At 42.3% G+C, this 144179-nt stretch overlaps 6 protein-coding genes, 2 long non-coding RNA genes and 1 pseudogene across 16 annotated transcripts; 5 read left to right on the top strand and 4 right to left on the bottom strand.

The window, feature by feature from the left end:
* Window positions 1-3279: 3279 nt before the first annotated feature.
* Window positions 3280-7089, top strand: LOC110505691 (transmembrane protein 151B-like). The gene is made up of 2 exons (XM_021585083.3): window positions 3280-3658; window positions 4155-7089. Exons 1-2 carry the CDS (start codon window positions 3581-3583, stop codon window positions 5577-5579), a joined length of 1503 nt encoding a protein of 500 aa, XP_021440758.1. The 5' UTR covers window positions 3280-3580; the 3' UTR covers window positions 5580-7089.
* Window positions 7090-7384: 295 nt separating this feature from the next.
* LOC149972113 (uncharacterized) lies at window positions 7385-11568 on the top strand. The gene is made up of 3 exons (XR_016492016.1): window positions 7385-7678; window positions 8436-8842; window positions 9165-11568. It is a non-coding gene; the product is annotated as an uncharacterized LOC149972113 (long non-coding RNA).
* On the bottom strand, window positions 11027-15800 carry LOC110505690 (BEN domain-containing protein 3). The gene is made up of 4 exons (XM_021585082.3): window positions 15611-15800; window positions 14329-14383; window positions 13992-14188; window positions 11027-13813 (listed from the first exon to the last, which is right to left on the bottom strand). The coding sequence occupies exons 2-4, from the start codon at window positions 14378-14380 to the stop codon at window positions 11576-11578; spliced, it is 2487 nt and encodes an 828-aa protein (XP_021440757.3). The 5' UTR covers window positions 14381-14383; window positions 15611-15800; the 3' UTR covers window positions 11027-11575.
* An 11098-nt stretch (window positions 15801-26898) lies between these two features.
* LOC110505689 (all trans-polyprenyl-diphosphate synthase PDSS2) lies at window positions 26899-48379 on the bottom strand. Its single transcript, XM_021585081.3, has 8 exons — window positions 47681-48379; window positions 40851-40988; window positions 32809-33007; window positions 29969-30043; window positions 28749-28922; window positions 28404-28538; window positions 28252-28287; window positions 26899-27251 (listed from the first exon to the last, which is right to left on the bottom strand). The coding sequence occupies exons 1-8, from the start codon at window positions 47923-47925 to the stop codon at window positions 27096-27098; spliced, it is 1158 nt and encodes a 385-aa protein (XP_021440756.3). The 5' UTR covers window positions 47926-48379; the 3' UTR covers window positions 26899-27095.
* A 7166-nt stretch (window positions 48380-55545) lies between these two features.
* On the top strand, window positions 55546-82580 carry LOC110505686 (sine oculis-binding protein homolog A). 7 transcript variants are annotated; one of them, XM_021585078.3, is made up of 9 exons: window positions 55569-55915; window positions 61414-61485; window positions 62472-62604; window positions 63818-64030; window positions 65998-66149; window positions 66676-66699; window positions 71759-71854; window positions 75942-77703; window positions 78560-82580. In XM_021585078.3, the coding sequence occupies exons 1-9, from the start codon at window positions 55820-55822 to the stop codon at window positions 78592-78594; spliced, it is 2583 nt and encodes an 860-aa protein (XP_021440753.3). In that variant the 5' UTR covers window positions 55569-55819; the 3' UTR covers window positions 78595-82580. The 7 variants fall into 7 exon arrangements, with proteins under 7 accessions (XP_090077114.1, XP_021440749.3, XP_021440753.3 ...); XM_021585073.3 differs by having other exon boundaries at window positions 75942-77988; XM_036962642.2 differs by lacking the exon at window positions 55569-55915 and adding an exon at window positions 60789-60951 and having other exon boundaries at window positions 75942-77988.
* On the bottom strand, window positions 82431-84422 carry LOC149972112 (uncharacterized). The gene is made up of 2 exons (XR_016492015.1): window positions 84308-84422; window positions 82431-83297 (listed from the first exon to the last, which is right to left on the bottom strand). It is a non-coding gene; the product is annotated as an uncharacterized LOC149972112 (long non-coding RNA).
* LOC110505685 (rho-associated protein kinase 2) lies at window positions 83169-136297 on the top strand. Of its 2 annotated transcripts, XM_021585071.3 has the most exons (32): window positions 83169-84665; window positions 109662-109743; window positions 109816-109916; window positions 110042-110179; window positions 121674-121934; window positions 122133-122277; window positions 122496-122634; window positions 122809-122900; window positions 123063-123222; window positions 123401-123464; window positions 123731-123742; window positions 123906-123994; window positions 124082-124130; window positions 124259-124394; window positions 124489-124580; window positions 124756-125002; window positions 125101-125207; window positions 125304-125460; window positions 125588-125933; window positions 126063-126132; window positions 126265-126368; window positions 126637-126823; window positions 128937-129030; window positions 129124-129218; window positions 129354-129545; window positions 129746-129914; window positions 131367-131437; window positions 131525-131613; window positions 131729-131807; window positions 131932-132196; window positions 133840-134053; window positions 134619-136290. In XM_021585071.3, the coding sequence occupies exons 1-32, from the start codon at window positions 84567-84569 to the stop codon at window positions 134674-134676; spliced, it is 4203 nt and encodes a 1400-aa protein (XP_021440746.2). In that variant the 5' UTR covers window positions 83169-84566; the 3' UTR covers window positions 134677-136290. The 2 variants fall into 2 exon arrangements, with proteins under 2 accessions (XP_021440746.2, XP_021440747.3); XM_021585072.3 differs by lacking the exons at window positions 83169-84665; window positions 109662-109743; window positions 109816-109916; ... (5 more) ...; window positions 123063-123222; window positions 123401-123464 and having other exon boundaries at window positions 123698-123742; window positions 134920-136297.
* Window positions 116099-116771, top strand: LOC149972111 (uncharacterized; annotated as a pseudogene).
* Window positions 136298-136444: 147 nt separating the features above from the next.
* slc66a3 (solute carrier family 66 member 3) lies at window positions 136445-140006 on the bottom strand. Of its 2 annotated transcripts, none has more exons than XM_021585080.3 (7): window positions 139696-140006; window positions 138258-138340; window positions 137854-137923; window positions 137689-137746; window positions 137318-137438; window positions 137084-137125; window positions 136445-136961 (listed from the first exon to the last, which is right to left on the bottom strand). In XM_021585080.3, exons 1-7 carry the CDS (start codon window positions 139839-139841, stop codon window positions 136858-136860), a joined length of 624 nt encoding a protein of 207 aa, XP_021440755.2. In that variant the 5' UTR covers window positions 139842-140006; the 3' UTR covers window positions 136445-136857. The 2 variants fall into 2 exon arrangements, with proteins under 2 accessions (XP_021440755.2, XP_090077116.1); XM_090220990.1 differs by having other exon boundaries at window positions 139827-139974.
* Between the last annotated feature and the right edge of the window lie 4173 nt (window positions 140007-144179).

Raw genomic sequence — 144179 nt, 5'->3', positions numbered from 1 at the left:
ACTTTTACTTAGTATTTTACTTGGTGACTTTCACTTTTACTTGAGTCGTTTTCTATTAAGGTATCTTTACTTTTACTCAAGTATGACAATTGTGTACTTTTTCCTCCACTGCCAAATAGTGAGCTTATGAATGCACTGTAGCCTATTGATTAATAACCTGTTATTATTTCCAGTGCACACAGCTAATGAACATGTATTAGTTTATTTATAGATGTATAAATATATAGACTTAACTAATAATTCACCATTAGGTCTATGGGCCTATCCTGAAACTATTTTACATAAGCCTAATTTAAATGTAAATAGTTACCAATTTTCAGTTATTTATAAATGCTGCCATATGTATTGGAGTGGAAAATTACCCATAAATATTCTGATATATTTTGCGCGAAATTCAGTAGGCCTGTTAATAGAAATAGCTGCAGTTGACATACACAACAAATTACAACTTTGTAGGCCTTGTTACTGCCTTAGTTTTTCCACATACAGTGCATTCTGGAAAGTATTCAGACCCCTTCCCCTTTTCCATATTTTGTTATATTACAGCCTTATTAAAACATTTATTATATTAATTTTGTTCTTCATTAATCTACACACAATACCCTGGAAACAGGTTTTAGAAATGTTTGCAAATGTATTAAAAATAAAAACAGAAATACCTTATTTACATAAATATTCAGACCCTTTGCTATGAGATTCGAAATTGAACTCAGGTGCCTCCTGTTACCATTGATCATCCTTGAGATGTTTCTACAACTTGATTGGAGTCCACCTGTGGTAAATTCAATTGATTGGACATGATTTGGAAAGGAATACACCCGTCTATATAAGGCCCCACAGTCGACAGTGCATGTCAGAGCAAAAACCAAGCCAGGAGATCGAAGGAATTGTCCATAGAGCTCTGAGACAGGATTGTGTCAAGGTACAGATCTGGAGAAGGGTACCAAAACATTTCTGCAGCTTTGAAGGTCCCCAAGAACACAGTGACCTCCATCATTCTTAAATGAAAGAAGTGTGGAACCACCAAGACTCTTCCTAGAGCTGAGGAGTGGCTTCCATCTGGCCACTCTACCATAAAGGCCTGATTGGTAGAGTGCTGCAGAGACGGTTGTCTTTCTGGAAGGTTCTCCCATCTCCACAGAGTGACCATCAGGTTCTTGGTCACCTCCCTGACCAAGGCCCTTCTCCCCCGATTGCTCAGAAACATGCGCGAATTGCACCATTTTTGAAACTGAGCAATTGGGGGAGAAGGGCCTTGGTCGGGGAGGTGACCAAGAACCCAATGGTCACTCTGACAGAGCTCTAGAGTTCCTCTGTGGAGATGGGAGAACCTTCCAGAAGGACAACCATCTCTGCAGCACTCCACCAATCAGGCCTTTATGGTAGAGTGGCCAGACGAAAGCCACTCCTCAGTAAGAGGCACATGACATGACTTGAAGTTTGACAAAATACCCCTAAAGGACTCTCAGACCATGAGAAACAAGATTCTCTGGTCTGATGAAACCAAGATTGAACTCTTTGGCCTGAATGCCAAGCGTCAAGTCTGGAGGAAACCTGACACCATCCCTACAGTGAAGTATGGTGGTGGCAGCATCATGCTGTGGGGATGTTTTTCAGCGGCAGAGATTGGGAGACTAGTCAGGATTCCATCTATAAGTCTTTGCTAGGTATAGCTCCGCCTTATCTCAGCTCACTGGTCACCGACCCGTAGCACACGCTCCAGCAGGTATATTTCACTGGTCATCCCCAAAGCCAACACCTACTTTGGCTACCTTTCCTTCCAGTTCTCTGCTGCTAATGACTGGAACGAATTGCAAAAATCCCTGAAGTTGGGACTTCAGTGAGACTTATATCTCCCTCACTAACTTTAAGCGTCAGCTGTCAGAGCAGCTTACCAATCACTGCAGCTGTACACAGCCCATCTGTAAATAGCCCATCCAACCAACCAACTACCTACCCCATCCCCATATTTGTTTTTGTTTTTCTGCTCTTTTGCACACCAGTATTTCTACTTGTACATCCTCATCTGCACATCTATCACTCCAGTGTAAATTGCTAAATTGTAATTACTTTGCCACTATTGGCCTATTTATTGCCTTACCTCCTTACTTCATTTGCACCCGCTGTATACAGATTTTTCTATTCTGTAAATTGACTGTAGGATTGTTTGTCCCATGTGTAACTTTGTGTTGTTGTTTTAGTCGCACTGCTTTGCTTTATCTTGGCCAGGTCGCAGTTGTAAATGAGAACTTGTTCTCAACTGGCCTACCTGGTTAAATAAAGGTGAAATAAAAAAATAATAATAATAACAAGGATTGAGGGAAAGATGAACGGAGCAAAGTACAGAGAGATCCTTGATGTGAACCTGCTCCGGAGCGCTCAGGACCTCAGACTGGGGCGAATGTTCCCCTTCCAACAGGACAACGACCATAAGCACATAGCCAAGGCAACGCAGGAGTGGCTTTGGGACAAGTCTCTGAATGTCCTTGAGTGGTCCAGCCAGAGCCCGGACTTGACGGTGCTGCAACAAAGTACTGAGTAAAGGGTCTGAATACTTATGTAAATGTGATATTTCCGTTTTTTATTTTTAATACACTTGCAAAAAAATCAATAAACCTGTTTTTGCCCTGTCATTATGGGGTATTGCGTGTAGATTGATGAGGGGGGAAAACAATTTAATCAGTTTTAGAATAAGGCTGCAACATATCAAAATGTGGAAAAAGTGAAGTGGTCTGAATACTTTCTGAATGCACTGTACATGTGCATACGATGCCATCTGCTGTTTCATTTAGGGTTTGCATTTCAGAACAATATTTTAACTTGCACTCTTTAAAAAGATCTCTTTTTAAACATAGCCAACATAACAATTTCACCATGTCTTGCCCATATAAGTAGCTATATGCTTTTGCCTTTTTGTTTTCTTACCATTTTTTTCTGTGTTTTGTTGTGTTTATGTATGTTATGTATTGAGTATACATTAAATTAGGCTATAGTAGGCCTACATAGTATTATTAGTAGGCTAGTATTAATAGGCGTAATTAGAATTAGTAGTATTGTTATAGGCTTGTATTAGTCATGCTAATATTATTATTACTATTGGGTATTATTGTTAGGTTGTTATTCATATTATACAAAGGCATTATAACAGGTGTATGAGCCGAACTTATATGTTCAGGTTGACTACAAAATGCTCTGTGGACAGTGTGACTTCAGCATACCGACAAGGTCATGTTCCTCAATCTGAGTGAGGGAGAATTCAAACACTATTCTAAATAGACTGATTATCTTGCAAGTTGCCGCTGGCATAAATGTTTTCTTGTTTGCGACATTTTTATCACAGCTCAGAATGGGTCATTTATTGGTCTGTTACCTGCATGTTTTATTCGATGAAATGTTTGCCAGCAGATCTCTCGGCTGCTGCCTTGATGGGGTATAAAGGCTATGATTAGCAAATAAATCAAGATATTTGTGTGCAAATTAACAAAGGACACTGGATAGATACAAGCGACTATCTCAACGTCGGAGCAAGCAATTTAAGCGCAATTCGCAACTCCACGCCCTACTGCTAATCCGTACCACAATGTCCCCTCCAGCCTCCGCTGCGGCAGCGAGTGAGAGCAGTACAACCACCGTTTTCGAGGAAGACACCAGAGAAGAGGTACCACTCTCATATCATATTATGCTGCCATAAAATTGCCAGAAGCCTTGCTATAATAAAACATGTTCATAACCTCAGGCATAAAGCACCTAACCCCTTCCATGTTTTTGGCTGAATGTCACAGATGTTGCATAGCCTACATTATTTGATATTCATGACAATCGATCAGGGGGTATGGCAATTATTTTGATCATTTGATGTTGGTTAATAGTATTTGCAAGATAAATAGCTATTTACCAAGTATTTTCCTATTAAGAGTTGGTAGGCTATATGTTTCAATTGACTATAGGTTTAGACTGATTAATGTAAGAGCTGAGCTACCTTGCTGTGCATCAAATAGTAGCTTCATAGAGGAAGGGGGGAAAACATATTGATAACAAAACGTCAGAAGCCCCCAAAGGAATCAAATGTTGAATGGTTAGAATTGTGTAATGGTGTGTCCGTTTACATTTACCAACACTGTATCCACTCTTTTTTGCATGCTTTGAATTAACAGCAGAGGCCCTTGAAGCAATCCCTGAGCAAGTCCCTGTGTAGAGAGAGCTTCTGGAAATGCCTGCTGCTCTCCATGCTCATGTACGGCTGCATGGGAGCCATGGTGTGGTGTCATGTAACCAAGGTGACTCGCCTCACCTTTGACAGTGCCTTCAAAGGGAAGTCCATGATGTACCATGACAGCCCCTGTTCTGACGGATACATCTACATCCCTCTGGCTTTCCTGCTCATGCTCTACCTGGTCTACTTGGTGGAGTGCTGGCACTGCAATGCCAAGAGTGAGCTGCAGCATAAAATGGATGTAGAGGGCATTTATGAACGTATCCAAACGATGCAGCAAGCAAAACCCTGTATCTGGTGGAAGGCCATTAGCTACCATTATGTTAGACGGACTCGGCAGGTCACACGCTATCGTAATGGGGACGCCTACACCAGCACACAGGTCTACCACGAACGGGTCAACACCCATGTGGCTGAGGCTGATTATGACTATGGTCACTGCGGGATGAAGGACATCTCAAAACAACTGCTTGGTCTGGAGAAGGCCCCACTCACCAAACTGAGGTTCACCAAGTGCTTTAGTTTTGCTAATGTGGAGTCTGAGAACTCCTACCTCACCCAAAGAGCAAGGTTCTTCACTGACAATGAGGGGCTTGATGACTATATGGAGGCACGGGAGGGGATGCACCTGAAGGACATTAACTTAAAGGAGTGTGTGATTGTGTTTTCTGAACCTGACCACCACCCATGGTATGTGTCTCATCATGTGTTCTGGGCAGCATCCTTCCTCACCTTATCGTGGCCCCTGAGGGTTTTCACAGAGTACCGCACTGCCTACGTCCATTACCGTGTGGAGAAACTCTTCGGGGCGGAATACGTCCCTGTGACGCCTCTCGATGAACGCCCTTACAGCCACCGGATCCCTCGGGTCAACACCATCGACAGCACAGAGCTGGAGTGGCACATCCGTTCTAACCAGCAGTTAGTGCCTAGCTACTCTGAGGCCGGACTCATGGAACTGGCCCAGTGCTCCTCTGGTGGCTTTGGCGGTTTAAGACAGAACTGCGAGCGCTGTCACCGGGCAATGAGCAGCTCCTCTGTTTTCTCCAGGAGTGCCCTCAGCATATGTACCGGCAGTAGCCCGCGGGTCGGCCGGGTGCCCTACAGTGGCAGCCGCTTCTCCTTGGGCCGGCGCTACGGATCGCGACGCAGCTGTTTCTGGAGGAGTAGAAGCAGTTTGGATGAGCAATTGAGTCCCAGTGAGAACACCCGCTGCCTTTCCGGGCGCCTAACCACTGACGACGAGGACCCCCCAGATTACCAAGATGCCCTCTGCTTCCCCGTGCTAATTTTTCACTGTAGTGAGAACTGCCACAATCACAGGTCCTTTCATAGGAATGGCTCCTGTGTGGAGACCTCTCTTTGACAATGCAATGTATTCACAGATAGCATGACTTTGTGTGTGAACAAAGATGTCCCGTGTGACACTAACAACTACAGAAAACCTCATGGCATAAGATTGTTAATGGGATTGGATAGATGTAAATCTTAGGTGCATATTCCCTCAATACCTTTTAACTAGTGATCACTAGGGGTTACATTTAGGCAGTGACAACACTAAAATATGGAGATGTTACCAAAAAAGAAATGTACACATTCAATGCAGTCAAGTCATTTTTTTTTATAAACTTTAGGCATAAGCCAAGGCCGGTGGGGATGGATGCTGGAGTCTATGTTCTATATACGTTAATAAGTGTATTGAGTATAATTGTATTTGCATTCATTTCATAAATACTTTCATAAAGTCTTCCTCTTAATTATGAAATAACAATACACATTTATTCAACACATCAGTTGAGAGAAGTTTTTCAAATTAAAGTAATCTGGAAAAAAAATCAACAGCAATAACTATGACTTCACCATTCTCTCATAATTGGAACCAACATGTTGAGATAACTGCCAAATGAAAACAAACATCAATGGCACAGTTTCTATGACTTCCTTTTGTTTGTATCAGTTCTATTTGAACACTATATGATAGTCACATAGGCTATTGAAATGTAACATTGCTTACTTAATCTACTAGTGGTGCCCCAACACCTTTTTAACAAGACAGAACTGCGAGCGCTGTCACCGGGCAATGAGCAGCTCCTCTGCAAGTTATACAACTACACTTTTCAGAGGGGTTTTGGTTTTCCCATTGGTTTAATAATATGAAGCACATGAGACATATTTTCATATAAGAACATGGCTCAAATTCTTTCCAACAACTCACAAATATCTGTTAATAATCACTTAAGGTCACACTAGACATGATGAATTGTAGCTGTAAATGTTGAATTGTATATGAATGTTAATGTATATTTCTTCTCAAACTTTGTAGCAAGTATGTGTTTAAATTGACAAATATGTATATTAACATGTCTGGACAATACATAAAATATGACAGTGATGGGAAAAGTAATTCCATAGTCTTGTGCAATGCAAATAAGATATTGCAACAAAATAATCACAAATAATAAATACACTGTCACCAGTTTGTGAGGCACATTGTATCCTTTGAATGATTGAAAAAATAAACCTCCCACTGGGCACAGACATCAATTCAATGTCTATTCCACGTTGGTTACACGTCATTTCATTGAGATGACTTGGAAACAACGTTGATTCAACCAGTGTGTGCCCAGTGGGGTACTGATCACAAACCAACATTTAGGTTAAAATATATATATATATATATATATATATTAAAAAGAGCATGAACAAATACTGATTAAAGTTTTTGATTGAAATATTGGAAAATATTAATTTAAATGCTATGGAAAAAACAAGAATTTCGCCCATACGCCTCTGATTTATTTGTGTAGTTTTCATGAGGTGTAAATACACCTGTACTAGGCTACACTCTCTTTCCAATAAAAAGCAACATACTGATACTCTTGCTTGTGCAGATTGTATTTTCCTCTACGATGTCTCTTATGCGCTTGATTATTGGTAGGATATGATGATAATGGTGCACATTTTCCATATTTTTGCCTTCACGTTAATTTTCACCGTTTACAGGTCAGACTTTTAATTTGAAAGATCATCAAACTTGACGCGGAAGTGATTTGACTGTTGCAAGCTTCACAAGGGTCAAGTCAGAGATACTTTTGGGGAAATTGGAAAACTCCACTGAAAACGCCCATAGTCAATGTTGCCCATGCGTGGTCAATGGGCACGGTGCATTCTGGGCTGGGCTATTCTGGACAAGGAAAACTCTCTTTTAAGGAGTGAATGGGACACAATTGAGTGCTAGCTCAAAACCCGACATTAGCATGATTTCGTGAACAAGAATATCTTCAGATATGTGGGATAATTAACTTGGTCACTGTAATATCGTATAGCTTAGAAATAGACACATTACGTACTTTCGAGGAAAATAGGCAGGTTTCTCGACCAATACCCTGACTTTGAGAAGGGATTGCGTGATGGCTGATGAAGAGCGAGGCCCAACTCTGCGGGAAATCTGTCTCCCTCCAGCAGGTGGCGTTTTTTCGTTGTTTTGCCCACCAAGTTTTTGTATGGAGGTCAATGTGTATCGAATTTGGTCAACAACAAAACATTTAGGGCTTATTTGCTACGTGAGGTTTATATAATCGAATATATGTTTCGTAATGCTTAAGTTGTCTGGAGTGTTCTGATATAAGTAGGATATGTGAAATGTCGGCAACTTTTAGAAAAAAACAATATTGGAGTTGTCTCGATAATGCCTGTGGATATTCATGATAGTAGGATAGCCTCTCCCTCTCCATTGAATACAGGTGGTTGCCTTCAACAACCCTCATAGAATATTCAAAAAGGATTACAATAATTAGATGTATCCACCAATCAAAAAAAAAAAAGGATAGGCGGGAGCTAGACAGCCAGTCATGACGCTTTGTGGACAATGACTCCTATTTCTAGGGCTGAGAGATGTATCTTGTCAGTACATCCATAATCTTTGGTGACGATTAGTTCGGCAACAGTGTGACGCAGCATGACAACACGATTGGTCCACAGACTGCTGGGTGTGGCCATTCATTAGCCAGTTAACGTGCTCTCATGGCCACACCCCCACTGTAATGTGAGCATCCATTAGCATTACCATAGAGTGGACCACCAACATAACTGTTAACAATGTTTCCCATCTATGACATTACATGTATATAGTTCTTGATTTCCCAAAGGCTTGTTCTACCAGAAAATCACAATCGACTGCCCTTTGTAACTTTATTGTGTTGTAAATGTCTACTTTTTCAAGGAGCTACAGCATGCAGGGATTGTTTGTACAGGCACTTGCCCTGAGACAGTTGCTAAGGTGGAGTACCCACAAGCTGCTGAACCCTGGACACGGACCTTACTGGACACTACACACTTGCCAGCTGTGTTCCTCCATGACCATTGGGACACACAAGCTCCCTACACGCTGGAGTTCAGCTAAGACCTGGTCAGGTCTTCATAAAGTGAGGTTCAAAAGCAGCAAAAAAGGAGGCGCCAAGGCTGTACAGGATGAGGAGGAAGATGATGAAAAGGATCCTGAGCACAGTGACTATGAGGATGAACCTGAGGATGACTCCCCAGTGTACCCAAAGACTACAAAGACATGGAGAAATATGTGCAGTCCTTTCATTATGTTATCATGAAAGTTGGCCTTGATATAGCACGCAAGTAAGTGGTTACAGAGTTATGCCTTTAGATTTTCAATGGGATGCACTCAAGGAGAAAAAAAATGGGTAATGGTATCATTAGTATTTGGCATCAATATCTGCAACAATTTGAGGGGATCCATATGGGTCGAATTTGAGCACCTCTCCTTAAAGCTTGGTCATTCAGGTCTTGAAATCACATTTATACAATTTCGCTCACGGGTGAATGAAGAGATGAGGTCAAATTAATTGATTGATATGGAATGGAATTGCCCTACTATTTAAAAGGCTCTAGGCCTACCTGCAGTGGCTAACTGATTTTTTTTGTCTTTATTTCTGCAAAGTGGAGGATGAATTCTATGGCAACAAGCTTCGGCTAAATGGACAGAAACTCATCAACAAAAGTACATTGGGGAGTTACTTTTGTGCCTAGTAATGACTTATATAATAGACATATTTCTGCCAACCTTCAACATCTTACAAGACTGTAAGGACCCAAATCCATCCCCCGTGCACTGAAGTGGTAGAGCAGTCCAATCAACACCCCACCCTGCTCAAGTCTTAAGTTTCCTTCACTGTACTGATCTTTGGTTCTCTCTTCAGGTTAAAGTTGTAGACACCTTGGACCTGGTATTATCAGAGAAAGAAACAGACACTGTCACACTTTTGAGAGTCATCATTAATTAATAAGGAACTGGGCAAATCCAAGGGTGGAGACCAGTACAATGTTGTTCTGAGGCGCTGGAAAAACTTGACATTTCCAGGATGCCTTCAAACAATGAGTTTTCAGCGGACAATACTGACTATACTTCTCGCCATTGACAAGGGAATTTTATTATCCACATTTTGCATGATGTTACATCAAAGTGAATGGTTCAGTTTTTACAGTAGTCCTCTTGGTACAGTTGAAGTTGGAAGTTTACATACACCATAGCCAAATACATTTAAACTCAGTTTTTCACAATTCCTGACATTTAATACAGCTTTTATTTATTTGATCACATTCCCAGTGGATCAGAAGTTTACATACACTCAATTAGTATTTAGTAGCATTGCCTTTAAAATGGTTTAACTTGGGTCAAACCTAGCCTTCCACAAGTTCCCACAATAAGTTGGGTGAATTTTGGCCCATTCCTCCTGACCAGAGCTGGTGTAACTGAGTCAGGTTTGTTGGCCTTAATCACACATGCTTTTTCAGTTCTGCCCACAAATTTTCTATAGGATTGAGATCAGGGCTTTGTGATGGCCACTCCAATACCCTGACTTTGTTGTTCTTAAAGCTTGGTTACAAATGGGTCTTCCAAATGGACAATGACCACAAGGATACTTCCAAAGTTGTGGCAAAATGGCTTAACTTCCTGACTGCTGTCTTGAGATGTTGCTTCAATATATCCACATAATTTCCTTCTTCATGATACCATCTATTTTGTGAAGTGCACTAGTCCCTCCTGCAGCAAAGCACCCTCACAACATGATGCTGCCACCCCCGTGCTTCACGTTTGGGATGGCGTTCTTCGGCTTGCAAGCCTCCCTTTTTCCGCCAAACATAACGATGGCCAAACAGTTGTATTTTTGTTTCATCAGACCAGAGGACATTTCTCCAGAAAGTACGATCTTTGTCCCCATGCACAGTTGCAAACCGTAGTCTGACTTTTTTATGGTGGTTTTGGAGCAGTGGCTTCTTCCTTGCTGAGCGGCCTTTCAGGTTATGTCGATATAGGACTCGTTTTACTGTGGATATAGATACTTTTGTACCTGTTTCCTCCAGCATCTTCACAAGGTTCTTTGCTGTTGTTCTGGAATTTATTTGTAGTTTTCACACCAAAGTACGTTCATCTCTAGGAGACAGAATGTGTCTCCTTCCTGAACGGTATGATGGCTGCGTGGTCCCAGTGTTTATACTTGTGTACTATTGTTTGTACAGATGAATGTGGTACCTTCATGCATTTGGAAATTGTTCCCATGGATGAACCAGACTTTTTAGATTTTTTTTCCTGAGGTCTTGGCTGATTTCTTTTGATTTTCCCATGATGAGTTTTAATGGCTCGAACCTAAGTGTATGTAAACTTCCGACTTCAACTGTACGTGTCATCAATGGCTTATCTGGTTTCAAATGGCCTTGACACTATTTTGAATGAACAGTCTCCAAGTCATTCTACATAATTAAGCAATGGATAGTCATGGCTTGAATCAGATGCAAAGAAAATGTGTGGGATAAGTATTTAATTAGCTAAATGCTAATAAAGTGAAATGCTAAATTCAACAGATTTTATTACAAATGGGTTAACATGACCTGCTGCTATAGTTTAATACAGATTTATAGTACAAACTTCTATAAGAAGGTATAACATAACATTTTATAAAAGACCAGTGGAGCCATACTGCTACAACATGTGCGATGGAACAAAATAATATCACCATTTCTATCCATATTTGACTGATCTACTGTCTTTGTACTATATACATGTTTATTGTTTTTAAGGCTACAACAGCTTATCTACAGGGTAAGTTAGATGAGCTATTACAGTATTGTTTTTGTACATGGAAACAGTCTATCAACATGATATCGTCTATGAAAAACGACTAATGCTGTAGTTCAATATTACAAATACATCCATTAAGTACTAATGAAAAGCCTTTAAGAGTTGGCCTTATCCTACACAGGACTGTGTGCAAAGGCTTCACTATGCTATTCAGCTTATGTACTTGTGTAAATATTTAGAATAAAAAAATTAAGTGTTGCTTTCAGCTTTGACTAGGACACAGTATTTGATCTCTTGGCCTTCTTCAGTATGTCACACTTCTTGCGGTTGGGCCGCCGGCATCGCTCATCTATGCTTGGCACGCATTCATAATGCCAAACCTCCTCCATCTTCTCAACTGGGTACACAGCCTCTACATAGTGGCGGATGAGCCTGAGACGCACAGGATCCAGCTGCTTCTTATTGCAGGCGCCTGAGTGGTTATACTGAAGTCGCAGGTTCTCTTGAGTGAAGAGCTCAGGGAAGAGGCGCACCAGTAGACGGGCAGAAAAGTTTCCAACAGAAAGGCTCTGCTGGACAATCTCTCGTACTTCAGCGTCGGAGAGCCAGTAGACCGAAGGCACCTGGAAGTCCGGGATTGACACCGTCAATTTCTCCAGGGGGATCTTGCAGAAGTCTTTGCTACTTTTTTCAGGCGGTAGTGGAGGAATCTCGAAGTCCTTCAAGCGCTCTGTGTTGAGCTGGTTCACTTGGCAAGCAGCCACAAAGTCCACAGGCTCTTGCTCCAACTCAGGAGCATAGACTTTGCGTTGCTGCTGGTACGACCGCCGTTGTTCCGTGTCTCGTCGCCTGCACCGCTCGTCCAGTTTACCCACAAATTCTAGGGTCCACACTCTGTCATTCTTGGCCCGTGGATATAGGAGCTGTACGTAGTGGCGAATAAGGTCAACCCGCACAGGATCAAGCTGTTTCTTCCCGAGTGAGCCACTACAGTTGTAATGCTTCCGTGCGTTGTCGTAGGTGAAGAGCTCAGGGAACATAAGTACCAACAGGCGAGAGGCGAAGTTCCCAATTGACAAGCTACAGTCATAGTTGTTCCTCAGCTGCTCCCTAGAGAGCAGATACTCTTGAGGCACACTGAAATCTGGTGGGGGCATCTCAAGTTGTTCAAAATCGACTGGCACAAGCAAGGACTTTTTTGACCTACGACCTGGTCTCTCGTAGTCACACAAGTCACTGATCTTGATGATAGAGACATCGTCAGGGAGGCTTGTGGAGTCATAGCTTTCATCGTTCATGTTCTCAGGATCGCTTCCATTGCCGTTACTGTGAGAACCCTCTATCGCGTCTTCTATGCGCTGCACACACACCTGCAGCCAACTATCCTCTGGGACATCAGGAAAATTTGCCTCCATGTATTTACGGATAATTTCTATCCTGTCAGAGTCCAGGATCATCTTTCCCACACTACCTTCTGGAAATCTCCCCTCCTCAAAAACCTCAGGGAAAAGTCGGTTTACAAGAAACATAAAGTCTTCAGGGGAAGAAAGCTCATCAAGATCCTCTCGGACCTCCTGAGTGTCAAACACAAGGTCTGGCACTACTTTGTTGTTGTTGGTGTGGTCACCATTGGAATCTAAGTCAAGGTACACTTCTTGCCCCTCCTCATTTATAAAATGGCAGGGCTGGTTCTGCTCAGCTTTGAAACCAAAGCTTGTAATAATCTGTTTCCCACATGACTGTTGCCCACTCTCCATATCCTTCTGGGCCCAGAAGCGGTTAAAGAAGTCATTCATCTGTAATAGGCATTCATCCTGCCAAATGTTGTTGTTCTTAACCAGAGGATAACACACCTCCACATAGTTGCGTATTAGCTGCAGATGTAAGGAATCCAACGTTCTCTTGTTGGCGATGCAACCACGAGTGCACTCCTTGGCTTTAAGAAGTTCTGGGAAGAGGTGTACCAGCAATCGACAACCCAACTCGCCAGCATTTGATGTCTGTTCCATCAGCTGACTCAGTTCCTCACTTGTCAACAGGTATTCTGGCGGAGGATGGAACTCAGTCGCCAGCTCAGATGGTTTGATCTGTTTCTTGATGCGAGTGACCTCCAGGGAAAGTAGATCAACCTTGCTGTGCAGTTGGGTCATGCTTGAGTTGAGCGTATTGAGGATGAAAAACATCTTCTCAATGAGGGAGTATAGATTAGAGTCTGTTGAAGCCATGGACCCTGCTGCCCCCAGGGCAGAGAGGGGTTCACTTTGGCTGTGCTCCCCTGTATTGACCAGTTGAGGAGATAAGAGGCTGCTGTAGCTTAGCCGCACTCCTCCCTCATGCTGAGCATGCTGGTCAAGGCTTGATGTGAGCTTCTTCTCTGTGATTCTGTGAGAGATGCTGTAGAGAGGCTTCCTGTAAGAGGCTATAGTCTTCTCCTGGTCAGCAGATGTCAGGCAAAGGGGTTGAGGCCTCGTGGACTCTTCAGACAATCTCCTCAGTAAGCGTTGCCCGGCCTACACAGAGACAACAATATTATTATCCATTTCTTATCTCAGGTGTATTTTCTAAGTCATATAAGAACTAGAATAAGCATGCTAAATAAATAGATGGACAAATGTCATCACATAGACAGGCCTATTTAGCAAGTTCAGTTAGGCATGAGGTATAGATTATGCCATTTCATTAATTTACCTCACTAGAGACCCTGACTCTCTTGCTGCTGGTAGACTGGTCCAATTCAGAATTGTGAGCGTCACAGCCCATGTCCATAACAGTACGTTTGCTGTTGGCCTCACTAGTTCCAAGAGACCATCTTCGTGGTCCCTCAGTTGTCTCACTAATAGCACAGTCATCCGTCTCTAACTTGATGTCTTGAATGGGTTCTCTCTCTGCAGAAAAACATTTAAAATCAATGTTATGTTATTTACAAGTTAATTTGATTTTCCCACTTTAGGTGTTGATCAATCCAAACCGTTTCAAAGTGCATAGTTGCATTATCACAGTGTAATTACATTTTTTATAGACTTACCTCTCTCAAGCTTTTCTCCATCCGACTTTTCCCCATGGTCAGAGGAATTCATATCCTATAGTGAAAAAATATGATAAAAATAAATCAAACCTGTAACATCTGTTTATTCGTTTAAGAATTAAAATGTCACTGCACTGTTAAGTAATCTTGACTAAATAGACCCATTACATTAATTCCATTGTCCAAATTGTGCTATATTGTTAGACTTAATCTTTCATAAGATATTTCAAAATTATTAAAAGTCCCATTCTATATTCAACAACATAACTGTGAGTGTTGTTCCATAGAAAGTAAAGCCTATGATGTTATTATTGTCGTAATCAAATAGGCCCTTGTTCACTTGCAAGTTCACTTTGTCTACTTCACCTGCTTGAACATGTTCATAGGCAATTAGGCCTATATGATGTCATACCTGATACCCTGATCAGCTGCTTGGGAGCATGTTTACTAATCGAACATGTTGGATTACATTCAAGCTACATTCATTTGACAAATAAATATAATACACTTGTGCTCTGCTGTTTAACTGCTAACAGTGGGTGAGTTGTGTTCTCGTAGTGATGCAAGAGAGGACTCAACGTCTGTAACTAGAGGCTTTATGACTTCTCACTCGCCCCTTTTTACTTCTGTTTCTGTCCCATCCACTTCCTCATTCTTCCACTAGAAGCCCATGAACCAAAACATGAGTACACAGAGAGAGGAAGAGGCGAAACGAGAGGATGTACTCCGCCCAAGATCTGTCCACGTGAGATAAGCCCCTTTTTGTACGTCGGTCTTTGAGTGTTTAATAACGTGATGCTTATTTAATCGAATATAATGTTTAGGCTGTTACAAATACAATGATATAAGTGGATGCACGTGGCATTCGACAACTTTGAGAAAACGCATTTAGTTGTGCCTGACGTTCACACGCATATCTGCCCTCACACTGGCTAGAATGGACCCACCTGATCTCCCTTGCCTTCAATCATTAAGGACATGTTATTCCATTGTTAGAGCGGTCACTCGGCTATCTTGCCAATATAATAGATACTCTTTGGACTACACACACACAGCTGTGTCATACTTTTCACGCTGTCAACTTGAGTCTTTCGTGGCAATTAAAAATACAATGAGATTTATTTGAAAACACAGCAAATGTATATTTCTACTTCGCATTAAAGCTAGCTAATCATTGTTTTTAGGGATTCTTCTTTAGTGACGAGGCAGTGTATATCCTCGGACGAGTTTTTCCCACTCGTCTTCGTGGAATTGTCTCAAAAACGCAGATGCTCGAGCTCACCTTTACGATTTCATGGAGTCCTTTGCAGTAATTGAAGGTTGGGTTAACATATTTGCCGAGAATGTCGTGGGAATTTCACACACGGATAACTGTTGTTCGTGTTTCTCCTCTTTTTTTTTTCTTCTCTGTGCCGTCTCGCGTGACGTGATTGGGCGCGCGCCTGCTGTGTCATTTCCGCACAGCTGTGGATGTGTTTTGTGTGGCCGTGGGCCTTGTTGCATGATGACAACAGAGATAAACGATGACCCAAATTGCGCGAAAATGCAATGAATCGAAAGGTAAATTAGCTATATTATTTGTGGCTAATTTGCGAATCCCCATATGAGACTTGATAGCCTTGCAGGCTATTTCACGTGAGCTGGCCTACAGGCAGAATACGGCCCAACAGCAGATTTTCTCTGCATTTCAACAGGTAGCTGCAATTAATAGCGCTATCTGAAGATGTGCAGTACCTTCGCAGAGTGGGCCACGAACGAATAGTAAACCATGGAGAAAATGCATCCAGTGTCATTTTCACCTGCACAAAGTGAATTCTAGTGTTCACTTACATTCCATGAGATTACATAGCCTACCTAAACATTTGTGATGGAAGACTTTATAAACAATGTATTCAATGACAATGAAAACATCGATCAAAGTGATTTATTAACCCCGTCCTTTAATTAATACACATTTCAATCAATTAACAACCCTTTTTAGCTCCACTTGCAACTTGAACATAAAAAGTAACATTACTATGGTATATGTCTCCCTCCTGTGTTTTCAAATGGAATTGCATTTACAACAGGGTGGCGGTGAATAAATGGCACTTTGGCCCACTACTGTAGGTCCCCGTCAGATTCCCAGATAAAAATAAGAAAATCGTATTTCTCACAATTAAAACGCCTTAAATCCAACATCATCCCATTTTATCAGTGGTGTAAAAAGTACTCAATTGTCATACTTGAGTAAAAGTAATACGTTAATAGAAAATGACAAGTAAGTGTCACCCAGTACAATACTACTTGAGTAAAAGTCTAAAAGTATTTGGTTTAAATATACGTACGTATCAAAAGCACACTAGACACGCACACATAATTTACAAACAAAGCATTTGTGTTTAATGAGTCTGCCAGATCAGAAGCAGTAGGGATGACCAGGGATGTTCTCTTGATAAGTGTGTGAATTGGACCATTTTCCTGTCAAAATGTAACGAGTACTTTTGGGTGTCAGGGAAAATGTATGGAGTAAAAAGTACATTCTTTTTTTCAGGAATGTAGTAAAAGTTGGCAAAAATGTAAATAGTAAAGTACAGATACCCCAAAAACGACTTAAGTAGTACTTGAAAGTAGTTTTACTTAAGTACTGCATTTGATCCAAAGAATGTCAGCATCCAAAAACACAAATCCAGTTTTGTAAGGGGATAAATGCATATGTGAGGATTAGAGGCTTTCTAAGATTTTATGTAGACAAATGTAGCTGCCTTTACGATTTCTCCTACCCTTTTAAATGATTATATGCAGAATTCAATTAATCATATTTTTTTTATATGAATAAAGACTTGCTAAAGTGCCAAAATTCATCAATTTGCCAAGTCCCTCTGTGCCCCTCTACAACTTCTAGGAATATTTTAACCAAGTCCCTCTGTGCCCCTCTACAACTTCTAGGAAGATTTTAACCCACTTAACCCCTACATTTCTCCAAGTTTTAGGTATTTTGTGCTAGGTATTTTGTTGTTTTGACAGTCATTTCTGAAGAATAGTAATTATTTAATGTGATTAGTGAGTCATTGTCCCTAAATGTCCCTAAATTTAAGGTCAACCCTGTTACGTGGACTGAATATGGTGAAACTATTACTTTTTAAATATGTTTTTCAAAAGAAACTGTCAAATCAGTCAAATAGTCAAATCATAATGTAAAGCAGGAGAGCTGGTCCTACTCTTTTCTGGTGTTGTGGTGGAAAACAGAGGGTCTAGCATTATACATCAACCCTGTCAACCCATAGATAGGCAGGCTAGAAATGTTTTAACAGTTGCATTTGTTTTGTGAGGCTTGCATCCAATTGCCCCCTCCCTGTTGCATACAACCAGCTTCCATTCCCCCTGTCACAAGAGGATTTATGGCTGATTTAAGATGAAATCGTCAACCCTGTTTTGGTCAACCCTGCTACTTTATTTGTATTTATTAGTGATCCCCATTAGCCACTGTCAAGACAGAAGCTACTCTTCCTGGAGTCCAAACACATTAAGGCACTTACATCACACATAAAACATCACTACATATCTACAATACAAAATGTATAATACCACCAAACAACAATATTACAATGTACATGTGGGTAGGTCCATCAGCTGTTATCTCAATATCAAATCATTTCTATGTAACAATTAAGTACCTTTTAAAATGTTAAATTAAAATGATAAAAATTATACTTAGCGAAGGACAATTTCTCAAGCAAGAATTTTGCTAGAACTGTCTGGAGTTGTCTGAGTCGGGAGGAACATTTTTAGAATTTGCTGTTATTGGCAGAGAGGTTTGGAACTCTCTTGCTTATTGGTCTTTTAACTAAACTGAACAAAAATATAAACGAAACATGCAACAATTTCAAGATTTTACTGAGTTACAGTTCATGTAAGGAAATCAGTCAATTGAAATAATTTCATTCGTCTCTAATCTATGGATTTCATATGACTGGACAGGGTCGCAGCCATGGGTGGGCATCGGCCCACCCACTTGGGAGCCAGACCCACCCATTGCAGAGCCAGGACAATCAGAGTGTAAAAAAGCTGTCCCGCTCCTCTCCTCGTTACCTAACCTCCCCTCACAGTCCATTCATTTTCCCTTCAGTCCCGTTAGTTTGGCTGCTCAGGCTAACTACAGTTGAAGTCAGAAATTTACATACACCTTAGCCAAATACATTTAAACTCAGTTTTTCACAATTCCTGACATTTAATCCTAGTAAAAATTCCCTGTTTTAGGTCAGTTAGGATCACCACTTTATTTTAGGAATGTGAAATGTCAGAGTAATAGTAGAGAGAATGATTTATTTCAGCTTTTGGTAGCATTGCCTTTAAAAAGTTTCACTTGGGTCAAACATTTCAGGTAGCCTTCCACAAGCTTCCCACAATAAGTTGGGTGAATTTTGGCCCATTCCTCCTGACAGAGCTGGTGTAACTGAGTCACGTTTGTAGGCTTCCTTGCTCGCACACACTTTTCCAGTTCTGCACACACATTTTCTATAGATTTGAGGTCAGGGCTTTGTGATAGCCACTCCAATACCTTGAATTTGTTGTCCTTAAGCCATTTTTCCAACTTTGGAAGTATGCTTGGAGTCATTGTCTATTTGGAAGACCCATTTGCGACCAAGCTTTAACTTCCACCTTCAATATATCCACATCATTTTCCTTCCTCATGCTGCCATCTATTTTGGGAAGTGTGCAGTTGCAAACCGTAGTCTGGCTTTTTTCTGGTGGTTTTGGAGCGGTGGCTTTTTTCTTGCTGAGCGGCCTTTCAGGTTATGTCGATATAGAACTCGTTTTTACTGTGGATATAGATACTTTTGTACCTGTTTCCTCCAGCATCTTCACAAGGTCCTTTGCTCTTGTTCTGGGATTGATTTGCCCTTTTCGCACCAAAGTACGTTCATCTCTAGGAGACAGAACGCGTCTCCTTCCTGAGCAGTATGACGGCTGCGTGGTCCCATGGTGTTTATACTTGCGTACTATTGTTTATACAGATGAATGTGGTACCTTCATGCGTTTGGGAATTGCTCCCAAGGATGAACCAGACTTGTGGAGGTCTACCATTTTTTTCTGAGGTCTTGGCTGATTTCTTTTGATTTTCCCATGATGTCAAGCAAAGAGGCACTGAGTTTGAAGGTAGGCCTTGAAATACATACACAGGTACACATCCAATTGACTCAAATGATGTCAATTAGCCTATCAGAAGATTCTAAAGCCATGACATCATTTTCTGGAATTTTCCAAGCTGTTTAAAGGCACAGTCAACTTAGTGTATGTAAACTTCTGACCCATTGGAATTGTGATACAGTGAATTATAAGTGAAATAATCTGTCTGTAAACAATTGTTGGAAAAATTACTTTTGTCATGCACAAAGTAGATGTCCTAATCGACTTGCCAAAACTATAGTTTGTTAACAAGAAAGTTGTGGAGTGGTTGAAAAACAAGTTTTAATGACTCCAACCTTAGTGTACGTAAACTTCCGACTTAAACTGTAAGTTATCCCTCACCCATCATAGCTCTGCCATTCCCAATCAGAGAGCTTGGAAATGCACATCTGGACACTGTACCCGCCCATTCAGGTCAGAGTGTTATCGACATCCGAAGGGAGAAGACCCATGTTCCTAAGGAAGATGAGTTGCGAGGCCCTACACACCTCTCTCATCTAAGAGACTACCAGCCCTGCTACAGGCCTCCTCAGTGGTCAGGGATTGACCACACCCTCACCATTTGGTAGCTGATGAGAGAATATGAGTACCTGCATCACGAGCAGCAAGAGGGCAGGAGGGCATACTCTAGGCTCTCCCGGCCTGAGTCACCACCGCAGAGCACAGGCGCTACTCTTCTGACCACCACCGCTCTTGACCTCCCCGGCTAGAGCCATCATCACCGCCACGGGAGCGCTATCACTGCCGGTCCTCCCAGAGTCGGCCCGGCTACTCCCCTGAGAGACACTACTCTAGGCCCTCCCGGCCACCTCCATGGGACCATTGGTCGTATTTGCCAGATCGTCGGGAGTGCCTCCAGCTGCTGTCCCGACCGATGTCTCTCTTGGCCCCCCCAACCAGAGGCACGGAATAGTCGGAACCGGCCTAGCTCCCAAGCAGATGAAGACAACTCCAGAGTGCACAGTCCATGACATCGAGGTCTGCACCCTCCTCAGCCAGCTCCTTGACCAGCCACAGTTAAGGAGACTCTTGCTCCAGACGTGGAGCCACAGCCAGTCGCTGCCATGGGGCCTGTTCTGGTTGTGGAGTCGTCCTCTCCTCCCAATGGGGATCCATGCTTCTACATCTGCATTGCTTACTGTTTGGGGTTTTAGCCTGGATTTCTGTATAGCACTTTGTGACATTGGCTGATGTAAAAAGGGCTTCATAAATACATTTGATTGATTGATCCCCTGATAGTTGAAGCAGACGCTCCGGTGACCACAACACACACACAGCTGTTTCCATTTGAAGATTCCAAGTCATTCAGATTACCAAAATCATATAAACATCTTCAAATGGAAACAGCTGTGTCTGCGTGTGTGTGTGCATGTAGTGGTGACCAAGTGTTCAGTATGGGCCTCAACATCATGTTCTAACCGCACAGCACTATAGACGACAGATCCAAACCAATCAGTTATAAGTATGTAACGGGTGAGGGCATTCATAGCCGACCGCTCAGACGGGTGAGGCATACCAGTCAACCGTTTTTACGTGGTCATTCTAGACAGATTTAGTGACCAATAGTTTACACAGAGTGAGTTTTTACCCATAAAAGGGCTTTATTACAGACATAAATACTCCTCAGTTTCATCAGCTGTCTGCGTGGCTGGTCTCAGACGATCCCCGCAGGTGAAGAAGCCGGATGTGGAGGTCCTGGGCTGGCGTGGTTACACGTGGTCTGCGGTTTTTAGTCCGGTTGGACGTAATGCCAAATTCTCTAAAACATTCACTTTTCTGGCAACTGCTCTGGTGGACATTTCTGCAGTCAGCGTTACAATTGCACGCTCCCTCAAAACTTGAAACATCTGTGGCATTGTGTTGTGTCACAAAACTGCACTTTTTAGAGTAGCCTTTCATTGACCCTAGCACAAGGTGCACCTATGTAATTAACGATCATGCTGTTTAATCAGCTTCTTGATATGCAACACCTGTCAGGTGGATGGATTATCTTGGCAAAGGAGAAATGCTCAACAGGGATGTGCACAAAAATTGAGAGAAATATTTTTGTGCGTATGGAACATTTCTGGGATCTTTTATTTCAGCTCATGAAACGTGTTGCGTTTATATTCTTGTTCAGTATAATTGTCACATGGAAGGCCAAAACTCCATCCCATTAAAACAGGTTGAAATATCAGACTGACTTTTCAAACAGCTCTTACACTAATAGGGCATTATCATCATTTTCACAATATCACAGTATTATTTCAACCTCATATTGTGGAAATAAATATAACACAGGAAATTATGTTTTTGACTGCACTGGGCCTTTAATAGACACTTACTATAGTAAAACTAAAATTACCTCATGAGATGGGAAAACATTATGACAGAATTGTTTAATTATGTGAAATCATAAAGGCACCGAACTGGTGGGAGACCCATGAATTGCCCTTAAAAAGGCTATATAAAAAGAGGATATAATAACCTTTGGCTCCTGGGTTGTTCTTTTGCCAAAAAGGGTCCCCTAAATAAACAGGAATAATTGTCCATAAATTACCATATTACCAAATTCCATGGCATTACAAACGGATTCTGCAAATTAACAAAGATATTTCAGTGCCATCACAATGTAGGGAGCACAACTTGACCTTGTTCTGTCGAAGACATACTGTATCATATCTAACATCCACGCACACCAGTTAGTACCCAATGTTCTAGCACTGACTGGTCACAAATGTGTCCATGTAGGGCTGATATAACAAGACAATGTGCTGCAGCTGAGACGGTGCGACACTCATTATTTGTGTAATGAGCTGTCTCAGTGGCAGTGTGTGGCGTGGCAGTCTGATCTGTCAGCCAATGAAGTGCGAGACCTGTGCTGGAAAGTCGGAGGTCACTGAAGCAAAGGCTTGCACCAAAGGGGCTGGGATTCAGCACTTAACACTTTGAAGTGCTCGTTAAAATGTCATTTTTGGACAATATGCTCGTTTCTGTTGAAGAGAGAACAGCATATTGTTCCTAATGCACTGAGTGGTTTCATCCATCACGGTCAGCCATGTGATGGTATTAACAGGTGTTCGCGGAAAGGTAATTTGTGAAAAGACTAATTGAAAGTCTATCATGGCACTATTATTGATTAGAGATCTTTCAAATTCACACAAAATACATTAAACAAAAATATGAACGCAACATGTAAAGTGTTAGTCCCATGTTTCATGAGATGAAATAAAATATCCCAGAAATGTTCCATAGACCACAGAGTACTCACGTCTTCTTTCGAGTGTCATGTAGAGATTATGCCCTCTTAAAAAAATATTTAACTAGGCAAGTCAGTTAAGAACAAATTCTTATTTACAATGACGGCCTGCCCCTGGACGACAGATTTTTACCTCGTCAGCTCGAGGATTCGATCTAGCAACCTTTGGGTTACAGGCCCAATGCTCTAACCACAAGGCTCCCTGCCGCCCCTTGAATACACTCGTTGAAGTCTTAAGTCTCTGTTTTGTGAATTTTGAAGTGGCATTGTCCTCTGTCTGTAAGAGCATGATGTGGGGATGCTGTAATGGAATCTGTTTTGCTGTGCTGGCTGGCTCTCCACTGCGCCCCATCTGTAATTACACCACACAGACACCCACTCACAGGGGGTAGCTGCTGCCTGCTGCCCCCTCCACAATGTTATTTGTGTAAACTCAGCCATCTTGTCAACCTAGCAGTCTGGGTGCGACGGATAGCGAACCACAAAAATCATCTCTATGAGCAATAACAGTGTTGGGTTGCAGATGTATGATACTGTACATGGAGCGGTCACTCTGTATGGAGACTTCTAAACTGCAACCTTCCTTTCTCCCTCCCTGCCTTGAAGTGCAAGGACTAGAGATCCACACCTGTAATTCTGGGCCTGTAGCAAGGATCTCAAGAAAGACAGGTAAATGTTCTCAGGAAAAAAAATCCCAGTTAAGAAAAACTTTTGTTTTAGTTACAGTGCCTTGCGAAAGTATTTGGCCCCCTTGAACTTTGCGACCTTTTGCCACATTTCAGGCTTCAAACATAAAGATATAAAACTGTATTTTTTTGTGAAGAATCAACAACAAGTGGGACACAATCATGAAGTGGAACGACATTTATTGGATATTTCAAACTTTTTTAACAAATCAAAAACTGAAAAATTGGGCGTGCAAAATTATTCAGCCCCCTTAAGTTAATACTTTGTAGCGCCACCTTTTGCTGCGATTACAGCTGTAAGTCGCTTGGGGTATGTCTCTATCAGTTTTGCACATCGAGAGACTGACATTTTTTCCCATTCCTCCTTGCAAAACAGCTCGAGCTCAGTGAGGTTGGATGGAGAGCATTTGTGAACAGCAGTTTTCAGTTCTTTCCACAGATTCTCGATTGGATTCAGGTCTGGACTTTGACTTGGCCATTCTAACACCTGGATATGTTTATTTTTGAACCATTCCATTGTAGATTTTGCTTTATGTTTTGGATCATTGTCTTGTTGGAAGACAAATCTCCGTCCCAGTCTCAGGTCTTTTGCAGACTCCATCAGGTTTTCTTCCAGAATGGTCCTGTATTTGGCTCCATCCATCTTCCCATCAATTTTAACCATCTTCCCTGTCCCTGCTGAAGAAAAGCAGGCCCAAACCATGATGCTGCCACCACCATGTTTGACAGTGGGGATGGTGTGTTCAGGGTGATGAGCTGTGTTGCTTTTACGCCAAACATAACGTTTTGCATTGTTGCCAAAAAGTTCAATTTTGGTTTCATCTGACCAGAGCACCTTCTTCCACATGTTTGGTGTGTCTCCCAGGTGGCTTGTGGCAAACTTTAAACAACACTTTTTATGGATATCTTTAAGAAATGGCTTTCTTCTTGCCACTCTTCCATAAAGGCCAGATTTGTGCAATATACGACTGATTGTTGTCCTATGGACAGAGTCTCCCACCTCAGCTGTAGATCTCTGCAGTTCATCCAGAGTGATCATGGGCCTCTTGGCTGCATCTCTGATCAGTCTTCTCCTTGTATGAGCTGAAAGTTTAGAGGGACGGTCAGGTCTTGGTAGATTTGCAGTGGTCTGATACTCTTTCCATTTCAATATTATCGCTTGCACAGTGCTCCTTGGGATGTTTAAAGCTTGGGAAATATTTTTGTATCCAAATCCGGCTTTAAACTTCTTCACAACAGTGTCTCGGACCTGCCTGGTGTGTTCCTTGTTCTTCATGTTGCTCTCTGCGCTTTTAACGGACCTCTGAGACTATCACAGTGCAGGTGCATTTATACGGAGATTTGATTACACACAGGTGGATTGTATTTATCATCGTTAGTCATTTAGGTCAACATTGGATCATTCAGAGATCCTCACTGAACTTCTGGAGAGAGTTTGCTGCACTGAAAGTAAAGGGGCTGAATAATTTTGCACGCCCAATCTTTCAGTTTTTGATTTGTTAAAAAAGTTTGAAATATCCAATAAATGTCGTTCCACTTCATGATTGCGTCCCACTTGTTGTTGATTCTTCACAAAAAAATACAGTTTTATATCTTTATGTTTGAAGCCTGAAATGTGGCAAAGGTCGCAAAGTTCAAGGGGGGCGAATACTTTCGCAAGGCACTGTATTTGAAGGCCCAAATCGGTTTCCCCCTAGTCTCCTCTTTATGTTTGGTCCCTTTAACTTCCCGTTTCTTTCCTCCTGTCTGCTCACGGCATGGATTAATATTACATCAATGGCCAGAGGCTTGCTCTTGTACACAATGTTCCTACTAAATGGAGGCAACACTGCAGCTAACCTAACAGAGCCAAAACCATAGGAGTGGACTCAAACTACTACCCACATCCCATCGACTGAGATGCACATTTTTATTTAAATGCCCTCTGCATTACTGGATCAGCCTCGCAGTCCTAGTCTTTTCCCCTTCCTCTGTACCACATGCCCTTCAGGCCAGGCCGCATGTAACAGAGACACTGATGGTAGTGGTGACTCTTCTCCACCAATGTTCCCTCTATTTTTTGGCACTGAGCAAATTTCAGATCTGTTGAGTGCAAACTTGAATCTTGTGAAATTTCTGTGCAACTTCCGGTGCGCGTTTATTGTACCCGCTTTAATTTACTGTTTTAGGCTACTGTGGCTATTTGATACTGTGGCTATTTAATGTACGCCTACCAGTGGGCTATTATGAAAAAAACTATGGAGAAAATGCATCACAACATTTTAACATGGAAATAGCTGTTCTATCATTCAGCCTACAGTAGCAGCCAATGTGTGGTGTTCAATGAAGGCCTACACTCCATGAGACTTTTGACAAAAACATGCAGGGCTTGACATTAACCTGTTCATCCACTTGTCCTTCAGACAAGGTGACTGAAAATTAGGTGTTTGATGCAAAAAACACTTTGTAAAAATAATGCAGTTTATTTTGTAGTCTCTTTACCATTATTACAGAGAATCAGACAAATGATGCTACCCTCTCCCTATTGGTTACTTAGCTTATTCAAGTCTGTCTCAAAATACAATACTGCCCCTTTAGGACAAAAAAAGCTCTTTACCTGACTTGCTTTTTAAAGATGTCTAGAAATGTACAGGTTTTGTGCTCTTGTACGATGCAATCACTACCACATTGCTGACTACAAATTAAGTAAAACTGGGCCAATGACTCACTAACTAGCAAAGAATATGAACAAATGTGCACACGTGGCTACATGCAGCTCTTGCTTTGATCTCAAAACAAGCGCATAATAATCCTGACCGCTCATGCTGTAAAACTCCAGTTCAAAGTGAATGGCACAAATCCATATGATAAATGGTCTGCTTTGCAATACTGCAGCTGACTGGTTAAGGCTCACCGGTCTGTGTAGAGTACAGGCCTGAGTCATGCCTGTCAATGCAATAGAATCATACTCCAATCCGTTCTGCCTACAACAAAATCTCTTTCAAAGTTTGTTTTGCATACGAAGTCTTGCATAGTTTGTTTTGTTTCGGTATGTTGCATTGAAAGTGGCTAATATTGTGTTGATTCGATCACAATTCCCACAGTAAAGGGAAATGTTGATAGTGTTAACTAACGGGGAAAACTCTAGAAAGTTGAGTGAAGTTCAATCTCATGCTTAGAGGGAACATTGTTCTCTACCCAGTTTCACACCTTGGCTATCCCCTGCCGAGAGTGCCAGGGAAACCACAGGCCACCACCCTGGCGCCAACCCACAGTGCACATCGCCCCAATCAATACCCTTGCATTTCCTGTCCATTTGCTGCAGGTCACAGGAATGGGACTCATTAATAATTACTGCTGGCAGAGCTTCAAGTGTGCTCCTCGTGGCACGGCCAACGAAAGTTGACATTTTCCCATCCTAGATTTTTGTTTTCTGTTGCACAGTGACTGAGCAAAGTCATAATAGCAGTAAAGTAGTAAACACAAAATAACTCAAGATGACTGGATGTGAATTGTTTTAATAGCAAACAGTTAAATGGAGTTTTAAAGGTGTGATCTGTAGTTTAATTTCCGGCAGTCGGACTTAGGGGGTCGTGAGTATTCTGCTCACTGATTGGCTTAAATGGAACCAAGATTGTTTTTCTAGCATCGATTGATTGTGCACGTTGTCCTGAGGCCATAGGAGAGTAGGGGGGTCAGAACTTTGTGACAGCGCGAGCGATGTTCTCCAAGGCTGAACGTGCCTCAGAGGAAGGGAAACACTGGATGGACTCCAGAGCTTTGTTGCCATGGTAACGGCACAGATCTATTGTCGAGGTGACACCTTTCTCCAATTTGATCGTGGACCGCAGCTGTTACAGGAAGAGACCATAGGACATGACTTCAGCATTTTTTTATGTAAGCAAATGTTGAAATGAGCATCCTATTGTGAACACTGAGGATGGGAATGTGCAGTGGTCTATATAAAACTACATTGGTCATGAGACTCCCCCTCCCCCAGACACACTGAGTAGTCTTGGGTGTCTTTCCCCCCCTTCTGCTCTGGCTCAGTCAGGAGATCTTTTTGCTTAGGGCGTTCTACCTAATGAATTCTGGGACTGAAAAGACCCTGTGGGCTTTCGCTTAAAAAACAGCAGGCAGGGAACATTGCTCCACTGCACTTAATGTGGGTGCACGCTCCTCAGTTTGGAAACGGGGACACAGCAAACTCCAAGTCTCCTCCACACTCCATTAGTCCCCAGAAAGTCCTGTCCATCACTTTCTCTTCTTATGTTGAACAACAGGTGGCCAAGACATCCAAAATATGGTCTGACAGACCATTTCCATGGTTGTTCAGACTGCATTACATTTAAGACTAACAGGAGCAGCGCACAGGGCACACCTAGTGTTTGACACAATATGTATTTCAGCGTAAAAGTCCAGGCAAGCAGGACACATGTATTATATTGTAAATACTAATCTATATGAAAATGATTGTAGCTACAATGACTGTGGTGCAGTTAGGAGGATACATTCTCCCCATATCCCCCTCGTGTCCTCATGAAGGAGATTCTCTGACAATGCAACTGTCTCGGTCTCTCTGTCTCCTCCACAAATAGTCTTGGGTACCTAATCCCCCACGATCTGGTTTCAGACGTGACCAGAGATCCCCCACCCCCCCCGTAGTCTCTTCCTGCACCCCCATCTGTCCCCTCCTTTCCTCTCTAACTGACTTTGGGAAGGAAATGTCAAACTTGAGATTGGTTACAGTGGATATCAACACTATCTAAGCATCTTTGGCAGTCTTGCAACCCACCTTGCTACCATACCACAATAAAAAACATCCACTGTATGTACATTCACCCTGCTGACCTTTGTATAGTCCATTTGTCTTCCAATAGTTTTTGCCTGTTTACAGAGAAAGATGGGAAAGAAAATTGAAGAATTATTCATATTTACCTTGTAGCTATATAAACAATTAAAATGTTAGAAAAAGTAATAGCACAGGATAAGTGGTTCAGTACCTGTTGCAGCTGATGACACCATCTCTCCTGCCCCACAATCTGACGGTGGAAAACCACAGGGGCCGAGTTAAAACTGAAGGTTACTGGGTCTGCTGAGCTGCTGCTCTTTACAAATAGCTGCAGGTCAGAATTCAACTAAAAAGGGGGGAATGACAGCATTAGTCTATAATCATGACAGCCTAATCATGATCCTTACATGTTACATTTCACCATCTCTCAGTCTATTGCAAATACACGCTGTGTCCTTTTCCCTCGCATTTTCACATTTTTAGGAAAGACAAGGGAAGCAGCATGAATCTATACTTTTCAGCAGAGCCAATCTTTCAGGTTTCCTGCAATACTTGCCTTGTGGCCCAATGATAGATGCTTGCCATATTTGTAAGCCAGTCCTTGTGCATCTTTGTCATGTTTGGCGAGCTCCATCGCTGCCTGACAGCTTTTTGCCAGCAAGGCACCATGGGACAAGAATGTCTGCTCCTCCCACATGTCCATGTTGATTTCATCAGTCAGGCTATTGTCCTGAGAAGAGCAGTTTACATAAAATGGTATGTATTCAGTCATGACTGTTTCCATTATGAAGAAGTACATTTTATCCAAATATCTATATTTCCAATAACAGCTCCAACCATAGAATATATAGTACATAAGAGCATTTCACTGGAAAAATATAAACTGTAGACTAAAACTATTTATTTTGTTAAAAATTGTGATTTATAAACACAGTACAAAGCTCCAAGGAGAGAAGAGCCCAGGTTGAAACTGTAACCTCCTCTGAGGTAGAACACAACACTGAGTTCTGCTGGGAAAGCTCTTCTTCAAAGGGTGAGGTGTAAACTGTATCTCTCTACCTGCACAAATAATCAGGTACGTCCAGTAGCATCCAGTACATAATAATAGCAGATACCTGATAGAACAGCGTTATTCATTTAAGCCCACTAAATAGTTTGTCAAAATTAGTTTTTTGTAAAAAAAAAAAAAAAAAAACGTAAATTTTTTAGTTATTATGACCATAACTGTATTAGGGGATGCCTTGACAGATTTTTTTTAGGAATGTTCTCAGTTTGACTGATGTCATGTAACTACAGGTAACTGCCAAAACAAAGGAAACACGAGTAAATAAGGGATACAAAAAATATTGAAAGCAGGTGCTTCCACACAGGTATGGTTTTCTGAGTTATTTAAGCAATTAACATCCCATCATGCTTAGGGTCATGTATTCAACAATGCCTAGTTGCCCATTATTTTGGCTACCATGGCTTGAAGAGATCTCAGTGGCTTTGAAAGGGGGGTCTCAGTCACCAGATCTCAACCCAATTGAACGCTTATGGGAGATTCTGGAGCGGTGCCTGAGACAGTGTTTTCTAGCACCATCAACAAAACACTAAATCAACTGAATATTTTATGGAAAGAAGGGTGTCACATCCCTCCTGTGGAGTTCAAGACACCTGTAGAATCTGTGCCAAGGTGCATTGAGGTTGTTCCCTATTAAGACACTTTATGTTGGTAGTTACCTGTAACTTTAGCTGGCTAGGGTGACCCTGGTAGTGGTATTGTAATTGTCTTACCTCCAAACTGTTGTGGATCTCATGGTAGATTCCCTGCACCAAGTCACCAATGGCACTCGATATCAACTCCACAACCTGTCAAACGCAAAATAAAAAAAGCTTTGCTTAACCACCATTACTTTACGTAGTATTGAAATTGCTCTAAAGAGAGATGGGGATGGGGTTTAGACTAAGAGGGTGTCTGGGTTGTAAATTGGCCAGCTCTAACTCCTCACATTGCCAGCTCATTATCAGACCAGTGTGGACTGACTGAGGACTGCCTGCTGTTTTTATTAAGCACACCCAGACTGAGCTTTATCAATTTGAATCTTATTTATAGCGACCCCCAGTTTAAACTGTATTATGAGGCTTTATCAGGTATCCAGTCTGAGAAGCTGAAAGGCAGATGCCAAGGCAGAAATCAGGAAATGTCATGAGGGCTGAGGGGTTGATGAGGCTCTGGAGCAGTGGTCTGACATCTGGTGCTGGGGCTCTTATCAACAACCCAACTCAGAATTGATTATCAATTTGATACCTTCTTGTTTTAGATATAACTTCACTCTGCTCAACAGGGTGTGGCTGGGCGGTATTGTATATTCATCATTTTATTGTTATGTTTTACACTAGCTCCCTCCCGCAAATTCTCACAAGTCTACTGGGTCCAAGTGTGTGGGCATGTAGTGGAATGAATGTAAAAAAAAGTCATCATATTGAGTCATCTGTCTGCAGTTGCCCAGACCCTCTTGCAGTGGGAATCCAGGACTACATTTTAAATTGCACCCTCACTCACATGATACTAATCCTACACCTTATTTTATATGCTTGTCCAAATCAGTGACCGAGTTTAAATAATCTCAAACACCATGTTTATCAGGTTTATCTTCTTTCACAATCAATTGCTCCTAAAAAACAGCGTATGGGCACATAGATTTACAGTTCTAGGTAGATGAAAAGACAATCCATATGTTGTACTCTCTTACAGTCAAGAAGTTTTTTCATGATTTGAGAGCGTGTCTCTATCAGAGTCTTCATAGTGCGCTCGGGGTAACCAGATCCTTTAGGAAATATTAAAGAAACTCAAGCCTCACAAAAGGCCCAAAAGGACAATACCCCTACAGTGTTCCCAGATGTGCTGTCTTTGCTAGGCTGTGAATGAGGAATATGAAGGGAGGGGGGAGTCTTTTTTTGGAAAGTATCAGATAAGCCACGGCCTCCCCCTTACTCTACTCCCAAATCCAGGCAGATCGTGTTTTGCCGACAGGTCTGTGAGGGAGAGAAACCGGAGCTGGGCTCCGCGATCACTTTACCATTAATACCGGCCTAGGATTCCTCTCAAGGCCGGAACACATAATCCAGATCAATTGCTCCCCTAAAAAAATTCCCTGGTTTATGTGAAATACTTATACACCTCTAAGCGCTTATGCTACGACTGCTACTACAGTCATGTCTGTCTTGGTAACCCACAACAATCCTTGAAAAATGTAAAATATCAAGCAATTGGTGAGTGTGAACATGTTATTCTCTATCAAGTATTGAATAGGGGTCTCTATTTGTGACTGTCCGTTTATTTAAGAGACAGTGTCATGACCATAGTTTAGACACATGTGAGTACTAATTTCAAGTAGGCCGTGTTTTACAACTCTTGTGAACATTTTACTGTTAGGGGGAGAGTTGGGGGCACATGTATGTATGTCCAACAGGGGGAGCTCTAGAATGTCATTACATTATTGAAAAGACGACAATATGAATTATACTGCAAAACAAATGAGTGTCATGATGTTCATGTAAGGTGTTAAAAATGCCTATGTATATCAATTTGACAATGCTCAAATTTAAAGAAACAGGGGTACTTCTTTTATCAGAATTGTCGTGATCACAGTGTCTTTAGGTGGCATTTTAAATGCCTGTTTGTCTGTCTGAGCATGAACAATCTGAGCTGAGGGGAGAATTTGGAAGATTGCAAAGCAGAGAGAAAATAGGTTATTATGATCCTCTTGCGCAGCCACATTCTGACCGTAGAGGTTGGTGACACATTCTGACCGTTGAGGACACATTCTGACCGTTGAGGACACATTCTGACCGTTGAGGACACATTCTGACAGTTGAGGACACATTCTGACAGTTGAGGACACATTCTGACAGTTGAGGACACATTCTGACGGTTGAGGACACATTCTGACGGTTGAGGACACATTCTGACGGTTGAGGACACATTCTGACAGTTGAGGACAGTTGAGGACACATTCTGACAGTTGAGGACACATTCTGACAGTTGAGGACACATTCTGACAGTTGAGGACACATTCTGACAGTTGAGGACACATTCTGACAGTTGAGGTTGGTGACACATTCTGTCAGCAAAGGATTGCCAGTGTATGCACTGGAAGTGAACTGTGACCCCCATGCCCTCACACGCACACTGCAGAAGTGCTTAGTAAGAATGAGTAGAAGAGCGTAAGAGAATGTAACCTGTGTAAATGGGGGTGCATTATTCCCACCCAAGCATATTTTGTCTGTGTGAGTATCAGTCTGCCTGCCAGTGGCCTAAGTGAGAGAATAGATTTGTTGATTCGATCAATCCACAACGGCCAGGAGAACTTGACACAGCAAGCTGATGTAAGTGGTGTTTAAACTCCTCTGCTTATACAGTTTGTATTCGCATCAATTTCATTATCTGTATTGCAGTCATCTCAACATTGTCAAGTATCATCTTCATCTCACTGACAATCTATTGAAACCTCACAGGTAAAAGGCTGAAATCAGATAGCATTTTGGAAGACATTTAAAGGCAGAACGAAAAAGCTACAGGGCAAGAAATGTGTCCATCTCCAACAGAATGTTATATGATGACTATTTCATACCTTAGTATTGTTTAGCTGGGCCAGTCCAGTGCAAGCATTGGCAAGCAAGAAGTCCCCACTGAGAACGGACATCTTGTTTCCAAACTGCATGTCCTTCAGAGGACCGTCAGAGTTGGTCCACTCCTTTAGGTTGATGATCCCACGATGCACCAGGAAGGCCGTGTGGATGAGCTCTGTGACTTCAGCCAGGTTCCTCTGACTACAGAGGAAATATATACATTGTCGAATTGTCATCAGTAAAGCATACACTGAACAAAAATATAAAATGCAACAATTCCAAAGATTTTATTGAGTTACAGTTCATTAGGAAATCAGTCAATTTAAATAAATAAATTAGGGCCAAATCTATGGATTACGCTGAAACATGAGGTGATTGCGGCGGATAAATATCACTTGTTATTGATATCTACATAGCGCATTGATGTGAATCGTTGTTGTGGATGGCTGTTCACAAATCTAAATGTGTATTTGAACCCAATAATGGTTGAATTCAAGAAGTTTAAGCTGCCTATCAATCATTGTTTTTGAAACCAGTGGACAGCCAGTGAAAAATGCGCTCTTGCAAATGCTGCGAAGTGCATCCATTGGCCTAATGGACACATGCTCAAACTCGCATACTTTTGATAAGACTTACAGGGGCAATCTGTAGTTGCTACAACCATTTTTATCAAAGGTTTGGACACACCTTTTTACTATTTTCTACATTGTAGAATAATAGTGAAGACATCAAAACTATGAAATAACACATATGCAATCATGTAGTAACCAACAACAAAAAAGTGTTAAATCAAAATATATTTTAAATTCTTCAAAGTAGCCATGCTTTGCCTTGATGACAGCTCTTGGCATTCTCTCATCCAGCTTCACCTGGAATGCTTTTCCAACAGTCTTGAAGGAGTTCCCACATATGCTGAGCACTTGTTGGCTGCTTTTCCTTCACTCTGTGGTCCAACTCATCCCAAGCCATCTCAATTAGGTTGAGGTCGGGTGATTGTGGAGGCCAGGTCATCTGATGCAGCCCTCCATCACTCTCCTTGGTCAAATAGCCCTTATACAGCCTGGAGGTGTGTTGGGTCATTGTCCTGTTGAAACCAGATGTGATGGCGTATCGCTGCAGAATGCTGTGGTAGCCATGCTGGTAAAGTGTGCCTTGAATTCTAAATAAATCACTGAGAGTGTCACCAGCAAAGCACCTCCCAACACCATCACACCTCCCCCTCCATGCTTCACGGTGGGAACCACACATGCAGAGATGATCTGTTCCCCTACTCTGCGTCTCACAAAGAAAAGTGATTGGAACCCAAAATCTCACATTTGGACTCATCAGATTAAAGGACATATTTCCACCAGTCTAATGTCCATTGCTCGTGTTTCTTGGCCCAAGCGAGTCTGTTCTTCTTATTTCTTTGCAGCAATTCAACCATGAAGGCCTGATTCTCGCAGTCTCCTCTGAACAGTTGATTTTGAGATGTGTCGGTTACTTGAACTCTGTGAAGCATTTATTTGGGCTGCAATTTCCGAGGATGGTAACTCTAATGAACTTATCCTCTGCAGCAGAGGTAACTCTGGGTCTTCCTTTCCTGTGGATGTCCTCATGAGAGCTAGTTTCATCATAGCGCTTGATGGTTTTTGTGACTGCACTTGAAGACACTTTAAAAGTCCTTGAAATTTTCCAGATTGACTGACCTTCAGGTCTTAAAGTAATGATGGACTGTCATTTCGCTTTGCTTATTTGAGCTGTTCTTGCCATAAGATGGACTTGGTCTTTTACCAAATAGGGCTATCTTCTGTTTACCACCCCTATCTTGTCACAATACAACTGATTGGCTCAAACACATTGAGAAGGAAAGAAATTCCACAAATTAACTTTTAACAAGGCTGTTGATTGAATAATTGAAATGCATTCCATGTGACTACCTCATGAAGCTGGTTGAGAGAATGCCGAGAGAATGCCAAGAGTGTGCAAAGCTGTCATCAAGGCAAAGGGTGGCTACTTTGAAGAATGTCAAATATATTTTAATTTGTTCAACTGGCAGCGTCATTAAACAGTACCCACAAAACACTAGTCTCAACGGTAACAGTGAAAAGGCGTCTCCGGGATGCTAGCCTTCTAGGCAGAGTTGCAAAGAAAAAGCCATATATCTCAGACTGGACAAAAAATATATATTAAGATGGGCAAAAGAACACAGACACTGGACAGAGGAACTCTGCCTAGAAGGCCAGCATCCCAGAGTCGCCTCTTCACTGTTGACGTTGAGACTGGTGTTTTGCGGTATTATTTAATGAATCTGCCAGTTGAGGACTTGTGAGGCGTCTGTTTCTCAAACTAGACACTAATGTACTTGTCCTCTTGCTCAGTTGTGCACCGGGGCCTCCCACTCCTCTTTCTATTCTGGTTATTGCCAGTTTGCTCTGTTCTCTGAAGGCAGTGTACACAGCGTTGTACGAGATCTTCAGTTTATTGGCAAATTCTCGCATGGAATAGCCTTCATTTCTCAGAGCAAGAATAGACTGATGAGTTTCAGAAGAAAGTTATTTGTTTCTGGCCATTTTGAGCCTGTAATCGAACCCACAAATGCTGATGCTCCAGATACTCAACTAGTCTAAAGATGGACAGTTGTATTGCTTCTTTAATCAGAACAACAGTTTACAGCTGTGCACCATAATTGCAAAAGGGTTTTCTAGCGATCAATTAGCTAATCCAAGTTGATCATTTTAAAAGGCTAACACAACGTGCCAAAATATAAGATTATTTACAATGTTTACAAACATTGGAGAAAAACAAACACTTCATAGATTCATAACATGGTTAAAACAATAATTTTGATATTGTGGATAGTCAGTCCTTGCATCCATAGCTCTGTCTATTAATCTGAGAGTGGTTACATTTCTCCAGGCACATCTCTCAGCTGTGGATTTGCCCTTTAAACAGCTGCATATTATCAAGATGTCAAAGTGTCACTAACAAAAAGGTAAACAATAGGCCTATAGCAAATGCAGCATATGGCATTCATTTTTCACATGTAAATAGGACTTCTCAGTCGTGCTCAAAGCATGCCATTCCATGAGCGCAGCATTTATTTTTCAACTCGAATCAATGAGCCCAATCAGTCCTCCATGACAACAAAATCATAAACAGAGTAGGGCTGGCTAATAAGTCCTTAGTTTTTGGGGTTATGCTCAGGTAAAACAATTTGGCTAATCTATACTTCCATATTTCCAAGTCCTATTCTTGAAGATCAAGGGGTATAACATTTATTGGAATAACTGGAATTCTGATAGACTTTGGTTTTTAATGTAAAGATATAATTTAATCACATTATTATATGTAGTAGAAAGCGATGGGTTAGAAGAGACCTACATAACCAACCCATAAAGTAAAATGTAAAATCCATATATGCCAGCTATGTAAAGTTTTACATTGATTTATCCTGCAATAGATGTTTTTCAATTGGTAAAATACATTTTTGTCTTATTCTAATGCCCCTTAAGGGAAATGTAATCTAAAAGTAAATTAATGTAATCAGATTACATTGCTGAGTTTGGGCAATCCAAAAGTTACATTACTGATTAGAATTTGACAGGTAACTAATAACGGATTACATTTAGAAAGTAACCTACCCAAACCCGCCCTTAAGCATGGTTGTGGCTAATTCCCATTGCTGTACAGACTAGTATGGTAAGCAATCTATTGTGATAATGTAATTTATACAATGGAAAAGTTATAACCTACTTACAATATGTTTGCTTCGAATGACTTACTACTTAAAAGTAATGTTGTGATAATATATAGCCCTAGTGTCTACCTGATTAATGATGATCGCTGGCAATCAACTGCAATGATTCGATTTATCTCTAGAGAAACCGTGCGTTGGGCTCACTAAAACGAACTAAATGGAATTCAAAGTCGGTCAATTAGTTGTTTAATAACCGAAAAAACACATACAATTCGGTTAATCGCTCAACACTATTCCAGGGAAATTGAGTCTTTTGAAAGAGAGAAATGAAACTACAACCGAGGTCTAACAGATCTAACTTCAAATTTTCAAACTTAGGTTGCAAGATTTGATCGATATATTCTATGTATTTTCGTTGTTATCTAAATAACTAATGGTAAAGTCACGTATCCAGGTAATCTCGCTTCAGAGCGCGCGCTCACTACAGGACATGAACGAGCGCGTATCTCGTGCACTAAATGATGCCAGGTAATAAGAATGTACTGGGATAGGACTGCAGATGGTTCATTATGCATGTATGAGCCATGCACTGACACGTCGAGTCCAAAACGGCAGGTTTAAAAAGCAGCGAGGTAATGTTCAATCTTCCTGAACGCATCTTTGAAATACATTTTAAAAATAAAAAGTTCTCCATTATTGAGGAAAAATAAATAAGCCTTTACTAAATTCCATTATAGTCATTAGAAATAACAGCTATTCTTGATTACCAGAGAAAAGACATGGAGCCTTTGCACATAGTCTGAGGGAGGCTATAATCAAACGTTGATTCAGTCTTTGCTGGGGGATAATTAGATCCCCCCTCCATATGGTCTGAGCCTGCCAGGGCAAGACAGACATACCGACCGACCGGGGGGATCAGTCTGTGGAGGGAGCCAGGGATGGGTGCGCTGATGGACACTTTAGGGCCATCTTTCAGATGGTGTGAAACAGTCCTGATAAGACATTTCAAATCCAGTCATCTGTCAATTCTAGTTGTTCCTGCCCATAATACACCGTACACATGCATGCCTTGTCTGGCAGCAGGTAATTGCATGTTCTACAGTTGCTCAGAGAGAGTTGTTAGTAAAATGCTATAATGTCATTTATTTCGCTGCTCAATCATACCCATTGTCCCCCTTCTGTGAAGAGTAGTATATTTGGCCTCTCTTTGACAATGTCTTTCATTTCAATCCCTGCCACTGCATTGATGTTATTAACACACAGGATTAAAATGTGTCGGTGTAGACATTTTAACAGACTACAAGTTAGGGATGAAAATTACATAGATAAATTGTTCTCAACATTTAGGCTAATTTAACATTTGATTCATGGATTCAACGCAGTTGATTAATTTATCTGGTCCCACTACTTACATCAAATCTTAACCTGGGTACAGATCTTAGACAAATACTGAGCGTATTGCTACTGCAGCAAAAGTATAAAGCAGGCTATTGAGTACATCCTGTACAAATGCAGCTAAACAATAATAATAATGTTGGCACTGGTAGCTATTCCAACAGACACCCTTCCCACCACCACCACCACTCCTCCAACAGACACACTTCCCACCACCACTCCTCCAACAGACACACTTCCCACCACCACCACTCCTCCAACAGACACACTTCCCACCACCACCACTCCTCCAACAGACACACTTCCCACCACCACCACTCCTCCAACAGACACACTTCCCACCACCACCACTCCTCCAACAGACACACTTCCCACCACCACCACTCCTCCAACAGACACCCTTCCCACCACCACCACTCCTCCAACAGACACCCTTCCCACCACCACCACCACTCCTCCAACAGACACCCTTCCCACCACCACCACCACCCCTCCAACAGACACCCTTCCCACCACCACCCCTCCAACAGACACCCTTCTCACCACCACCCCTCCAACAGACACCCTTCTCACCACCACCCCTCCAACAGACACACTTCCCACCACCACCACTCCTCCAACAGACACCCTTCCCACCACCACCCCTCCAACAGACACCCTTCTCACCACCACCCCTCCAACAGACACACTTCCCACCACCACCCCTCCAACAGACACACTTCCCACCACCACTCCTCCAACATACACACTTCCCACCACCACCACTCCTCCAACAGACACCCTTCCCACCACCACCACTCCTCCAACAGACACCCTTCCCACCACCACCACTCCTCCAACAGACACCCTTCCCACCACCACCACCACTCCTCCAACAGACACCCTTCCCACCACCACCACTCCTCCAACAGACACCCTTCCCACCACCACCACTCCTCCAACAGACACCCTTCCCACCACCACCACTCCTCCAACAGACACCCTTCCCACCACCATCACTCCTCCAACAGACATACTTCCCACCACCACCCCTCCAACAGACACACTTCCCACCACCACTCCTCCAACAGACACACTTCCCACCACCACTCCTCCAACAGACACACTTCCCACCACCACTCCTCCAACAGACACACTTCCCACCACCACTCCTCCAACAGACACACTTCCCACCACCACTCCTCCAACAGACACACTTCCCACCACCACTCCTCCAACAGACACACTTCCCACCACCACCACCACTCCTCCAACAGACACCCTTCCCACCCCACACTAGGACCCCTAAAGAAGCCTCGCAGTCTCTGCCTCAGATCTTCAAGTCATGATAAACAGCGTTGGAGCCAGGGGAGGAAAAAGGGGAGAAGGGGACTTGTGTATAAATAGCTTCGGCAGCCGGTTGCATAGCAACTCATGCCATCTTGCTGAGGCGTTCCCGCCCCTAACACGCCCCTTGTCCTGAGTGTTCTGTTCCATTTTCCTCCCTCTACAGGGTCCGCAATACCCTGCAATACAGCTGTGCATCTGTGTTTTGTCTCTGGGTATCTGGCTGTTTTGTCTGTCTCCCTTTCTGTCTGTCCATCTCTCTGATTCCATACAGCTCTGGCCCTCTCTCTATGCTGAGATCCCTGGTGAGCCATCAGTACTGGGCACTGGAGTGGGAGACATTTTACAAATGCTGTCTGTCAGGAGGGAGGAGAAAATTCCCCTGGAGGTATAAATCAATCCCCCCATCAGTGCTCTGGCCCAGGTGCTAATGAGCCCACATTCCTTCAACAGAGGAGAGGGGGTGAGACAAAGTGAGAGCGAGAGGGGCAGAGAGGGGCAGGGGGAAGAGAGAAAGGAGAAGGGTGAGAGAAAGTGTCAGAGTGAGAGGGGGTCAGAGGGAGAGAAAGTCAGACAGAAATACAAAGGACAGGGAGTATGATGTAATATAGTTAATCATCATGACACATCACTGACTCCGTTGCACCGGCTCTATGCACACTCACTGGACTTTACCCCCCCCACTCACACATACTACACTGACATTCCAACAGACTACATACACACACACACACACACGCATGCATTCATTTTGACGCAAAACACACATACACTCTTCACATACGCTGCTGAAACTCTGTTTATTATCTATCCGGATTGCCTAGTCACTTTTACCCCTACCTACATGTACATATTACCTCAATTACCTCAACTACCCCGTACCCCTGCACATTGACTCGGTACTGGGACTCCTTGTATATAGTCTCGTTACTGTTATTTTATTGTGTTACCATTTCTGCTCATTTTTCATACTTTTTAACTCTGCATTGTTGGGAAAGGGATCGTAAGTAAGCATTTCACAGTAAAGTCTACGCATGTGTCAAATAAAATGTTATTTGAGTAGAAGACACAATCCTCATGAAACTGGATGCAACATTTTGCAGTATGGGGATCCTGAAGTAGCTGATGTATTGCTTTTGTTTACTTTGAATTGTTGGTCATTTCAATAGCTGGAGTCCTAATCGTATGGATGGTCAATAACTTGATAAGTCAGACTGTAAGCATATTCATTACAGCCACTCCACACTAGCCCCCCTCCCGTCCTGCTTGACAGACTTCTCCACTGAAGTTATAGTTGAGGCAGTGCTGCTTGCCAGCTAGGAGCAAGAAAAAGGCCATTCAGACACCCAGTGTACCACCTGCCAAACACAACAGCCACTTCTGGTAACCACTTGGCATGGTTGTAGAGTAATCTCCACACAAAATTCCATGTTCTGGGCAACATTCTGTATGTGTGCGGTGTGCTTGCGTGAGTGAGTAAGTGAATGTTGTCATCGGAAAAAATGATAAATTGGAGCTGGTGTGTGTGGGTGCTGTCAGATCAGGAGCAATGAAAAGTATGTTCCTGTCTTTTCACCAAGTCAGTGGTAATGAAGGAAAGGAGACAAGGAAAGAAAGCTATGGAGGAACATGAGGCGTGTTTACCTGGGGTAGATGCCGCTGACCATGTCCTGGGGCAGGTGGTCTGAGGCTGTGTGCTGGCTGGGACCAGCTGCCTTGGACATCAACAGGACCACCAGACCCCTCATCTGAAGGTTGTTTCTGCTGTCATAGATGAGGCCCCTGAGAAGAGAGCCAGGCATCAATCAGGCATTTATTGTTGGGTAAGGGTTTATACATTTGTGGAGATATGCTCTTTTCATACACAGAAAAGACATTTGGATGAAGACAGAAAAATGAATTGTAGGTGAGATCGACACAAATCAGGCATGCCTTGGGCCACATCTTGAATTTGCCAAAATGTTCCATTTCATGTATGATATTTCATCTTTCCCACACATTTAAATAAAATGTCCTTCAGGAGTAAAAAAAAAAAAAAAAAAAAACATACGTATTTTCATCAACCCAAAATCTATTATGGCAAGCAGGGAATTGGCGTGGAATTGCAGGCTAAGTAAGCAGCCTCTTAACAATGACAAAGAAAATTCCCAGTAATTGTATGGAAATGAGAGGTGGTGCGACACTATATTAATGAGGTTGTGTGTAGCTTTCAACGCCTCTCTCCAGGGGCGCCCCAAAAATCCCTTTATTCCCTCGCATCAATGCTAAGCAAAGAAAATGGCTAATTGCTGCTTCATGGGGGTGACACATAGAGAAAGGTCAACACACTCATGGAGACAACTGCCGTTCAAAATCATAATTAATTCAACTGCATTGTCAAAGAAGTGGTGGAGGGCTTTATATTCAATGAGCATACCTTCAAGACATCAACTCAAGAGTTTGATAAACATTTTCAGTAGCTGAATTGCCAGACAACCTTTTTTTAATTGCTAGGGGAAGTGTCAACCTGAGAGCACAGCTATGAAGGAAGGTGCGGGAAAAACTAAAAATGTTCTGTTTGTGAAAATTCATGTCATGGAATGCACCTTGGAATATTTATCCATTGCTTGCATTTTTGTTGGTGGAACCCACCCTTTTATAGTAGAATAATAAATACATCTCAGAGTGTAGCTTTAAACAAGCAAGCTTAGACAGGAGACTAATGATTAATTAAAGACCGAACCATATTGATCAGCTGTGGCACAACACATTGTTTGCCAGCAGAACGGGGCCCCAAACACAATTCAAGCAGAGCTGCAAGGCTCTAGTGGTGGGCTGGCCACTGTGAAGATAAAATAACTGTGGTCCCGAGGGAGCGGTTAGACAGAGAACATCTAATCCTGTCCCCAGGGAGCCCCCTGTGCCATGAATCACACTCTCGTTAGAGCCCTGAGTAGACACCGAGCACCACCCACTCCGCCTGCGCCCAGACACCAACCGGGGAGAGAAAGAAGCAAAGGAGAGGACAAAAGAGACAGACAGAGAATGAAGGGAAAGTGCAAGAGGCAGAGGAAGAAAGAGTAGGAGAAAGAGAGAACAAGAGAAAAGGATGGGGAGCGAGAGGGAGAGATGGACAGGGAGAGGGGAATAGAGAGATTTAAAAATGGAAGATGGGAGATACGGTAAGTGCAACAGATAAGTACGGAAACTGACAGGTCTAATTTTATCTGTTAAATCCCTATCTCAGTGGAACCTAAGGAAAACCATCACATGAAACAAGTTGACATCTGATTCTTTCCTGTGTTCATAATTGTAACAAAAATAACAGCATGTAGCCTAGGTTAACCTCAACCAAATTCAGTACACTTTTGCCAGGTTTCTAAAATTTCTCCTACATCAAGCCCTAGGTAAACAAAAAATATTTATTGAGAGGTAAAAATTGGCATTATGAGGCGTGAAATTACACTGAAATTCCCATAGCTTTCAATTGAAAGAACAGCAACCACACCAAAAATGTTCTCTGCCTGTGGCGAGACTGGCCAAGTCTGCAGCCTGAAGATGGCAGTTGATTAATATTTATGCCAGTCGCCACACCATGGCACATCAATCAATCATAACCTCCTTCCTGCAAAGGGGTGGGGCTGGGATGAGTGCTGAGAAAGAGGGAGAGAGAAAGAGAGATGGGTCAATGTCATTTTAATGGGTAGCACTACTACAGCGCTCTCTGAATCTTATCTGTTGGTCTAGTACTGCACAGCTCTGAAAATGTATCACATGTAGTTAGACAATTTTTGGGGCAAAGCATCAATAACCATTTTTCTGTGAGAACCCAATCACTCAAGGTTAACATTTGGATGAAATCCTCAGTGTACAAAATATGATTTGGCATCTACCTCTAACTATTTCCTGAACTCCTACATGTGACGACAAAATCTCAGTGGAAAACAATGGAAGAGAAAAGTCAAACGGGGTCAAGGTCTTTCCCTGCTACAAAGTGAAAGTTCCTCTGTCCTGCATTGCCACACTCTGTAACTCCAGACTTTGGGCAAAGTTAACTGAGCTGAATTTTTTAAGAATGAAAGGAAAGGGAAAACCGAAACACAACTCCACAAGGGTCTGCCTGTCTGCTATTGAGGATATTTTGATCTGTGCAGCGTCTTGGACGGAGACAGTAGGAAATACAAGCCAGCCAACCAAAGATGACGGTGAGGAGTCAGCCTGTCAGAGGTCCACTTTGTCCCTGCGCTACAACACTGAAATGTATTGTCATATCAGATGTAGGTGTATAGGTTATTACATCCTTGGGCTATATGGTTTCCAACACATGGCAGGATTGTGTGCATGGCAGGATTGGATTCCTGCACTCTTTTTATCATTCCCTGTCCATTTGCTTCTTTCTTATAGTGAGGAGCCATTCATCCCAACTGAAGAGAGATGGCACTGAAGGGTAACTAACTATCTGGCTGATAGTTTAGAGAGGTAAAAAATGTGATTTCTTCACCTGCCATACCTTTGTTGTGGTGGTGGGAGGGTAGATGCTTAAAGGGCTAATTAAGAAAAATTAAGCTATGAGGCTTTGTAATCAATCCATTTGAACTAAGTGCTAAGTTTATTCCAAAATTTAACAGAATGAGTGCTGGGAAAGAGGGAGACAGAAAGAGAGATGGGTCAGTGTCATTTTAATGGCTAGCACTACTACAGCGCTCTCTGAATCTTATTTGTGGTCTAGTACATGGCCTAATACTGCACAGCTCTTAAAATGTATCACATGTAGTGCGACAATTTTTGGAGCAAAGCATCAATACCCATTTTCTTAATTGAGAACACAATCACTTGAGGGTAGCAATTGGATAAACTCCTTAGTGTACAAAATAGGATTTGGCATCTACCTCTAAATATTTCCTGAACTCCTACATGTGATGACAAAAACTCAGTTGAAAACAATGGAAGCCACTTGAAGAGAAAAGTCAAACTGGGTCAAGGTCTTTCCCTGCAACAAAGTGAAAGTTCCTCTGTTCTGCATTGCCACACTCCGTAACTCCAGACTTAGCTGAACTGAATTTTTTAAGAATGAAAGGAAAAACCAAAGTCAAATGTTTAGATGAGTTCATATCATGCTGCCTACTCATGTTACACACTCATTTGGGTTTGAGCATTTAAATTAACAAAGCAGCTGTTTTTTACCTCAATATCAAATAATATCTGGGTAACAATTAAATAGCTTTGATTGTCTTCAATTAAAAATGACAAAAATAAACAAAAATGGCTTCTTAGCAAAGAGAAATTTCTCAAGCAAGAATTTGCTAGGACTGTCTGGGAGTGGTCTGAGTGGGGAGTGGAAAAACGAAAATGATCTGTTATTGGCAGACAGGTTTGGAAGTCTTTCTTATTGGTCTAATAATAAATTTACCGCCTGGTGATTTACCACCTGTCTTTTCAAAAACTCTTACACTAAAAGGGCATTATCATAATTTTTACAATTTCACAGTATTATTCCAACCTCAGTTTGGAAATATATACACAGAGTATAGAAACACCTTTCTAATTTTGAGCTGCACCCCCTTTACCCCACAGAACAGCCTTCATTCGTCAGGGCATGGACTCTACAAGGTGTCAAAAGCATTCCACAGGGATGCTGGCCCATGTTGGCTCCAATGCTTCCCACAGTTGTGTCAAGTTGGCTGGATGTCCTTCGGGTGGTGGACCATTCTTGATACACACAGGAAAATGTTGAGTGTGAAAAACCCAGCAGCATTGAGGTTCTTGACACACTCAAACCGGTGCGCCTGGCACCTACTACCATACCCCATTCAAAGGCACTTAAACCTTTTGTCTTCCCATTCACCCTCTAAATGGTACGCACACAATTCACATCTCAATGAAATGGCTTAAAAATCCTTCTTTAACCTGTCTTCTCCACCAATTGAAGTGGATTTAACAGGTGACATCAATAAGGGATCATAGCTTTCACCTGGTCAGTCGAAATCATGGAAAGAGCAGGTGTTCCTAATGTTTTGTACACTCATTGTATCAAACACAGGAAAATCAAGTTTGACAGCACTTGGCCCTAACATAATCTACACAGCACAGATTCCATGGAACTTATCATTGAAATTAGACACATTTTGAGTGTGTTTATTTTGCATCAACCTTTTAGCAGGCTAGAACTCTCTGAAGGAAAATCACACTAATTGTATTATTTTGGTTTCCATTGCATCATCTGAGACACTCTTATTTTCTTATGTCAATCCTCCATTTGATTTAGTGTAGGCAGTTTTTTTTCCCAGGCTTCTCTTTTGCTTACATTTACTGGATGACTATTTGTCTGAGGTCACTAGTCTACACATAACTTTGTTGACAATACCAGTAGGCACTGCTCAAGGAGAGGAGACAATTGAATTGCCAATACAAGCCACAAGAGGGAAGACACTCTACCCAGCTCAGTCCTCTACAGCTAAAAAACCCCAAGAGAAGACACCAGCATCTTTCTCAGGGAGCGGTACAAATCATGAAGCAGCTTACAAAATAACAACAAATTAAAACTTGTCTGAGACATAAGGACGGTTCATTATGGGGCTTAAGCTGTGACTATCATCCAGTCATCACACTTGCTCTCAATAACAGCATCTTTAACACACCAGCGGTCAAAACAACAACAAAAATCCCATGGCAAACTGTTGCGCAGCTGCTCCTAAACCCTGCTTGAAATTGAGGTTGTAAAACTGCATTTGTAAAATGATTCCACACAGTTGAAGGAGTAGAGAAATAAACATGCTAACAACATAAAACCAGGATCCCGCTCTTTTTTAAACAAAAGGCCCAAACTGCTTTCAAAATATATTTGCCGAAATGTATTTTCCTGCAATTGCATTAAAGAGCCACTGAACACTCCAATCTCCAGTGTTTTTCTGTTGTTCATTAGAAAAACTAGACTTCAATCTCGGGGGTGTGTTTCCTGACTGATTCCACGTATGGTTAATGATGTTTGTCCCCCATGAAACACTATTGATGCGGAATCCTATTTCACTTCACAAAATCTCCAGAATGAATCTACGATAAAACTTATTACAGATTTCATGAGTTATGTTTTTGCCAAGGATGTTTAGTTTGGCAATTTTACATCTAACTAAGGTGTTTAGAGCAGTATTTCTCAAGTAAAAAAATGTGACGTCTTATGTAAACAAAGTCTACTGGGCAGGTCGGTCTCATGGTCTATTGGATAGAGAGCAATTACCGCAGCTGTTCACCCCATGTTAGTGGGCTAATGTATATCGTCAAATCAAAACCCAACCTTCATTTACCCGTTGTGACGCACGGATGTTCCAAACTCCCTTTTAGACGAGACTGACTTTATGACCAACATGATCCTATTTACACTTCGTAGTACATTTTGACACTAGAATAACTGTTTCTGACTCATATCGATGCCACATAGGCCATTTTCAAAGGGATTTGTTGCTTTTTAAAGGCAGTAGCACTTTAAGAATTGTTGTGCATTGACTGCTTGTCAGAATACGTTTCCCTCCTATGGCACTCGGAATGTATGCGCCTCGAGAGGGATATTTATTTCACATAGAACACACAACAACAAGCCGACTAGGTAAATAGGTAAACTACTCTACTATGGGTCTGTTTTAATAACAACATTCCATGGCAAAAATAATAGCACTGGAAAGTATCATCCTGAGTGATAAATTATAGGCTTTGAATTACTTTGCCAACAGCTACAGGAGCCTACACACCACTGTCTGGGTTGAGCGCTACTGTGGTGTGCATTATAGACCATTTCATTCCCTTCACCTGAAAAACGGAGTGTCATCAACAATCATGCATCTCAGTTCAGTGCACACAGCGTAAAAGAGAAAATAAATATGTGAGAATAAATGTATTTGTAACTGTATAAAGCTGAAACCCAGGATATTCCTCAGTAAATCAATTAATAGGATTGTGCACTCTAAATACAACCTAATTTGACCTACAGTAGGTGCACCCAATGTGGATGGGTCTATTTTCTTCTCACATTGCAAACTGAAGCATAGCCTGGTACCAGATCTGTTTGTGCCATCATGTCAACTCCCATGGTATGGAGTGCCATGATGGCACAAACAGACTGATACCCTGGTTAACTGCAGCATGGCTTGAGTCACTTAAAGGGAACTGAACTGGCCTGATGGCATATGGTGCCAGCTGCTATAAGCATATGTGAAAAGAAAACAGGCCCTTTACTGTTCCTACATTTTGGGGTGTTGTTGAGGGGGTGACCAGGTCAGTTGAGGAGGCAGAAGTTGGTTGGATCAGCTTTATCAGAAGTTATGGTTGGGAAGATGGTGATTGACATCACTGTCATATCTGACAGAATCAAGTCTTCTAAAACCACAGATAGCCAACATAGAGTTACATTGTTTGTGTATGATAAAATTGTGTATGTAAATACTTGCATTACAAACATGAGGTAATATCATTTGCAATACTATATGTTTGTGTGTGAACCATACCTCGCAGTGCTGAGTAACGGGTGTTTTGTTCCAACCAGTTTCCTCACGTGCATTGCTACATTACTAAGTTCATCACTCAGCAAGCAGCGCAGGCTCACGAAGGAGGTCGGATAACCCACGATTTTCTCTGCATCCGAGACCACTTTATTTAAATTAGAAGGTGTTGCGTTGGAGAAAATACTTATGTTCCTCTGTCCACGGTTTAACAAACTGATGCACGAGAGTCGAAACCAAATTACTGTCATCTTTATAGCTTAAGGTTTTTTACTCATTTAATTTGAAACAAGGGTAAATCAAACCCTTGAGTTTTCGATCAAAGCTTAGCACAAGCTAGAATAAGTCGACTAAACAAATAAACTAAACGATGGCAGGAAATTAAATTAACTTACAAAATTAGATATCTAGCTAGCTAGTTAGCTATCCATATCTACAATATATCATGTTAGCAACACCTGTAACGTTATGATGGGTGTCATCCTCGCTGGCGACAGTCATTTGAATTTAATTTAAGTACTTTACATTACGGCGCCACGTATGTCCTGAGTATAATGCTGGGTTATCACCCTACTTAATTTGATACTTATTCCCGTTGAGATATCCTATAAAGTATTGTAAATATTCCGCAACACAGGACCTAAAAAGTTAAGCATTGACACAGGAGGCCACCATCTTGACGAAACGCCCTACGGTATGTCGCAAAACGTTTACAACAGTACCTTATGCCCATAGAAATAGAATCAATGAATTCTATTTCCATGTTTGTGCCCCATTTATCAGCATTTGGAATCAGTTTTCAAATAGGCTACAAGTGAACGCTGTCTTGTGGTTAGTATCACCAAAAAGAATAGATGTGCATGTATCTTGTAAAATTAGTTATAAAGTCCACTCTATAAAGATTTGGGTTGCCGGTGGATTTAAAATGGACAAAACATTGTTTAATTTTGATTAACTGTGAAGGATTCAACATTAATAGTGAAATAATGACAAAAATTAAAAGAAAAACATGCATTTTTGCATTTTCTTTCGATTTTGGATTGAATTGTTCTTCTCAAGTAGCATCATTGACCTCAAATCAAAGTTTATTTGTCACGTGTGCCGAATGCAACAGGTGTAGGTCACCTTACAGTGAATTGCTTACTTACAGGCTCTAACCAATTGTGCAAAAATGTATTAGGTCAACAATAGGTAGGTAAAGAAATAAAACAACAGTAAAAAGACAGGCTATATACAGTAGCGAGGCTATAAAAGTAGCGAGGCTACATACAGACACCGGTTAGTCAGGCTGATTGAGGTAGTATATACATGTAGATATGGTTAACGTGACTATGCATATATGATGAACGGAGAGTAGCAGTAGAGTAAAAGAGGGGTTGGCGGGTGGTGGGTGGGACACAATTGAGGTAGAATGTACATGAATGTATAGTTAAAGTGACTATGCATATATGATAAACAGAGAGTAGCAGCAGTGTAAAAAAGGGGGGTTGGGGGGAGGCACACAATGCAAATAGTCTGGGTAGTCATTTGATTACCTGTTCAGGAGTCTTATGGCTTGGAGGTAAAAACTGTTGAGAAGCCTTTTTGTCCTAGACTTGGCCCTCCGGTACCGCTTGTCATGCGGTAGTAGAGAGAACAGTCTATGACTGGGGTGGCTGGGGTCTTTGACAATTTTTAGGGCCTTCCTCTGACACCGCCTGGTGTAGAGGTTCTGGATGGCAGGCAGCTTAGCCCCAGCGATGTACTGGGCCGTACGCACTACCCTCTGTAGTGCCTTGTGGTCAGAGGCCGAGCAATTGCCGTACCAGGCAGTGATGCAACCAGTTAGTGATGCAACCAGTTCTAGTTAGTTGTTGATGTGGACACCAAGAAACTTGAAGCTCTCAACCTGCTCCACTACAGCCCCGTCGATGAGAATGTGGGCGTGCTCGGTCCTCTTTTTCCTGTAGTCCATAATCATCTCCTTAGTCTTGGTTACGTTGAGGGATAGGTTGTTATTCTGGCACCACCCGGCCAGGTCTCTGACCTCCTCCCTATAGGCTGTCTCGTCGTTGTCGGTGATCAGGCCTACACTGTTGTGTCATCTGCAAACTTAATGATGGTGTTGGAGTCGTGCCTGGCCATGCAGTCGTGGGTGAACAGGGAGTACAGGAGGGGACTGAGCACGCACCACTGGGGAGCTCCAGTGTTGAGGATCAGCGTGGCAGATGTGTTGTTACTAAACCTCACCACCTGGGAGCGGCCCGTCAGGAAGTCCAGGATCCAGTTACAGGGGGAGGTGTTTAGTCCCAGGATCCTTAGCTTAGTGATGAGCTTTGAGGGTTCTATGGTGTTGAACGCTGAGCTGTAGTCAATGAATAGCATTCTCACATAAGTGTTCCTTCTGTCCAGGTGGGAAAGTGCAATAGAGATTGCATCATCTGTGGATCTGTTTGGGTGGTATGCAAATAAAGTGGGTCTAGGGTTTCTGGGATAATGGTGTTGATGTGAGCCATTACCAGCCTTTCAAAGCACTTCATGGCTACGGATGTGAGTGCTACTAGTCTATAGTCATTTAGGCAGGTTACCTTTTTGTTCTTGGGCACAGGGACTTTGGTGGTCTGCTTGAAACATGTTGGTATTACAGACTCAATCAGGGACATGTTGAAAATGTCAGTGAAGACACCTGAGAGTTGGTCAGCACATGCCCGGAGCACACTTCCTGGTAATCTGTCTGGCCCCGCAGCCTTGTGTATGTTGACCTGTTTAAAGGTCTTACTCACGTCGGCTACGGAGAGCGTGATCACACTGTCGTCCGGAACAGCACTATGCTCTCATGCATGCCTCAGTGTTGCTTGCCTCGAAGCGATCATAGAAGTGATTTAGCTTGTCTGGTAGGCTCGTGTCACTGGGCAGCTCGCTTCCCTTTGTAGTCTGTAATAGTTTGCAAGCCCTGCCACATAAGATGAACGTCGGAGCCTGTGTAGTATGATTCAATCTTAGCCCTGATTTGACGCTTTGCCTGTTTGATGGTTCGTCGTGTAGGAGATAGAATAATGGTCAAAGATAAAAGTGTTTTTTTTTATGTTTAAGTCAAAATAAAACATAATAAAAAGTACATTTGAATGACACTGAGGGGCAGTGTTTTTACAACTAATGCCGGTTTGCCTGAGGCTGATGCCGTGCAGGTGTTTGTACACATGCATATATATACACACACTCTCATTCAAATAAACACATACAAGAACACACACATACAATAGTGCCAGACATGCACACAAACATATACAGTTGACATTGCCGTTATGATTTTAGTTGTCCTTGATGTCCTTTGTTGTAAATGTATTATGTTGTTTTATTATTATTTTTGCATTGTTGTTTGCTGTTTTCTTCTGTCTTTTCCTTTTTTCTCTTTAGTTAATTCTCTTGGTTGTTGGTGCATTGGGGGGTTCTTGGGGGTGGGGAATGGAATTAATTGTATTTTTTATTTTTCTTCTGGGGGGGGGGGGACTGTGGGGTCTTGAATGGTTGAGGGACAGCTATTGGGGAAATGTGGGGGGGATCTTGGAGGGTTCGGGTTCACGTTTTTTGGCCTGGTGGTAGATCGGTCAACGCGCCCTTGAACAGAGCATTGACACTGGATGCGTCTGTGTGTCGCTCTGAATGGGAATCTGTTGGATGACTGATATGATGTAGTTGTTGAGCGGCTTCACTGCATGTATATTGTATGTTTCGAATATTCAATAATTCAATTATTATGATATTTTTTAAATAACTAATAATTTTTTACCAAGACAGCCAAACCCAGACAATGCTGGGCCAATTGTGCGCCACCCTATGGGACTCCCAATCACGGCCAGATGTGACACAGCCTGGATTCAAACCAGGGACTGAAGTGACACCTCTTGCACTGAGATGCAGTGCCTTAGACCACTGCGCCACTTAGGAGCCCTAACCCTAACTCTTTTCCTAACCTAATTCTCCTAACCAGCTATGTTAAATATCCTAACCTGCTACTTGAATTATCCTAAAACACTACGTTAATTGTCCTAATCTGCCAAGTCAATTTTCCATCTATCCACAACTGTAGAAACCATCTGATAAACCATCAGTGTCACATATGGGTATCACATATGGAGTGATTTCAATGCCAACGGAAATTGTATTTGAATTACATAATTTAGAATTTGAATTAGGATATTGAATATAAATGTAATACTTTTGAAATTGCAATGCACAAATTGAATCATTGAATTCATAAATTGAACTTGTATTTAATTATTTGAAACTAAATTCAATGAATATTGCATTCGGTTTTAAAATACAATTAAAATGTAATTGAATATTAAAATTCAATATTTAAATATTCCGTTTTAATATGGTAGATATTGCATTCAATTGTCTGTGAATCAAATTTACAAACTATAATTTCAAGTTTATCCAAGTTTCAAATTTTCAACATCTCAGATGCATTCTGATGCACCTGGTGAAATAAAAAAATAAAATAAAAATAAATTCATTCAGTTTTCAAATTCAGTTCTCCAAATTGAGGTTCTTAACCAGAGACAACATCCTGGTACTTTTCCAGACAGGAAATGTTGAGGATACAGATACAATTGAACGCTCTCTGTGGTAAACAAGTTTCTGGAAGTTTCTTAAGCCAATGTGGTATGTTGAATGTATTTTCTTCCTATAAATTTGGCTCTAGCATTTGAACCGTTTGGGCTATAAGCTATTATGACCCCATTCCTAAAAGCTAAGACTCTGGAACATGGACGTCCCTTCTATTCCCCTCTATGATGATCACAGGCCACACAGGACAAGTTAAGAGTGTGATAAAACTGCAATTTGCCCCCCATAAGAATATAGTTGAATAGCACTGTCATAGCCCTTCTAAGGATAGCCTTTCCACACATTATGAATATTTTAAAACTTTAATAAGTAGACTTTAATAAGCTGGAAATGATAGTTTATTAACTTGATTCACAGACAATGAATGCAATATCTACTATATTAAAATGGAATATACATATTGAATTTGAATATTCCATTAAATGTACATTTAATTTTTAAACTGAATGCAATATTCAGTCAATTTAGTTTCTAATCTTTAAATAAATACAAGTTACATTTATGAATTCAATTATTCAATTTGTGCATTACAAATTCAAAAACCTTGCATTCAAATTTGGGCTGTTGTTACATTTGTATCAGCGGCGCAAAGTCGATACATTGTATCATTTCACCTCACCTGTGAGAGTGAAGAGGGAATGCAGCAAATCTTGGAGAACAGTGGAAGTTGATGAAAGTTCTTATTTATTGTTAAACTAAAACCAATGCAGTTCTGCTCTTTTTTTGTGTGATAAAAAAACAACCTTGTCCAGTCATGTTACCTACTGTAGCTGGCTAAAAATCTGGTAATTGGCCAATATGGTTTTAGATGGCAAAGGAAAGGCACTCCTGGATACCTCCAGGAGATGTGCTTCAAGGGTAAGATTCATATAGGACTAATCTCTTTTTCTGGTGCTCCTAAATATTGTTTGGTGCTCCTACATTTGTTGGGAGCACCATTGCTAGTTAAAAGTGAACTTATAAGCACATAATATTTCCAGAGTGGGATCTTCACGATGGGGCACATTTGTAAGTACACTGTTTTTCAAAGTACTTTGCACATAATTGACCAGTGAATCTATGGATTTACAAACAATCTATCCATTGAATATGACGGATAGCCATGAGTTCATAAAATATGTGTTCACGTTCATTTAACATTTTGGTAACATTTTATATTAAGTTCAAATCAAATCAAATGTATTGGTCACATGCACTCCCAAGCCCTTAACTAACAATGCATTTTTAAGAAAAAATAAAAAGTTGCTGGTATAGCTGTGTAATTACACTAACATTGTGGTATAACCAATTGCAGATATCTGGAGGATCTGGTGGAGTGGAAAGAGCTGTGCTACATAACATTTGGTTTGGACTATTCTACAGTAAAAACAAGTTTTAAATGATTTTGTTTCAGTTAATGTAACATGTTACAAAGGAACAATATTCAACTGCCAGCTGTGTGTGTGTGTGTGTGTGTGTGTGTGTGTGTGTGTGTGTGTGTGTGTGTGTGTGTGTGTGTGTGTGTGTGTGTGTGTGTGTGTGTGTGTGAGAGAGAGAGAATATTTCAAGAACATTTATTTAGGACAAGGAGCTCCCCTTTTTGGGACTCCTCTGTGGATTGATGATGATGCTTCTCCTTTTCTTCATTAGCATTGAGGATAGTAAAATAAATTATAGCCTACTGGAGGAGGTCAGCCACCTTACAGTAGATACACCAAGTGGAAAGTCAGGTAGCTAATATGTGAAATAGGAGGGCATTGGCCTCATCTTACCATAGAAAGATCATGGTGAGCATGCAAGTGTGTTAGGACTTTGCCAGTGCTGTAACTGAGTTCTACCCAAACTCCTTGATTCTGCGAGCTGCAGAGTGACGCAAGCCTGCAAAATGAGCTAAATGCCTTCTATGCTCGCTTCTAGGCAAGCAACACTGAACCATGAATGAAAGCACCAGCTGTTCCGGACGACTGTGATCTCGCTCTCGCTCACCGATGTGAGTAAGACCTTTAAACAGGTTAACATTTACAAGGCCCCGGGCCAGATGGACCAGGGGGCAAGTGTCTTCATTAACATTTTTAACCTCTCCCTGACTCAGTCTGTAATACCGACCTATTTCAAGCAAACCACCATAGTCCCTGTGCCCAAGAACACCAAGGTAACCTGTCTAAATGACTATGTCCCATAGCACTCAAATCTCTAGCCATGAATTGCTTTTAAAGGCTGGTCATGGCTCACATCAACACCATCATCCCAGACACCCTGGACCCACTCCAATGTGCATACCGCCCCAACAGATCCACAGACGATGCAATCTCTATTGCACGCAACACTGCCCTCTCCCACCTAGACACTTGTGTGAGAATGCTCTTCATTGAATACAGCTCAGCGTTCAACACCAGAGGTGAGGTGAGGAGGGCCCAAAGTGAAAATGTTGTGGAAAATCGAGAGTTAATATTATGCATTCAAGTGCTAGTCAGAGCTAGGAAACTCTGAAACTTCCGACTTTGTAGGTTGAATGCAGCATGTGTAAAACTACACAGCTTGGTCTCATACACTAGAGGTTACATAGTAAACGTAAATCCAGGGCACTCAAATGAATACCATATGTTACATTTGATATGGTTACATAAGACAGAAGGAAAAGGAAAGGCGGGTGGTTGGTTGTTTGATTTGGTCTGATGGGTGTATGACATGAACATCTAGCAACCCAAACGCTGTGTGTTTGAATCTCATCACGGACAACATTAGCATTTTAGCTAATTAGCAACTTTTCAACTACTTGCTACTTTGCAACTACTTAGCATGTTAGCTAACCCTTCCCATAACCCTTCTTGTTCCCCTAACATTAACCCATGAACTTAACTTCTAACCGTAACCCTAACCCCTAGCCTAGCTAACGTTAGCCAGCTAGCTATTGTAAGCCCTAGCCACCTAGCTAATGTTAGCCACAACAAATTAGAATTCATAACATACCATACCAAGTTTAGCAAATTGATAACATATTGTACATTTAGCAAATTCATGACATATCATGTGAATTGTAATTAGTAACATATCATACGAAATGAATGATGGTCATCCACAAATGAATACATAGGCTACCATACGAAAGGTAACATATTATACTAAATGGATTGCCTCGAATTTACATACAGAATAATACGAAATGCTCTGAGACCAGGTTGAACTACAACCTATTAGCAAGTCGGACATTTCCGAGTTTTCTAATTCCGACTAGCACGTGAACATGGCAATAGCCAGCCTCTGATCAGCAACGTCATATTATGTACAGTGGACGCTCCTCCCCCTGTCTAGATATTTTTTTTCACTCAACCTCTCATTTGACTCAGAGGCAGTCACACACCAATTTGCGCACAGACCGTGGAAAAATAGGGGCAGAAGATGGCTGACTTTACCGGGCATCGCGAGCCCTCAACAGCATCATCAACATCACTCGGGCTGTTCCCAAGCTTGACATTCGCGGTTAGGCAACTTTAAATCAGCCCCGCCTTATCCAGCCATCCACCACCGCAAATATTGACAGAGCTATTATAAACAATGGCAGAGATGGAAAAAGAGGGCAGACCCCCCGAAAATAAAAGAAGCAGAAAACCGGCTCACCCCGTGAAAAGGGAAATCAACGAAGAAATGAAGGTAAGTGATCGATATTAGACCACTTGCCTAGGATTACGCATGGAAACAGAACGCTCATTAAAGCGCGTGATTTTCTGTGGATGCGTAAAGCGCGCATCCTCTTTAAACATTTTGATTAATTGAACTGCAATTTGTTGGATGAATAGCCAACAAGTTCAATTGTCATATTCATTTTTGGCAATGACTTAAACCTACTCATAACCTAGTCCCATGTCCACCGCATTTCGAATACAAATCGATAGGGTCGATTTTCTTGCCATGCGTTATACATTATAGCCTATAGGCTACACCGTCTTTGTTGTTCCACATACCAGTAGGCTACATGTACTTTTTGTCAATGAATGGGGAAACATATTATCGATCATTAGGACCCCATTTATTGTCATTTGTGGAGTTTTCTTTAGATTATTCCATTGGAGTAAACTAAATGGAAAATCCAGTGCATCAGTCAAGGCGTCAACAGTGCCACTACTACTATTACTACCTCTGCTCCCGCTGAAACAACACTGACAGTAGGCGACGCAATTAAAATAAAATCGCATGGGGAGGCTGTTTAGATATATGAAAGGAAATAAACTTAATTCAAATTCTTAACGTAAGCCAAACGATGTGTATTGTCCTGCTGTGGACGACCCGAAACGTGTACTCCAGATGTGTCTACAGGTGCCGGATAAGAGCCCATTGTTTATCGTGCGTTGTACTGTACTGTATAAGCGTAACGGCGTACCCGATGGTACAACCATGCATGTCATGTATTCATATAAATATTTTGCAGAGAGAAATATATTTTCCAGCTGTGTTGGAATAAATTGCGGAGAAAAGAGGGTATGGCATGCAGAGAACCTAACGATATCGCTGCTTTGTCTCGGGGTTTCATCATGTGTTCACTGTTTGTACACATTATATGCCTGGATTGAGAAAAATAATTCCCAATACAGAATAATTACCAGAGCAAAGTCATACATGGTCCTGTTATTAGAGCTTGGTTTTTATTTTGATGTATTAATTCAGAGGAATTATGAACAAATATATTCAGGAAAGCCTAACACCGTGTGCATCATGTCTCTTCTCGTGCAAGAGGTGTGTGTACTGGCCTTGGGTTTCAAATAAACAATTTTTTCTCTTGGGGAATGCTAAATATTAGCATTTTAACATTTTATTAATCGTTGCATTGGGACCCATAAAGGGGACAGATATAGCCCCATCGGGACATTGGTCACATTGTGCTACATTCAGCCCTAATGCATGCCATTTATTTATTGGTTTATTTACATTTGTTAAAACTGAGTGGCATATCTGTAGGCAGTTCCATGTGCAAAATAAAGAAAAACAGCAGTTATTTAAAATTGAAAGAACACAGGCTATACTACGGACAAAAAGCATTTGAATTGGGAATTATTTTGACTAGCACATAATGGTATTCTGTGTATGTAATTTTGTTTCGTTGTCTCCATCAATCAAATTATGTGTCAGACAGACAGACAAAAGTTTTCTGCACTGTTTGGAAAATGACTCAATCATTATTTTCATTCTCTGAAGCTGCCAAATCTTCTGCTCCATCTCCTTGTTAATGAGCTTAGTTTAAAATGTGGAAGGTTACACATCTATAATTATCACCATATGTAGAGCATCCTGGATGTCTCCTGTTCAACCAATATGATTCATCTTCAACATTGAAGAACACAGCTCCAATTTAGATCTGTTGGCAGCCAGACAACAGCAAAAGTCAGAGGTGCTGCTGCAGTTGAAGTCGGATGTTTACATACACCTTAGCCAAATACATTTAAACTCAGTTTTTCACAATTCCTGACTTTTAATCCTAGTAAAAATTCCCTGTCTTTGGTCAGTTAGGATCACCCAATTTTTATGAATGTGAAATAATAGTATATATTTATTTCAGCTTTTATTTCTTTCATCACATTCCAGGTGGGTCAGAAGTTTACATACACTCAATTAGTATTTGGTAGCATTGCCTTTAAAATGTATAACTTGGATCAAACATTTCAGGTAGCCTTCCACAAGCGTCCCACAATAAGTTGCGTGAATTTTGGACCATTCCTCCTGACAGAGATGGTGTAATAGAGTCAGGTTTTTAGGCTTCCTTGCTCGCACATGCTTTTTCAGTTCTGCCCACACATTTTCTATAGGTGTGAGGTCAGGGCTTTGTGATGGCCACTCCAAAACCTTGACTTTGTTGTCCTTAAGCTATTTTGCCACAACTTTGGAAGTATGCTTGGAGTCATTGTCCATTTGAAATACCCATTTGTGACCAAGCTTTAACTGATGTCTTGAGATGTTGCTTCAATATATCCACACAATTCCTCATGATGCTATCTGTTTTGTGAAGTGCACCTGTCCCTCCTGCAGCAAAGCACCCCCACAACATGATGCTGCCACCCCCGTGCTTCACGGTTGGGATGGTGTTCTTTGGCTTGCAAGCCTCCCCCTTTTTCCTCCAAATATAACGATGGTCATTTCAGCCAAACATTTTGATTTTTTTCATCAGACCAGAGGACACTTCTCCAAAAAGTACAATCTTTGTCTCCATGTACAAACCGTAGTCTGGCTTTTTTCTGGCAGTTTTGGAGCGGTGGCTTCTTCCTTGCTGAGTGGCCTTTCAGGTTATGTCGATATAGGACTTGTTTTACTGTGGATATAGATACTTTTGAACCTGTTTCCTCCAGCATCTTCACAAGGTCCTTTACTCTTGTTCTGGGATTGATTTGCCCTTTTCGCACCAAAATACGTTCATCTCTAGGAGACAGAACGCATCTCCTTCCTGAGCGGTATGACGGCTGCGTGGTTCCGTGGTGTTTATACTTGCGTACTATTGTTTGTACAGATGAACGTGGTACCTTGAGGTGTTTGGAAATTTCTCCCGAGGATGAACGAGACTTGTGGAGGTCTATAATTTTTTTCTGAGGTCTTGGCTGATTTCTTTTGATTTTCCCATGATGTCAAGCAAAGAGGCACTGAGTTTGAAGGTAGGCCTTGATATACATCCACGGGTACACCTCCAATTGACTCAAATTATGTCAATTAGCCTATCAGAAGCTTCTAAAGCCATGATTTTCTGGAATCTTCCAAGCTGTTTAAAGGCACTGTCAACTTAGTGTATGTAAACTTCTGACCCACTGGAGTTGTGATATAGTGCATTATAAGTGAAATAATCTGTCTGTAAACAACTGTTGGAAAAATTACTTGTGGTATGCACAAAGTAGATGTCCTAACCGACTTGCCAAAACTGTTAACAAGAAATTTGTGAAGAGGTTGAAAAACGAGTTTTAATGACTCCAACCTAAGTGTATGTAAACTTCCGACTTCAACTGTATACACCCAGGCATACAGGTGCTTTCTTCTACATTAAACACAATGTATATCTTTCAATGACTTCTGTGAGTTGAAGTTCTATGTCAGGCTATCCAGATAAGTGATTATGAAGGAGGTGGTAATGGTATTAGAGACTAGTAGCGTTCCTAAACAGTTTGTGGCCATAGAATGTGCTGTCGTGTCAACAAACTGTTCTAAAACAAGACTCATATGGGCACACAATCACAATTTACTTTACTATTTGTCTGAGATGCAGTAATTTCCCCCTAGAAAAACAAGGTTCAAACTTTGCACCTGGTACTAAATCAAATCTGGCCCTGAATGTGTTCATTGGATTTGATGAACACTGATTTATTATGTAGGTATCCCATTTATGTCAGTGTGACAAAATTGTTACTGCTTGAACAAAGACCAATAAGACTAGCGGATACAGATGACAAAGTAGCCCTAGTTTAATGTTCAGATTAAGATACAGTATTTATCTCAAAACCCAGTATCTTCAACATTCTCTGCCAAACATGCTACAGTATAACGCTCTCCCTAAACCAGAGACTGAAGGCCTGTTCGCTACTTTAAACCGTTTGATACTTTTATTTATTTATTTTCTCCCTTGTCTGTTCGAAAAAGCAGTCAAACAAACCCACCACACAATGTGCCCTTGTGAGAGATCATACCTCAGAAAAACCAAACAGTCTGACAATGTTTCCTTCATCTTGTGCCGCTTTAATGTGCACCATGGTAAAATAAGCCACAGTAAGTAATGGAGGAGAGGGGGGCTGTACTTGGTGGGATAGGGGATAGTGGAGGTTAAGAGCAGGGGAGAAAGGAATGTATACAGCAATAGGCTGCCTAAGCTGTAAAAACTGAAACCTGAGCGTCTGCACAGGATCAGATGTCAAGGAAGGTAGAGGAAATGGAAGCGGAGCAGTGGGAGAGAGAGGAGAGCATGAACAAGGGAATGGAAAAGTGTGGGCCAGGAGAGTCTGAAGGAGGGCCCACTCAAGGAAACTTGGCATGCGGATTAGGGAATTTTATCATGGTGTACTGTGACCTACTCTGGTTTCTGCACACAAGGTATCGGATTCCCCCTGCTCACCCTTACCAGCAGCACCTCTTGCTAACTGAAGGAAATAAGGGAACTACTGCTTTTGATTTAATCTATCAAAATAATATGATTATTCTAAACTGCTAAAGTTTAGACTGTTCCAGGGTTGAACAGTGGCAGCAAGTTGGTGTTTTGCAGAGCTGATATTAGGTTTGAATGGTGGTATTTTGTATAAATAGAGTTTTCTCATACATTGATAACTTGATCTCTGTTGATGATTCGTTGAATCGGGTGTATTAGTCTTGGGCAGAAGAAACAAAATCCTACACACCCTGATAAATTATACATTGGAAACCATAGAGGAGATTTAGTCCAGTCCAGAGAGTTTGCACATCTGCAGTGGACAGTTGACACTCTGCTCCAAGACTGCACCATAGCGCTGCCTCCCACCTCACCCTGAGTCAAGCCTGTGTGCTGCTTTCATGACCTGCCATACAGATTGGGTTCCACTCTCTTTACCACTCCCTCTTTCTGGAAGTGGCAGGGTGACAGAGGGAACAGGGAGCAAAGACGAGGGCAAACGTTCTTGAAGATAGAGACAGATGACTGTTGCTGGCTTCACACCTTTTCATTTTGTTTGAGTAATGGGATGCAGTCACATGTGAGTCAAGCAAGCACTTACTGATTGAGTCAATGTTCTTCTGTAACATGTCAAAACCCCAGCAGTTGTTGTGCGGCAGAATCCACCCTAGACAATAGTTGTGACTATAAACTTTGTATAAATTAGGTATACAGTACATGAACAGCAGTGTAGCAGGTAGCCTAGTATTGTTTCAGTCTGGTCTTGGTTTAAGATATAAGTATATCAGTGTTTGTGTTTCTTAAAGATTGCCTGTTTCTGAATTGTACTTGTATCTCATGCCTTCTGATTCCATGTCTGCAGTTTTTGATTCAGAGCTGATGTTATAACTAACGTTGATTATGCTTTCATGTAATGAAATTACCTCCCCGATACAATGGTATTGACAGGGCAGCCCGTAATTGACAATTAAATGCTTGATTGAGTATTATTTGATTGACAGTTCAATGCCGGAATGTAATGAAATGACTAATGTCTCATCAGGTTCGGGCTGAGCGGGCCCGCCCATGGGCAGGCATGGCGGGTGATCTCCATGGCAACCCACCCTACTCCATGGTGAGCCCCTTTGTCCGTGCGAGACAATAGTGCTACTCTGAGCCATATATAGAGAGATTTCAGCCAAACATCTGTATTTATTCCATTTACATAACATCACATAATTCTATGGCAGCCATGTTAATGTTTCCTTTACAGCCTAACATTCACTAATAGCATATAATCTTGTGAATTTGAAACACAGATAGCTAATTGAACTGTTAGAATTACAACATGAACATACAGTAGCACCTCCAAAGATGACCAAACTCTCTCTACATACGATTCTGCTGCTACTGAGATTTTCAGGTTTAATGAATGATAGGCGGATAGTTTTGTCTCAATAGAAGAACATTATTGTGCACCTTACATGTAAGGAGGTGAGGTGGGGTTGGTTGGATGTTACTGCTTGTGTAGATTTGCAGTGGAAGTGCAGTAAAAATACATCTGTGGTAGTTCTCCTGGTTTGATGGGTTGGGAATTCTGTATAAGACAATGTGGAATTTTTGTAATGTGATCAGTATAGACTATTTGTGGAAAGTTACATGCAACTCATGTGGATTGCTTTTGGAAATGAACTGTAAGAAGTTATGAAAGAAAACTTAGAATATGAGCTGGTAAAAACATAATTCACTGAGGCCTTGATCACACCAGTCTGGGATAAGTCAACTGTCAAGTTGTCCTGATACGTGTGCACATATGTCTGGTAAGGGTTCTGCCACTAGTGAATCTTTTGCTGCTGTGAACATATTACACATTATTGCATTATGGTTCAGGAAATTGGGCAGACCCATTTAAAAAAAACATGCAGCTTGGTTTCATATAGCAAACATATAATACTGCATTTCCTTTGTGTGTTTTGGGGGGGGGGGCGGGCATCTTCATAATCATATGCTACCAAACCCTTTTATCCCTTATTGCCCCCCTCATAACACTGTGACGTAATAGTGAAACAGGGTTCATGCTTGTTAACCCTAATGGCCAATATGGTGTCTCTTGTCTTGCAGAGTTTTGCAGAGAACACTATGAACGAGCTGCTGGGCTGGTACGGCTATGACAAGGTAGACCTGAGAGACCAGGACAACATCGACATACGGAACTACCCAGATGGAGAGGTACAACACATCTCTGTCCTGAAAGGTGAGCATAACCATGGAGATAAATATGTTATTATCTGGACAGTGCAGTTGTTGATTCTTTGAAGAGGCTAAAAAAAAGTTTCACAAGTGGTAATACAAGTGATGTTGTGATGAAAAGGCTGAGGAAGATACTGCTGCAACTTCCCACTGGGCAAAGATATAATTTCAAGGTCTAGTTTTGATTTACATTTGAGTTGTCAACTAACGTGAATCCATCGTGAAATGTCATTGGATTTAGGTGAAAGTTGGGTGAAAAAAAAATCAGAAATTCCCTTACGCAGATTACTTTTTGCAAATCCAAGCTTTCCACGTTGATTCAATGTCATCACATACATTTTTTTTGTTGAAATGACATGGAAATATTGATTCTGTAACGGGCGTCATGGTGGAAATGACCGGACCAAGGTGCAGCGTGGTGAGCGTACATTTTCCTTTATTATGTAAATGTCACCAACAAAACAAGAAACAAAGAAACGACTGTGAAGCTTACTAGGGCTATAGTGCCACTAACAAAGATAACTACCCACAAAATACAAAGGAAAAAAGGCTGCCTAAGTATGATTCCAAATCAGAAACAACGATAGACAGCTGTCCCTGATTGGGAACCATACCTGGCCAAAACATAGAAACAGAAAACATAGAAATAAAGAAACTAGAATGCCCACCCTAGTCACACCCTGGCCTACCCAAAATAGAGAATAAAAGCCTATCTATGGCCAGGGCGTGACAGATTCAACCAGTTTGTTCCAGTCGGTTGGCAGTAGTTCACCAGGATTGATGAGGCAATTCAGTCAGGCTATCCAGATTAAAACATGTTCTAGATGTTTCATCCAGTCAATATGGTGTAGTTGTTTTCAGCAGGAAACTGCACTTTGCTTTTCTATTGATGATTAGACAGGTGTTTCTGGAATCTCTACATGGTGAGTCTTGATTGAAATTTGAGAGATTCACGTCAGTAATTGAACAAACATAGGGCCTTATCCAATCAAAGCTGCTAACCTGGTTTCCAGGGTAACAAAAAGGATACCCATCTTGCGTTAAAAGCATATTTGTTTGGATTCATGTACACACCAAAACAATGTTTACAGTTTGAAACAAACTATTCTGCAGATCGTCCAGAGCTGTACTGCTGGAGTGAACAATGATGTCCATTTACATTGCTTTACATACAATAAGTCAAGAAAGACCAACGCTCTGACTTTTGTCTCCCTCAGAAAACTCTTTGCCAAAAATCCCAGGAGGATCGGGGGAGAACAGCGATGTCTCCCCAAACCAAGTCAATAGCTCCCACTCTACATCAACATCAAGGAATGGAGTGACAGAGTCCTCCACCACCCCATCCACCTCCACACCCAGCACCAGGGAGCATGGGAATATGCCGACCATAGTCCCACTGATCCCACCCTCCATGATCAAGCCACCAGCAGGTAAAACACCTCTCACACACACACACACCTAACAATAAGACATGTGTTTAAGCTTGCACTTTAAGGACCAATTGAATGTAACCAACAATCTGGTACAAAATATACAAAACGGTGTTATACAAATTTAACAAATCACTTCCATTTCAGTGCTCAAATCCTTGGTCAGGTTTTACAATCACCTGATGAGGGCCCACGTTCCATAAAGACTTGCACACACAAACCTGCTTCCCCTCCTCCAGCTGTTTAAGTGTCAGTATCACCCAGTCAACTCTCAGTGGAAATGTACATGGCCTGCTGGCCAGACAGAGGGCTTCATTGAACCACAAGTGTGCCATGAGACTCCAGAGGCTCATCAGCCTGCATAGGGAGAGGAGAGTGACTTGGCATCACTCTAGAGGAGTACCCACAGCTTCGCACAACCTCGCAATGCACAGCGGGAAAAACAGATGGTATAGTCCCTTTTTAACAGCTCAACACCCGACTTGTACCCCTTTTGAATTATTCATATGCCCTGCTAGAGCAACAGAGGGGCCTTTGAGGTGCAGGTACACTGGATGATGGAGGTATTTAATATGGGCGCTGCATAATTACAGTACCAGGCTCTCTCCCAGCAGACGTGAGCTGTTTGAGAGAACGCATAACGAGAGATGAGAAAAAGGCCAGAAAAATCTGAATGCAAACAAACCACCTCAAGTGACCTTTTTGTATGAAATAATGAGATACTTCCAAATGAACACTTCAACTTGTGTGTTGTTGCCATACATTTTATTTCAATACTGCAAGGTTGCGATTGGACTTTTTAACTTTTCTAAAATAATATTTGCTTGAAAGGAAAAAATCTATCTTTTTCACTGGAAAAGATTAACCATGCAGCAGGAGCATATAATATGCATGCTGTGGCCATTGTGCTAACTTTGGGCCTCCTGGGAGCTATTCCCCTTAATTGATAATTAGTCTTTACTTTGAAAAGGATTTGCACTATAGATCCATTAAGCTTAACAAGAGGGAAAAAGCCTTTCCAGTACCCAACACAGTGTGATAAAAGGGTGAGCGAAGGTGAAACACTAATGGCCACATTGTTTTTCACCTTTGCACACACATAGTCATAATGTGATAATTGTAAGTTATTGGAAGTCTCACAGGAAGAACTCTCTCCACATAGTACTACAGTAAGCGGCTAAAAACCAATGGCAATTACCCAGCAGCCGTTGTTTAAGATGACAGACCCATTTGATGTCATGGAGGGCTGAATAGTGTTTAGTTTCCATTTTCTAATGAATTTCAAATGAAGCCCTCTGCAATTTAATTAGGTAAACTTCAGCTAAAACATTTTCGTAAAATCGGCAACCAATTTCTGTCCACAGACATGCTTTCGGGTATCTTTGTCTGGTTAGAATGTCTCGTACTGCCTTCATGACTGCAGCAAAAACCCCTTGGGGTAGGAAGCACTGTCCTATTTTGCCTGGAAGGGGAATACGGTCAGGATGCATTGTTGGTGGGATCATTCACATGATGAGATTTGACAGGTGGCTGTCAGATTGTTGGGGGGGTTGGGGAAGGGGGGAGGAGGCGGAGTTTATGGGGTGGGGGCCAACGGTTGGACTATCATTATGCTTTGTCCCAGTTCCAGCAAATTTGTCTGGGGTGGGGGCCAACGGTTGGACTATCATTATGCTTTGTCCCAGTTCCAGCAAATTTGTCTGGGGTGTTCCAGATCATGTGTTTGTGGTCCCCCAGACGAGGATGTGTCTAATGTCCAGATCATGTGTTTGTGGTCCCCCAGACCAGGATGTGTCTAACGTCCAGATCATGTGTTTCTGGTCCCCCAGACGAGGATGTGTCTAACGTCCAGATCATGTGTTTGTGGTCCTCCAGACCAGGATGTGTCTAACGTCCAGATCATGTGTTTGTGGTCCCCCAGACGAGGATGTGTCTAACGTCCAGATCATGTGTTTGTGGTCCCCCAGACGAGGATGTGTCTAACGTCCAGATCATGTGCGCATGGTGTCAGAAGGTTGGCGTCAAACGCTACTCCCTCAACATGGGCACTGAGCTAAAGAGCTTCTGCAGTGAGAAGTGCTTTGCCGCCTGCCGCAGAGCCTACTTCAAGAGAAACAAGGTAAGCTCCTTCTCAACACTCCTGCCTTATTACTTAACCAATTATGAACGTGCACACAAGACCATGTGATAAATACATGTGTACTGACATACATCACTTCCTCCCTACATCCACTATTCCTGATATCTCAGATTAAGACACTGTAAGACACTTGTCAAACCTTAGGAATTGTAGTGACCAACTTTCAGCTTTGTACAGTAGTTGGCTGGGTAAGGTGCCCACAAGTTTAGGTTCTTTGGATATTTCACTCCTGAGTTTTTGACCTTTCGCTTCTGAGTACCCATTGTAGTAGATGAACATGAAACCAATATCCAGCCTTGGCCTGTGGTTTCATCATTGGATATCCAGAAACACAGTTTCAGTAATTTAAACCCTCATGGCCTATGCAGATCAGTTTACCTTCAAACATGCATTGGTTCCAATGATCAGTATATATTGTCTTTCCAAAGACAGACAGTCATTAAGTTAAATAGTGTTTGTCCTGATTCCTGAAGTTAAACATTCTGCTTTCTTTCTTATACCTAAGCTTGGATATTTAAGGAATTACAGGGTAAGTATGATATGTCTTTATTCTTTTCCCTTGTTTGTCTGAAGGACATTTTTCACCCAAACATAATCACTTAGAATAGCTCTGTATGCTACTAGCTGTTGACATGGAAGTACACATATGTATGATAATGTTTTCAAGATACGTGAACCCATTTTTTTCCTGTTCAAACTATCTATTTTCACAGCATGAGTTGCCTTGTGCCTGCTGTGCTTCTTCACACGTTTGCTAAGCATTGCTAGTCTCAAAGTGATAGTTCACTCTAAAATCTAAGTTCCTTACTCACTACTTTATGTACAGTGCCTTGCGAAATTATTCGGCCCCCTTGAACTTTGCAACCTTTTGCCACATTTCAGGCTTCAAACATAAAGATATAAAACTGTATTTTTTTGTGAAGAATCAACAACAAGTGGGACACAATCATGAAGTGGAACGACATTTATTGGATATTTCAAACGTTTTTAACAAATCAAAAACTGAAAAATTGGGCGTGCAAAATTATTCAGCCCCTTTACTTTCAGTGCAGCAAACTCTCTCCAGAAGTTCAGTGAGGATCTCTGAATGATCCAATGTTGACCTAAATGACTAATGATGATAAATACAATCCACCTGTGTGTAATCAAGTCTCCGTATAAATGCACCTGCACTGTGATAGTCTCAGAGGTCCGTTAAAAGCGCAGAGAGCATCATGAAGAACAAGGAACACACCAGGCAGGTCCGAGATACTGTTGTGAAGAAGTTTAAAGCCGGATTTGGAAACAAAAATATTTCCCAAGCTTTAAACATCCCAAGGAGCACTGTGCAAGCGATAATATTGAAATGGAAGGAGTATCAGACCACTGCAAATCTACCAAGACCTGGCCGTCCCTCTAAACTTTCAGCTCATACAAGCAGAAGACAGAGATGATCAGAGATGCAGCCAAGAGGCCCATGATCACTCTGGATGAACTGCAGAGATCTACAGCTGAGGTGGGAGACTCTGTCCATAGGACAACAATCAGTCGTATATTGCACAAATCTGGCCTTTATGGAAGAGTGGCAAGAAGAAAGCCATTTCTTAAAGATATCCATAAAAAGTGTTGTTTAAAGTTTGCCACAAGCAACCTGGGAGACACACCAAACATGTGGAAGAAGGTGCTCTGGTCAGATGAAACCAAAATTGAACTTTTTGGCAACAATGCAAAACGTTATGTTTGGCGTAAAAGCAACACAGCTGAACACACCATCCCCACTGTCAAACATGGTGGTGGCAGCATCATGGTTTGGGCCTGCTTTTCTTCAGCAGGGACAGGGAAGATGGTTAAAATTGATGGGAAGATGGATGGAGCCAAATACAGGACCATTCTGGAAGAAAACCTGATGGAGTCTGCAAAAGACCTGAGACTGGGACAGAGATTTGTCTTCCAACAAGACAATGATCCAAAACATAAAGCAAAATCTACAATGGAATGGTTCAAAAATAAACATATCCAGGTGTTAGAATGGCCAAGTCAAAGTCCAGACCTGAATCCAATCGAGAATCTGTGGAAAGAACTGAAAACTGCTGTTCACAAATGCTCTCCATCCAACCTCACTGAGCTCGAGCTGTTTTGCAAGGAGGAATGGGAAAAAATGTCAGTCTCTCGATGTGCAAAACTGATAGAGACATACCCCAAGCGACTTACAGCTGTAATCGCAGCAAAAGGTGGCGCTACAAAGTATTAACTTAAGGGGGCTGAATAATTTTGCACGCCCAATTTTTCAGTTTTTGATTTGTTAAAAAAGTTTTAAATATCCAATAAATGTCATTCCACTTCATGATTGTGTCCCACTTGTTGTTGATTCTTCACAAAAAAATACAGTTTTATATCTTTATGTTTGAAGCCTGAAATGTGGCAAAAGGTCGCAAAGTTCAAGGGGGCCGAATACTTTCGCAAGGCACTGTATGTATATATAAACAAAAGCACAACAGAAGAGATATTGTATTTCAGTGAGTAAGGAACAAAGTCAAGTGTTATCCAGGGACAAGAATTCCCACATTAGGAAAACAGACATGGCTAGAGCACAGAAAGTCCTTGTCTGCTGAGGAGGTGCAGATTCTATATTACGTCTCACACTCTCACATTCATGCAGGCCATTTGTGTAAGTGATATCCACATGTTTCTTTTTTCATGCACCCACAAGGTTGGCCACAACAACAAACCCTCCAGTTTTTCCAACAACAAAAAATTGCATGGCTGAAAATGTGTCTTGTGTCTGTGTGTGTCTGAAAGGGGAGCTAGGACAGTAGGATGGCAAAGGGGTGGGCAGTGGAGACGCATTGAGTTTCTCTAAATATCTACAGCTGCCTCGTCCGCGTAACCCAATCTCCTCTTATGGCGAGCGGGTGGGGAGGATTCAGTTTCTACCATTGCCACTGCACAACACCATCCATCCAGTGCACCAGGAATAATACCAACATTTAGACATATGATAGGGTGGCTTGGGGTAGAAGAGTTTTGATCCAGTTTTGAGCTCAGCTAATGACTAGTCTGGTTTATTTCACATAGACGTTCAAGAATACAGAATAATAAAACTGATGTTGTGAAAAATGTTTTATACACACACACACACGCGCGCGCGCTCTCTCACATCATGTAAAAGCACTAGAGAGGGAGGGTAAAGTCCAAGTGAAGAGACCCTAGCTTGTAATTTACATCTCATTTCCGCTGCAATACGCCTTTTTTTTTCATGGCTCAGGAATCTTTCCAGACACCTCAAGAGACTTTGTGTCTTTCTCTCTGAGGTCCCTCCAGGCAAGAGGGGGCAGAGTGCTTCTTTACGTCACCACAGTATTGTCACATCAATTCAAACAGACACAAGTCTTTACACACCGGCTAGCGGTTGCCTGCACTGCTCTGACACACTCTGCAATTTATTTTAGCTTCTGGATCCAGTGTCAAAGAAGACACACTGGATAATAGAGGTGTGTGTGTAAACTGTCAGCATTGTGACTCCGTCTAGGCCCCCTTGTCGCAGCAGGAGAACCTAGTGAGGGAGGGGATTATTTCATAGCTGACAGTGATTTAATACAAAAAAAGGGAAAGGGTAACTTTGAGAGGAGTTTTTCTAGAAAGAAACTGGAGCTTGAACTTGCATTACACTGAGATGGTCATGTCATGCTCTTTCTCCTTCTGAAAGTCTAACTAGCCCAGCTAGAGTAAAGGTGGATGATCCTTACAAATCGCGGCTTGGACGGAACAATCAGCAATTTTCATTATTTATCCGTTAGCCAGCTTAATAAACACTGACTTCCGAGGAACATTGTACTATGATATGAAGACCCCTTTTAGAATGGCATTACAGTACATAAGTTACTTGACTATCGTAAACAAGCTTGTTATCCCACAACCAAATGGGAACAAGAAGAGAATGTTCAAGGAACATTTCCTGTTAGCTGGGTAATCTAATGAGAGGACAGAAGGAGGGGGCTGGCCCAAAGATGTGTGTTGTCCCAGGTGGGTGAAAAATGTTGCATTTGTGTTAGATGTGTGTGAGGATTTGTGCAATGGGACATCTCCGTGAATGTCTTGTTCTTGTTGTGGGTATGTGTGTGTACAATTGTGAGGGTATACCCGTCAGTATCTTTTGTAAAACACCTCTTGGCAGGTGAAACGCACACACACACACCTGGGCAGGCACAGATGCCCAGATGGAGCTTTTCACAGCGACAGCTGTTGTAGCACTCCTTCTGGGCATTGGAGTCACCAGTGAGCACACATACCAGTGGCGTGGAACTGTGATCCCATGTTTACACCAGACCATTTAGCCGGACTGCGGCTGTATTTAGCTGACATGGTGCGGCCATCAATAAGACATGTCACTGAATATTTCAGAGGAACCAACTGTGGTAATATTTGCGTAAAGTAAATGTCTAATAGCCAAGAAGTAATTTGAGGAAGAGTAACTTTTGAAAGTGGAGAGTGGGACATCTCCCATAATCCCTGCAATAGTAACTGATGGTTAGAAAATTATTTTGGGATGGGAAGTTGTTTCAAAAGGTGGTTTGAGATCTCCGGAGGACTCATTTTTAACCCATGGCGGGTGGATACTTTCTTAGCCCGTGTCTGTGTTTGTCTCCAGGTAGTCTGTTTTCCTTCATGCTCTCAGTCTCTTCATACAACAGTGGTGGGCCTGATTCACAGTAAAAGACATGGTGTCCCCATTGTATGACTGAACTTTCATGCTGGGTCATTTCTCTCTCCCTTGCTGTCTCTCACTCTCTCTCCCTTGCTGTCTCTCACTCTCTCTCCCTTGCTGTCTCTCACTCTCTCTCCCTTGATGTCTCTCACTCTCTCTCCCTTGCTGTCTCTCTCTCTCCCTCCCTCGCTGTCTCTCTCTCTCCCTCGCTGTCTCACTCTCTCTGTTTGTGTGTGTGTAACCCTCATGCCTCATCCACTGTGCCAGCACCTCATTAGCACTATATGTAAATGAATTGGCACAGGGCCAGAGGGTCACAGCACAAAATGGAGACTGGGTAATGACACAATGGTGTGTGTGTGTGTGTGTGTGTGTGTGTGTGGAGGGGGGTGGTACATTTAAATTATTATCAATGTGTATCTACACGGTGCCGAAATAGTGCTGGTGGATTTTAAATCCCTTATCCTGTTTCCTTTAACCTTGATTTTTGTGACATTGTTAAATAATTGTTTCTCCATGGAAGTCTTTAAATCTGATTAATGTAGCCTTTTAACCAGCCTCCCTGGTTACATTAGATTAGAATTCCCCTCTTTCACAGTTCGTAATGATAAGGCCAATATAACATCTCTTCAGCTGTCAATGTGAACATTTAACCATAGTCACACACACACACACACACACACACACACACACACACACACACACACACACACACACACTTTTCCACATGGCTTTTATTTATGATAATGAGAACTTGCTTATGATTCCGCAACCCAAAGCATGCTCACCTTTTCACCTTTGTCGGTGTCTTTCCATTCATACGTTTGATGTTGTTTTCCTTTCTTTTCTGTCCACCTGTTTATTTTGTCAGTTCGTAAAAAGAGGCCGTTATTTCTCCCCTCAGGCGAGAGACGAAGACGGCCATGGTGAGAAATTACCCCAGCACAGCTATTCTAAGGATACGCCCAGGCTTGTCTTCAAAACAAACAGCGATGTGCTTGTAAGGACTAAAACATTTAACAACAAGATAGCCATCAAAAACTAACTGTAGAAATGTAATGGCATATTTTGATATTCATGACTGTTTGATGTGTTTAATAATGTAGAGATGTTTGTTTTTAGAGAATGTGCTGTTAAGTCAACTTTTTTAAAATTTTATTTAAATTATTGATTTAATGTGAAAAACATACTTTTTTTCATTCAAATAGTTTTATTTTCTCATTTTCATTCTGCACTGTGTTAGATTCAGATGTTATGTTCACTCCAAAGAAAATTTTAGGGAATTTTCTGCCAATTTGATCATTACCATTTTGGGCTTGGTGACATCAATACATTTCAATCCAGTAACTGAATTGGACATACGATTCGCATGTAAATATTAGCTCTACAATAATGGCAATTTTATATTTGAATTGTATCTGGTTCAATTCATTCATTTAAGTGATTTGTGATGGAATAGACTCATGCTTTTTTTTTGCAGGCTTCATAAGCTCATCATGATCAAAATTGTTCCCCCATAATATACTGTCCAGGATAATACTGTCCTCCCATCAGATATTGTTCCTCCAATGCATACTATCACACACAGTATCACACTCTGTTCCCTTGCTGATCAGTCTGCTTAGTGTTTAACCAGACGGTTTGCGAGATGGATGGATTTTCAAAACTAAATTCATTAGACAAATGAGAAATCAGTATTACAAGTACTTTAAACAATGTCATGTCAAAGTGATTACAACATAATAATGATCTATTAATTACTCTTTAATTAATCATACCATATTATTAATAATTGTACATTCCAGTTCAAGAGCACTAGAAACAAGACTGTGAAATTGTGTAACAGGTCCTTGAAAGATAATCAAGGAATAAATGGCCCCATGATGTCCGTGTGTACTTGGTAGGTAGCTAGGTAAATGCCTACAGCAATGCAAATGGTTAAACGGAGCCGGAGCGACCGCTATTACGATGGCCACGGTTGAAATAAATGACCATAATTATATTAAACTGCAAACATCTGTGTGCGGGAGAGGGAGAGACTAGAGAGAGAGAGAGAGAGAGAGAGAAATAACTCCATCAGGGTAATGCACAGTGAAATTTCACTCACGGTGCAGAAACTCGTTAAGTGCTCTCCATCTGTCTTCTTTTTTAGCCCAGGAAAATTTCAACACTTATAATTTAAAATATCCGGGCTTACAATCATTGAACCCAACTCTCAGAGCACTTTTCAGACTTTTTTTTGCTGTGGCTCATTGCGTTCCAGCGGGATCGAATAGACAGTTTTAAAAAGAAGACTACAGATATCAACGCTCGCTGAAAGGTGACTATGGATCACTCACCTGTAACAGTACCAACACAGTACATGAAACATTAACCCTGTAATGCTGGCCACTATAACAGAGCATTGCAGAGATGGTCTGATCGTCATGTCTACATCATGACAGCCTCTCCCACAGTTGACTGACATCTGCTGATGGAGGAGATCTCTGTTTAACATTAAAATTCCATTATGGACAAGATTGTTATTGACTGATTTGTCCATGGAAAAGAGAGATAAAAGAGGAGAGTGAATGAATCAGGGCATCCTATCAACAGAGATCTGAGTCGGTATGTCAGTAGGTCTTAAACTACTAGAGTGACAAATGAAGAACAAATCAATGAAACAGGCCAGGGTTCAGCGGAGGATGACATGAGTGCCACGTTACTGTGAAAGCCAAATGATGGGGGTTTCCAAAGCTGATGTTGATTTTGGGTAGATTTCATGACCATTCTAAGTCTGAAGTTGTCATGACGTGCGTGTGTCTGCGTGCTCGTGTGTTCTAATCAACATGTGACTCAAGTGCAGCAGGCATATACGTGAATCTCTGAAAGATTGAATGCGTAGGATCATAGTCGTCTTCCAGTAGCATCCCACAACGTATTAGCATTCAGCAAAGGGGATTAGGGTGTGTGTGATGGATGGACGTCGTTGAGGGGTCTGACAGCTGATTAATGCCTTAATTATCTCCAGTGAGTCGCTGCCACGTCCCTCTGAGCTGGCAGAGTGAGTTGTGTGCCCCATCTCCCTGGCCCACCCATTGCCTTCCACTCACTAGGGTCACGTTCATTATTTCAGGTACTCTCATGAGAACGGCCACGTGATGATTGGACGTTCAGTGTTTTTGAGCATTTTGGAAATGTTTGTAGCTAATAAAAAATATCCTGACATCCCACAGAGTATTGAAGAGTTGTGCTAAGTTGCTCCCCTGCACTGCCCAATGTGTGTAATGGCCCCGCGGTAGGGTTGGATGATCCCATTCCATTTTAATGCTGTCAATTCCACTTTAATGCTGTAAATGATATTTTAATGCTGTCAATCATGAATCAAATAGGCTTTTTTATGTAATGAAAATATACCAAACACTCATACTAAAGTTGCACATCCGTAGTGAATAGCGACGCATTATAGCACCTTCCTAGGTGGTGCTCAGCAGCCAACTGAACATGTAGAACTCCGCCCAGCTGTCAGTCTCTCTTCTGTGCCCCCTACTGGCAGCTTGTTCACAGTCTCAGTCTGTCCATCTCACCCACCACAATCACATACCCCCACTCATGATCATACCTTGGGGAAAACCTTTTACTTGAGGCTGGTATGTGCTGTGCCTGTGGCCACTGTCACACGCGGCTCAGTGGCTAAATGTGTATCTGAGTGGTTCCTCCTTATGGAGGAGGTTTAAGAGGTGACAACCCCATGGCAAGTGCAAATGGGAATTACATGTCTGGAGAAAGTGTTGTCCTTTTAAAAGCTTTACGTACACCCATCCAGATTTGCACTCACTTAAGCCAGTTTAATGCTGGATTTTCCTCAGGTTGTATTTATCAAGGTGTTACCATGTGTAGGACAGTATTTGCACCGCAAGGGTCATAGCAGTATGAAGTTGCTATGAAAATCTCTGTCTCACTCACACACACTCGATCATATTTTGGGGGTTTTGGGTAGAGTATGAAGCGTTATGCAGTGGAAGAAAAATACAGATGGGTTTGCACAAAAATATAGAAGGGTTTGCACAAAGATACAGATGGGTTTTCCTAACGAGGATACAAACATGCACAGGTGCAGTGCAGATGGACTTTTATTTACTTGGTGTAACGAAACAGAATTTGACCAAGTAATTTCATTACGATCCAAAACTGAGCTCTGCGTATCCATACCCCCCCACCTTACGAGCAAAACATTTAATTGGTCCCCCCTCATGACAGCGAAGATTTAAATTGTTTTTTTAAAGCAAATCTACACATTTTGACATAGGGTGGAGGCAAATGTTTGCAATTTTTAATATGATAACTGATGATCAATGCCCCCCCCCAATTTTGTATTGAATTTGAATTTAATCTAATTGGTCCGTGGACCTACAAAAGGGGGCATGAGCCCACTGGCCACCAATTGCCCATCCCTGTTATAGAGTAACAACATGGCAAAAGGGCAAATACCTTTCTAATATTGAGCTCCACCCCCTTTTGCCCTCAGAACAGCCTCAATTAGTCGGGGATGGACTCTACAAGGTGTCGAAAGGTGTTCCACAGGGATGCTGGCCCGTGTTGACTCCAATGCGTCCCACAGTTGTGTCGAATTTGGCTGAATTTCAATTGGGTGGTGGACCATTCTTGATACAGTACACACAGGAAACTGTTGAGCGTGAAAACCCAGCAGCGTTGCAGCTCTTGACACACTCAAACCGGTGCGCCTGGAGAAATTACCATACCCTGTTTAAAGGCACTTAAATCTTTTGTCTTGCCCATTCACCATCTGAATGGCACAATTACGCAATGCATGTCTCAATTGTCTCAAAGCTTAAAAATTCCCTCGTTAATCTTTCTCCTTCCCTTCATCTACACTGATTGAAATTTATTTAACAAGTGACATCAATAAGGGATCATAGCTTTCACCTAGAGTCACCTGGTCAGTCTGTCATGGAAAGAGCAGGTGTTCCTAATGTTTTGTATACTCAGTGTATAATGTTTCTGACTTTTTAACTGCTTATGTGTGGTGTCTGTTGTGCATTGTACCTGATGATGTCTTTGGTCTTGTGTTTGTTTTTGTGTTACAGGTGTGTGACTGGTGCAAACACATCCGCCACACCAAGGAGTACCTGGACTTTGGTGCCGGTGAACGGAGGCTGCAGTTCTGCAGTGCCAAATGCCTGAACCAGTACAAGATGGACATCTTCTACAAAGAGACTCAGGCGGCGCTGCCAGGGGGCCTGTGTAACCCAGGACATGGCCCTGTGGAGGGCAAGTCAGAGAGCAGCACTGGGTTGCAGCTTTTAACACCCGATTCCTGGGGCACACCTTTGGGTGACTTACGTCGCAAAGCCCCTTCTCCTGGGGCAAACCCCTCTGTGCCAGTCCCCTCCAGCTCCACCGCTGCCTCTCCCTCTGAGACAGGCACCGGCTGCTCTCCTTCTTTCTCGTCCGCCAAAAACTCCACACCCAGACCCCACGAGAGTCCCACCTTACCCCCTCCCCCACACCCCTCTCTGCACCCTCCCATGGGAGTCCCCTCGGGCAGCCCCCCCATGGTGATGACGCCCCGGGGGCCTGTGCCCCTGCCCTTCTTCATGGAGCATCAGATGATGCAGCAGATGCGCCCTTCGTTCCTCCGCCCACCTCCCCACCGCCCAGGCCCAAACAGCCCTCTGTCCAACCCAATGATCCCTGGCATCGGACCACCACCCCCACCACCCAGAACCCTGGCTCCGCCATCCAGCCCTATGCACAGGCCCCAGTTCTCACCCCACCACCACCCCTCCAACAACCCCAACCTTGGAGGGAACCCTCCAGGGATGATGCCACCCTATCCAGGCCTACACATACCTGGTTTTCCTTTCACCTCCAACATGATGCCAAACGGGCCCATGCATATGCCGCACATGATGAACTTCGGTATACCTTCCCTTGCCCCCCTGGTGCCCCCACCAACCCTGCTGGTCCCTTACCCTGTCATTGTGCCCCTGCCCGTGCCCATCCCTATACCCATACCCTTCCCCTTCAACCCCAAGACCTCCAAGGACAACCCCAGCAGCAACAACGACCCCATTCCGAGTGCGTCGGGGGAGAACACTGATCTGACGGAACCCAAGCCTTTCTACTCTGGTTCCTCCAAAGGGGAACTGAAGTTGGGGCCCTCAAGTTCTGGGGTGCACTCCTTGGGCTTTTCTGGCTATACTCTGGACCGCTTTGGCTCTGAGAGAAGTAGGATTGGCGTGGTGGACCTGACCGTGAAGACTGAGAGTCCGGAGAGTGCCACCACCTTGGGACTCTCGCTCTCTAGTGGCCCCGCAGCCTCCCTCTCCGAGGGAGTGATCGACCTGACTCTGGGCCAGCGGTCGCGGCTGCAGCAGGTCACCCAGCGGGTGGTGCCCAGTGTCCAGGTGAAGGTGGAACCGGAAGGAGACTCATCCAGCCCCCCACCCTCTGGACCATCCTCTCTTGATGTCTCTGGGAAGGGGGACAGCAGCCTAGAGGACATGAGCCAGGAGGTCAGGGAGGCCATTAGTGTCTCTCTGAAGCCAAACTCTCTATCTTGTTGCCAGGCCACATCACCATCCCCCCAGCCAAACGAAAACTCCTACCTCACCCAGCTCACAAACCACCCTGGCACCACACAGACCCAGCCCTGCAACCTCGCTGCCCCCTTTAATGTCATAGTAAACGGCAGCAGTCAATCCACAGACAGTCCCGGCAGGAGCACGCTACCCACACCTCAGCCTGACCCTGGTCGGAGAGGAGGAGGTGGCGAACCGGCCAACTGCGAGCTGGAGCGGGATTCCCTGAAGGAGAACAGCTGTGCAGTGGCGGAGTGGGAACCAGGTAAGAGAGGCCCGAGTGACGAGGCAGCACAGGGGGGCATTGATGAAGGCAAGCTAGAAGCTTTCTGCGACCTTATGGATCTAGACGATGATGACGACCACGCCTATGCACTGCTGCTGCCCAAGGCTGGCTGTGTTATCCAGCCCGGGCCAAAGCCCAGCGACAAGACAGCCATTGTGTCCTATAGCATCAGCGCTCCTCTGGCGGCAGGGAGCCCCGAGCTGGAGCCACCGTTAAAGAGGAGGTGCCTGCGAATACGCAATCAGAACAAATGAGGCAGAAAAGGTTGGTCTCATGGAGCCCCCTACTGAGGATCCAAAGAGGTCCCCCTCTCATAATCTCTGCCTTGTACATGTCCCTACTACAGGTGGTGTGGAAATGACAGCTTTGTTTGTGTAAATGTCACACAAAAAGGTCTTCATAACATGAAGATGTCTGATTCAACTATGTGGAGGGTGTTTGTGCTGCTTTGCAGCATGTGATGATGTATATAATTGCACTGATGTTTGATCGTGTTGTTTAAATATATATAAAAGTGTCCTCATCAAGCATAAACTGACATTTTTTGTCTGCATAGATGTATTGCAAAGTTTCCCTCTCACTACTGCCCTCGCTGTAGCTTTCGACCCGATCTGAGAGGGGTGCTGACAGAAATGTACCAGCATCAGGGAAGATATACTCTGAAGTCAGGGTTGATAAAAAGCTAATGCTATTTTAGTCAAGCATGCAGCAGTAAAATCAACTGGATCTGAGCGAGAGATGCGTCTGGTTGAAAAATAGACCTGTAGAATGGGGATTCCCTTCGTCTGATCTAATATGTCTAATTCTGGATCCTCTTTCTTGTTTCACATTTCAGCTCAGAAAGGTGGCAGTATTTCCCCAACAGAATGAGGGACGCTTTTGAAGCTGTTGACTACACTAGCCTTCAACCATCCGCTCCTCCACTCCACGAACCTCTCTCCCAGCCAACCAGCCATGTAACCCTAATCTTGACCACTCAGACCACCCACACTGCCCGTCTCCCTTCCAAAGCAAATGCTCTGTCAGATCTCTGCTCTCCGACTGGAGAAGCCACAATGCTAACCCAATAGGTTTACCAGCAGTTTTATGTTCACTGGAAGAGTCCTAAGGTAGCATTTTTAGCCAGTCTGTCCCACAGTGAAAGGGGGAGTTTTCTTGTGGCAAGAAATTCAGGCTAAAGTCACCCCACCCCACCCCCATTTGCATGATCACAACCAGTACAAAATGCTAACCTCCAACCCCCATCCCACCATTGACAGTAACAGGACTTTTGTTTTTAACTGGTAACCAAAAAGAGACATCTCATGATGGAAGGTAACAATCAGAAGGAGACATTTTCTGAGCCTCGTTGGTTCAGGAATAAGAAGGAAAAAGAGGAGCGGTGAAATCCTTGTGTTCTGACTGTAGCACTCTCCATCCCTGGAGATACCAAGGCCCCCTGCCACCACAGAGCCTTTCTCTAGTAGAGCAATGGGGATATCTCCACAATAAAAGGAGACCTTGGCACTATTGATCTGCTCCTCTTCAGTGAATTTCATGGTCATAAAAGACAAGGATTTTCATGTATATCCTCACTCACTGATTTGTGGACAACAGGGTAGCGATCTCACCAGCAAATGATGGTGGGCAACTGTGGACTATGTGCAATCTCTGCCATCGTGGAGGCCATTTTGCATCTCTGCAAGCCCCTGGTCAGACCGGATCAGATGTGTAATTCTAATTCTTATCATAATTTATATATTTACATTTTTCACATCCTAATGCTATTGATGATAATGATGTACTGTATCTTCAGCCACATCTCTGATGTTATGGTAATGGAGTGACTTCCATCATGGAAGCAAAAACAGGACTGCTGCTCATCACACCGCTAAGGGATTGCGTCAATCAGGAGTTGAGACCACAGCCATTAGCATTGTTTCATCACTAGTGTTCAGGGTTGTAATGCTGCACTAGGATTTACCATTGACAAGTGATGCCGACTCTCTCTTACAATCAAATTTGCTTGTCATTCTTGGATAATTTTCTGGAAACAATGGTCCAAACTATTTGTCAAGCCAAACTACTGAAAAAAATGTAACAATTCTTTAATCAGTCACACATGTTGTCATAGATAGTCATATTTACATTCTAAAAAAATTGTTTTAACAGTTATTTAATATTTTATTTAACTAGGCAAGCCAGTTAAGAACTAATTCTTATTTACAATGACGGCCTACCCCGGCAAAACCTGGACGACGTTGGGCCAATTGTGCGCCCTATGGGACTCCCAATCACAGCCTGGACTTTTATTATGATATGGGGAATCATCTCACTTCCCTGTCCTTCATCCTGTTCTACATTTTGTAATTTTCCAGTGTTAATCTGTCTGGATTATAACATTTTGTAATTTTCCAGTGTTAATCTGTCTGGATTATAACATTTTGTAATTTTCCAGTGTTAATCTGTCTGGATTATAACATTTTGTAATTTTCCAGTGTTAATCTGTCTGGATTATAACATTTTGTAATTTTCCAGTGTTAATCTGTCTGGATTATAACATTTTGTCAGTTTATTTTGCTTCATCAGAGTTTATACTGCCAGTAGACACTAACATTTTTGCCATCTATTTATTTACTATGTTTTGGTGTCATTACGTTTGCTATGGTTTCATGGAGGAATTATTTGCTCAATTATCTTGTATATCTAGTATGTCTTCAAATCTTTTGGTGCAAAGATTAAACGATTTCTCCCCCATAGACTTCTTTCAACATCAAATTAGCTTTTTCAATTTTCATGTGCAATCTTTCCTGCCAAAACCTCCACCTTCTTGCCAACTTCTTTTTCCATCTCTCCCTTTTCCTTTTAGTCTGAACCTTTTATCTCTTCCACTGAACACCAATGGGAAATGTCATGTCACACACACTCCAGAGCTATGGGTTGCATGTTTTATTACAGAAATAGGAGAGTTACACACAAACACACACATGCGTGCATTTACACACACACACACACACACACACACACACACACACACACACACACACACACACACACACACACACACACACAGAGGTGTCAAAAGCAACAACTCACCACGCTCTATGATGTACTTTCTCTTTCACACGCACATACACCTACTAAAATGAAGTTTAGATATTCATTCTCTTTCCATCCATGTATTGTTCTAACTCCTCTCTCTTGACTCCCTTGCTGATGACAGTAGTGTTTGCCAATGTTCATATTAGAGTCGGTTGACTCTGAGTATGCACTGCAACACAATCTGCCATGTGTTGATAGTCAGGCATTTAGGCATTGCCTGTCCCCTGCCAAGACTGAGATTCTGTGTCACAGTAATCATTGCCTTGAATTTCAGTCTCTCGCTTATTATTATTTTTTATATATATATTTTTAATGTGTCTTATATTTCCAGACTCGGCCACCTAGCCTTTGTAGTCATTATAGTGCACACTCCAAGAGTAGCAATTTATTTTCAAACAATTACATTTTGTACAGACTAATTCTCAATGATTCAAACCAAAATCAGAGATCACATAAGAAACAGAAATTCTGAGGAATCATTTCCATTTCTTCATTCACTTTCACCACCATGTGTAATGTGAACCAGAGATACTTCGACAAATATAGCCTTGAAACTGGAAACGTGTAGTGTCTACGGTTCTTGACAGATGTGGGAGACAGTTGAAACTGAGACAATGAAACAGGTCGGGTTTCTGTCTGATTGCAGAAATGTGTTTTCCGGTCTGTGTGCATGCACGTGTTGAATTGATATCATCTGACCATTGCTGTCTTTGTCTGGGTGCGTCTCAGTTAAAAATAAACATATGTAATGCTTTGAATTACCACTAGGTGTCAGGGTAGATATTCTTTGCTGCCAACACAGTGGGCCTGAAAATACAACCATGATAATTTTGTATTTTTTTAGCAGAGCCCCCTTCTAAGACTTCCACATACCTTTGAGTGGCCCTGACGCATAGACCTACTCACCCGAACACAACGGCAACAACACACACACACCTTAATATCACCTTCATCGTTGTGTGCCAGCATCATCAGTCTTGCTAATGCTTACAGGAATGAAGTGGAAAGCCAATTGTATTTGGTTAAAGTCATCTGCCTATTTTATGGCGGAGAGATTAATAATAAAAGAGAACATTCAGCACCCATGTAATGAAATTAAATAGGCTAGGTCAACAGCCTAAGATATGCAATGATAACTTCATATTCAAAATCTTTATGAAAGAGTAGAAATACAAAACAAAAACATGACATTTTTCATGTCACTTTTCAAACGTGAACAGAAAAGCTGCCTTAACTCTCGCTTGTGTACTACTCCACAGTGCATACGATGATGCTCGCTAGTAAGACTCCCTACTTTGTACAAAAGAAAATAGACAAAAAAACAACTTTGTTGTGTTGAGGTATAGCTGATCAACTTTTTTTGTGACTTGTAAACCCAACCCTCACATTTTGCTAAAAGACATTCTTCCTACAGCACCAACAACTGCTACTTGTCCCACGCATCCCCCTACCCCTTCTATATTTTATCTTATGGTGAATTCTCAACCTTTTTGTGTACATTTTATAGTATTATTTATTATTGACAAAATTACATTATTTGGACTGGGCATTTTATTTACATGTCAATGCTTGGTGAAGAGTCAATTGTTTCTTTTATAATTAAAGTGAAAAAAAACTGCAAGAAATGGAAATAACCTTTGTCTTTTTATTATGAAGTTGTTACTATAACTTGTTGCCAAGATTGCTTTGAAAATAATAATGTTGTTCTGTAACAGTATTTGCTTTATTCAGTGAATTGCTTATGGAGACTAATAAATAGAGGCACACACCAACTTGTTTCATCTTTGTCAATATCCGTTCATGTAAACTGCAGACACGCGCTCACACACGTTATTTCCCCTTGTCTTACCATGGCGCAAAACACTCAAATATTATTTGGACACATTGTGTCTTATTCTTCTCTGCGCATCACAGAACACTTGGGGTGGCAATTAGCAAAAAGTCTGCACCAGCCGATACAGCATAATGAACAAAGGAGAGACTGGTGCACCCACAGTGACATACTGATACTCTACTGAAGGTACAGTATGTAGTTCTACTGTAGGTACCAATACATCAAAACAACACCACAAATGGCTTATAATTACTGGGAGCAATATCATCGACATCGAAGGGCAGCCATACAGTATGTCTACTGCTAGCCTGGGCAGCTGCTAATAGACTTCATGGATCTCCACCACAGGAGGTTGGTGGCACCTTAATTGGGGAGGGCGGGTTTGTGGTAATGGCTGGAGCGGAATTAGTAGAATGGTATCAAATACATCAAACACATGGTTTCCAGGTGTTTGATGCCATTCCTCTAACTCCTTTCCAGATATTATTATGAGCCGTCCTCCTCTCAGCAGCCTCCTGTGTTCTCCACTAGGGTCTGGGCTTGATGTGCACAGCTGGTAATACACTGGAGTCCCCCGGCGACCGGTTCGTACATGAAACATTCTCCATTCAGGCTGCAAAGGCTTCGATTTCCTCTTTAACTAGATTTAAAGAGAAGGCTGAAAAAAAAATGGGAAAATATGCATACTTTCTTAATGAACACACAATTTTCCACTACTAGGCTAGAGTGGATAAAGCCTATGCTACTTCCTGATGTTGCGCCCTGCGTTCAGCCAATCAGGTTGCAGCAGTCTGTTGTTTACCCCTGGCTGAACATGGGGCGAAACACAGGAAGTATAGCATTCCTAGGCATTACCCATTATAGCATAGTGGTGGGAAACGATGTGGCAACCCATCAAGAGGTTCAAACCTATTGTTGTAACAAGGTGTTAGCGTGATAGTCACATGGACAGTTGTAGGGTCGCAGGTTCAAGTCCCAACAATATCAAGAGATAGATACCTATGTGCTGTTAAATAGTGGAAATAATGTATCAATCAGATGAATAATTTCTCAGTGTGAAGAACGTATTTGTAAAACTTTAGGAGAGCTTTCATCACATAGGCCTGGGTTCATCATGCAGCTTCCCACGTTGGACAGCAGGCTATATAGACAAGAGGAGGCTTATGGGTAAATGAGTCGGCTGTGTTTGCTTGTTGATATCAGAAGAGGGAGGAGAGAGATCTAGCTCTGGAAGTGGAGTATGTAGTGTACGAGGACTCCATGGTGGCTAACTGTAGTTAGCCATTCCGACAAACCTTTGTTTTTGGGCATGCAGGGATAAATACCCATCTAGTGCATGGGAGAAGAACTGATCATAGAAAGTTTAACGATTCATCACGCAAGCTATTTTGGAGAACGCCATTCTTACCCTGTACATTTGCCTACGACTGTGAGGCAGTCACAAAATCCATGTAATTTGAGAGTTTCTAAAGTTGGATTTTAAACACTGCGGACTGTTTTAGAAACACATTTTTGAAATTGAAGCAAAGCATTTCGGAGCGCCCAAAAAGAGAAGGGGAGGGGGGTCAAAGAAAACGCCCTGTTGCTGAATCTTGTAAAAATGTTAACTTAATCGCCGTGTGGACCTTAAAGAACATTTATATTGAATATGTTACCATAAGTTTTTACCTTAATTTGCGTTCAACGACATCTCCTAACTAATTGGCAAGTTTGAGGAGCGGCGCTTCTCCCTTCACGGTGGATTATGTTTTCCTCTTCATTCTGGACACTGTAATTCCGAAGCGATTTCAGAGGGCGGTGAGTCGGAGGCTGCTAGGCCCACGGCGATTGCTCAAGAACTAAAATATTTTTTCTCATGTAAACTCTTAAGACTTCTCATAAGGCTCGTCTTATATGTAAACGAAACGGGCATTAATCAATCGCAAAGATGTCGCTTGGTGCAGAGAGAAGGATGGAAAACCGGTTGAAAAAGCTGGAGGCCATGATCAAAGATCCAAGATCTGCGATAAACTTAGAAAGTTTACTGGTAAGTCTGCTTAAATATTTTATTAATTATTAATAGGTCCCATGTTTTCCCCTTTCGCATTTTGAAGCAACCGAAAAAATACATAGTAATAAGTAGACTTCTTACGCCTTTTAACCAAGACATGTATACATTTTTATGTTCAGATAATACATTGTAACCGAATTTCCACAAAGCCTTTGATGCAGGTCAACAACATTAACTTGAGAAATTATAGGCCTATTGCACTATCTTTTAGATTAACAAACTGTATTTGCACATTATCGTTAGCCTACATTTTTGCACCGATAACCGCACCATCTGTATCCTTCTATGACAATGTGTAGCCGGCTATTCAGATGACATGCAGACGAGGCCTATAATGAATTGCTCCCGGTAAAGTTACGATAATAGTGGCTACATAAGCCTATGTAAGGGTATAAGGACAGTCATAGAAAATAATTGCGCCCTTTTCTTTTGAGACATGAGAGCATTTGATGCAGCAGACAACATACTTTAACTATAGCCGTAGCCTTGAACTGTCTGTTTGAAGATTATGGGGAATAGTGGAAAATGTGTATATCGTTGTAGGTTACTTCTATGGAAACATTTATTCCGTTCAAATTCTTGAGCGATCTTCCACTTGGCAAGGGATTGGCCCACTATATGGGATATGCACCAGACGGGTACCACTACCAACGGCATGCCACATGCGCGCTTGTCTCTTATACAGACAGATGCGTTGTAGTAGCTGCCAAAGAGAGGACTGGGTTGTAGACCTCAGCCAACTGTTTAAGAGGATAATAACAAGGAAACGATTGAGGAGCATTTACCCAGACAGGCATACTCACTGCTGTGGAATGTCGAGAGGACTGTCATCTGTTAATAGGCCTGAAAACATTCCGCATAAACTTATTGTGATAATAGTTGTTCCAGACTGAAATAGCCACACCTACATCCTAAACACTCATATTTTACAAATGTATGTATTTCCATCGGAATCTCCCCCAGACACATTTCAAAACTGAATTGAAGGCCTAGCAGTGGATTTTCCTGCAGTTACCATAGATGCTATGTTAAGCAGTTTCTGAAACGGAATTAAACTTCTACAGTGCCAGTTAAAATCTTTTTAAAAGTGCAGAATGAATATAGTTTATATGCAGTGACTGAATCCTCAGCTGTTTATTTCCTGGGAATGAGTAGGAGATGGATATCAGAGCTAGATGACTGTTCTAGACTGAAGTTGAGTGGGAAGAGTGCGTGGGTTTGAACAGGCTGGATCCTCTAGCACTCTTGCCTCCCAAGCCATTTTTAGTGCCTCGCACTCTGTTATTGCTTGCTATGAAGAAGGCAGAGAGGACAAGCATCAGGCATTGCATTGATGCAGTCAGACTGTTTCTACATGCTCTGACCAGCAGCACATATTCAGACCTGTTTCTACATGTTCTGACCAGCATCACACATTCAGACCTGTTTCTACATGTTCTGACCAGCAGCACATATTCAGACCTGTTTCTACATGTTCTGACCAGCAGCACACATTCAGACCTGTTTCTACATGTTCTGACCAGCAGCACACATTCAGACCTGTTTCTACATGTTCTGACCAGCAGCACACATTCAGACCTGTTTCTACATGTTCTGACCAGCAGCACACATTCAGACCCCCGGCATACCCTCCATTTTTCCCTTTAAAATCTTTGCCTAATGGTAAATTATGAACACAGTCATCGACATCCATTAACACCTATAAAAGCTTCTTACATATACAGTGCATTCTAAAAGTATTCAGACCCCTTCACTTTTTTGACATTTTGTTACATTAGCCTTATTCTAAAATTGATTCAATTGTTTTTTCCCTCGTCAATCTACACACAACACCCCATAATGAAAAGCAAAAACAAGTTTTTTGACATTTTTGCAGATGTATTAAAAAGGAACTGATCACATTTACATAAGTATTTAGAATGTTTACTCAGTACTTTGTTGAAGCACCTTTGGCAGCGAGTATTCTTGGGTATGACGCTAGTTTGGCACACCTGTATTTGGAGAGTTTCTCCCATTCTTCTCTGCAGATCCTCAAGCGCGGTCAGGTTGGATGGGAAGTGTCGCTGCACAGCTATTTGCAGGTCTCAGAGATGTTCGATCGGGTTCAAGTCCGGGCTCTAGCTGGTCCACTCAAGGACATTCAGAGACTTGTCCCGAGGTCACTCCTGCGTTGTCTGAGCTGTGTGCTTAGGGTCGTTGTCCTGTTGGAAGGTGAACCTTGACCCCAGTCTGAGAACCTGCTCCAGAGTGCTCAGGACTTCATCAAGGATCTCTTTCCCCAAATCCTGACTAGTCTCGCAGTCCCTGCCACTGAAAAACATCCCCACAGCGTGATGCTGCCACCACCATGCTTCACCGTGGGGATGGTATTGCCTAGGTAATGAGCTGTGCCTGGGTTCCTCCAGACGTGACGCTTGGTATTCAGGCCGAAGAGTTCAATCTTGGTTTCATCAGAGCAGAGAATCTTGTTTCTCATGGTCAGAGAGTCCTTTAGGTGCCTTTTGGCAAACTCCAAGTGGGCTGTCAAGTGCTTTTTACTGAGGAGTGGCTTCCATCTGACCACTCTACCATACAGGCCTGGTAGACTGCTGCAGAGATGATTGTCCTTCTGGAAAGTTTTCCCATCTCCACAGAGGATCTCTAGAGTGACCATCGGGTTCTTGGTCACCTCCCTGACCAAGGCCCTTCTCCCCCCCCATTGCTCAGTTTGGCCAGGCGGCCAGCTCTATGAAGAGTCTTGGTGGTTCCAAACTTATTCCATTTAAGAATGATGAAGGCCACTGTGTTGGGGACCTTCAATGCAGCATAATGTTTGTGTACCCTTCCCCAGATCTCTGCCTCGACACAATCCTGTCTGAGTTCTACGGACAATTCCTTCGACCTCATGGCTTTGTTTTTGCTCTGACATGCACTGTCAACTGCGGGACCTTTATATAGACAGGTGTGTGCCTTTCCAAATCATGTCTAATCAATTGAATATACCACAAGTGGACTGCAATCAAGTTTTAGAAATATATCTCAAGGATGATCATTGGAAACAGGATTCACCTGAGCTCGAGTCTCATATTAAAGGGTCTGAATACTTCTGTAAAGAAGGTATTTCTGTTTTTTATTTTCAGTACATTTAAAAATGTCTAAACCTGTTTTTGCTTTGTCATTATTGGGTGTTGTGTAGATTGAGGGATATATATGAATCCATTTTAGAAAAAGGCTTGAACATAACAACATGTGGAAAAAGGGAAGGGGTCTAAATACTTTCTGAATGCACTGTAATTATCCTGGATAAGACTCCAATTGCCTCAGCAGAACAATGCCTGGGCCATTTTATGTCCTCGTTTACTGTAAATGTTTTTCAACCTGTACTCTTCTTAATTTACACTCCATGTACAGGTAATTGGCAAAATAAAGGAAACGCCATCATAAAGTGTTTTAATGGGGCTTTTGGCCTGAACAGCTTCAATGTATCTTGGCATATATTTTACAATTGTCTGGAATTCTATTGGAGGGATATGGCACCATTATTCCATGATGAATTATATAATTTGGTGTTAAAATAATGTTTTTATTTGTCTCATGCTTCATAGACTAACCGTAAAATGCTTAAGGGTCATTTTTCAACAATGCAGAGTTAAAGAGAAGATCAAATAAAACAATTTAAATAGTGACACGAGAAATAAATACACTGACTAACAAAAAAGAAAGAGTAAGAATTACATTGCTATATACTGAGTGCACAAAACATAAGGAACACCTGCTCTTTCCATGACACAGCTTTCACCTGGTCAGTCCATCATCCCTTAATGATGTTATATCCACTTCAATCAGTGTAGATACAAGGGAGGAGACTGGTTTAAAGGATTTTGAAGCCTTGAGACAAATGAGACATGTATTGTGTATGTGTGTCATTCAGAAGGTGGATGGGAAAGAAAATATTTCAGTGCCTTTTGAACGGGGTATGGTAGTAGATGCCTGGCACACCAGTTTGTGTGTCGAGAACTGCAACGCTGCTGAGTTTCACGCTCAACAATTTCCCATGTGAATCAAGAATGGTCCACCACCCAAAGGACATCCAGCCAACTTGAATCAACTGTGGAACGCATTGGAGTCAACATCGGCCAGCATCCCTGTGGAATGCTTTTGACACCTTGTAGAGTCCATGTCCTGACTAATTGAGACTGTTCTGAGGGTAAAAGGGGGTGCAACACAATATTAGGAAGGTGTTCCTAATGTTTTGTATAGGGAGTAGAAAATAACATGGCTATATACAGGATGTACCAGTACAAAGTCTATGTGCAGGGGTACGAGGTAATTGAAGTATCTATGTACTGTACTTATCGGTAGGGTTAAAGTGACTAGGCAACACGATAGATAATAACAATAGTGTGTGTGTGTTGGGGGGGGTGTCTGGGTAAGTACACTACATGACCAGAAGTATGTGGACACTGCACGTCGAACATCTCATTCCAAAATCATGGGCATGAATATGGAGTTGGTCCCTCTTTTGCTGCTATAACAGCCTCTACTCTTCTAGGACGGCATTCCACTAGATGTTGGAACATTGCTGCGGGGAGTTGCTTCCATTCAGCCACAAGCAATTAGTGAGGTCAGGCACTGATGTTGAGCGATTAGGCCTGGCTCGTGTTCCCTTTTCATCCCAAAGGTGTTCGATGGGGTTGAGGTCAGGGCTCTGTGCAGGCCAGTCAAGTTCTTTCACATCGATCTCAACAAACCATTTCTGAATGGATTTTGCTTTGTGCACAGGGTGCATTGTCATGCTGGAACAGGAAAGAGCCTTCCCCCAAACTGTTGCCACAAATTTGGAAGCACAGAATCATCTAGAATGTCATTGTATGCTGTAGCGTTAAGATTTCCCTTCACTGGAACTAAGGGGCTGAGCCAGACCATTATTTCTCCTCACCAAACTTTACAGTAGGCACCACGCATTGGGGCAGGTAGCGTTCTCCTGGCACCCGCCAAACCCAGATTTGTCCCATTGGACTGCCAGATGGTGAAGCGTGATTCATCACTCCAGAGAACACGCTTCCACTGCTCCAGAGTCCAATGGCTGTGAGCTTTACACCGCTCTAGCTGACGCTTGGCATTGTGCATGGTGATCTTTAGGCTTGTGTGCGGCTGTTTGGCCAGGGAAACCTGTTTCATGAAGCGCCCGATAAACAGTTATTGTGCTGACTTTGCTTCCAGAGGCAGTTTGGAACTTGGAACTTCACGGCTGAGCCATTGTTACTCCTAGCCGTTTCTACTTCACAATAAGAGCACTTATAGTTGATCGGGGCAGCTCTAGCAGGGAAGAAATATGATGAACTGACTTGTTGGAAAGGTGGTATCCTATGATGGTGCCACATTGAATGTCACTGAGCTCTTCAGTAAGGCTATTCTACTGACAATGTTTATCAATTGAGATTGCATGGCTGTGTGCTTGATTTTATACACCTGTCAGAAACGGGTGTGGCTAAAATAGCTGAATCCAGTCATTTGAAGGGGTGTCCACATACCTTTTGTATATCTAGTGTATGTAGGTCTACCGTAGGTGCCGTCTGCGGGTCTATAGCCCCACCCTATGGCTCTTATCCCACAGTGAACTACTACCCACTTTAATAGCCCACCAGCAGGGATGCCCCTTATGTAGCAAACCATGTGTGTTTCACATCGGCCTGCACAGCTACATGCATTGGCATAAACACAATGCACCAAAACAACACCACCAATAGCTGATAATTACTGGGAGCAATATCATCATCGACATCGAAGGAAAGCAATACAATATGTCTACTGCTAGCCTGGGCAGCTGCTAATGGACTTATGGATCTCCACCACAGGAGGTTGGTGGCACTTTAATTGGGGAGGGCGGGTTTGTGGTAATGGCTGGAGCGGAATTAGTAGAATGGCATCAAACACCATGGTTTTTCATTAGCTCCATTCCAGAAATTATTATGAGCCGTCCTCCCCTCCTTAACTAGATTTAATAACGTCTCGGGAAAAAACGGGAAAATATGCATACTTTCTTTATGAAACACCATTTTCCACCATCATGCCAGAGTGGCTAAAGCCTAGGAATGCTACTTCCTGATGGTGCACCCTGCGTTTAGCCAATCAGGTTGCAGCAGTCTTTTTACCCCTGGCTGACCACAGGGCGAAACATCAGGAAGCATTAGCCTTTCTAGTATAGTGGTGGAAAATGATGTGGCAACCCATCAAGAGGTTCAAACGCTGCTGGGAGACCAGATGTTAAATCCAATATCAAATATTCTATTAGGCTCAACTTGAAGCTATATGATATCCTCTGCAAGTAGCCAACTTGATGCACACTTCATGATCATTGCACACAGCCATAAAATACTCTTAACTGTTACAACAATTCAAGAGAGAGATCCCCACGTGCTGTTAAATAGTAAGGCCATTCGCTGCCAATGTTTGTCTTTAGCGATTGCATGGCTGTGTGCTTGATTTTATAGACCTGTCAACAAGTGTGGCTGAAATAGCAGAGTCCACTAATTTGAATGGGTGTCCACATACTTTTGTGTGTGGGTAGAGTCCAGTGTGTGTGCAGGAGTTGGTGGAAAAAACATCCAATGCAGGTAGTCCGGGTAGCCATTTGATTAGCTATTTAGCAGTATTGTTTAGAAGTATGATGGCTTGGGTGTAGAAGCTGTTCATATTCCAGACGACTTGCAGCATTGCCATGTGGTAGCAGAGATAAGTGTGGTTTGGGTGGCTGTAGTCTTTCATAATATTTTGGGCCTTCCTCTGACACTGCCTGGCATAAAGGTCCTGGATGGCAGGGAGCTCGGCCCAGTGAATTACTGGGACTTACGCACTACACTCTGAGGCACCTTGCGGTGAAATGCCAAGCAGTTGCCATACAAAGTGGTGATGCAGCCAGTCAGTGTTCTTGATGGTGCAGCTATTGAAGGTTTTGAGGATCTGAGGGCCAAAGCCGTTGTCGTGCCCTCTTCGACTGTTGGTATGCTTGGACCATGCTTGGACCCTTGTAGTGCCAGGGATAGGTTGTTTTCCTGACACTACACTGACAGGTCTCTGACCACCTCCCTCTAGGCTGTCTCATCGTTGTCGGCGATCAGGCCAACCACCGTAGTGTAATCAGCAAACTAAATGATGGTGTTGGAGTCGTGTGACCACAGGAGGGGACTAAGCACACACCCCTGAGGGGCCCCCGTCTTGAGGGTCAGCGTGGCAGATGTGTTGTGACCTACCCTCACCACCTGGGGGAGGTCCGTCAGGAAGTCCAGGATCCAGTTGCGAAGGGAGGTGTTTTAGACCCAGGGTCATTAGCTTAGTAATGAGCTTTGTGGGCACTATGGTGATGAACACTGAGGTGTAGTCAATGAACAGCATTCTCACATAGGTGTTCCTTTTGTCCAGGTTGGGAAGGGCAGTGTGGATTAAGATTGCATCATCTATGGATCTGTTGGGGCGGTATGCTAATTGGAGTAGGAATTGGGATTCCGGGATGATGTTATGAGCCATGACCAGCCTTTCAAAGCACTTCATGCTACCAAGGTGAGTGCTACAGGGCGGTAGTCATTTAGGCAGGTTCCGTTCACTTTCTTGGGCACAGGGACTATGGTGGTCTGCTTGAAACATGGGTATTACAGTCTTCGTCAGGGAGAGGTTGAAAATGTCAGTGTCAAGACACTTGCCAGTTGGTCCGCGCATGCTTTGAGTACACGTCCTGGTAATCCGTCTAGTCCCGCGGCCTTGTGAATGTTGACTTGTTTAAAGGTCTTGCTCACATCGGCTACGGAGAGTGTTCACACAGTTGTACGGAACAGCTGGTGCTCTCATGCATGCTTCAGTATTGCTTGCCTCGAAGCAAACAAAAAGCATTTAGCCCGTCTCGTGGCTGAGTTTCCCTTTGTAGTCCGCAATAGTTTGCAAGTGCTGCCACATCCGACGAGCGTCAGAGCCGGTGTAGTAGGATTAAATCTTAGTCCTGTATTGTCTCTAAACCTGTTTGATGGTTCGTCTGAGGGCATAGCAGAATTTCTTATAAGCATCCGGATTAGTGTCCTACTCCTTGAAAGTTGTAGCTCTAGCCTTTAGCTCGGTGTGGATGTTGCCTGTAATCCATGGCTTCTGGTTGTGATATGTACGTACGATCAATGCACTTATTGATGAAGCCGGTGACTGAGGTGGTATACTCCTGAATGCCATTGGATGAATCCTGGAACATATTCCAGTTTGCTAGTAAAACAGTCCTGTAGCGTAGCATCTGGGTCATCTGCCGACTTCCGTATTGAGTGAGTCACTGGTACTTCATGCTTTAGTTTTTGCTTGTAAGCAGGAATCAGGAGGATAGAATTATGGTCAGATTTGCCAAATGTAGGGTGACGGAGAGCTTTGTATGTGTCTCTGTGTGGAGCAAATGTTTTCTAGAGTTTTACTTCCTCTGGTTGCACGCGACATGCTGGTAAAACAGATTGAAGTTTTCTGCATTAAAGTCCCCGGCCACTAGAAGCGCTGCTTCCGGATGGACATGTTCTTGTTTGATTATGACTTTATACAGCTCGTTGAGTGCGGTCTTAGTGGTAAATAGTGTGGTCTACAGCTTATCATGAAGGTACCTTACCTCAGGTGAGAAATACCTCGAGACTTCCTTAATATTAGACATCACGCTCCAGCTGTTATTGACAAATACACACACCACCACCCCTTGTCTTGCCGGGCATAGCTGTTCTGTCCTGCCAATGCACTGAAAACCCAGCCAACTGTATATTATCCGTGTTGTTGTTCAGCCACGACTTGGTGAACCATAAGATATTACAGTTTTTAATGTCCCGTTGCTGGGATAGTTGCAAACGGAGCTTATCCAGTTTATTCTCCAGTGATTGCATGTTGACCAATAGAACAGATGGTTGAGGCGGGTTACACACTTGACGACGAATTCTCACGAGCCACCCCGATTTCCGCTCCTTGTACATCTGTCTTTTCTTCACGTGAATGGCTGGGATTTTGTCCTTGTCTCGGGAAAACAGTATATCCTTTGCGTCGAACTCACTAAAGAAAAAATCTTCATCTAGTTCGATGTGAGTAATTGCTGTTCTGATACCCATAAGCTCTTTTCTGTCATAAGTGACGGTAGCAGCAACATTATGTACAAAATACGTTTCACACAATGCGAAAAAAAACACTAAATAGCACCGTTGGTTAGGAGCCCATAAAACGGCAGCCATCACCTCCGGCGCCATTGTCTGGATCTGTTGGGGCAGCATGCAGATTTGAGTGGGTTCACGGTGTCTGGGATGATGGTGTGGCTGTGAGCCATGACCAGCCTTTTAAAAGCGTTTCATCGCTACAGAGGTGAGTGCTACGGGGAGATTGTCATTTAGACAGGTTGCCTTGGTGTTCTTGGGCACAGGGACTCTGTGGTCTGCTTTAAACATATAGATATTAGACTGGGTCAGGGATAGGGCAGTGATGGTAATTGAATAACCGTGTAACTGACGGTTATGGATGAAGACGGACATGTAAATAAAATAACCGTCAAAACCGTTTTAAATTAGCCGACATTCATTTAGATTTTTGTCAAATATTATTAACTTTATTTTAATGTAAATAAACTCTACCTAATAGCGGGAGTGTTTCCTAATGATTAAGCAATTGGTTTGTTAACTTAGTATCTATAAAAAACTCTACATCTCTATCCAACTTTCCTTTGATGCTCAAGGAGCTAGTCGCTGGTGGGGGGTGTAGAGCGCAATAAGCTTTGGCACTTATGTAAAAAAAAAAAAAAGTGGACTTTTTTTAATTACAATGCAGGTTTTCATTGCTTGCTAGTAAATAAATAAATCTGTCTTTTAAAAAAGGCTGGATGTGTCTGACTAACTCTTTGGTCGGAATGCCAAGCGTCACTTCATGAGGAAACCTGGCACCATCCCTACGGTGAAGCATGGTGGTGGCAGCATCACGCTGTGGGGAAGTTTTTCAGTGTCAGGGACTGGGAGACCAATCAGGATCGAGGGAAAGAGGAATGTGTCAAAGTACAGAGAGATCTTGACGAAAACATACTCCAGAGCGCTCAGGACCTCCGACTGGGAAAAGGTTTAGATTCCAACAGGACAACAACCCTAGGCACACAGTGAAGACAAAACAGGAGTGGCTTCGGGGACAAGGCTCAATGTCCTTGAGTGGCCTAGCCAGAACATCTCTGGAGAGATCTGAAAATAGCTGTGCAGCAACACTCCCTATCCAACCTGACAGAGCTTGAGCGGATCTGCAGAGAAGAATGGGAGAAACTCCCCAAATACAGGTGTGCCAGGTTGTAGCGTCAAACCCAAGAAGACTAAAGGCTGTAATCGCTGCTCAAGGTGCTTCAACAAAGTACTGAGCAAAGGGTCTGAACACACAATTGAATCCATTTTAGAATAAGGCTGTAACGTAACAATATGGAAAAAGTGAAGGTCTGAATACTTTCCGAATGCACTGCATACTGTTATAACATCCCAGAACACGCCCTTTTTAATTTCAGTAGTGCTCAGTTTAGGCACATTAGACATACTGTATCATCGAAGCTTGAAGCAAAACATCAATGATGGCAGTATTTTCCCCCAGGCCCCAGCCCCACTGATCCCATTTAGTTGGCAGAGCACCATTGCTGACTGGGTACTTTTTTTCAGTCTCCAGCATCAGGCAGAAGTTATACTGCCTCAAACAGCCCCTCTGGGATAGCAGCATTAAAGAGATGGCATTTCTTTAGGTAGGCCTAACTACTTGATTCAGTTGCATGAGCAGCCTTTTTGCTGTCCTCAAGGAAATGACCTCATTGAATAAATAGTTGGAGCTATATATGGGGCTGAAAGTCCCTCTGAATTGCTGCTCTTTCCCCTTTCACTTTTCTCTTAATTCAACTGCTTCCCTTCTCTCTCTCTCACCGGTTCAAACGGAGTATTTGATTTTCAAAGTTAGATCAACACCAGTGACTTAGATCTAACTGCAGAGTTTCATTCTTCTCAATGTTTATTTCATTTGTGTGTTGCTGGAGATATGGGCAATTCCACTGTAACCGAGCGATGCTGACCTTTTAAAATGTATATCATACCCCCAAAAACTATTGCAAGTTGAACAAAACTCTATGCACAATGACTACTTTTAACAATTTCCACTGAACATTTTAAAACACTTGCTTGAAGTGCAGTTAGTTTGGTAGCAATGACGGCACAAACAGCACAAGATTTGCATCTGCACTGTTCAAGTAAATGTGTTTTTGTAAAATGTTCAGTGGAAATTAAGTAGTCTTTGTGCATAGTGTTGTATGGTTTTTGTTTAACTTAGAATCATTGAATTTTGGTTTGACATACATTTTAAAATGAAAGATCTTAGTCTCAGCATCACTATGTTTGCATGGAATTGCCCACATGCACCTACACAACTGTTACTTAACCTTTGGGACATGATCGCATCCACAAAAGACATGGAACTATTTTTTTTTAACCTTTATTTAACTAGGCAAGTGAGTTAAGAACAAATTCTTATTTTCAAATTATGGAATTCTATAAATGATTAGTCTTCTCAGTCTCTGTGTCGCTTGCGGAGGAGTCTTGCGAGAGAATATTGGTGTATTGGTTACTCTAGTCCAGCGCTCTCAACCCTGTTCCTGGAGAGCTATGGTCTGGGTTTCATGCCTGGGCTTTCATGCCAACCCTAATCTAGCGCACCTGAATTTAATAATTAGCTGATTGATGAGCTGAATCACATTACAAATCTGGTTGGAGGGACCCTACAGGATGGTAGCTCTTGAGGGAACAGGCATGGAGAGCCCTGCTCTAGTCTATCACTAGCTTCTCTCTGGTGTTGTGAGTCTGATTGGCACTTTAAATGTCCTTTGGAGGTTTCATCTAGTTCTTGTCAAATCATGCTGATGCCCCAGAAAGTCCATATACTGTTTCTATGTATTCACTAACACTGCTAGTGCCACTACCTCTGTGTTTAGTATTAGTTGCCTGCTTGTTTTGATTATCTCTGTGGGTTCATTTGAATGGAACCACACACCCGTGAGAATGGTGGTGTTGATTTCTGGGTCTGTACTCTGTATGGTGTGAGCTTGGCATAGGCTGGGATAGGCGGTGCCATCTGGAGGAAGTATTATCTTCAATGAGCTTTGTTTGGGTATTGGAATAAATTGGTGTGTATGTTTAGTAGCAGACTGCCATTCTCCCTTCTGATGTTGTGCCATGTTATTGGTAGTGAGAGATTCCGTATGAAATCAGGACATAAAAATAACATGATTTTGGGGATTTTCACAATGTAATCCATAGATTGGTGCTTAGGACAAAAGATTGTTGACATGTATTTGACATTTGTATCTAAAAGCAGAGTAGAGAAAGAATTGACCAAAGTTGGCATATTTATTACATTTTAGCCTTACACAGGCATCCATTTGTAGGTGCTACAAAACAACAATTGGTGTCATGTGAAGCTTTATAGGCTGACCACACCGCTCGCGTCGCGTGTGTGAGCGTTGCAAAATACATTTAGAAATCTGTTATTCAATTATTGGACCCACACTGATCGCGCGCGCCTGCGTTGCAAGGGATAAAATAGAAATCGGTTCTATTTCTGACGCAGATCACGCTGCAAGTCCTGCCTCTCCCATCTCCTCATTGGTTTATAGAAGCAGGTACCCATGTGCCATCTCCTCAGTAGGTGACTGAAAGACTAACGGTCGGTGGCGGTAATGCACCTAATTTATGAAAGTTGCCAATTGCAATATAAAGTCAAGCGAAGAAAAGGCCTGGAAGGAAGATGGATGACTAGAAATGATTCGGTTGACCGTTTTATGTGTGGATTAATTGGTGGAGTAGAGGATCTTGTGCATTTTTTTGTTATATCCCAGGACAAATTAGCTAGCAACAGCTAGCTAAATAGGACAAATTAGCTAGCAAGCTAACTAGCTGAATTGCCATAAATGTTTAATGCTTTTCAACCTGTCCCTAAATTAATATAATTTGAGTTTGTTTTAATATTTTAACCTGCGTGCCGTGATTTTGTTTGGTGTGGGGGGACAAAATAAATGTATGCACGATGCCGCACACGCGCAGCTGGTTTGGGTTCCGTGTTACTGCTTGCTCTGTAATATGAGTAGTATTTAGATTTTTAAACTCCCCCCCCCCCCCCCCCCCCCCCCCATTTAATTTATTAATGTTGAACTGTGTGTGTGAAAATGATTTTTCAAATTTGTCAATATTTTGTTTTACACATTTGTGGCGACAGGTTAGAGCGTCCAATAACCGAAAGGTCGCTAGATCGAATGCCGAGCTGACAAGGTAAAAATCTGTCGTTCTGCCCATTGTAATTCTGTCATTGTAAATAAGAATTTGTTCTTAACTGACTTGCCTAGATAAATTACATAATATGCAACAATTATGGGTATATCAAAGTTCCAGAGTCGGCTCTCTGCTAGTTTTTAAAGTTTTGGCCCATGTAATACAGAGAAATTGGTATTGACAAACACATTTTCACGATTTCAAAAAATCATAGCATGTTATTTGGCTTATTCAGTAGTTATGGGATTAATTGTAATTAATGTTAGAAGTATCATTTATATTCCTAAAACACGTTTTTTTAATTATACTGTTGCTGCTTCCTGTTACGGATTTTTTTTTATATAGCCCAGTCTCCAAACACTAGTTTTAAATGTTCAAATTCATAATCAATATGCTGAAATTGGTTGTAATATTTTGAAGACCAAAAAATACTCCCTACACATCAGAGGCTGGTGGGAGGAGCTATAGCAGGATAGGTCATTGTTATTGCGGAAATGGAATTCATGGAATGGTATCAAGCATTAAGGAAACTACATGTTTGACTCCATTCCAGCCATTACAATGAGCCCATCCTACCTCCAGCCTCCTCTGCTACACATACGTGTCACACGTGTGTTTAGATTACTTATATTTTCCTAAATTAGTAGCTACCTTTTTATAAACTGCACACACACCAACATTTACCAATCGGAAACTCTAAACTGGAATTGATTAGCTTGTTCTACTGTTTTCAATAGCGTGCACAAATGAATCACTCACATCAATATTGTATAGAAATCAATGGAACTGGGACAATAACCGCAGGGACATGTACAGTTTGTGCTCTTCTAAAAGACTAACCACAACGAAGTTGAATACACTGTACCTATCGATAGATGAGAACCTGTAGTGCCACAATGTTTATGGTAGATGGCCAATACAAAAAAGTTAATGCAGCACTTTGACTGGATAATTTGAATGAGTAATCACGTCACAGATATAGTTCTACATAGTGACTCGTTGGCTTTCATTTGAGTGATAGCTTGACTGGCAAATCTGTGTATTTGTTTGTGGCCAGTGACTTTTCTGAAGACACCGCCCACATTTTGTCCTTTCCATTTGAGATTGAAAATGCTATGGACAGGCACATATGATAAAATCAACGGTGCCAAACCAAAGCTATTTATCTGTTTTTAAAGCAATCGATTTAGTATCATCTTGATGACTACAAACTTTTATTTTAAGGTGAAAAGGATTTGTAATTCCACTTAATTTGTGGTGAAAATACAAGCTTGTGTACAGTAGTAACACAAACTGTCCACATTAGGGAAATTAGCGCAATACACAATTATTTACGGAGTAGCTGCTGTTCGAACCCGACCTGCCATGGATATTGATACGGAGATGTTTGTGTATATTTAAGCAAGCATGTCAAACAAAGCAAGACACATAGTCAAAATAGCGATGAATTATGATTGCAAACATTGGCTAGTTCTTTTTTTCCAGCTACTCTCATTACGATATGGCAGCATAACTGAAGATTATCATCACAAATAGTAGGCAGTCTAAAGCAGTACTTGACAAATGACGTTAGGAATAATGGCGCATGCTGTATTGCAGCAACTATAAAGGTTTGCCTACATCACAGACAACGTTAATTGTTTTTACTCCAATGCAATGTGAAGGGACTACGTCCTGCTTGTGCAAATGCAATATCCATTACAACAGACAGAAGGTTTTATAGCCTTCAATAAATCTTTTTTGGATTGTTTGTTCAGATCGCCACAGGGTTTTTTATTTGAGCTGTTAAAGAAATATTAGGCAGACAGGCTGCATCATCATGATGCAGAAGAGGGTGAGTAAAGAGAACCCTAAAGGGAACGGGAGTGTGAGCTGTGTGTGTGTGTGTGTGTGTGTGTGTGTGTTTAAAATAACATGTGCAGAATGTGATCCGGTTCCTTAGCTTTGAGAACGGGGTTTCCGGAGGGAGGGGTTTGACCACGAGCAACAACTCAGTATTTGCAGCCACGGCCAATAATTGAATATGGAAAAATAAGTCATGTCAATTTAGGGTAATAGTATACGTTGCTCACTCACAAGCTAATGCAACAATTACACCTATTTCTCACTCATTTAAACATTTTACAGTTTTAAAATGCTCTCAAACACAATTTAACTGAACGCTCTAGATGAGCCACCGTCATGTCTGTGCAGCAGCCTGAACATTCGATGTCCCTAATGGTAGGCGATGGTACCAATCACAGCCAGCATTTTACTTGTATCATTCCACATCCTGCAAATTACCAGCAGGGGGTGACCATTTTGAAACCATTTTCACATTCACTCCGTTGGTAATCCTTACAAATTGGATCATAAGTCCTAAAGTAGCTGAGATCCCACTCTGGACCTTTCATATGCCCGTAGAGCGTCTTATGTTCAACAATATATTAAACATTTTGCCATATCCAAAATCTGTGTGTTTCCAATATTCATAAATGTATTTACTTTTACTCAAGGCTTAAAAATCCTTATTATCAATAGGGGATCATTTCACTAGGATTCATTTGGTCAATCTATGTCATGGAAAGAGCAGGTGTTCATGTTTTGTACACTGAGTGTACAGTATGTCAACCATTTTTTCTCCAAAGGACCATTCTATCTATGGATTCAATTTAGTGAAAATCCCCACAATCATGGTATTTGTTTTGTCCTGGTTTCGTAAGGAGTCACTCTAGTGCTAACAAGAGGACTTGACTGATTTGATCATTAGGATGTTTCTGTGGATAGGAGACATTGTTTGAATTGATCTGTTCAAGTTTGTACTTTGTCCAAGATGAATGGTAGTGTTATCCAGGGCAGACAAACACCGTGAAGCTGTTGCAAAGCGCAGAAGTTAGAGGCCTTTACCCCAGCAGATTGCTAAAATGTAGTTAAACTTCTGTACTTGCCTATAAGTAGTGTAAAATAAATAATTGCATTTGTTTCCACATTCATTTATCTTTTGACTCTTGTTCTCCCTCTGTCCTGTCTTCCTCTCGCTCCTCCTGTCTCCAGTCGTGGGGGAAATCCAGTGTTACATGGAACTGCTGCTCTGCTCTGACTCCTCAGAGGCTGAATTTCTGTTCAATTTGTCTCCAAGTGTGACCGCTCGCTAGCTGCATTGGCTGCTTTGTACCAGTGGGGAGAAACACTCCATATATGGTGGTGTGATGGTGGCCAGGGCCAAGTTTAGCAAAACAAGCATGCACACCTCTCTTGAGACAGCCTCTCATTCTCCTCCCCTATTCCTTCTCCTCCATTCGCCGTGGAAATCCCAGCTCCTGTGCAGAATGCAGTTCTAACATTGTGAGAACGTTGTTAGCTAGTTTACACTGCTTGTCATGTAAATGTAGTGCAGTGTATGCTGTAATAGTTGGTCAGGGTGCTAAGCCTTACGACTGAAGGTAGTTAGTCTTAGATGTATTTTTTGCCTTTTTTGGTGTAGCCTTTATAGGGGGCATGAGCACGGCTTGTGGCATCTGAGGGAGAAGGGAAAACATATTGCGACTAAAAGCACGGAATCTTGTGGGGGAGAAGAGTCAGACTTTATTTTTAGGCATGAAGACATGTCAGGGATGGGAGGAGAAAGGACTTTGGCGAAGCGTTCCGCCTACTCGTGTACCATTCTATTAATCTGCCTTCAGCATCACAACTTCACGACCACTTCCTGGGAAAAGAGAGCTTCCCGTATAAACACACAAACGCTGTGTATGCACACGCTCACATGCACACACACATACATACATACATACTCCTTTCTAAAGTAGTGAGCCAAATCACCTATGGAAAAATATACTATACAAAAATATAAAGTGTTGGTCCCATGTTTCATGAGCTGAAATAAAAGATCACAGAAATGTACCATATGCACAAAAAGCTTCTCCCGTTGTGTGCACTAATTTGTTTACATCCCTGTTAGTGAGCATTTCTCCTTTGCCAAGATTAACCATCCACCTGACAGGTGTGACATATCAAGAAGCTGATTAAACAGCATTGTTACACAGGTGCACCTTGTACTGGGAACAATAAAAGGCCACTCTAAAATGTGCAGTTTTTTTACACAACAGAATGCCACAGATGTCTCAAGTTTTGAGGGGCCGTGCAATTGGCCTGCCAGCTGCAGGAATGTCCACCAGAGCTGTTGCCAGAAAATGGAATGTTCCTTTCTCTACCATAAGTGTCATTTTGGATAATTTGGCAGGACTTTTACCCGGCCTCAGTCACAGACCACGTCTAACCACGCCAGCCCAGGACCTCCACATCCAGCTTCTTTACCTGCGGGATTGTCTGAGACCAGACAGCTGACAAAACTGTGGGTTTGCACAACTGAAGAATTTCTGCACAAATGGTCAGAAACCGTCTCAGGGAAGCTCATTGGCGTGCTCGTCGTCCTCACCAGGGTCTTGATCTGACTGCAGTTCGTCGTTGTAACCAACTTCAGTGGGCAAATGCACACCTTCGATGGCCACTGGCATGCTGGGGAAGTGTGCTCTTCACGGCTGAATCGCGGTTTTGACTGTACTGGGGATATGGCAGACAAGCGATCTGTATGGCAGTATATCGTCATGAGGGCGAACTGTTTGCTGACGTCAACGTTGTGAACATAGTGCCCCATGGTTGAGGTGGGGTTAAGGTATGGGCAGGCATAAGCTACGGACAACGAACACAATTGCAATTTATCGATGGCAATTTGAATTCAGAGATACCGTGACGAGATCCTGAGGCCCATTGTCGTGCCATTCATCCGACGCCATCACCATGTTTCTGCATGATAATGTGCGTCTCCATGTCGCAAGGATCTGTACACTATTCCTGGAAGCTGAAAATGTCCCAGTTCTTCCATGGCCTGCATACTCCCTAGACATGTCACCCATCGAGCAAGTTTGGGATGCTCTGGATCGACGTAGCCGACAGGGTGTTCCAGTTCCCGCCAATATCCAGCAACTTCGGACAGCCATTGAAGAGGAGTGGGACAACATGCCACAGTCAACAGCCTGATCAACTCTAAGCAAAGGAGGATGTTGCGCTGCATGAGGCAAATGGTGGTCACACCAGACACTGACTGGTTTTCTGATCCACGCCCCTACTTTAAAAAAATAAAAATTATATATATATTTTTTTTAAGGTATCGGTGACCAACAGATGCATCTGTTTCCAGTCATGTGAAGTCCATAGATTTAGGGCCCAAATGAATTTTATTTCAATTAACTGATTTCCTTACATGAACTGTAACTCATTAATATCTTTGAAATTGTTGCGTGTTTATATTTTAGTTCAGTGTACATAATATACTTGATGAATAATAAGTCGACAACGTATCTGTTTAATTTCTCTGACGTCCAACATATGTTTTAAATAACAAAACATATCAGGCATGACATCCATCAGCAGTTAGACAAAATACAGACGTGGTGCTCGTCTGTTTCCCTCCATGGGTCACAGTATGAGGCCTTGCTATTGGGGCCTTGCTATATGGGGCCTTGCTATTTGAGACTATGGCTCTGACTGTTCCAGTACTCCAGAGTTATGTGCTCAGCCTGGCATACCCCTCACTCCGCCTAGGCTCCGGCTCTGCTTCTCCCAATAACTATTTTTAAACATCTGGAATTTGACCAAACATTTGCTTTCTGCTCAAGCCTTTTAAAGTCCAGAGGCTGCTGTTTTCTGTTCCACATGCCTGGAGATGGGATCGGACAGGATGGTTTGGGAGATGGAGAGGGAATGGTCCCTGTCAGATCTATTGCTTTAACTAACGAGAATTGGTTATCATGGTTTGGTTATCATTGGTTAACATCCGACAAAGAAAAGGTTTCAAATGAAACCTGATCATAATCATCATAATAGTAAATAATAGTAAATTGCATCACCCCATGTCTTAGGTGTGTTCGTGTAGTACAGTGGTTCTCAAACTTTTTCTAGTCCCGTATCCCTTCAAACATTCAACCTTCAGCTGAATACCCCCTCTAGCACAAGGGTTAGCACACTCAATTTTTTTTAGGCCTGACACACACACACTACACAATGCATTTATTAAACATAAGAATGAGTGTGAGTTTGTCCCAACCCTGTCTCGTGGGAAGTGACAAAAGAGCTCTTATAGGACCAGGGCACACATAATATAATAATCAATAATTTTGCGCTTGGCCATCTTGCATATAAAACCATATTTGCACATTACTCTGCAATGTTGTATTGGAGAGAGTCGGTCTTATATTATTTTCCACAGACAGTCTGTGCCTGTATTGCAAAGGGCAGTAGCTTCTGGTTTGAAATAAAATTTTCACAGAAACGCTTGTTGATATTTCGATGAGGGTCTCTTGTTCAGATATTGGTAAGTGGACTGGAGGCAGGGCATGAAAGGGATAACGAATCCAGTTTGTGTCGTCTGTTTCGGGAAAGTACCTACATAATTGCGCACCCAGCTAACTCAGGTGATTCGCTACATCACATTTTACATTGTCCGTAAGCTTGAGTTCATTTGCACACACAAAATCATACAATGATGGAAAGACCTGTGTGTTGTCCTTGTTCATGCAGACAGAGGAGCTCCAACTTAGCCTCAATTTTTTTCCTGCACATCGAATATAAACTCAACAAAAAAATAAACGTCCCTTTTTTATGACCCTGTCTTTCAAAGATAACTTCACAGATCTTCATTGTAAAGGGTTTAAACACTGTTTCCCGTGCTTGTTCAATGAATCATAAACAATTAATGAACATGCACCTGTGGAACGGTCGTTAAGACACTAACAGCTGACAGACGGTAGACAATTTAATGTCACAGTTATGACAACTTAGGACACTAACTCTGAAAAACACCAAAAGGAAGATGCCCAGGGTCACTGCTCATCTGCATGAACGTGCCTTAGGCATGCTGCAAGGAGGCATGAGGACAGCAGATGTGGCCAGGGCAATAAATTGCAATGTCTGTACTGTGAGACGCCTAAGACAGCGCTACAGGGAGAAAAGACAGAGCTGATCGTCCTTGCAGTGGCAGACCACATGTAACAACACCTGCACAGGATCGGTACAGCCGAACATCACACCTGTAGGGACAGGTACAGGATGGCAACAACAACTGCCTGAGTTACACCAGGAACGCACAATTCCTCCATCAGTGCTCCGACTGTCCGCAATGGGCTGAGAGAGGCAGGACTGAGGCTGTTGTCTGGTGAGATACTGCGATATATCACCGGCAACCACGTTGCCTATGGGCACAAACCCACCGCCGCTGGACCAGACAGGACTGGCAAAAAGTGCTCTTCACTAACGAGTTGCGGTTTTGTCTCACCAGGGGTGATGGTCGGATTCTCGTTTATCGTCGAAGGAAAGAGCGCTACACCGAGGCCTGTACTCTGGAGCGGGATCGTTGTGGAGAATCCATCATGGTCTGGGGCTGTGTGTCACAGCATCATCGGACTGAGCTTGTTGTCATTGCAGGCAATCGCAATGCTGTGCGTTACAGGGAAGACATTCTTCTGCCTCATGTGGTACCCTTCCTGCAGGCTCATCCTGACATGACCTTCCAGCATGACAATGCCACCAGCCATACTGCTCATTCTGTGCGTGATTTCCTGCAAGACAGGAATGTCAGTGTTCTGCCATGGCCAGCGAAGAGCGCGGATCTCAACGTCTGGGAACTGTTGGATCGGAGGGTGAGGGCTAGGGCCATTTTCCCACCCAGAAATGTTTGGGAACTTGCAGGTGCCTTGGTGGAAGAGTGGGGTAACATCTCAAAGCAAGAACTGGCAAATCTGGTGCAGTCCATGAGGCGGAGATGCACTGCAGTACTTAATATCTGGCGTGGCCACCAGCTGCATTGACTGTTACTTTTGATTTTGACCCCCCCCCCCTCCCCCCTTTGTTCAGGGACACATTATTCCATTTGTTAGTCATGTGTCTGTGGAACTGGTTCAGTTTGTCTCAGTTGTTGAATCTCGTTATGTTGATACAAATATTTACACATGTTAAGTTTGCTGAAAATAAACGCAGTTGCTGTTTCATTTTTTGTTGAGTTTAGTTGCGTGGAGTCCCTGTAATCCTAGACTCCAATCATTCGGGTGAGAAAAATCATCACCCAGATAGGCCAGTTGTGTGAGAAACTCATAATCATGCAAGCGGTCAGACAAGTCATTATTAGGGTCAGTAAAGAACTTTAAGCTCGTCTCTCAATAAAAAAAAAAGTGTCAGTGCACTTCTGTATGCTGTAAAAGTGTTACATGGTCGCTGCCATATCTTTGCGTAATGCAGAAAATACACGAGAGTTCAGGGGTCTTGATTTAACAAAGTTAACCATTTTCACTGTAGTGTCCAATACGTCTTTGAAGTTGTCAGGTATTCCCTCGGCAGCAAGATCCTCACTGTGGATGCTGCAGTGTACTCAAGTGGTGTCAGGAGAAACTGCTTGCACGCACGTTACCACTCCACTATGTCTCCCTGTCATAGCTTTTGCACCATCAGTACAGATACCAACACATCTTGACCCCAAGTCCATTTGATGTCACAAAGCTATCCAGTACTTAAATAATATCCTCTCCTGTTGTCCTGGTTTGCAGAAAAGGATGTCTTCCTTAATTGACCCCCCCCCATAAATGTAACAGACATGTGGCGGGCCTGGCACAGCTCCTGGTATGTCTGTTGACTCATCCAGCTGTAACGCATAGAATTCACTGGCTTGTATGCGAAGCAGTAATGGTTTCAAAACATCTCCTGCCATGTCACTGATGCGTCTTGAAACTGTTGTTTGATGAAGGCATTGTCTGTGTAGTTTTTTGGGGGGCCTTTTCCCACAGCATTGTCCCAGCCATATCTGCGGCAGCAGGAAGAATTAAGTCCTCCACATAGAATGGAGCTTGTCTGTCGTAGCCACTCGGTAGCTCACCGTATAAGATGCTTCTAGACCCTTCTTATTAATGGTATCTTATTAATGGTATATTATTCTCACTCAAACTAATGTGGTTTATTTTTCAAATTGGCATGTTTCGTTTCTAAATGTCTGCAGAAGAGTGACAGTTTCATAGAGTTGTGAGTACTTTTGCACATAACACACTGTGGCTGAGGAAAGGCACTACTCCCAATATAAGTGAACCCGAAATCAATGTAGTTCTCATCATATTTACGCCTCTTCGATGGTTCAACGTCCCTGTCTGTTCGGTGCTTTCCCGGCTAAGCGGGCAGTAGCTCTTCGGCTGCATCAGATTCACAACTGTTAGTGTCCCAGCTAGCAACAAATGTAGAATTACTGATGCTAGCATTGGATGTGCTCGTGGAAGCAGAACAACTTGTCGTTGACTGGTGCAGGTGTAGTACTGCTGGTAGTAGCAACACTACCAGCTGAGCTGGTATGTGTCTCTATAGACACGGCCTAACTTTCTTTTAAGCATTTATCAATATTCGTGCAAACGGAATGAGCAGCAGCTACGTTAGTGAAATTCCCGCGAGAGAGTAATGGTTAATGTAATTGGATGTTAATTATTTGATTAGGCTACCTGTATTTGACATTGTTATTTCACTGAACACAATATCGTTTAATTTTGGCAGTCAAACGAGGCTACTCCCGCAAGGAAAAAAACATTACGCAAATGTATAGCCCCATTTTGAAAATGTGAATCACATTTTTATTTGGCGTACCCCCGACGGCATTGTTTGGGAATAGGCCATGTAGCTGAATGAAAATGTATCTTCTTTTTCTCCCCTTCAATGTTTTATTTTTGTGTTGCCAAACAGGAAAGTCCCAAGGAAATCAACCAATAATAAAATGAAAACTTGGAAATACAGTAGGCTATTGCTGACTGGTGTGCAGCTGCTACCAACAAACTGTTATTTTTAATTATTTTCATCCTTTTCTCTCAGCTCCTCCTTCCAATGTTCAAGTTTGACATGCGCATTGTATTCTTCTACAAGCTGGTGTGCATACATTTTGTTAGATGATAGGATTGATAAATGTGTTTAGTAGATATTGACTTGTCGCTTGTCACCAACTTTGTTCTCACTGCGTCACCCACTGAATCATGTTTCTAAGACGTTGCCATGCAACCCAATACGTTGGCAGGTTTGCAGTGTGCTCCCAAGCAGCAGTGTTTTTTTTCACTGTAGTTCAGATATGGTTCAGACCGATAAGATAGCAGCAGTGAGTCAGTCAGTGTCCCTGCCTTAGCATCACTGTCTGAAGAGTTCATACCTATTCCTGAGAGTTAATCTATTTGTGTCTCTATAGTTTAATACACTATCTCTAGGAGTTATGATGAAATTAAGATTGTTACTTGCGTATATAAAGTACTAGGTGTTTACGTTAGGGTCCTATTTTTGTTTCTACCCCGTTTTTAATGTTTGGGTCATGGCTCTTTAAAAAATAAATAATAATTATGCTCAAGGTTTCAGTCCTCTCAGCCCCCAATAACCTCTGGACGCATACAGACACTGAACACACACTAGTCTGAAAGAAGGGTTCTGAATCTCCCCAGGTGTTGCCCACAAACACGCATGGAATGGACATTCACACTCAAAGTATTTCCAGTTTTTGCAATGGGGGAGGGGCATGAATGGCTCTTGTCCAATGCATGTCCAGTTATGTATTGACATGAGTGAGCAGTCAGGATGCTGCTTTGCACCTGAGAAGTAGGTTGCTTTTTTCCCCCCAGAAAGGATGACACTTAGTGTTTACAGTCCTGTTTTAACTGGTATTTCATAGGAAATGTGGTAATAATGGAATCTTATGTTGTCTATGAAGTAAATGCAGCTCTTCCTGGTACCTGTAGACTACTTCATAGGCATGCAGGTGCTTTGTGTAATTGCACCTTTACATTTTTCAATTAACCCAAAATGAAGTGATTGGTCATTACCACAACCGGCCATTTTACCGTGATGTTTCTAAATGCCAACTAATACAACTTCTACAGTCCACTATTTAAAAAGTGTAGCCTAACTACTTTTTTCCCCTCATGGCTCATAGCCGGGCTACGTAGAGTTGTCTCTCTAAAGAGGAAATGAATTGCATGCTGAGGGACTGGCTTCATGACACAATGACATTATCTTCAGAGTACTGGGCGGGGTGGACCATGTCCTGAATTGCTGTGCTCTAAGGGAGATTGTGTGTAAGCGTGTGTCTGGGTGTGAGCGTGTCTGCGTGTGTTTTTTCTCCTTAAATAGTAGTTCTGTGTGAGGTACGTCCTTTATTAGGAAGTGGAGTAGAGATGATGAAACCACTGGCAGCAAGCTGTACAGTGTACACTGACTTCTGCAGAGTAGAGGGGGAAGAACAGACACACAGGATCAGAGAGGTTATAGTAAGGTTTGTTGTAATGTTATTCTTGGAACAAACTACAAACCTCAACAGAGGTTGACACAGATCTGTTGGTGTCAGAGAATGACAAATCCATTGCCCTGCAATTCTGTGTTTTAAGCCTGTTATGAGTTATGTCAATTTCACATCACCAAATCAAAGTTCTGGAATTCTTTATTTGATCAATTCCTGAATGACATTTACTGAAATGGACAAACGTGTTATCCAATGTGGCACTTAAATGTCCCAATTGTTTTGGGTACAAAGTCTAATTGCACCCTAAAAATAACGCTGTCACTTTATATTTGCTTGATCGCATGTTTTCTGTTGGTTTCTCTATTCCAATGAGATCGTTTTCTTTCTCTCTTACAGGATTCTATCAATGCCTTCGTTCTAGATCTGGACTACCCTGCCCTACGGAAAAACAAAAACATAGAAACCTTTTTAAACAGATGTAAGTATACGTTTGATAATAGGTCATGTGGATGTGTGTAATGGATGACTGAATCCTCTCTCCTCCACGCAGATGAGAAGGTGATGGGGCACATACGGGAGTTTCAGATGAGGTCTGAGGACTTTGACAGGGTGAAAGTGATCGGCAGAGGGGCGTTTGGTGAGGTTCAGCTGGTGAGATTTTTGTATTTCATAGAGATGTTAAGGACCTGCGTATTCACTACACCACTTAGTTTTGACTCTACCCCTATGTCTTCCCGTCTCTATTTCTGACACTTTAATTCCTTTGTTTTCCCCAGGTTCGACACAAAGCCTCTCAGAAAGTGTATGCCATGAAGTTGCTGAGCAAGTTTGAGATGATCAAACGATCTGACTCTGCCTTCTTCTGGGAGGAGAGGGATATTATGGCCTTCGCCAACAGTCCCTGGGTTGTACAAGTAAGGCATGACGGTGACCATATTATCGCCGCACTGGCAGTCACGAGTCATGAAAGCAGTCAAATTCCACGTGACCGTTTAGTCATGATAATTAGGCTTCTCCAAGCTCTGATGCTGCTGATGGTCATTAGTAGTCTACCAAACTTGCTAAAAGCCTGGTATTCAGCACTCTATTGTCTCTCTGATCACTCTAACATCAATGCAAATCTAATCAAACATTTCTATAGGGTATGCAATTGTGTGAGAAAACAGTGATGACCTCTATTAAAAAGAGGAGGATCCCATCAGCTTTCTATAGGCTAGGCCTACTAGATTTATCAACTTTGCTAATATTAAGCACATTGCTTCTCTATACAACAGGAGTACAGCCTACCTGGCTGGCATGAAAATGAGCCACAGGAAAAGCGACCTCCATTCGCTATTTAAGTACATAGATCGATAGGGATGGGTACCGAAACCCGGTATTAAACGGGGCCCGGGGCTAAATTATGAAAGGCTGTAGTATGGTTAAGCTCCAACGTTATCGGTTCTGCTTTCGGTACTGGAGAAATTAAGAAAATACATTTCCTATTTATTATTGCTACATAAATGTTATCTTGCACATTTTCTCACCAACCGTTTCTAATTTGCAGTAAGATTAAGACATTCGTCTGATGCATTTTCGCTATTTCCAATCCAGAAGAGATCTCACTGACACTACAGCACACACAGCCCCCTGCTCTTAATTAGTGACCATGGCTGAGAGAACTAAACGTTCAAACGTGTGGTTACACTTCACCAGATTCGATGCTTGTTGCCACAAGTGCAACAAGACTTTTGCTTGTAAGGGGCGGAAGCACGAGCAATCTGTCCAAACATCTATGGAAAGTGCATCATGTACAGGCAGAGAAACAGTTTTCGACTGCCCAGCTTGTAGTTAATCTCTCGTTGCCTGATCTACATTAGGTATGTATGCTAGCGGCCTAGAGCCCACACACAGAGTTAACTCAATTATGCGAACATGGGTTCCTGATCAAAAGTAACCATTAGCCAGCTGATTGTTTAGCTATTGGTGAGTTCAGAAATTCAATCACCCATTTAAAGATTTTGCTACTTTTTTGTTAGTTGCAGCTACAATGAACCAACCCACTCCCCCCTCTAATACCGCTGGTCCAAGCCAAACACAAGCCCAAAGCCCCTTCATGCTGGCAGCTAGTGGGAGGATGACTGAGGAGAGTGTGACCAAGTTCACAGTGAAAGGCCGACACCCCTTTGCAACAGTGGAGTCCAAGGGCTTTAAGTAACAGTCTGTCAGTATATATTGAGTTGTATTATTTTTGGGGGATATAGTAGTATATCCACAATACACAACAACACAATAATTCAATAATGATAATTCAACACGTGAAAATATTTTTCTTTACTGTAGGGAGATGAGCAAGGCACTCAACCCCAAATACAGATGAAGTCGAAGTTTACATACACTTAGGTTGGAGTCATTAATTCTCGTTTTTCAACCACTCCACAAATTTCTTGTTAACAAACTATTGTTTTGGCAAGTCGGTTAGGACATATACTTTGTGCATGCCACATGTAATTTTTCCAACAATTGTTTACAGACAGATTAATTCACTATCACAATTCCAGTGGGTCAGAAGTTTACATACGCTAAGTTGACTTCGTTTAAACAGCTTGGAAATTTCCAGAAAATTATGTCATGGCTTAAGAAGCTTCTGATAGGCTAATTGACATAATTTGAGTCAATTGGAGGTGTACCTGTGTATGTATTTCAAGGCCTACCTTCAAACTCAGTGCCTCTTTGCTTGACATCATGGAAAAATCTAAAGAAACCAGCCAAGACCTCAGAAAAAAAATTGTAAACCTCAAGTCTGGTTCATCTACACCTGCAATTTCCAAACGCCTGAAGGTACCACATACATCTGTACAAGACTGCTTCGATCACGTGGATTGGGATATGTTCCGCATTGCGTCCAACAACAACATTGACGAATACGCTGATTCGGTGAGCGAGTTCCTTAGAAAGTGCATTGATGATGTCGTTCCCATAGCAACGATTAAAACATTTCCAAACCAGAAACCGTGGATTGATGGTAGCATTCGCGTGAAGCTGAACGTGCGAACCACTGCTTTTAATCAGGGAAAGGTGACCGGAAACATGACTGAATACAAACAGTGTAGTTATTCCCTCCGCAAGGCAATCAAACAAGCTAAGCGTCAGTATAGAGACAAAGTAGAGTCACAATTCAACGGCTCAGACACGAGGTATGTGGCAAGGGTCTACAGTCAATCACAGACTACAAAAAGAAAACCAGCCCTGTCATGGACCACGATGTCCTGCCCCCAGGCAGACTAAATTATTTTTTTGCCCGCTTTGAGGACAATACAGTGCCACTGACACGGCCCACAACCAAAACCTGTGGACTCTCCTTCACTGCAGCCGACGTGAGGAAAACATTTTTAAACGTGTTAACCCTCGCAAGGCTGCAGGCCCAGACGGCATCCCCAGCCGCGTCCTCAGAGCATGTGCAGACCAGCTGGCTGGTGTGTTTATGGACATATTCAATCAATCCTTATCCCAGTCTGCTGTTCCCACATGCTTCAAGAGGGCCACCATTGTCCCTGTTCCCAAGAAAGCTAAGGTAACTGAGCTAAACGACTGACTGAGTAGCACTCACTTCCGTCATCATGAAGTGCTTTGAGAGACTAGTCAAAGATCATATCACCTCCACCCTACCTGATACCCTAGACCCACTCCAATTTGCTTACCGCCCAAATAGGTCCACAGACGATGCAATCTTAACCACACTGCACACTGCCCTATCCCATCTGGACGAGAGGAATACCTATGTGAGAATGCTGTTCATCGACTACAGCTCAGCATTTAACACCATAGTACCCTCCAAGCTCGTCATCAAGCTCGAGACTCTGGGTCTCGACCCCGCCATGTGCAACTGGGTACTGGACTTCCTGACGGGCCGCCCCCAGGTGGTGAGGGTAGGTAACAACATCTCCACCCCGCTGATCCTCAACACTGTGGCCCCACAAGGGTGCGTTCTGAGCCCTCTCCTGTACTCCCTTTTCACCCATGACTGCGTGGCCACGCACGCCTCCGACTCAATCATCAAGTTTGCTGACGACACTACAGTGGTAGGCTTGATGACCAACAACGACGAGACGTCCTACATGGAGGAGGTAAGGGCCCACGGAGTTTGGTGTCAGGAAAATAACCTCACACTCAATGTCAACAAAACAAAGGAGATGATTGTGGATTTCAGGAAACAGCAGAGGGAGCACCCCCCTATCCACATCGATGGGACAGTAGTGGAGAGGGTAGTAAGTTTTAAGTTCCTCTGCGTACACATTACGGACAAACTGAATTGGTCCACCCACACAGACAGCGTGGTGAAGAAGGCGCAGCAGCGCCTGTTCAACCTCAGGAGGCTGAAGAAATTCGGCTTGTCACCAAAAGCACTCAAACTTCTAGATGCACAATCGAGAGCATCCTGTCGGGCTGTATCACCGCCTGGTACGGCAACTGCTCCGCCCACAACCGTAAAGCTCTCCAGAGGGTAGTGAGGTCTGCACAACGCATCACCTGGGGCAAACTCCCTGCCCTCCAGGACACCTACACCACCCGATGTCACAGGAAGGCCATAAAGATCATCAAGGACAACAACTACACGAGCCACTGCCTGTTCACCGCGCTATCATCCAGAAGGCGAGGTCAGTACAGGTGCATCAAAGCAGGGACCGAGAGACTGAAAAACAGCTTCTATCTCAAGGCCATCAGACTGTTAAACAGCCACCACTAACATTGAGTGGCTGCTGCCAACATACTGACTCAACTCCAGCCACTTTAATAATGGGAATTGATGGGAAAGGATGTAAAATATATCACTAGCCACTTTAAACAATGCTACTTAATATAATGTTTACATACCCTACATTACTCATCTCATATGTATATACTGTACCCTATATCATCTACTCCATCTTTATGTAATACATGTATCACTAGCCACTTTAAACTATGCCATTTTGTTTACATACCCTTACTCATCTCATATGTATATACTTTACTCGATACCATCTACTGCATCTTGCCTATGCCGTTCTGTACCATCACTCATTCATAAACCTTTATGTACATATTCTTTATCCCTTTACACTTGTGTGTGTGTGTGTATAAGGTAGTAGTTTTGGAATTGTTAGGTTAGATTACTCGTTGGTTATTACTGCATTGTCGGAACTAGAAGCACAAGCATTTCGCTACACTCGCATTAACATCTGCTAACCATGTGTATGTGACAAATACATTTGATTTGATTACAAGCAATAGTATGGAAGTATGAACACCATGGGACCACGCAGCCATCATACCGCTCAGGAAGGAGACGCTTTCTGTCTCCTAGAGATGAACGTACATGGGTGCGAAAAGTGCAAATCAATCCCAGAACAAGAGCAAAATACCTTGTGAAGATGCTGGAGGAAACCGGTACAAAAGTATCTACATCCACAGTAAAATGAGACCTATATCGACATAACCTGAAAGGCCGCTCAGCAAGGAAGAAGCCACTGCTCTAAAACCGTCATTTAAAAAAAGCCAGACTACGGTTTGCAACTGCACATGGAGACAAAGATCGTACTTTTTGGAGAAATGTCCTCTGGTCTGATGAAACAAAAATAGAACTGTTTGGCCATAATGACCATCGTTATGTTTAGAGGAAAAGGGGAGGCTTGCAAGCCGAAGAACACCATCCCAACCGTGAAGCACGGGGGTGGCAGCATCATGTTGTGGGGGTGCTTTGCTGCAGGAGGGACTGGTGCACTTCACAAAATAGATGGCATCATGAGGTAGGAAAATTATGTGGATATATTGAAGAAACATCTCAAGACATCAGTCTAGAAGTTAAAGCTTGGTCGCAAATGGGTCTTCCAAATGGACAATGACCCCAAGCATACTTCCAAAGTTGTGGCAAAAAGGACAACAACGTCAAGATATTGGAGTGGCCATCACAAAGCCCTGACCTCCATCCTATAGAAACTCTGTGGGCAGAACTGAAAAAGCATGTGCGAGCAAGGAGGCCTACAAACCTGACTCAGTTACATCAGCTCTGTCAGGAGGAATGGGCCAAAATTCACACAACTTATTGTGGGAAGCTTGTGGAAGGCTACCCAAAATGTTTGACCCAAGTTAAACAATTAAGGCAATGCTACCAAATACTAATTGAGTGTATGTAAACTTCTGACTTCAACGGTATACGCCTCCCTCTAGGAGTTACCTCAGTGACACATTAATTCCTACCTGGTAGGGTGTAGAAATGGCCAATGTGATCGCTGAGCTGAAGGATGTGCCGAAGCTGGCCATCACATCAGATGGGTGGCCCAGCCTCTGTGAGGACCACTATCTCACTGTTAAAGTGCACTACACAAGCCAGGGCAGTGTAAAACAGAAGATCCTCCACACCAGGGCAGTGTACAAATTGCAAACTGGCGAAGTAGTGGCAGAGGAGATCTCAGACATTCTGGAAGAGTTTGAGACAGAGCCGAGCAAGATTATAGCTGTGACTGTTGATAATGCTAGCAATATGGATATTGCCATCAAGAGGCTACACATCCTAAAAATAGGATGCTTTGCACACACAATGAATCTGGCAGCACAGAGAATCTACAAAAATTCTTCAATTGATAAATGGGCAGCCCGAATCAAAGCAGTGGTTGTGTGGTTCAAGAGATCCTCGATGTCCAAAACAGTCTTGAAGGAAAAGCAGCAGCTCCTTGGTAAAAAGCCAGTTCAATCTATTAAAGTATTATTTTGAAATTCCCACATTTAACAATTTAATTCAAGTATGCGGTAATTAAATGTATGTTTGTTGTTCAGGCCTTCTGCAACACACTCATCCTTGATGTCAAGACCAGATGGAACTCTATCTAATGATAGAGAGATTCATGGAGCAGTATCCAGCGATCCAAGCAGCAGCGTTGAACCCACGATTACGAAAATCAATGTCCAAGGACAACCTGGACCGTCTGAAGGACGAGCACTTCCTTAAGCCTGAGGAGTTTGTCCAGTTCATGAGAATCCTCCATACATCCACACTGTGTGTCATGTGAAAAGAATGCCACCTGTGGACAGATCAAACCCATCCTCAAAAACTGGAAGAGCACTTCACTGTGAAGCATGAAGATACGTTTGTGGCAACCATCAAAGAGAAGGTGTGGGAGAACCTCTCCGAGCGCTATCAGGATGGGAACATTCAAGCCTTCCTGCATGAGTCCACAGCATTGGACCCCGGATTTAAAGGGAGGCCGGTGAGTGATGCCGGCAACTGTTGAGGCCGATGTGACAGGAGCAACACCAGGGCTGTCAGAGGAGCCGGAGCAGACAGACACAGAGGAGTCTGAAGGAGAGGAAATGGAGGAGACAGTCCCTCCATTGTACAAAACAAGGATTGCCTTGGAGGACAGGGAGTTGAGGTTGACGATCCAAAAGGACACCTCGTCCCTCACCCTCAGCGAGCGTGTTGACCTAGAGGTCGAGCTCTACAAAGGCCTGCCTCCCATCCCCATGACTGAAGATCCTGTGATGTAGTAGTGGGAGAAGAGAGCTACTCTGCCCCTCACAAACATTGCAACAAGCTACCTCTGTGCTCAAGCCTCCTCCACCCCTAGCGAGAGGGTATTTTTGACTGCAGGCAACACAATAAGCCAAAAGAGGTCCCGACTTCTGCCAGAGAAGGCAAATAAAAAAGGCATTTTCAGGACCCTGTCTTTTGTAAAAATCCAAATAACTTCAGATCTTCACTGTAAACCATAAACCGTCCCAAATGAACCATAAACAATTAATGAACATGCACCTATGGAACGGCCGTTAAGACACTAACAGCTGACAGACTGTAGACAATTAAGGTCACTTATGAAAACTAAAGACACTTTCTACTGACTCTGAAAAACACAGAAAGAAAGATGCCCAGGGTCCCTGCTCATTTGTGTGAATGTGCCTTAGGCATGCTGCAAGGAGGCATGAGGACTGCAGATGTGGCCAGGGCAATAAATTGCAATGTTCGTACTGTGAGACGCTTAAGACAGCCCTACAGGGAGACAGGACAGACAGCTGATCGTCCTCGCCGTGGCAGACCACGTGTAATGACACCTGCACAGGATCGGTACATCCGAACATCACACCTGCGGGACAGGTACAGGATGGCAACAACAACTGCCCGAGTTACACCAGGAACGCACATTCCCTCAATCAGTGCTTAGACTGTCCGCAATAGGCTGAAAGAGGCTGGACTGAGGGCTTGTAGGCCTGTTGTAAGGCAGGTCCTCACCAGCAACAACGTCGCCTAGGGGCACAAACCCACCGTCGCTGGACCAGACAGGACTGGCAAAAAGTGCTCTTCACTGACGAGTCGCGGTTTTGTCTCACCAGGGGTGATGGTCGGATTCGCGTTTAACGTCAAAGGAATGAGCGTTACACCGAGGCCTGTAACTCTGGAGCGGGATCGAGGTGGAGGGTCTGTCATGGTCTGGGGCGGTGTGTCACAGCATCATCGGACTGAGCTTGTTGTCATTGCAGGCAATCTCAATGCTGTGCGTTACAGGGAAGACATCCTCCTCCCTCATGTGGAACCCTTCCTGCAGGCTCATCCTGACATGACCCTCCAGCATGACAATGCCACCAGCCATACTGCTCGTTCTGTGCGTGATTTCCTGCAAGACAGGAATGTCAGTGTTCTGCCATGGCCAGTGAAGAGCGCGGATCTCAATCCCATTAAGCACATCTGGGACCTGTTGGATCGGAGGGTGAGGGCTAGGGCCATTCCACCCAGAAATGTTTGGGAACTTGCAGGTGCCTTGGTGAAAGTGTGGGGTAACATCTCACAGCAAGAACTGGCAAATCTGGTGCAGTCCATGAGGAGGAGACGCACTGCAGTACTTAATGCAGCTGCTGACTACACCAGATACTGACTTACTTTTGATTTTGACCCCCCCTCCTTCGTTCAGGGACATATTATTCCATTTCATTTGTTCAGTTCATATCTGTTGTTGAACTTTTTTATGTTCATACAAATATTTACACATGTTAATTTTGCTGAAAATAAATGCAGTTGACATTTAGAGGACATTACTTTTTTTGTTGCGTTTATGTTGGTCTTTCTCCAGAAGAACTGCTAAGAACTGTTAGTCCTTTTGCAGCCTACCTGAATGCCCCACCCGTGTTGCTCTGTACCACTCTTTTCTTTTACAGCCTACCTTAATGCCCCACCCGTGTTGCTCTGTACCACTGTCTTTTCTTTTACAGCCTACCTTAATGCCCCACCCGTGTTGCTCTATACCACTGTCTCTTCTTTTACAGCCTACCTGAATGCCCCACCCGTGTTGCTCTATACCACTGTCTTTTCTTTTACAGCCTACCTTAATGCCCCACCCGTGTTGCTCTATACCACTGTCTCTTCTTTTACAGCCTACCTGAATGCCCCACCCGTGTTGCTCTATACCACTGTCTTTTCTTTTACAGCCTACCTTAATGCCCCACCCGTGTTGCTCTATACCACTGTCTTTTCTTTTACAGCCTACCTTAATGCCCCACCCGTGTTGCTCTATACCACTGTCTCTTCTTTTACAGCCTACCTGAATGCCCCACCCGTGTTGCTCTATACCACTGTCTTTTCTTTTACAGCCTACCTTAATGCCCCACCCGTGTTGCTCTATACCACTGTCTTTTCTTTTACAGCCTACCTGCATGCCCCACCCGTGTTGCTCTATACCACTGTCTTTTCTTTTACAGCCTACCTGCATGCCCCACCCGTGTTGCTCTGTACCACTGTCTTTTCTTTTACAGCCTACCTTAATGCCCCACCCGTGTTGCTCTATACCACTGTCTTTTCTTTTGCAGCCTACCTGAATGCCCCACCCGTGTTGCTCTATACCACTGTCTTTTCTTTTACAGCTTACCTTAATGCCCCACCCGTGTTGCTCTATACCACTGTCTTTTCTTTTACAGCCTACCTGAATGCCCCACCCGTGTTGCTCTGTACCACTGTCTCTTCTTTTACAGCCTACCTTAATGCCCCACCCGTGTTGCTCTATACCACTGTCTCTTCTTTTACAGCCTACCTTAATGCCCCACCCGTGTTGCTCTATACCACTGTCTTTTCTTTTGCAGGAAAATATAGTTTATTTCATTTGTCTTACATTTCCATCATCACAACATTAGTCTATAATAGTGATTTGTTTACATTTCCATCATCACAACATTAGTCTATAATAGTGATTTGTTTACATTTCCATCATCACAACATTAGTCTATAATAGTGATTTGTTTTACATTTCCATCATCACAACATTAGTCTATAATAGTGATTTGTTCAAAACATTACTGTTTATTTTGTTGTAAATAATTGTTTATTTATTAATTTACATTTCAGAAAATAAAGCAATGTTAATTCTGTTCTTAATTTGTTTTTTGTTTTCCCCCATAAAAAGTAACAAAAAGAACCGTTAAGAATACTGTTGAAGTACCGGATCGATGAGCAGTATTGGTATAAGTAGTAATACATGTAAAATCTTAACGATACACATCCCTATACATAGATGACATGTCATTTTTTTCCCCTGCCCCGATTTCAAGACCGGTGCAAATTTCACACATATTATTTAGTATATGTGTAGACAAGATTAAATCAAGAATAGTCTGATGGGTGACAAAATTTGCCTATCACTTGTGAATGATGCCCAGCCTGAGGCAAGAAACAATGCATACCTTTTTTATTTCTCAAATCATAGTCGCACACCACATATAGCCTAGCCCATAGGTCATTCTGTTTTGATAAGGTTTGTATCACAGCTAAAGTGGCCAAATAACTTCTTAAAATGAAGCACATTAATCCACTTTACATCGGGTGTAGAGCCTAACTGGCATACATACGCAGCGTGAAATTGAAGTTTGGAGAAGAACATTTTCACCATTAAAATTGCACCTTTTATAATAAAAGCATTACAAGAGTAATCACATTTGTCACTTGATAATGGTGTTTTCTTGATAATGGAATATTTGTGCATATAGCCTACTGCCTACATGAGCGCATTACTGAGCTTATAATGTAAAGAAATGGCTTAATAGTTTATCAACATTTTAAGCTGAACGTTCTCATCTGTTGCATCAGGCTCATTGCTTAAAAGTTTTTTTTTTTTTTTTAGGCTAGTGGTTGTATTAATTTGGGATCTATCGCAGACTCTCCCAGACTGTTTGGAATATTTATTGCATTGAATAGGTCAATTTTTTTGTATTATGGGGGATAGTAGATTGACAGGCTAATCCTTCTGCTGTTTGTTAGGCCTACTCGTATTGTTGGCTGACGAAAAGTAAAAAATGGACAGTTCTTCCAACATCTTTTAATATGCTCCTCAGAATTGAATAAGAACGCACGCAGTTAAGTCCCCGATGTGTCTGTTTCACGCCTGTGAGAAGGACCCGATCATGTGACGGAGAGCCACGTGAGAGAGCAGTGCTTCGGAGCATGCAGGGAGAGGGGAATTATAATGCTTATATTCAGCCTAAGGGCACAAACGGCCACTGGCTGCAAAAGTCATAGATTTTTTTAGTGGGGGGATTACGGCCACACACATCAAATTGTATTTGTCACATGCGCCGAATACAACAGCTGTAAACCTTCCAGTGAAATGCTTACTGACAAGCACTTAACCAACAATGCAGTTTTAAGAAAAATGTGTGTTAAGTAAAATTTTTTTTTTTTTAAAGACAAATAATTAAAGAGCAGCAGTAAAATAACAGTATCAAGGCTATGTACAGGGTCTACCGGTACAGAGTCAGTGTGCGGGGACACAGGTTAGTTGAGATAATTTGTACGTGTTGGTAGAGGGGGGGGCAATGCAAATGGTCCGGGTAGCCATTTGATTAGATGTTCAGGGGTCTTATGGCTTGGGGGTAGAAATTCTAGACAATATCAAGTGCTTGTCACATTGTGAATGAGAGACTGATGACATGTATAGCCCAATGTTTGCAGAACAACTAAAGTTACATTAATATCTCTAAATGAAGCGTACCTGTTTCTTTGTTAACCGCTCAACACAAAATCGCTGCATGCATGCGCTCACTCCCTTCAAATGTTTGGAGAAAATATCCTATTTTATTCAATTGTATTCTTCATACTATAACTAATGCCTCGGAATTGCAAGCAAATCTTGTCCGCTGAATGAGCTAATGTAGCCCACAGCCATATGGTATAGTCAGATCAGTACTTAACATGTTTGTTAATTACCGTGAGACTGGCAGTTTTTTGCTTGACAATCACAGGATGATGAAATGTTGTGACCGCCACAGCCCTAGACATGACACACACACTAGATAATATATCACATTAGACAAAAATGTATCAAAACAATCTGCACAAACCATATCGAACCAGAAATGTGTGATGTAAGAGGACCCTTTAACTTGTATTGTTTTTGCTTTCCGGTCTATGTCTAGTTGTGCTGTGCCTTCCAAGATGACCGTTACCTCTACATGGTGATGGAGTACATGCCTGGAGGGGACCTGGTGAACCTCACCAGTACCTATGATGTGCCTGAGAAGTGGGCCCGGTTCTATACGGCCGAGGTGGTCATGGCACTGGATGCCATCCACTCCCTGGGTTTCATCCACCGCGACGTCAAGCCTGACAACATGCTCCTGGACCGCCACGGACACCTCAAACTGGCCGACTTCGGAACCTGCATGAAGATGGACTCGGTAAGGGCAATATTTTCCCATTGTTCCAGTTGTGCAATGTGCTGAAGAGAGCATTACTCACAATACTTCCAGCAGAATATCTCTAGTGTCTCGCTGTGCTTTAGGTTAACACTTATATCTTAACTGTATATATACTTGATGATTCAGACCTGGTTTGCTTGAGCTAGTGTATCTAACTGAAGGATTGACTGGTTACAGACTGGGATGGTGCACTGTGACACAGCGGTTGGCACTCCAGACTACATCTCTCCTGAGGTTCTGAAGTCGCAGGGTGGAGATGGTTACTATGGACGGGAGTGTGATTGGTGGTCTGTAGGGGTCTTCATCTTCGAGATGCTAGTCGGTGAGTTGGTGTTGTCTAACTTCTTGGTGTGTATGTTTCCGCTCTTTCTTTATGCCTCAATCTTCATTTCCACTAACTGAAGTCTTTTACTGGATGGTTTATCTGGAACTAAGATATTTAAAGTCTGCCTATAAAGATGTATTAGAGAACTTGTAAGCAAATTGCTTAGAACATGTCGTCATTATTTTGCACCTCATTTCTGTGTTTGTTCCTATTAGGTGACACACCGTTCTATGCCGACTCCCTTGTTGGAACCTACAGTAAGATCATGGACCACAAGAATTCCCTCAACTTTCCAGATGACGTAGAGATCTCCAAAGATGCCAAAAACTTAATCTGTGCCTTCTTGACAGACAGGTAGCAAGGATAAAAAAACATAAATCAAGTAACCACAGTTACAAAAACTTTAAGTTTCAGTTTGCAAACAAATGTTTGTAGTAGTCCTAATAAACCGACCAATATCCACTGTGTTCAGACGGAACTGTCCCAGCTCTCATAACAGAAGTCCATGGCCCTTTATTTGGCGTTTAGGGAGGTACGACTGGGCCGCAACGGGGTGGAGGAGATCAAACGACACCCCTTTTTCAAGAATGACCAATGGAACTTTGACAGCATTAGAAACAGTAGGTGTCTCTGTCAAGTCAATTTAATGTAATTATTTTATCATACAAATGTTATCATCCTGGTACAATACACAATCTATTACATATGGATACCTAGAAATGACATGAATAACACAAACAATATTTTTTTTCTTTCCCATCTCCCGCATTGCTACTGTTCAGCGGCCGCTCCTGTGGTTCCAGAATTGAGCAGTGACATTGACACCAGTAACTTTGATGAGATAGAAGATGACAAGGGTGACGTGGAGACCTTCCCTACTCCTAAGGCCTTTGTGGGCAACCAGCTTCCCTTCGTCGGCTTCACATACTTTAAGGAGGACCAGTAAGACTTGAAATTGCATGTCTCCCTATCACACCCCCGTCCTCATCATGGACAATATTTTGACCTCAGCCATCCACTACACATGAGTTACTAAGTTTCACAAAGCTTTGATTGTGTTAAGGAGTATGAAAGTGTGTGTGAGCTGTTAGTTCCTCAAACACCAATGTGTTTCCTCCAGGTTACTAAGCGGTGTGAATAACTCAACAGTTGTGACTGTGAACTCAACAGCCTTGAAAGGAGAGGTGGGTATTTCTATTTTGTGCTTATTAATCTAATGTATAGCTATAATAACAATGTCATAACTGGTCATAATTGTATAATTCCTGTAGTTGAGCTGAGGAGTTGTACACAATCTATCAGGTTCTTAGCGATGATGAAACATTTAATGGAGCTTTCCTCCAGTAGCTAAACAACAAGCTAATCCTGGAAAGGCTGTCCGCTCATTGACTTCTATGCTGACTGAAATTGTTTTGCCGAACTAACTTAATTAATTTATCATCTGCTGCAGGATATTGTGATGGTAAGTATTCTCTTTCTTGACTCATCTCTGTTTTGAAATCAATTGGCTTTGATCAAATTGTGGTAAAATTATAAGCTATAGTGTCAGAGCAGAGTCCAGGTGAAGTGTATCGTAACGGTTGTGCTTTCCCTTCCCTTCCCTACTCCTCTTCCTCCTTGCTCAGTCAGCCAAGCTGCAGAAGAAACTCCACCAGCTGGAAGAGCAGCTCAATAATGAGATGCAGACCAAAGATGAGCTGGAGCACAAGTGCAGGTAGTCATTATACACACTTACTAAAAACCATTAGCGTTACATGTATGATCGTGGGAGATAAAGTTGACCTGCACTCTCTTCCTGCAGAACTGCCACCAGTCGTCTAGAGAAAACCTCCAAAGATCTTGATGAAGAAGTGAGAACTTTGGAGCTACAGTAGCAATATAGCACACAACTACAGCACAAAACTGAGAAAAATGGCAACCAAGAAAGAATACAAGTTGTTCCATTCCAACACTTTCCTTTGTGGTGGTACGTTGACAGGTGAGTAGCAGGAAGGCTCTGGAGTCGAGTCTGAGGCAGCTGGAGAGAGAGAAGGCTCTACTGCAGCACAAGACTGTGGAGAGCCATCGCAAGGCAGAGAGTGAGGCAGACAGGAAACGCTGCCTGGAGAACGAGGGTGAGGATCGCTGGCTGAAAACACACACACACACACACACACACACACACACACACAGTATACTTTCATATCTAACTTGTGATGTGGTCTGCAGTCAACAGCCTACGAGACCAGCTGGACGAAATGAAGAAGAGAAATCAGAACTCACACATATCCAATGAGAAAAACATTCACTTACAAAGACAGGTGTGTGTTTCTGCTTTAGGATAAAATGGCTTTGTGTGTGTTTAAGTGCTCATCTGTTTGTATATGTTAATGTGCATATGTCCACGTATGTATACTGAGTGTTTATGTGCATGTGTTTGTGTGCGATTGGAATGCACATTACAAAGTGACTGCCGTGTTCTCCATAATATTTCAGCTGGACGAGGCCAATGCTCTGTTGCGTGCGGAGCAGGAGGTGGCCACAAGGCTGAGGAAGGCCCAGACGGAAACAGGCAAGCAGCTGCAAGCTCTGGAGGCTGGGGGCAGAGAGCTGCAGGACAAGTGCTGCCTACTGGAGCGCTCCAAGCTCACGCTGGAGAAGGAGTTCATCGGGCTGCAGGCAGCACTGGAGGCTGAGAGGAGAGAACACAGCCAGGGCTCTGAGACCATCACAGACATGCAGGGTGAGTGGGGTTGTGTTTGTATGGGAGAGACTGCATGTATTCACATGTACATCTCTCGCAGCATGATTTGGCCTTTGGTGAAATTTTTCTCTCTGTAGGGCGAATCTCGGGGCTGGAGGATGAGGTTTGGCAGGTGAGACAGGCCCTTTCCAAGGCAGAGACTGAGAAGAGACAACTACAGGAGAAACTCACTGATCTGGAGAAGGTAAACAAACATCCATACTGATTCATATCACTACATCTATCATTTCTGTACTTTTATTACTTTTTTTTAAACCCTCTTTCATATTCACTCCTGTAGGAGAAGAACAACAAGGAGATAGACATGACGTACAAGCTGAAGGTGTTGCAGCAGGGGCTGGAGCAGGAGGAGGCATCACACAAAGCCACCAAGGCACGGCTCGCGGACAAGAGCAAGATTGAGTCGATCGAAGGTGCCAAGTCTGAGGCCATGAAGGGTAAGACCATTCCTGAGTTCTCAGGTATGACAAAGGACAGGAATCAGTCTTCGGTAAAGAAACTAGACTCTGGTTAGCAGGGTGAAATTGAATTAAATAAATCACTCCTCTTGCTCTCTTCCCCCAGATATGGAGCAGAAGCTGCAGGAGGAGAGGGCGTCAAAGCTGCGTGTGGAGAACAGGATGTTGGAGCTGGAGAAACATAGCAGCATGCTCGACTGTGACTACAAGCAGTCCCTGCAGAAACTAGACGAGCTTCGCAGGAACAAGGAGAGGCTCACCGAGGAGGTGAAGAACCTGACCCTGAAGATCGAGCAAGAGACCCAGAAGCGCAGTCTTACTCAGAACGACCTGAAGGCCCAGAACCAGCAGCTAAATGCCCTGAAGACCTCTGAGAAGCAGCTGAAACAGGAGGCCAACCACCTGCTGGAAATCAAACGCAGCCTGGAGAAACAGAACCAGGAGCTACGCAAGTCAGTCAACATTCTGACTTTCTTTTCACTCCCTTTAATGTTTTACTTTTTTTGCAAATAATAATGCAGACAGAAAATGGCGTAACAATAAAACAAACACGAAGGATTCATTTGTGTTTGTGACCACAGAGAAAGGCAGGACTCAGATGGCCAAATGAAGGAACTTCAGGACCAGCTGGAGGCTGAGCAGTATTTTTCTGTAAGTCTGCTGCAGCTATAACACTTAATGGTTGGTTTTTGACAGTGGAATCCTAACTTGAGAACTTGCATTCTTGCACACTTGAAGTGTGAATTTGTGTTTTGAAGATGCTCATCTCTTTGTGTTGCCCAGACGCTGTATAAGACCCAGGTGCGGGAGTTGAAGGAGGAATGTGAAGAGAAGAGCAAACTCTACAAGGACATACAGCAGTCACTTCAGGAGTTACAAGAGGAGAGGTGAGTACAAGGAAGTGGCGTTGCCCTACACTGTTTACTGACATTAGTCTACAACTCAAGTCCTGCTGAACTTAAACATCTGACCAGATATCCAGAAGAGGATGGGCTTCTCTAGGGTCTGGTTTAAGCCTTCTTCCTCTTTACAGAGTTTTTGTAATGAATATCGTTATTGATTTATTTACAGAAACGACACAAAAAAAGAACACAACCAACACCCATGTTCAATTCACCATGATGTGACATATTTGACCCCCCCCCCCCCCCCCAGGGACTCCCTGGCGGCGCAGCTGGAGATCACTCTGACCAAAGCAGACTCGGAGCAGCTGGCTCGCTCCATCGCTGAGGAGCAGTACTCCGACCTGGAGAAGGAGAAGATCATGAAGGAGCTGGAGCTCAAGGAGATGATGGCCCGACACAAGCAGGAGCTGGGCGAGAAGGACATCACCATCGGCTCGGTGAGTCAGCAGTGGTCCATGTTCCTCTGATCAGGATTTGCACAAGGTACTTGAATTTGGCACAGAAATTCATATGCTGGAATACCTTGAAAGTCAGACATTTTCTCAAGTTGGTACTTGAAAAGGAGGAGGAGAACAGAAAAAGATCCACTATGTTAATATGAAAAATATTAGAAAAATGTATTGGTCTTGCGAATTAATTTCCAGGCAGACCTCCAAGTTTTATTTCCTCCCGTGTTTCGCTCTCTGGTTGCCAGGTGAGATCGCTCATTCCACCCACACTGCTACTTAGCCAGACAGGTACAGAAGTGACTGATTAGGCGCTGCCGAACGTCACATCCATACGTCACATCCATAGGTAAAATGGCAGGCAAATGTAGATTCAATGCTGCCTGGCAGGATATTGATGTTTATGAATGGGTTTTGCCAGACCAACCAGGGATTTTATTTATTTATGAAATAGCATTTATTCACCTTTTTATTTTGTTAATGATTTTTTACCCACTTATTGCGTTCCCAGCGTTGATAAACGCTCAGAAGGCATCTTGAGCCGAGTTGTAATTGCGTCTACTTCTGCAAACGAGTGGAATCATGAATGATTCATGTATGCTCACCTGATCCCCCAGATTTGCCTTGTTAGCAGCACATTCATTCACCAGTTTCCAATGGAAACTCAGCCCACGACATAAGCAGAGAGGTGAAACGAGCTACCTCATCCCACGACATAAGCAGAGAGGTGAAACGAGCTACCTCATCCCACGACATAAGCAGAGCGGTGAAACGAGGTACCTCAGCCCACGACATAAGCAGAGAGGTGAAACGAGCTACCTCAGCCCAGACCTACAGTGGCAAGTAGCAGAGACTCCGCTGACACTAGGCATTATTTTAACATCCCTCGACTCCTGTTTTGTCAACAGACATCGCCCAAACAAACCCCCCGTGACTCTTGGAGAATGAGTGTACAACTGGTTGCTGATATGTCAGTCAGATATCTAGCTAGCTAAGGTAGCTCAAGAGCTTTGGCTATTAGCCAGGTAGCTAGCTATAACTATCTGACTAGAAGGATAAAGTTAGAAGCTAACGTTGAACGAGAGCAGCAAGAGCAGTTGACTGAAATTAAGCTAGCTATAAACAAGATATGAGAACTTATAGTACCCTAACAAAATACCTTTCCTTTATAGAGAGTAGTGAGACAGATAGTGCTGAGTCAGGCTGCAATGAAGGAGGCAAAGGAGATGCACAGAGAAAGGATGCATTGAAGCAAGCAGGGGGAGAGGTTAGTAGTAACCAAACTTGGGGTTTGGGACCCATGTGGGGTCCTCTAAAATGTAAATATGGTTCCCTGAGAGTTTTAAATCAAACACGTTAACTAATTTCTCTTCAAATAAGTATAGAATACAACATTTTAGGGTAATCTCAAGACCTTTTACACTGTCAGAATTCACTTTCATGCCATTATGTGTTGGGACAGCCTGTGGGACCTAAAATGTAGTGAAATACAGTATAAAGACTATTTAAATATGAAGTCGAGTTAATATTATATACACTGAGCAAGAAAATAAAAGCAACATGCAACAATTTCAAAGATGTTACTCAGTTACAGTTCATATAAGGAAGTCAATCAACATCATCACTTTGTTTTTTTCATGAGGTTGTGGAGATATACTGCCATCTGTTGGTGACTAAAAACAATTGCATAATAGAAACTTACAAATTGATGGTCCTTGAAAATAAATATTAGCGTTTGAAAAAGTACTTGAAAGTCCTTGAATTTGACTTGCCACTGTCTGTACGAACCCTGCCTGGTGTCCTGTTCCTGGAGGGCTGCAGTGGGATTGGGCTTTTGTCCCTGCTTAGTGCTTTAGAAAACACAGAATTCAACTGATTGAATAATCATCAGGACCTTGATAAGCTTAATCAGGTTTGCTTGTGTGCTACTATAGTATTGGGCTGGGACTATAGCTAGGACCAGGAGTAAACGACAACGGAATTGAGCATTGTGACCAATAGATCTGTGAGTGACTGAAGTGAAACCTACTGGGCCGTGAGGATGCTTTCTGCAGCTAAATACTATTGGATTGGTCTCACTTTTTGTCTGTTCTTTCCTGCCCAGCTGGAGGAGGCCAACCGAACCCTCACCAGCGACGTGGCTAACCTGGCCAATGAGAAGGAGGAGCTCAACAACAAACTCAGGGAGACGCTTGAAGGTGAATTTCTGCATCCAGCCTGTGTGGGCGGGTGTGCATGTGTTTGGTTAAAAAGTGTTAACTATATTTCTATTCTATTTGCCATGTGTTCAGAGCTGCAGACGTCCAAGGATGACGAACAGCAGATGAGCCAGATGAAGCTCACGTTTGAGAAGCAGCTCCAGTCAGAGAGAACACTGAAGACCCAGGTAAGGCAGATATAATGTCATTTGTTCGAAGTTTTACGATGTTGCACAGCAAGGAAATTGTGTTGAAGACACTTGTCTTTATTTTCTATTGTTTTAATGTTCTTCATGACTATTGATTAATCTTTTGTGCTTCAGGCTGTGAACAAGCTGGCGGAGATCATGAACAGGAAGGAGGTACGTGCGGCAGGCAGTCGGCGCGGCAACGACACTGACGTACGCAGGAAGGAAAAGGAGAATAGGAAGCTGCAGCTGGAGCTGAGATCGGAGAAGGAGAAACTCAACTCTTCCATCATCAAGTACCAGAGAGAGATCAACGACATGCAAGCGGTCAGTCCAAGCGCAACACAACATTATACTAACTGTCACATTACCATTACACAACCACATATAACACCATCATTAATTACCAGAGAGAGCTCATGCAGGTGGTCAGTCACACCAAGAGCGATCAACTAAGCTAACAGGGGCCTCAAAATATACAGACATTTCATATGTGTGTTTCCTTTCCCCCTGTTTGTGTCAAATAGCAAATAGCGGATGAGAGTCAGGTACGCATTGAGCTGCAGATGGCCCTGGACAGTAAGGATAGTGACATAGAGCAGCTACGTAACCTCCTCAGCTCCGCCAACGTTTCCTCCCTGGAATCAGCCAGTATCAACAGTGGTCCAGACTTTGATGCGGACGACGCCTACACAGGTAAGGAGTACCCCTTTTATACTGTATGTGTGCTAAACCCAATTTACAAGCAGTCCTGTTCACATAGCCTTGTACCTCACATGTATGTTTAAATTGACTTTCAGTTATTTTCTTAACTCTAAGCCTAATTATAAACTGTCGTTCGAGCCCTGGATGCTGATTGGCTGAAAGCCGTGGTATGAGACAATATACCACGGGTATGACACAATTACTTGTTTACTGTTCTAATTACATTGGTAACCTGTTTATAATAGCAATAAGGTACCTCAGGGTTTATGGCCAATAGACCACGGCTAAGGGCTGTATCCAGGCAGTCTGCGTTGTGTGGTGCCTAGGGGCAGTTGCCTGGCTAATCTAGAAGAAAAATAAACGCACACCTATTTAGGCGAGGTGCTGGCTAGCGGAGTAGAAAACTTGAAAATAAAGGAGAGCCGCACACTCTATGAGCTCAGATGAAAAAATTGAATATCCAATGTTTCGACAGCCAAGCTGTCTTCGTCTGACTGATGTATGTAGGCAAACAGGCTGTGTTTAAATCATATTTTTTTCCACTAATTGGTCTTTTGACCAATCACATCAAATATTTTTCAGAGCTGATCTGATTGATTGAAAGACCAATTAGTGAAAACAATAATTGGGCTAACTTAGAGCACCTAACAGCCCATAGCCATGGTATATTGGCCATATACCACACCCCCTTGGGCCTTATTGCTTAATAAAGAACTAAGACCACTTGAGCTTCTGTCTTCACAGTTTATTCACTCAATTATTTTTACACTTACCTTTTACAGTAATGTTTCTATACCTCTTGCATTTTCTATTGTATTCGTTTATCCTTTCTTCCCCCCCCCCCCCCCCCCCCCCCCCCATCTCTCTGAACAGTTTTAGTACTTGGAGTCTGGTTTGGCCTTCCAATCTGCTGTCTTCAGAGTCCTTCTGTAACCACCCTTTTTTAAGTACATGAAAGATTGCACCTTTATTCTATTGAACATGGTGGGGGGGGGGGGGGGGGGTGTGTGACTTGCTTTCTTGTCCTGGAGTGCCAGATATCTTTCCTACTGTCTTTGGCATGTGATTGTTTTTTACTTGTGTTGTCCAGTTGCCAGTATGTATACAGGATCACTTTAATAGGCTACTAATGACTCCGATGATTTGCGTGATTTGATACATTGATTGATTTATTTGACTGGTTGACTGATATTTTGTCCATTTATGAAGGAAAACTTCTCTGCAGCTGAAACACCAGCTATTAAACCTGCATGTTTTGCAGTTGAGTCCATACATAATGTGTGCAGAGTTGCTGTGGACATTTTCTGCATCTGCTGTTTACATCATTTTTGTGGACTGAAATTGAAAAAGTTATGTTTCCTGGGAATATGTACAAACTCAAGCATGTAGATCTATCACAACATTAGCCTGCTGTTTTAATGTTTCCCCCTCTTTCACTCTCAGAAATGAGACTAGAGGGATGGCTCTCACTGCCGGTGAGGAACAACACAAAGAAGTTTGGATGGGAGAGAAAGGTGAAAAGATTTAACCTGGCTTACTGATCAAACATTGTTTTATATTGTTGATGTTCTACAGTTAAATGTTTTCTTGTCTCTCTTTAGTATGTGGTTGTGAGCAGCAAGAAGATTCTGTTCTATAACAGCGAACAGGACAAAGAGCTATCCAACCCCTACATGGTGCTGGATATCGAGTGAGTAATGACTATCTACCTGCTCCTTTTATTTACATTTAAATGATCATGCTAATGCAGATAACTGTAGTCAAAAAAAAATGTACCTTGACGTTTTGTTCTATTCCCTTTTCAGTAAACTCTTCCATGTGCGACCTGTCACTCAAACAGATGTTTACCGTGCTGACGCCAAAGAGATCCCCAGGATATTCCAGGTCCCTTGCTTCTTATGGCTCTTTGTTCATGCATTTATTTAACGATTCATGTGATGGGGCTAGTTCATACTGTTGATGGTAATGATTGACATCGACCGTGATGGCCTCTTCCTTCTCTCCTCAGATTCTGTATGCCAACGAGGGAGAGTGTAAGAAGGAGCCTGAGTTCCCAGTGGAGCTGGCAAGTGGAGAGAAGTCCAGCTACATCTGCCACAAGGGCCATGAGTTCATCCCTACACTCTACCACTTCCCTACCAACTGTGAGGCGTGCACCAAGCCCCTGTGGCACATGTTTAAGCCTCCTCCTGCCCTGGAGTGCAGGCGCTGCCACATCAAGTGTCACAAGGACCACATGGACAAGAAGGAAGAGATCATCGCACCCTGCAAAGGTAGGGGTGGGGCGTGAGGGTGGTGTCGTTACGTATTGCAGAGCAAGTTAACATACAGTGCCTTCAGAAAGTATTCAGACTTATTCTACGTTTTGTTAGCCTGAATTCAAAATTGTATTTTTTAATCTCACCCATCTACACACACTACCCCATAATGACAAAATGAAAACATGTTTTTATAATATTTTGCTAATGTATTGAAAATGAAATGCAGAAATATCTCATTTACATAAGTATACACACCCCTGAGTCAATACTTTGTAGAAGCATCTGGAGTTGTGGATTTTCTCCCATTCTTCCTGGCAAGCTCTGTTAAGATTGCTGTTCACTGCCGTTCCCCAGCTAACTTAGGTCTTTCCACATATTTTCAATGGGATTCAAGTCTGGGCTTTGTCTGGGTCACTCAAGGAATTTCACATTCTTGTTCTGAAGCCATTCCAGTGTTGCTTTGCCTGTATGCTTGGGGTCATTGTCATGTTGGAACGTGAAATCTTCTTCCCAGTCTAGGTTTGTTTGCACTCATCAAGGATTTGCCTGTATTTGGCTCCATTTGTTGTTCCCCATTGATCCTTACCTGTCTTCCTGCCGCTGAAAAGCATCCCCATAGCATGATGCTGCCACCACCATGCTTCAAAGTAGGGATGGTGTTAGACGGATGATGAGCTGTGCCTGTTTTTCTCCAGACATAGCGCTTTGCATTCAGGCGTCTCATTATCCGTCTGTCCGTCAGAATCTCTTATGGTCTGTCTTTCACATGCCTTTTTGCTAACTCCAACCGTGCTGTCATGTGCCTTTTTCTCAGTAGTGGCTTCATTTTGGCCACTGTCCCATAAATCCCATATTGGTGAAGAGACCGTTATCCTTCTGGCAGTATCTCCCATCTCAGCCAAGGAACTCTGTAGTTCTCTCACAGTGGTCATTGGGTTTTTGACAAAGGTCCTTCTTACCTAGTTCCTCAGTTTCGTCGGACGGCCAGCAATAGGCAGAGTTTGGGTAGTTCCATATTTTTTCAATTTACCAATGATGGAGACCACTGTGCTCTTGGAAACTTTCAACACTCTACAAATAGTTTTATACCCTTCCCAAGATTTACACTTTATCACAATTCTATCTCGGAGATCTATGGACAGTTCCTTGGACTTCATGGTATAGTTACTGCTCTGACATGCATTGTCAACTGTAGGCCCTTTTTAGACAGGTGTTTCTCAAAACAATTGAATTGGCCACAGGTGGACTTTATTCAAGTTGCAGTGACATCTCAAGGATGATCAAGGAAATTGGATGCACCTGAGCTCAATTTGGAATGTCATAGCAAAGGGTTGTGAATACTTATGTAAATGAGCTTTCTGTATTTTATTTAGAAAAAATTTGCAGACATTTTTAAAAACATGTTTTCACTTTGTCATTATGGGGTTGTGTGTGTGTGTGTGGAGATGGGTGAGAACTATTTAATTCGGGCTGTAACACAACAAAATGTGGAATAAGTCAAGGGGTATCAATACTTTCTGAAGGTACTGTATAATCATATAAAAATACATTGTCAGGGGCATATATGGGGGTTGAGGTGTGCAGCGCTGTTTTGTAAGTTTGTTTGCACAGTTCTTTGTCTTAAACACAATATAAACCCTTTTGTCCCCCTGCAGTGAACTATGATGTGTCCATGGCCAAGAACTTGCTGCTGCTGGCTGTGTCGCAGGAGGAGCAGCAAGAGTGGGTGGGACGACTGGTCAAGAAGATCACAAAGAAGCCGCCGGCCCCTGAGCACTTTGCCCGCTCCTCGCCCCGTGTCTCCATGAAGGTCCAGCCCAGCCAGTCCATGAGGCGGCCCAGCAGACAGCTGCCCCCCAGCAAGAACAGGTAAAAGCAAAGGCCAGACATAAACCGTAAAGCTTGGGCTCTGGTGGACGGAAAAAGGGGGTAACCTTACACCTTTTAAATACTTATGTGAGAAGGATGTGACTAGTGCTCTGTGGTTAGTTGCCATGCTCAACACCACTTTCCTCTTTCAGATTGCTCGACTTTGGCCTACAGGACTGGCATTGGGAGTTAGATGATATCGATGATGATGCTTTTGATTTCTGATGAGCAGATAGGGTAAAAGCCTAGGTAAATCCACAGAAAGGCATGTTGTGCAGTGAGTTTGGTTGTATTGGAATAGAACTCGGATATTCTATTATATTTCTCTAATCTATTGCCTGGTGTTTGTGTACCTGAATTTAAGAAATGAAATGTGCATGTGTTCTCGTCTTCATAGTTGAATGTCAGGAAATATTACAAACACTTTTAGGTTTCCAGGAACCCTACCACACTACTGGATCTGATTCCTGTGATTGGACCCTTAAAACGCTTTCCTTTCTGGATATCCCTTTTCTTATATCAGCCTCCTACTGAACCCTGTGTGACCTTTTCCCTTTGACCTCAGTCCCCCTAGAGCCGACGCCCCCAGGATGCAACGAGAAGACTCCAAAAGTGGCCATTGAGACATCATGACTTACATCTTCTCTGTGTGTTTCAGATTGACTAGTCTTTTTAATGTAGAAGAGTGTTATAATATGATGGTTTGTATGTTTATTTACGATGACTGACGTTTTGCAATAAAACGATCCATTCTGCAAAGTTGTGTGACTATGGGTTGTATGTGTGGTGATGCAGGCAATGTCACTGAGCTGTGGGTTGGTTTTAGAGAAACTAATACTTTTCCCCTCTGTTTTCTCTTTCTCCAGTTAACCTTACTTGGGAATGTGGTGCTGGTTCGAGGTGGTGGGTGTTTCCTCCTAACACGCAATCAAGACTGATAACAAACAATGTTCCACTTGGCATTTCCTCCATGCACAACTTTGATTGCACTTCACTCTTCCAGAAGACTTCTATCTATTCCACTTCCGCCTTGTCTTTTTTGCCAGTTACTTCAACTGCTAGTCTCCCAAGAACAATGTGCCAACACAACTACTTGTTGTCTGTGTGCATATGAAGAGCAACTTCTCTCCAGGTTCCTTAAGGAGGGGGTGAGGCAAGGGGATGTCGAGGCCATGGGAAGGGGTTTGGCTTTGGACTTTGTATCCAGATTTTCACTCAACACAGAACAGCAGCCTCAATTAAGCTAAACGGCATGTGAGAGCAGAGGGCTGAGGGACTTACCTTGACAACACTTAAGAAATCCACATTGGAAAAAGCAGAGATCAAGAGATGACGTTTGAGGTGATCTGCCAACCTGAATGTTCGTGGCAAAGACAATTCTTTATATAATTCAGTTCACGATTACAAGCCATCGTAAGTATCTAGTGCAGAACACTACGCCCACAAGGACAACTATACTGTAAACTGGTAGGTGGATAGAGTTGAAGTTCAGATGCTAACACTTACCTAATAGCACTTCACCCTGGCATTGCCTTAATGTACTTACACCATGCAGCATGACAATTTATAAGAGGGAAATGTTTAATGCACCAGCTGAATGCAAGGAGTGCAGCATTAATACCATAGCTTGACTCCTTCATCGTTTGGATGTACATCTGAGCAAACCAGAGATGAAGCACGAGTATTATGACTTAGAAGTTATGCTGTTTATTTTCTATTCAAAATCAACTTGGAGGGCCCCCCTACATTCTTCAGAATCAACTTGGAGGGCCCCCCTACATTCTTCAGTGTGCTGTTACCTACATGCCTTTCTTTTGGAAGTCCACCCGTAGTAAGATTTTTATTTTTCTCCATGGAAGAGGGGAACATCAAGTTTACTTATCTTTGTTTAAATAAAGATGGAAAAAGACTCTACAAATGTATTCATTCACAAGCTGAAAGTATGGAACAGTAACCTGTAATGGAAGCTTTTTGAATGTTTCTGATATTTTTGTAAAGAATTCCTCTTAGCACGTGGTGTGCATCTGGCTCATATTTCAGGTGGAGAGTGATGGTGTGCTCTCCTTTATTCAAGCTTCTGAAAAGCACGTTTTATACATTAATATACAATATTTTACATGACATACAGTGCACATTGTATTATTTATACTGCCTTGTCCACGTTGTATTTAAAGGCGCTTCATCCAGAATGCATGTTTGATATTGCTACAATAAAGAAAGAAATGTGCCTTTTGGTTTAGGTCATTGATGTGTATGCTGTCTTTTCTATACCAAAAATAAGTTATGCACCACTGTCCTGTGTGATATCTGCATATACTAGTCAAATAGTTTTATAGATATGCTGAAGAACAATTAGGCTTTCTGATATTCGCTAATAACAGAAGGCCACTATTTCAAAGGTGGTATGGTTTATTGATTAAAATCTTTAGAAAATAAATTGAAAATTACAGCTGTTTAATGTTTTATCCTGAGAAACATCTGCATCTCAACAGAAAGGATTAACACACCCAATATATTAACTCAACACATTTTTTAAATCTTTTGTACTAACTTGAACTGTTGTCAAACTGAGAAGACAGCCAAATGGAATGTTTAAAAGAATGGTACCAAAAATTTTAGAAAAAATAACCATTTTGATATCAGAATGGTTGGTTTGCCAAAAGGGTTGACACCTGTCCATTTGTCACACACAGTCCAGTTCTCAGCTTCATGTCTGGGTGAAATTAAACACTGAAAGAAGAGGGAGTGCAGACAAATTGTCCGGTTTTAGACATTGGAGGTAATAACTGTTTGTGACAGGAGACTTAATCCTGCTTCTTCTGTACTTCCCCAGCCCTTTTCCTGTAGTACAAGACTGTAGCTAGCACCCATGAATTCAGCAGTGCCATGACAATAAATCGCACCAGAACTGTGGACAGCGGAAGACAAAACAGAGGTGTTAGAAACACATGCTGCTGCGCAAAAATGTAATAACAGACATTTTCATTCTCCAGCCAACACCTGATAATTGCAGTGACAGGACTGACTTACCCTGCATGTCTCCAGTTGTCACACTGGTGGTGTAAATCCTTGCTGAAACAAGACAGTTAACATAAATCACATTATTACATTCCATGACTATCTTCATCGCTGTGGTTGCGAGATCACCTAGGCAGGCACTTGGTCATAGCTCCAATTTGCTGCTGTATCGCTCATACATATATCCTTACAGATCTGTAAGGGCTATGGCCTATGTGTGTGTGTGGTTTAGAACGGTTCACTCACCAAAACATGTGTAGGTAGCCATACCCCAGGAGAGGGCGCTAACCTGCCCTGAGTCCTTGGACTGCCACAGGCATTGGAGCTGGGCAAATTTACTGCCAGCACTGATGAATGTACACAGGCTCTGAGAGAGATGGAAAGGTAAGCAATTGATTTAGATAACTTGCATCATGTCAAAGGACCTTTCAATGTTACTTCATCATTGACTGGTGCTATATCTATATTGGTCTGTGGAAACAATTTCATCAATGTGACTCTGATAAGAGTCCTTTGCAAGCTGTTCTTCATAATACAATATGCTTTCTGACATTGTGGACATTGACTGTCTGAATAACCTACTGCTCTTTTTCACATCTCATCAGTCTTCTACTTACCATGGCCAAATCAATTATCCACTTCTGCACAGTGAGTAGTTGCCAGCCTCCCACAAACCTGATCAAGCCATGTCAAGAATCTGCTACCAATTTCCAAAATGTTAGCATTATGTAAATCAGGAGTGTGTGTGTGTTTTGTTTTGTTGCATGAGCAGAGAAGGATACACAACTGCATAGATCAGACTCTGCTTCAGGCTGCCATTGTAATGTAGAATCAAGAGGAGGAGGATGACATCTGGGACAAATAATGGCACACAACAGGATTAAAAGAACAAGCTGTAACTCACTGTGTAACACACTTATACAGAGATCAGGTATGCAAGGCTAGTGCATTGTCACCCACTGTAGGTTTGGGGAACGAATACCCGGAATTACAACCACAATAGATTATCTTAATTTTTTACCATTTGTGGTTAGCAACAACCCTGAAGGGATGCAAGATAAGTTGGCAGCTAAAAATGTGGTTGGATTATTGTCTGGAGAGTATTGTTACCTGGGAAATAGGACTATTTCATTAAATGAATGAACAGGAACTTTCACTTTTACCAAAGGGTAGAATGATGGCCCACCTTGAGCAATGAGGATGGGGTACTCCAAGTAGGTTGGGGGTGGGTAGTCATAGTACATCTGGTAGGTGACAAACACAATGAACCTAAAACAAAGAAATGTGATATTAACTTTATGGAAGTTAAGAATTGATCTGACAAATCAAAACTATTGTTACTAAGCCTTTGCAGAGAAACCCCATGTTCAAAGCCACATCACTTCAGGAAGCTCACAGTAAGATCAGTGACATAGCTTTTTTTCTGTTTTGATTTTAAGATTATAAAACTGCCATAAATAATGCTCTGTCCCAAATGTTGATGTAAATGTACATACTATGTACTGGTGCATCAAAACACATAAACCAGTCGCCAATATTATGTTTATATTTAGTAATTGTCATTTTTTGTTGTCCCACTTTACCAACCTTAGCTAGCTAAAGTAGGACAGCATGGAGTAGATAAAATGGGACAATTTTATTATGTGTGGGAACAACAGGAAACACAAAGTGAACAAGCAAGCCGTGGATCTGCAAGGGAGCAACCTGGTGATGGAATATTCACACCTGACCCAACCATTCGCTGTATTTAAGGGCATTTTCATACGATAATGCTTCAGGATCCAAATTAGAGAATGCTTCTTTGAACAATAACAAAGTTAGGTGTGTATCGTGATATGGTGCAATGAGCTTCGAGCCAACAGGATATGAGAGAAGTGAAAGGATGATGTGTTGCTAAATGGAGAGATTGGGGACTGCAACGTCAACAAACCATGATGAGTCATGTAAAGTAGCAAGCAGACGGTCAAATACCCATGCTGTATGCCTACCACTCCTTCCTTGCCTGAGAGCCAGTGTAATTCTGGCAGAGTGTCAGGATCCAGTGAGCTGTGGAGGATGATAACTGATATTCTTCACATTTATATATTTACTGTCTCACAAAGATAGAGCTTCTCCATGTCCATTAGAACAAGCAAACACACTGATTTTTTAAAATCACAAAATAGGCAGACTGCCATCTGGGTGGATGAGGTCAAATTCCCTGGGCCATCTTTAATCTGATGCTGAACCAAATCTGATAAATACTTGCCCTGCAACAAGGATATTTCAATTCAGAGCAACATGGTCTGTACAGTCATCATGATTTAATGTATGGTTTGATGTCATTTTTCTGAATGTCTATTTACTTTCATCCTACATGAGTCAACCATAGAACGCAGGAAGTGTATTGCATATCATGGGTTTACTCGATACAATGTAACTTAATTTATGCATGATGTTGTCGGCTACACTGTATCTGCAAGCGTTGCAATTATGTATTATCGTCACATATAATTAGATTTCTAGTCTACAATTAAACCACCATGTAAACATCAATCAACAACCAATTACACATTCATAGAACCTAAAAAGGCAGGTATTAGGACGGAGTATAATATAACCATGCACTGCTTTGTAAAACATACCCGGTTAGCTCCAGCAGAAGACTGTTGAGACTGACACCCGTTGTCGATTTCGCGCGCATTAAAACAAATATTTGCGGAAACTTTAGCACCATGCACACAAACAGTGTGCTAAAGTTAGCGATATGTAGTACCTTGTCGGATTCCATGATTTCACAATTAGATGAAGATCTATCGACTTTTGGCTCGTAGATCACTAACGACTACTAAATATGACAGGATCGAGGTGGCTTGCACGGAGTTTTGATTTCACTTCCGCACACATTACACCACCTCTATGTTGTTGTTTTTTTACCCCAAGTCCCATCCGTAGTAAAACAAATGTAGAAATTGAAAGTCATTAATTCCGGTACCTATCATTTTAATCTATAGGAATATTGTAGACGGTGATTTTAAATCGATAGTTTGGAGAATATTTTTTTTCTCTCCAATATTATGAACTTTGCGCAAAATGTTTACAAATATTTCAATCAGAATAGCCTAACTGTTTTCTAGTGTGAGGCAGAGAGCCTTGAAACGCCATTCACACAGCATCGTTCAAACAGACAATTATAATTGAATTACACTCTTTCGAAAAAAAAAACTTTTATTTGTAGCCTAATGTAGGGGATTTATTCAATATTTTTGAATTAGTCATTTTATTGTGTTGCAGTGGATTTCAAAGTCTACTGTACACTCAGTGTTTTATTGTGTTTTCCATTGCCATGATTCTGGTATTGGAAATATGAGCCTCATAGGATAATGTAAGTTACATACAGTAGTTTTAGTGGTGCAGTACATGTAATCTCAATTAAATTTGATGTGGAACATGTGATGGGCTTTAAGCCTTTTTATGGATTTCAGAGTGGGGAGTTGAATACAACCACACATCAATCAAACCTCTAGGATGAATTCAAAAAAGAGAGGGACATCCTATAAACAGTGACAGCTTAATTTTGACCCATTTATTTTTTGATCTGACAAATCAAAACTATTGTTACTAAGCCTTTGCAGAGAAACCCCATGTTCAAAGCCACATCACTTCAGGAAGCTCACAGTAAGATCAGTGACATAGCTTTTTTTCTGTTTTGATTTTAAGATTATAAAACTGCCATAAATAATGCTCTGTCCCAAATTTTGATGTAAATGTACATACTATGTACTGGTGCATCAAAACACATAAACCAGTTGCCAATATTATGTTTATATTTAGTAATTGTCATTTTTTGTTGTCCCACTTTACCAACCTTAGCTAGCTAAAGTAGGACAGTATGGAGTAGATAAAATGGGACAATTTTATAGGTGTTTCCAATGGAGGAAAGAGATCCAGTTTACATAAGGGACCCCCTGTACTTAGTTTACTCAGGACCTTGTAGTACTATATCCTGTTAATTTTTTCTTGTAGTACTGTCATTAGTACTGTTATTTGAGTGAATTCAGAAAAAGTTGGACAGTTTTTGCATTTATGTCTTCTGTAACCTCTTCAGACAACTACATGTTAACTAACACCTAACTCTAACCTTAGCCCTTTAACCTAACTCCTAACCCTAACCTTAACCAACCCTAACCCCTAGCCTACTTAACGTTAGCCACCTAGCTTACGTTAGTGTTAGTCACCTAGCTAACGTTAGCCACAACAAATAGGAATTGGTAACATATCATACGTTTTGCAAATTCGTAACACATTGTAGGAATTGCAATTCGTAACATATCATGCGAATTGTAATTTGCAACATATCATAGACAATGGATGATGGACATCCACAAATTAAAGGTGCAATAAGCAAAAATCGCTCTGCCATTTCCTGGTTGCTAAAATTCTAATAGTTTGCCTAATTTCAGTTTTTGTCACAAAACAAGCATCATTGAACCATCTGTGAAATATATTTTCAATAACCAAAAATATTGCATTTTCAGCTGTTTGAAGCTGGGTTACAAAACCGAAAGTAAAAGACACAAACATTAAATTTAAGAATGGGAAGCATAGAAATAGCAAACATAGAACAGATCTATCGCTTCTTAGACTTGCTTTCAATGAGAATGACAGATCTTTAACATTTCAACAACAAAAAAATCAGATTCCAGCTACAAGAGTCTTTTACAACATTAACAATGTTTACACTGTATTTCTGATCAATTTAATGTTATTTTAATGGACAAAAATGAGCTTTTCTTTCAAAACAAGGACATTTCTAAGTGACCCCAAACTTATGTTAGGTGGTGTATATCTAATAATATCCGACTGGTGTAAGACATTATTGACTTTCTGATCTAGACTCCGAAGATAGTTTTATTGTTTTCTTAAGACTTTTATAAAGCCTTTGATAAAGTGGAACATGAGTTTATATTTCTTTCCCTTGAGAAACGTGGTTTTGGCTAATTATTTTGTAGTACTATTAAAACTCTTTATATGAATGGGAACAGTTCCATTAAAATTAAAGCTTGGCACTTCTCCTAGATTTGATTTGAAATGAGAAATTAGGCAAGGTTTCCCAATTTCGCCTTACCTCTTCCTGCTTGCAAACCAACTTCTTACAAGTTTTGTTAAATCCAACAATATAAAAGGGATCTCTATTGCTGACAGATATTATCATAAATCAGCTTGCAGATGACACCACCCTCTTTTTACCACACAAATACCTGCTTGTTAACAAGTTCATAGAGCTCTCTTTCAGAATGATCCATAAGTATTACCCTGCGGATTATTACCTGAAGAAACTCAAAAAAGACATTAACGTTAACTGTACTTTTTGTGTTGAGCATCCAGAAACAGTATGGCGTTTATTTTGGCATTGTCTACATGTAAAGAAATTATGGAAAGATATTCATAGTTTTATCATTGTAAATATTCTTGATGACTTTTGTTTTTTAAGGGAGAATGTGCTGCTCGGTTTCCTTAACTATAATAAGGATAAAGAAAAACAATTTTACCTCGTAAATCAAATTGTGCTAATTGCAAAATGTCATTTTCATAGATGTAAATTCACACACAAAAAAACACTCTTCCGTGTTTTCTATAAGGAATTCGAGCAGTACATTAACACCATTATACATTCTTCTAATAAGAAAGCTGTTAAAACAATCAATATGTGTGTGTCTTTTAAGGTCTTTGTATAATCTGTAATTTGTTGTACCCCCTAGCATATGTTAACATTGTCTGTTTGTATACTCCTTGTATGTATACTGTTTTTTCTGCAAAAATAAAAATAAATAAATAAATAATATACAAATTTAAAATGAGAAAATAATGAATAAAGACATTTTAAAAAGCAGTAATTTACTTACATGGCTACACTAGTTGTCATAGTAACGAAGGGTATGTGTACAGTGGTGAAGGCTGATTGGTGGTGGTGCTTCCTATCACTCAGAAGTTATGTAGCACGCTAAATTGACAACAATGCATTCCATGGACCTTTCCCAGTTGCTGTGAATGTTCAAAATCATAGTATAAAAACACTTTTAAAGGATAAAAGGATAAGATGATTCAACTTTCAAAATGAGTCATTTTTATCTATCCACAGCAGTCAACTACCTAGCTAGGTAGCTGTTTAGCTTTAGTACATTCACTAATTTATTACTAATTTAGCACATTCACTCATTTATTTGTAAACAATTAACAAGCTAGATAGTTACCACATCATATTATTGTCAAACTTGACAAGAGAGTAGCTGTCACGAATCCCGCCGAAGATGGTGCCTCTTCCTGTTCAGGCGGCGCTCGGCGGTCGTCGTCGCCGGCCTATTAGCTGCCATCGATTCCCTTTCCTTTTGTTTCTGTTAATTGGGTCTAATTGGGTACACCTGTTTTGAGTTAGTTTTGTTTATTGGCTATTTAAGGGCACTTTATTTGGTGTTGGTGTATTAGTGTGATCGCTATTTTTCCGGACAGTTTTAGTCCTGTGTATTTTGGACGGGTTGTTTCATGCGCCCTTGTGTTTTGCATGTCCATGTCTCCGCTGTCGTTGGAATAAAAGATCCACGTACGGAATGACCTGCTCTCTGCGCTTGACTCCTCCACTCACCATTCATAGAAGTCGTAACAGAAGCCCGCACCACCTGAATGGAGTCAACAGGAGCAGCGACCACCCCTCTCCCAACTATGGAAGAGCGTGTACAACATCATACAGCTGTCCTCCATCGGATCGGTTCAGCGATGGACCAGATGATGGAGAGGATGGAGCGATGGGAGAGGAGTGGTCTACCGACGTCTACCCCAGCTCCCCCACAGACGACGCCACCCACTCCACCGACGTCGTTGTCTGGGTCCAGCACATTGCGTCTCTCCCCCCCGAAGGAGTACGATGGATCGGCGGCTGGGTGCCAGGGATTTTTGCTCCAGCTCGAGCTCTACCTGGCTACCGTGCGTCCGACTCCCTCGGGTGAGGAGAGTGTGAGCCTCCTCGTCTCCTGTTTGTCGGGTAGGGCCCTGGACTGGGCCAACGCTGTCTGGAACAACCCAGACTCGGCTCGGGACCACTACCCGGAGTTCACCCGCTGTTTTCGAGCTG

This window comes from Oncorhynchus mykiss, chromosome 25, assembly GCF_057628025.1.
Source record: "Oncorhynchus mykiss isolate SJ-2025 chromosome 25, ASM5762802v1, whole genome shotgun sequence".
Lineage (NCBI taxonomy): Eukaryota > Metazoa > Chordata > Actinopteri > Salmoniformes > Salmonidae > Oncorhynchus > Oncorhynchus mykiss.
This window is presented reverse-complemented; position numbering and strand designations above follow the sequence as displayed.

Excerpts from the sequence above, each read along its gene's own strand:
- LOC110505689 (XM_021585081.3), bottom strand. The coding sequence starts at position 47,925 with ATGACAGTAATTTGGTTTCGACTCTCGTGCATCAGTTTGTTAAACCGT. Across the intron at positions 33,008-40,850 it reads GTCAGCGGCATCTACCCCAG|TCAGAGGAACCTGGCTGAAG; the intron begins GTAAACACGCCT and ends TTTCCTCTGTAG. Across the intron at positions 28,923-29,968 it reads AGATCCACAACAGTTTGGAG|GACAATAGCCTGACTGATGA; the intron begins GTAAGACAATTA and ends TGCTCTTCTCAG.
- LOC110505691 (XM_021585083.3), top strand. The coding sequence starts at position 3,581 with ATGTCCCCTCCAGCCTCCGCTGCGGCAGCGAGTGAGAGCAGTACAACC. Across the intron at positions 3,659-4,154 it reads AGGAAGACACCAGAGAAGAG|CAGAGGCCCTTGAAGCAATC; the intron begins GTACCACTCTCA and ends TTGAATTAACAG.
- slc66a3 (XM_021585080.3), bottom strand. The coding sequence starts at position 139,841 with ATGGAATCCGACAAGGTACTACATATCGCTAACTTTAGCACACTGTTT. Across the intron at positions 137,439-137,688 it reads GGATAATTGATTTGGCCATG|AGCCTGTGTACATTCATCAG; the intron begins GTAAGTAGAAGA and ends CATCTCTCTCAG. Across the intron at positions 136,962-137,083 it reads GACAACTGGAGACATGCAGG|TTCTGGTGCGATTTATTGTC; the intron begins GTAAGTCAGTCC and ends CGCTGTCCACAG.
- LOC110505690 (XM_021585082.3), bottom strand. The coding sequence starts at position 14,380 with ATGAATTCCTCTGACCATGGGGAAAAGTCGGATGGAGAAAAGCTTGAG. Across the intron at positions 14,189-14,328 it reads TGGAGAAAAGCTTGAGAGAG|AGAGAGAACCCATTCAAGAC; the intron begins GTAAGTCTATAA and ends GTTTTTCTGCAG. Across the intron at positions 13,814-13,991 it reads GAGTCAGGGTCTCTAGTGAG|GCCGGGCAACGCTTACTGAG; the intron begins GTAAATTAATGA and ends GTCTCTGTGTAG.
- LOC110505686 (XM_021585073.3), top strand. The coding sequence starts at position 55,820 with ATGGCAGAGATGGAAAAAGAGGGCAGACCCCCCGAAAATAAAAGAAGC. Across the intron at positions 64,031-65,997 it reads CATGATCAAGCCACCAGCAG|ACGAGGATGTGTCTAACGTC; the intron begins GTAAAACACCTC and ends GTGGTCCCCCAG. Across the intron at positions 66,150-66,675 it reads CCTACTTCAAGAGAAACAAG|CTTGGATATTTAAGGAATTA; the intron begins GTAAGCTCCTTC and ends CTTATACCTAAG.
- LOC110505685 (XM_021585071.3), top strand. The coding sequence starts at position 84,567 with ATGTCGCTTGGTGCAGAGAGAAGGATGGAAAACCGGTTGAAAAAGCTG. Across the intron at positions 122,635-122,808 it reads TGTGCCTTCTTGACAGACAG|GGAGGTACGACTGGGCCGCA; the intron begins GTAGCAAGGATA and ends TTTGGCGTTTAG. Across the intron at positions 125,208-125,303 it reads AACTCACTGATCTGGAGAAG|GAGAAGAACAACAAGGAGAT; the intron begins GTAAACAAACAT and ends TCACTCCTGTAG.